The 144,179-nt window shown below is 45.2% G+C and overlaps 1 long non-coding RNA gene across 1 annotated transcript; it reads left to right on the top strand.

Annotated features, from left to right (window-relative positions):
- The first annotated feature begins 98,564 nt into the window (after positions 1 to 98,564).
- LOC126191045 (uncharacterized) lies at positions 98,565 to 99,419 on the top strand. The gene is made up of 3 exons (XR_007538314.1): positions 98,565 to 98,780; positions 98,939 to 99,049; positions 99,228 to 99,419. It is a non-coding gene; the product is annotated as an uncharacterized LOC126191045 (long non-coding RNA).
- Positions 99,420 to 144,179: the final 44,760 nt, after the last annotated feature.

The following is a 144,179-nucleotide window of genomic DNA, read 5'->3' as shown; positions in this document are numbered from 1 at the left end:
TCTCTTCTTCAGAAACGCTTTCCTTGCCATTGCCAGTCTACATTTTATATCCTCTCTACTTCCACCATCATCAGTTATTTTGTTCCCCAAATAGCAAAACTCCTGTACTACTTTGTCTCATTTCCTAATCTAATAACCTCAAAAACACCCGACTTAATTCCACTACATTCCATTATCCTCGTTTTGCTTTTGTTCATGTTCATCTTATATCCTCCCTTCAAGACACCATCCATTCCGTTCAACTGCTCTTCCAAGTCCTTTGCTGTCTCTGACAGAATTACTATGTCATCGGTGAACCTCAGTTTTTATTTCTTCTCATTGGATTTTAATACCTACACCGAATTTTTCTTTTGTTTCCTTTACTGCTTGCTCAATATACAGATTGAACAACATCGGGGAGAGGCTACAACCCTGGCTCACTCCCTTCCCAACCACTGCTTCCCTTTCATGCCCCTCGACTTATAACTGCCATCTGCTTTCTGTACAAATTGCAAATAGCCTTTCGCTCCCTGTGTTTTACCCCTGCCACCTTCAGAATTTGAAAGAGTATTGCAGTCAACATTGTCAAAAGCTTTCTCTAAATCTACAAATGCTTCCCTTAATCTACCTTCTAAGGTAAGTCGTAGGGTCAGTATTGCCTCACGTGCTCCAACATTTCTAAGGAATCCAATCTGATCTTCCCCGAGGTCAGCTTTTACCACTTTTTCCATTCGTCTGTAGAGAATTCGCGTTAGTATTTTGCAGCTGTGACTTATTAAACTGATAGTTCGGTAATTTTCCCATCTGTCAACACTTGATTTCTTTGAGACTGGAATTATTATATTCGTATTGAAGTCTGAGGGTATTTCACCTGTCTCATACATCTTGCTCACCAGATGGTAGAGTTTTGTCAGGACTGGCTCTCCCAAGGTTGTCAGTAGTTCTGATGGAATGTTGTCTACTCCCAGGGCTTTGTTTCGACTCAGGTCTTTCAGTGCTCTGTCAAACTCTTCACGCAGTATCATATCTCCCATTTCATCTTCATCTACATCCCCTTCCATTTCCATAATATTGTCCTCAAGTACATCGCCCTTGTATAGACCCTCTATATACTCCTTCCACCTTTCTACTTTCCTTCTTTGCTTAGAACTGGGTATCCATCTGAGCTCTTTATATTCATACAAGTGGCTCTCTTTTCTCCAAAGGTCTCTAATTTTCCTGTAGGCGGTATCTATCTTGCCCCTAGTGAGATAAGCCTCTACATCCTTACATTTTTCCTCTAGCCATCACTGCTTAGCCATTTTGCACTTCCTGTCAATCTCATTTTTGAGACGCTTGTATTCCTTTTTGCCAGATTCATTTAGTGCATTTTCACATTTTCTCCTTTCATCAATTAAGTTCAAGATTTCTTTTGTTACGCAATGAGTCTCACTAGCCCTCGTCTTTTTACCTACTTGATCCTCTGCTGCCTTCACTACTTCATCCCTTAGAGCTACCAATTTTTCTTCTACTGTACTTATTTCCCCCATTCCTGTCAATTGTTCCCTTATGCTCTCCCCGAAATACTGTACAACCTCTGGTTTAGTCAGTGTATCCAGGTCCTATCTCCTTAAATTCCCACCTTTTTGCAGTTTCTTCAGTTTTAATCTACAGTTCATAACCAATAGATTGTGGTCAGTGTCCACAACTGCCCCTGGAAATGTCTTACAATTTAAAACCTGGTTCCTAAATCTGTCTTACCATTATATAATCTATCTGAAACCTGTCAGTATCTTTAGGTTCCTTCCATGTATACAACCTTCTTTCACGATTCTTGAACCAAGTGTTGGCTATGATTAAGTTGTGCTCTGTGCAAAATTCTACCAGACGGCTTCCTCATTTCTTAGCCCCAATCCACATTCACTTACTACGTTTCCTTCTCTCCCTTTTCCTACTGACTAATTCCAGTCACCCATGACTATTAAATTTTCATCTCCCTTCACTATCTGAATAATTTCTTTTATCTCGACATATATTTCTTCGTCATCTGCAGAGCTAGTTGGCATAGAAACTTTTACTACTGTAGTAGGCTTGGGCTTCGTGTCTATCTTGGACACAATAAGGCGTTCACTATGCTGTTTGTTGTAGCTTATCTGAACTCCTATTTTTTTATTAATTATGAAACCTAGTCCTGCGTTACCCCTATTTGTTTTTGTATTTATAACCCTGTATTCACCTGACCAAAAGTCTTGTTCCTCCTGCCACCGAACTTCACTAATTCCCACTATATCCAACTTTAAGCTATCCATTTCCCTTTTTAAATTTTCTAACCTACCTGCCCGATTAAGGCATCTGACATTCCACGCTCCGATACATAGAACGACAGTTTTCTTTCTCCTGATAACGACGTCCTCTTGAGTAATCCCCGCCCGGCAATCCGAATGGGGGACTATTTTACCTCCGGAATGTTTTACCCAAGAGGACGCCATCATTTAACCATACAGTAAAGCTTCATGTCCTTGGGAAAAATTACAGCTGTAGTTTCCCCTTGCTTTCGGCCATTCACAGTACCAGAACAGCAAGGCCGCTTTGGTTAGTGTTACAAGATCAGATCCGTCGATCATCCATCCTGTTGCCCCTGCAAGTACTGAAAAGGCTGCTGCCCCTATTCATGAACCACACTTTTGTCTGGCCTCTCAACAGATACCACTCCATTGTGGTTGCACCTACAGTACAGCTATCTGTATCACTGAGGCACGCAATCCTCCCCACCAATGGAAAGGTCTATGGTTCATGGGGGAGAGGGGGGGGATATGTTACTTGGACACAGAAATTTCATTACTATACATTAAAAATTTTTTGGCATTCCAGGTGAACAGACATTAACCCACCACAAAAATTCGATTTTGGTATGTCAGTAAGAGTTGCGCAAGAAGTTAACTTCCAATGTCAACTGCTGTCCCCCATTTCTGCATGTACACATTCTGATACATAGTGAAGATTTTACAGTTGTACACTCTCCCCAAATAGTGCATCATTGAGATCACCTACCAACTCGCAACCTTGTTGGCAGCTGTTCTACATGCAAGCAGGTGATGCGTAAAATGACGTTTAGGTTAACTGCTGTCAGACAATGTAGAGAGTATTGCTCGAAGTAAACAAACTAGCAAATATATGAAAAACTACAGATCGTGTAAATGAGAGGAATGGTAAGGAGAGAGCTACCAAATGCATTCAGAAGGGTACGGTGACCAGGCATTGCAATGCAAAAAGGGAAAACTGAACAGTTCAGACCCTACCTCCAACTGGTTCATCGAAACTTACGCTGACAGTATCTTCAATGATAAAGTAATGTCGAAGTTCGAAACCAGCTGGTGAGAAGTCACACACAAACATCATACTTTACAAGTTTTTCAGGAGAACATAGTAAGTACATTGGCTTAATTAAACCTAGGCATGTCTGTCTCTTCCATAAACCTAAACCAGTTAGTGACTCCAGACTCGCCCCTTCCTCCAAACCATGGGCAAACAACCTAAAGCCCATACTTGTCTACAAAAATTCATGTATGGTCTCCACATATAGCAATGGATGTACCTGAAAATCATATCCTTTCATACATTGTTCAGGCGATATGATATAAACATCGAGTTGTGTCACAAAGAACTGTAGAGCGAAACTCACTAAAAATAAAGGTTACATATGTGTGTCATATTTCATTTATGTGCAATATATGACATGTGCATATGCGACAATGTCACAGGTAAAAAAAGTGGCGGCGGGTGGGCAGCCGGGGCAGCAGACCGAGCCGAGGTAGGCGGTGGGTGGGCAGCCGGGGCAGCAGACCGAGCCGAGGTAGGCGGCGGGTGGGCAGCCGGGGCAGCAGACCGAGCCGAGGTAGGCGGCGGGTGGGCAGCCGGGGCAGCAGACCGAGCCGAGGTAGGCGGCGGGTGGGCAGCCGGGGCAGCAGACCGAGCCGAGGTAGGCGGCGGGTGGGCAGCCGGGGCAGCAGACCGAGCCGAGGTAGGCGGCGGGTGGGCAGCCGGGGCAGCAGACCGAGCCGAGGTAGGCGGCGGGTGGGCAGCCGGGGCAGCAGACCGAGCCGAGGTAGGCGGCGGGTGGGCAGCCGGGGCAGCAGACCGAGCCGAGGTAGGCGGCGGGTGGGCAGCCGGGGCAGCAGACCGAGCCGAGGTAGGCGGCGGGTGGGCAGCCGGGGCAGCAGACCGAGCCGAGGTAGGCGGCGGGTGGGCAGCCGGGGCAGCAGACCGAGCCGAGGTAGGCGGCGGGTGGGCAGCCGGGGCAGCAGACCGAGCCGAGGTAGGCGGCGGGTGGGCAGCCGGGGCAGCAGACCGAGCCGAGGTAGGCGGCGGGTGGGCAGCCGGGGCAGCAGACCGAGCCGAGGTAGGCGGCGGGTGGGCAGCCGGGGCAGCAGACCGAGCCGAGGTAGGCGGCGGGTGGGCAGCCGGGGCAGCAGACCGAGCCGAGGTAGGCGGCGGGTGGGCAGCCGGGGCAGCAGACCGAGCCGAGGTAGGCGGCGGGTGGGCAGCCGGGGCAGCAGACCGAGCCGAGGTAGGCGGCGGGTGGGCAGCCGGGGCAGCAGACCGAGCCGAGGTAGGCGGCGGGTGGGCAGCCGGGGCAGCAGACCGAGCCGAGGTAGGCGGCGGGTGGGCAGCCGGGGCAGCAGACCGAGCCGAGGTAGGCGGCGGGTGGGCAGCCGGGGCAGCAGACCGAGCCGAGGTAGGCGGCGGGTGGGCAGCCGGGGCAGCAGACCGAGCCGAGGTAGGCGGCGGGTGGGCAGCCGGGGCAGCAGACCGAGCCGAGGTAGGCGGCGGGTGGGCAGCCGGGGCAGCAGACCGAGCCGAGGTAGGCGGCGGGTGGGCAGCCGGGGCAGCAGACCGAGCCGAGGTAGGCGGCGGGTGGGCAGCCGGGGCAGCAGACCGAGCCGAGGTAGGCGGCGGGTGGGCAGCCGGGGCAGCAGACCGAGCCGAGGGAGGCGGCGGGTGGGCAGCCGGGGCAGCAGACCGAGCCGAGGTAGGCGGTGGGTGGGCAGCCGAAGGAGGAGGTGGGCAATGTGGAATGCAGTGTGTAAGTGTGACTACTTGCTGCCTATTTACAAGTTTTTGGTAAAAGAATGAACTAATGTATCCTACTGATTACCGTTTACATATAACATAAATAGAAGTAAATCTCAGAACAGACTGAGGTTAAGGATGAAGTTATCCTGTTTTCAAATTTAACTTTGTTGGCAGCTACTTTATATCATGGGGAAGGGAAAAGATATTTTAATGGACATAATATGCTACAATTTTCGTACTTTAGAGAATGTGTAATAATGAACACAAATTTTTGGTTTCTGATGTTGGTTATGTATATCGTCATACTTTTCCTCACTTTTCGGTTCACTTGTTTCACGACTTGATTGTCTGGATGTTGGCCCTGCCTATCCACATATCACCCATTGCACAGCTATTTTTAAAAATCTTAAACGTAACTGTCTACCTTTCTTTCTGTCATAACTGTAGATTCACAAACTCACGGTTCCTGAATAAAATTATAAGTTCTGTAAATATTTTTGCACAAAAAGACAGTTACAGCATCGCTTCACAACTGGTGGGAGCTACTATTTGTGGAGCCGTTGTTTCATTTTTAGTCACATTGAAGCTACTACTGAATACAAAGATGCCTGTGTCTGCGTGTGTAATGTAGACAGTGCTGCATTTCGCAGAGTTATGTTTGGCTGCAATGTTAAATTTAAGTATGTGGTCCATATTTTTCGAATGCATCCCTCAGATTTCCTTTGTTTTTAACATCCATACAGATGGAGGATTGACCACTAGTACCACAGAGAAAAATAAGTTTCGTAGTAAAGTCATTACCATAGCTTCCATAACAGCAGTAAGGTGCTAATGAGAAAATATTTTAATATGATATGGATGATTTTTAAATAGCAATTAACTGTCATTTTTCCGGAACATCCGGATTAAATATCTCGTTTTCATGATATCTAGGTCGTCAATCGCATGTTTAACAGTGATGACATTTTGGTATCGTCACTTATGCAACTGAAATTTGTGGTGCGGACTTACGATCGCGAATTTCAATTTTATTAGTAAGAACCTCGCCAATGGGTTGAAATTACACGTAAACAGATTTGTTTTTTTATCGTATTTTAGTTATATTTGTAACTTTACTATTATGTACATAATTCGTTTCGATTGTTTATATCTCAAATTTTGAATCTGTATGAACGATTACCAAATATTTCACTCCTATTAACAAGCCAAACTAATTGTTTCAAGCCTGAAAATGTAATGGATATATGACGTTGATTTAGTTATATAACAATAGAAAGAACACAATATTGTTTCATGTCGCGTGTGTGTTAAATATTCATCACCCCTCTGTTTCACAACTGGGAACACCTGGAACTCGTTGCACATATGTGATAGCGGATCTCATTATCGCTGATATAGTTACAGAAATATAGCTCCAGTAGTCATCGAAGTTCTTTTTCCACCATTCTCGTATCTAGAAACTGTTCGGAAGGGACAGCTATGGAGTCAGTGCAAACTTCAAGTTCGCAGAATGTGCCAGAATACTTCGTGACCGAAAGGTGCATGACCCACAGAGCCTATTCTTTTATACTGATATTTATTTCCGCAGCTGTCGACGTACACACGTAGATGGGTGACAAGTTTTGCCCTGTATAAGGCGATGTGGTGTCGCGGGGCGAATTTATCAAGTAGTGCTGAGTGGCTGGGTGATCAGCCTTTACCGTTTGCGACGGCTTTACAGTTGCGGCTATTATGGGGCTCCTCTCTGACGGTGTTTCTCATCGCCCTCTGACATCGGCGACTGCTGTTTCACCACAGATGTTTCTTGCTCTGCGAATTTGTCATTCCTTAAAGATTCATTCTAGGTTGGTAGTCAGGGACCATTAGTATTCTATGTGAGAAAACACTCGCCTTTTCTATTCTCCTTACCTTCGTTTACTGCTTCCTCAAATGTTTTGCTTTAACAACGGCAGGAATATGCTACAACCAAGAGACACCCATGCAGGCCAGTCAAAGTAGACTAAAAGTCAACTGGGGAAGAAAGTCCGTGTAGTTACAAATTTTTGTTGTAGAAGAGAGAGCCATGAACAACATACCAAAAATCCTGACCGATGGTGGGCGAGCGTTGGGATGGAGGGGCGTTTAAAAGTCACTTTTTTTAACAGCCTCGAAAACCGCGGCTTCTTGCGAAAATGTAAGTTCAAAATTAAACCACAGTAAATTTCTTACAAGAAAGGTCCTATTAATTTTTTGTCTAGGAGTAATACTTTCGCTTTGCTAAGGATGGAAGAAATCGCCAATTATTAAAAATAGTTTAAACAGTATAAAATTGATCTTTTTTAAAAAGTGTGTTAAAGAAAGATATTAAATATGCGCATCACGTCTAAGGGAATTAGGGGCGTTTTGAGTGATGAACTGTGTGTTCAGGGGTGTAACAGAGTTGAAAGGTGGGGGGGGGGGGGAGGGGGGTTGTAGGTGTGCAGTGGATGTGCGATGGGAAGTAGGAAGGGGGTGGTGCCGTATGGCATCCATGCACCTCCCTCCTTCCTAATGTCCCCAGATTTATGATTGAGAGGGTTATTCCTAACTGTATCACTCTGTGTCACAAGAAGCAACTGAAGGGTGTTTCATGACCTCATACCGAAGCTCCACAGCGTACCATCTGAATCAAGTATGGACATGCCCAAGGGGGAAGAGGAAGACATTTTCCATACAATGCGTTAATGCAGCGAACACATATGGACGGACTCTAAATGAATCTGTACTCACTGTTCTGCACTGCTAGAGGGAAATTGTTAGTCATCCTGTACATCTAGCTGAGTTCGCGGCCATAGTCTACTCGCCTTTCGCTCCTAAAATCGCAGTGTACATGATAAATTTCCATACAATAACCAGAGGGCAGAAACGCGAAAAATACTACATCTCAGCAGTCAATTACAAAGTGGAAAGTCAAGGGCACACGTACAGAGCAAAGCGTTCGGCGATACATACAAAGAGCTGAGTCTCGTTGAACTCTCATAGTATTTCAGATTTAATAGGCCTACTATAGCACTCACGAAAGTAACACAAAAATCTTATTCCCTAATTATTTCTCAGAAGGCCTAATTGTATGCACAAATTAAACACGAATAAAATGAATTCAATCATTTATACGAAAGTTCCGCTGGACTAAGATTTCCTTTACTTTCGTATCCAATTATTCTAGATAACTACGACTCCCATGCAACATTTCATCCTTCAGCAAGTCCGTGTAAAGGAAAGTAGACCAAATTTTCAATGAACGGACCCTGTTCGGTACACACATCTGTCGACGAAGCCACGCGACCGATCACGATTTCTGCACTCGCACCGCCATCGACCCTGCGAAGATGTTTACCTCGTAACACAGCAATGGTCCATGGCGGAGAATCGATTTCTGTTCCTGCTGGGGAAGAGGCCAGCATTTTGATGGCAATGGCTGCGGCTCTTGCTTACTGAAGCCGGACCGCATTCTCTCTGTCAGTACAAGAATTTTCTATTTATCTATCTTAGTTCCGTTCTGCAAATACTGTATATAGTACAGTATACAGTGTGGTTTGACAGATACAAAACAGCCAGCCTTCTGGTGCACTTCCAGATGATTCCCTGCTTTATTTACATTACAACAAGTGTGACGGACTCATCTGTCATCCTGGTGTGCTTAGAAAGATGGCACGATGAAGGTAAGACATTATCGGAGGACCTACCTGGAAGATTTTTCCTCGTGCATATATTTAAGCCTCTGACATTGGTAACTAAGCGGTGATTTATTTGTGGCAATATCTTAGTGTTCTCACGGAGGACTTATAGAAATTGCGGAAATTTTAAAATGACATTACTAACTGAAGTCATCCCTCTTTTGCTATTGGGATTTTATTTAAGCACTGAACAATGCAGTGACAACGGTACTTTTGCCGTTGCTAGATCTCCCTTTACGAATTTTTGTAAGTTTCCCCGTGAAAGGAAAGTAACTGGTAGCAGACTCGAAGGTAAACTTTTGAAGGTCACTTGTCGAGATCCAATAGCTATCGTTCTATTCCTTCTGCCTCTAAGAAGATTCCAGTGTTTACTGTAGGAAAACCTGTTCCCGAGATTAGCAGTAACAACAAGTGATGTAACTGGAAGAGAAGCCGCGTCTTCTGGAGGAGGTGCAACCAGTAGAGGGCGCGCTCAAGGGCGTTTGGGACTGACGAAGACGAGCTGTCAGAAGCGGAAGACGCTAAGATTAAATTTTTCGCCTTTGCAAGTATTTAACATTCGACTCAAATTGCCGTGCAGTCTATGGTAAAATTTAGACATATGCTGCTTCACAGTTGATCAGTAATTGCCAAAAGCGTGTCGTGGACCATTTATAGCTGTCATACTTTCTTTCAGGAGGACTGATTTAAAAAGAAAATAGGACTTCTTGTATCCAGAATTGTTCTAAACTGGTGGATGAAAGACGCTCTTGTGTATATGGTACCGAACCGTTAACTTCAAATCAAAGCACCGTCTGACTGACGAAAACCAGAAAAGAAAGAAATATAACCCACTCACTGCCATCAATGGTCAACCAACAACCCCAAGGAGATTTGATGCGGTTGGAAAGCAGTCGGGTACAGACATACGTTCAGAATGAGTTAGGATCGTGATTTACGTTGACCATATGAGACGCGATGGGATACTTACCCTCAAGGAATGTTTTTACATCATACTTCCTCTCAAGCACCGTTACAGCCCTTCATCAGCGCATTCGGAAGGACAACTGTTCAAATACGTGTTTCAAGTTCTTCGCGATCTCTCTAAAGCATTCCAGGCCAATTCTGACATAGTTCCTTTGAACCGATCGATATCCTGCCCCATCCTTGGACCATTTCGTGCTTGTTTTCGATCTATAATGACCTCTATGTAGAGGGGATGTTAAACGTACTCTCCTTTTCTTTCTTCATTCCTTCCTTCCTTCCTTCCTTCCTTCCTTCTAGTTGGATGGGACATTTAATAAATTTTCGGGAGTGTAACCATGGTCACTATTCCCTATGTAACATTTAAGAACCATCTAAGGATTTTCGTAAATTCGCCAGTGCATGTGCATGTTTGGTAGATACAGCTCCTTAGCATCTGTCTACAGGAAGTTTGTTACTAGCAAAGCGCATCTGGAATGAATGTTTATGTCTTTAGCGGAGTGTGTGCTGTCCTGAGCCATCCTTGCTGATTGAAACTTCATAACTAGGACTGGAATTTTGAACGTCGGCCTTCCAGGCCTAGTGAGAGCTGTACTATCATGGCAGTACTCGTCCACTCCACAGTGAAGTGTATACTTCGCCAAAGGTTGCAGTAGAGATATTACACAAGACAAAGGCAGAAATGTGTCTCAATAAATACACAAATCTTGCTCCTTTGAAGCTAACTGGGCACTGTGTACGTAATCGAGACGCTGGGAGAGATGGCGGATGACTTCCGTTAACGATTTTTCGGCATGCAGGAGAGATGCCTGGCTACTATTTGCAGTACTCCGTGTAGGAGTAGTCTGCATCTCGAATGGGAACAGACGGGGCGCCTGATGCCGGACAGTTTGCTGCTAGTCAAGTGGCAGAGCAGTGTGCCTGGTAAACAAGCGCTCGAGGCAGGGCAGAGCAACGCCGGCGGAGCTGGGCGGGTCCCTTCCGCTTCCCTCTGGCGGGGCCCTATCGATCCGGACGTCGAGACCTGCCCTGCGCGCTGCGGCCGCCGCTTGCGGTAGGTCAGGGCTGCCTGGCCCGGCTCAACGCGCACGCCGCGCCGCTCCGCCCACGCACGAGCAACGCACGCGCGTGGGGGTGTTAAGCAGCCACTGTGCGCTTACCTGTTCCATCCACCTTGGTGGTCAGTCTTTCCGTTCTCTCTCCTCGGAGCCGGGCGCTACAGGCTGCGGCGTCCCATCCCTGAGAGCAGTTGGGCGTGCGGTGCGGCCACGCCAGGCGCTGTACTACCGTCCGGCTACACACTCCCCCATCGGGCGTCAGCACGCAACTGCCGCGCGCCGCCTGGCGCATGGCGCAATCCCGTCACAGCCTTCCCCCACCCGAGCCGCGCGGCCCCCCACCCAGAACGCATCCGCCAATCACCGGCCTGCCATTCCCTCCCTTGCCCTGCCAGCGCCTACGCCTCGCCGCATTTTCTTGTGCTCTCTCTCCTGGTCCGCGACCTTCCTTCATCCACCCCTCCTTCGCTATCGGCGAGGGCTGTTTATATCGACGACCGTCAACAGCGTGACGTACGTTTTATGCGATTTGGCAACGGCTGTGGAAAGATACGCCGGTGTCCTGTAACCTGCAGCCAGTGAACTTGCACCCAGAAATGGTCGAGGAAGGGTCCACTGATCACCTGTCCAAAACTTCGCGACTTCTCCAGCAGGTAGGAGAGCCGAGGGCTCGTTCCGGACTCGCCCTTTGGCCGACTAGACGAGCGACTTTTTGGTCAAAATCGACTACTCGAACTGCGTGCATCTGTCGTGCCTGCGTGTAATCAGCAACGTCAATTCTGCAGAGTCTTGAGTTCTTCATTTCCGAATATGCTGCTTACTGCGCATGCGCAGAAACAAGTGACTTCGCGGTGTCTGAGAAAACAATCTATTTTGGCCGAGGTCACGGTTATTACAGAAATGGATTTTGTATCGTCGTGCCCCAACTTTATTGTACCGTTTGTTTTGCTCCTGTGGCACTTTGGAAAGTTACACAAGATCCTGATTTTTTCGTACTAGATTTCTGTTACAAGAAAAGTGAAAAGGTCAGTTATTTGACGAGAAAAGTAATTTTCGATGTTATTTGGCACTTATCTTTTACATCTTATTTTCTTGCTAAGACAAAAAGATGCTATTTACTGCGGACTGCGGTCTTGTTTGCACTTTGTGAGTCTATTTCTGGAGCAAGTAACTGTATACCGGTGTATTCCGATATATCTGGGTGACCTTTTTCCGATTCTTTCAGTTCTCGAGACGGTAAAGTATTTGTCACCCGACGTTTGACAAGAACTTCCACTAATGAATACCGCTGTGAACATTGTTACTTGTTCCAGTATTTTGCTTCTACATTTCTATCTTTTTCGCAAAAGTACAGTCGCAAACTCACTTTCACCGTTAACATGCCAGATGGCACAACTGACAGCTCTTCCAACACTACCTGTTTTGGCGGTGACGTGTTGACGAAAATGACCACTCTACACAGACGAGACAGTACATGAATAAAGCGCCAGGGGCGCTGGTGTGAACTCACTTGTGTCGAGCGGTCAACTGACAAGGGGAGGCCACGACGGATTTACTTCAAACTTTGTACACCTTTAGTAGGACATCAAAACAACATGACGTGCAAGTAGTAACGTGCGCCACTCTGGCAATTCCGAGAAAATCGCTGCTCATTTCTGAAACTTCATTACTTTCTCTTACTTCGATTTACTCTCAATTCATACTTTACATTCGTTGGACTATTCATTCCATCCAACATATCCTGTACTACTTCATTTCCTATGAGGACAACAGTATCAACAACAGATACTGTCACTATTATTCTTTCACCTTGAATATAAATTTGTCACTTTCTCCTCTCTATTTCTGCCATTGCTTCTTCGATGTATGGATTGAACAGTAGGGGGCGAAAGACTTCGTCCTTGCCTTACACCCTCTTTAATCCATGTACTTCGTTCTTTGTATTCTACTCATTGATACCTCTTTGTTCTTGTACGTATTGTGTATTACCCTCTTACTATAGCTCACCCATATTTTCTGAGGATTTCGAACATTTTTCACCATTTGATATCTTCGAACGCTTTTTTCAGGTCGACAAATCTTATGATCGTGTCTTGATTTTTGCTTTAGTCTTGCTTGCTTCCATTAACTGCGACGTCAGAATTGCCCCTCTGGTGCCTTTACATTTCCTAAAGCCAAAATGACAATGTACTACATCTTCAATTTTCTTTTCCATTATTTTTTATATTATTCTTGTCAGCAACTTGGATGCATGAGCTTTTAAGCTGATTGTGCTGTAATTCTCGCAGTTGTCGGCTCTTGTAATCTTGGGAACTGCATGGATAATATTTTTTCCGATGGTGTGGTGGTATATCGTCGGTCCCTTGAATCCTAGACACCAGCATGAATAATCGTTTTGTTGCCATTCGCCCCAACAATTTTAGACATTCTAATGGAGTGTCACCTGTCCCTTCTGCCTTATTTGATTTCATGTCGTCCAAAGCACGTTTAAATTCCGATTCTAGTACTGGATCCCCGATCTCTTCCCCGTCGCCTCCTTTTTCTTCTTCTGCCACGGTATCAGATAAGTCATTCACATCAGAGTCCAATGTACCGTTTCCACCGATCCGCTCTCCTCTACATTTGACAGCGGAATTTCCATTGCAATCTTAACGTTACCGCCCTTGCTTTTAATTTCACGGAAGGCTGTTTTGACTTTTCTGTATGCTGAGTCAGCCATTCTGACAACCATTTATTTTTCGATTACTTCACATTTTTCATGTATCCGTTTCGCCTTAGCTTCCATGCACTTCCTACTTACTTCTGGAGCACGGACAGAGCGTTGTGGTGGGACCAACATGTCTGATTTAACCGACGAAGATGAGGAAGCCGTTTCAACAAGGCATCAATGGCCAGAATTAAAAAAAAAAAAAAAAACGATGAGCGTGCCCCACTGTGGAGCTGGGCGTCAAGGCACAGCAGGTCTTGGCAGCCGACAATCTGAGGCCATCAGCAAGAGCCCAAGATCGTGCTCTGCGTATCCCTCCTTGCAGTCTGCATTCAGCAACGCCCATCTTGGAGGAATAACAATTAATTCAAAAGTCATCAGCAGACAAAGGGGGGAATGTTTAGGTCTCACAGTTACCACCAGACCTTTGATAGTCATTAAAAAAGAGGGACATTAAAAAACCAGCAATACCACACACTGCTGCGTGTGGGAAGTGCTATGGGAGGTGCCAATCTGTACCTGAAAAGTGTGACATGTAAGGAAGTTGTGGATAAAAATCGAGAGCTGGCCACAGAGGCACAAACTCATGTAAGATGGCAAGGACGTCATGATGCCATGTGGTATCATAAACTTTGTACATAAAAAAACTTAACCAGGAATTGATGCAGGCAAAAGCCATTTAGCTAGCAGACTCCAGGTGGACTAAATTATCTGCAGTATAGCGGCCTTAGCAAGAAACGACCTGGGTGAAGCGAAATGGTAGGATTCAAGAATCCAGTACAGCCTTCGACTTGTACGTTCAAGCAACTTGCAGAGGGCATTGGTTAATCAGATCAGACAACAGCTGTCCATATGAAGAGGTGTTTTACCCGATTTCAGAACTGGGATAACGACTCTTTCTTGGCATGGGAAGGGAACTCCCCCTCATTCCACAGACAGTTGAAAAGGGCAAGTATGTAACACTGGTTAGCCACCAATTAGTGTTGAAGCATTGGGTTGTGCATCCACTCCAGTCTAGGAGCCGTCTTGACACAAAGAACAAGTGCGCTGGGAAATTCCCACAAACTAGAAGGCGCGTTGTAAGGCTCCACCCGACAGGGAATGAAAGATGAAGGGAGTCATTCCAGACCGTGTTTGAGAAGACTGAACATTTGTATAGTGGATCAACACTGAGGCCTGGAAGAAATGCTCAGCAAAATGCTCAGTGGTAGAGTCCAGGCTGGTGAGGGTAACTCCATTCAGGGAAATTTACCAGGGGGCCTGTAGGGAGGCAGCCAAAAATGCGCCTGATCTTTGCCCATACTTGCAAAGAGGGAGTATACAGCCCCAAGCCAGCGACATATCATTCGTAACTATGTTTTAGGCATTTAATTAGACAACAGGCCTGGAGATTAAGCCACTTAAAGGCCAAGAGGTGGTTGAGAGATGAATAATCGTCAGCAATTTTAGGGATCCAGCAAGGGATAGACTTGCCAGGGAGATCCTGAGGAAGAAGGAATCACTGAAGCAGCTGCCAAAAGGATGGCAACAATCAATCTCTGTATGGCCTCATCAGTGCTATTGTGTGGTGGAACAGTTGGAATGACAACCAAGGAAAAGGCATCCCAATCCACATCAGTTAAGGCTGACCTAAAATGGCCTCCACGTGAAAGATCCTGAAGGAAAGCTCCAACTGTCAAAAATTGTTCAAATTGTCATGGACTCCCCATACAGTGGAGGGGAGGAATCCAGGGTTATAAATGAAGAGATCAGTGGCTGACAAAGTGCCACATGCCATACTGAAAAGTTTGGGAGCTCCAGTGTAGAGGCGGCAGAGATCAAGCCCTGTGAAAAAGAAAAAAGTTAAAACAATGGGACTAGGCTGCTCAAACTATATAAGCTAGTCGAAGAGTTTGAAAGGACGTGACAGTACTTTTACTACACTAGGTAAAAGAGAGAAACCAGGCAGCATCTTGTACAAGGGGGAGCTAAAAGCACAACAAGGTGATGTGGGGGGGGGGGCGGAGAGGAAATATTCTGCAGTTGCTTGGTGGGTACCTGTCACATCACAGAGGGAGGCTTTCGGCGCCAAAACCACCCCTAAAACCGGAAGAGTATTAGAGTAAAATTCGCTCGCTCTCAGGAAATGCAACAGTTTGGTAGTGGCTGTCATGTCATCTGCAAGCACCTGAGGTAGTGAGGTAGGCAAGCTGAGAGCGTGCCACAGATTGGCCAGTATGGCGCACTCACCATGAACATGTGCTGTTGTCAGTACACTACTGCAGCTGCAGAGATACTGCTCCCCTTAATGCAGAAGAAACTCGTGGGAGAGTCTCGAATGGACAATGCGTAGTCGGCACAACACAGACATTTCCGAGAGGACAGGAAAGATGTATCCTACCCCTTAGTAGACAATTTAATCTCTCTCAACTTGTTTTTGGTCGTAGCAGCCCGCCATGCCAATGCTCAAAGCGTCAAAATATTGCGTCAGTTGTAAACTAAAGTCTGTGCCCAGTATCCTGATGTCAAGTTGATCATCTGTAGTTGTATCTTTAGCTAAGCGATAGATTAGTTCATTTCCTAGAATGCCTATGTGGCTCAGTGTCTAGATGTCACTGTTTTCCCACAACTGTAGAGGTTAGCCAGTAGGTCCTGGTTGTTTGCAACAAAAACGTTTGTGGGATGGCATAGGGATATGACTAAGAACCTTAAGGAATCACCGCAGATCAAAGTTTGTAGTGGCCTAGAATTTGACATACTGCAAAACCTGAGAGATGGCAACGAACTCTGCAGTGTATACACTACAGACATTCAGCAGAGAGTGCTTCTCCTGTGTTCGAAAGTGTACCCGACCCTGTTGTTGACTTTCGATCCATCTGTGTAGATGCATACTAAATTAGAATAATCGTGGAGGATTGAAAGAACCAGGTGGCTTGGAAGGGTAGGATCAGCATCCTTATCAGGGCCACAAAAGAGGTCCGCCTGTATCAAAGGACATGGTACTGCCCACAGAGGACATCAAGTGGGAGCCTTAGGAACACAGACTGACAGAGGCTGCTGGAGGTCCTTCAGTAGAATATCATGTCAGATCCCAGCTGGTCTTCCCATTTTTGGGTGATTCATAAACAGTCTGAACTGCTGGTTGTGGAAGAGTGTTGAGTGACATGGGTGGGTAGGCAACTGACAGACTGACTGTGTAACTTGCCAGAAGCTGCTGCTGTTTAACCCACAGTAAAGCCAGCTTCTGTCGGGAGGCTGTGGACAGGGCTCATACAGAAGGTCCCCATTGCCAACTGCATGCCGATGTGGTTAACAGTGTCCAGCAGGCTCCGTATGGATGGTGCTGCCAACCCATAGGCAACACGTCCATAGTCCAAGGAGGATTAAATCAGCACATCGTAAAATCTCAGAGGAGCTGTGCGGTCCGTGTCCCACATGTTTGTTGGTTTAAAAGAGGAGGGAAGGAACCAAACTGTTAGGTCATCCGTCCTTTGTTCCGAATAAAACAATGCCACAAATGTGAGAATAAAACAAGCTAGACTGACAACACAAAGTGGACAGAAAGTAAAAACCACAAGAACGACGGAAGGGCAACAAAGACCTATATGGACAAAAGGGGAGAAGAAAACCACAGATACGCAAAATACAGAGATTAAAACGACAAAACAGATTACTATGGCTGGCTGACCATGAGAATAAAAAGAAGCCAGCCACTCTGCAACACATTGAAACCGCCACACTAAAAACACTGGAGTGGAGGATTCAGACGGACAAATGACATGCGCTAAAACTTAGATCAAATGATAATACCCACCCTCACGAATAAATTTAAAACTGAATTAGCCGATGAGGCACTGTCAGATAAAATTAGCGTAACGAGTCCGGTAACTGAAGATTTCGTCGCAGGGCAGTCAAAGTGGGACAGTGCACCAGAATACGGGCCACTGTCAACCAGGCACTGCATCGACACTCAGGCAGTGCAGGAGGTAGGCGTGGGTCGTCTAAGCATGGCCAGTGTGGAGCCGGTAGAGAACCACAGAATCCCTGCGAGATGCCCACATGAAGGACTGCCACACATTCGTAGTCTCTTTAATGGCACACACTTTTTGTGCATACTGAGACTATGCCATTCCATCTCCCAAAGCGGAAAATCCTGGCAGTGTAAAAACGAACACAGGTCAGTTATTTGAATGCCGATCTCCATAAGCGGTTTCCTCTAGCCTGCTTGGCCTGCCTGTCAATAAGTTCGTTGCCTGGGATTCCGACGTATTCTGAGGTCCCCTCAAACACCAGTGAACGACCGGACCGTCCCAGGACATAGACTCCTGGATGGTCGCTACCAGATGGCGGGGGTAGCACTGGTCGATAGCTTGTAGGCTGCTCAAGAAGTCAGTACACAGAAGAAACGACTATTGTATGAAGGGATGTGCTCAAGAGCACTTGTTTCCGCCATTTGATAAGCTGGCGAACACAGGTACAGAGCCGTTTAAAGGCTATGAGGTACTCCAACGAAGTGTGCCGCTTATGCCGCTGTGGAGCTCGCTGATGCTCCTTAACTGCCTCGGCAACTTCTGGCGACCACCAAGGGACTGTCCTTCGCTAGGGGCCCCTAAAGAATGGGGGATCGTTTCCTGCCACAGAAACGGTCGTTGAAGTTACTTGCTCAACCACCACATCGATGTTACCATGTGGAGGAGATTAACAGTGACAGCAGAGGTGACGGCTCCCCAGTCTGCCTTGTTTAAATCCCATTTGGGCAAGTGTCCATGGGCCTGACGCTGGGGCAGTGACAGGAAGATGGGGAAGTGGTCAAAACCACACAGGTCATCATGTACTCTCCATTGGATAGACGGGAGAAGGTGAGGATTGCAAACCGAAAGATCAATGGCCGAATATGTGCTATGTGCCACACTGAAATGTATGGGGGCACCTGTATTTAAGAGGCAGAGTTGTGACGGTAAATTTTCGACATCTCTGCTTCAGCCACTAAGCCTGGTGCCACCCCACAAGGGGGCTATGAGCATTAAAATCTCCCAAAAGTAGGAAAGGTTTAGGGAGTTAATCAGTGCAGCCAATGCATTCAGGGATACTGCACAATCTGGAGGAAGACATACTTCACAGACAGTTATTTCCTGTGTCGTCTTTATCCTGACAGCCACAGCTTCGAGAGAGGTTTGAAGGGGCACAAGTTCACTTCATACTGAGTTCAGGACATAGATACAAACTCCACCTGACACTATTATAGTCACTATGGTTCTTTTAATATACCCTATAGCTGTGGAGGGCAGGGGCCCACATTCCCGGGAACCACGTTTCCTGAAGGGCAATGCAGAATGTAGGTGTAAAGCTTAAGAGTTGCCATACCTCAGCCAGGTGATGGGAAAAACCGCAGCAATTCCATTGGAGGATGATGATATCATGAGGCTACTGAGGCATGAAGCATGCAAGGAGGCAGAATATGCCTCAGGGTCACCAGCTGCCACCAATTGAGTATTTGTAGCCTTTTCTGTGGAGAAGGCATTAGTGAGATCCAGGTCTGCAGGGAACACTAAGATCTCCACTGCATCCTCAGATGCAGAACTGATGAGGAGTAGTGGTGTTGGGGCCATCATATGGTCCTGTTTCTTAACAGACTACTACTTAGTTTGTCTGCTCTCTCACTTATCTTTAGGAGCTTGCTGGGAAGTTTTGTCTGAAGTAGCTTCAGGCACAGAGGAAGACCATGAAGCTCTTTATCCAGCAGCTTTTGGCTCCTTGAGCCACTGGCGAGTGCCTGACGTGGCATTAGTGGAGACCTTGCGAGAGGGGCTCCCAATTGGACCCTTTCCACACAAGATGAGTCAGAGGAAGCTGTTTCTTCTCCAGCAGGGAGTAGGGGGGGGGGGCATTGTCCCCTGCGTTTGGGGGGCCTTGCTCTTGAAGTAGGTGCTTTGGGAGCAACAGAGGAAAATTTGCCTCTACCACCAAGGGGGCGGATGTATTTGGTGGCCCAGAGGGCCCATTGTTAATTAGGAACCATTGGCACTTCGGACGACGATGGTGACGTAGCTGCAGCATATGTCTACGTCAACCGAATGAGGTGTAATCTTTCAGATTTACGTTTAGCCTCTGTGTATGTCAACTGGGTCAACTGGTCCAGGGTCTTGTACTCCATGATTTTACGCTCCTTTTGGAGTACTGGGGAGTGGCTAGCAGGGCGAGTGGTGGTCTAAGCAGTTGATGCAAGTTTGAGGTGGGGCACATGGAGTATGTGGGTGCAGTGGACGTCCAGTCTTGACATAGGAGCTGGACGTGCAGCAGCAAGATGTGCCTGGACTTCCAGCAGTTAATGAACCGCATACTGGGAGGGACATATGGTTTCATGTCAGTGGTAAACTACTACCTTGACCGTTTCAGGCAATGAATCACCCTCAAAGGCTAAGATGAAGGCACTGGTAGCAAACCTGTTGTCTTTGGGTCCCCTGTAAATGCACTGGGTGAAAAGAACACCCCTCTTTTCTGAACTGGCGCGGAGTTCGTCGTCAGCCTGCAAGAGGAGATCACGATGGAAAATGATCCCGTGGACCATGTTGAGGCTTTTATGGGGAGTGACGGAAACAGGAATATCTCCCAGTCTATCACAGGCGACTAACACTCGGGATTGGGCTGGGGATGCTGTCTGAATCAAGACTGCGCTGTTTCGCATCTTTGACAGTGCTGTCACTTCTCCAAACTTATCTTCAAGGTGTTCAACGAAAAACTGAGGCTTTGTAGGTAGAAAGCAGTCCCCATCAGCTCTGCTACAGAACAAAAACGAGGCTAATATGGCCCTCTCCGTTCTGTAGCACTATGTTCCTCCCATGGTGTAGCGAGGGAGTGAAACGATTTAGGGTCATACCTGCTGGCATTGTATTCAATCTTGCCATTCTTAGAGACTGCTGGTGCTGTATGGTCACCAGCAAGAGATGACAGTCTGCTTCATTGTGGGTCATCCCCCCTGCTACCACCGATCAGGGGCTCTCCCAATGGGCGCCACCCAGCCACAGAACAGGCCAGCTGGCATGATGGCTGTTACCAGGAGTCCTGATGGGGGCGAAAGAGGACAGGATACAACAGAGGATGACAAACCCCAGAAGGTGTCCTCGCCCAAAGAGGAGAGTTGCAGGTGGAGATGCAAATCCATGACAAGATATTCAGGAGATCGAATCTAAGGTCACTATGGATAACTCATGCACCATTTAAGGCATCCTCCCCCACATGGCCCTCACTTCTGTAGAATTTGGAAAGTGGGAGGTGAAACCATAGAATGGGATCTGAACTCAGGGCAATGAAGTGAGAGACTCACTGTTGCCTCTTAAAACAGGCAGGAGTACCTCGGGCCTATTCTAAACCCCAGACCAGCAGGGGGAGTCCCACTAGGAGTGACTAAGAAAACAGAGCATTCGGCTTCATCCAAGCCGCCTTGAGCTGGCAGACATGCAGCAGCCAAGTTAGCTTGTGATCAATTAAAAAACCTAAGATTTGGAAAGTGGTAACAACTTCAAGAAGCTCATCAGCAAGATACATTTCTGGGTGTGGGTGCACAGCCTGGAGTCTGCAATACTGCAACCATGTGATTCTGCAGGGGAAAATTGTTTGCCATGACTCAGGTCCCAGTCATGGACTCTCCAGACAGCATCTTTAAGCTGGCGCTTTCAAGTACACAGTGATGAAGATGCATAATACAGGCAAAGCTCATCCACATACATTTATGGTATCATTGATGGCGACAGCAAACATCTCAGAACTGATCCCTGAAGGACTCCATTTTCCTGTACATAGTGGCTGCTGAGAGTCGAACCTATCTGGACCCAAAGAGTCAGAGAGATAGGAAATTCTGGATAAAAATGGGTAAACTGTCCAAGAAATCCCCCTCATGCAGTGTAGTGAGGATGGATGTCGCCAGATGGTATCGTATGCCAGGTGGTATTGTATGCCTTCTGTAGGTCAAAGAATGCCAATGTACAAATGCATCGTGCACTGCATGTTCCAAAGGAACCAGGTGACCTGCGGTGGACCAGAAAGCCTGAAAGCTGCTTTGAAATAGTGATATGTTGCCTCTGACTGCAAGGCACGAACGAAGGCAGCGGTTGACTATTCGTTTGAATAGCTTACACAGCCCATTCGTGGCTGATAGTTGCCTGAAATATAGGAATCCTTTCCCAGTTCCAGGATGGGAATAATAATGCCTTCCTGCCATTGAGAAAGATACTCTCCCACCAAATGTCACTAAAAGCCAGAGTATATATTTCATGGTGTCAAGCATGAAGATGTGTGAGCATTTGGATGTCTATTTTGTTGCTGCGACACTGTCAAAGTGCTGCAAAGCTCCCATTCACGAAATGGGACATTGTATGATAGAGATCCATGTACATAGTATAATTTTTTTCCGCGCCAGGAAGTGGGGATGGTAATGACTGCAGACAAACACTTCAGCAAGGTGTGCCAAAAAACATCTGGCAAGTATCTCAGGATCAGTGCAGATGTTACCACTGACAAGGATGCCAAGAACTGCCATGGGTGTTGGATGGCCACAAACGTGGCACAGTTTAGTCAATACTTCGGACGATAGGGTGTTGGGCTGCACAGTTGAGACATATTGCTCCCAACATTCAAGCTCCTTTCTTTTTATTAAAAACCGTGCTTTCGCCTGGAATCTCTTGAATGCTGTTAAATTATCCTCAGAGGAATAGCGCTTGTGCAGTTTAAACACCCTGCAGCGTTCCCTGATAGCTGTGGCCGAAGCTTTGGCATCTAAAAAAATCAGAGGAGGAAAGTAAGGCCTCACATCACACCTATGAACCATGACAAAATTCTCGGGCAAAATGTTGCTGTTGAAGGCTAGGATAAAAGCCACAGTGGCTGATATTATTGATTCTGAATACAGCACACAAAATGGACTCCACCTCACGCCAGAATAGTACACAGTTCATCAGTTAAGTGTTAGGTCCCAATGGAAGATAGCAACTAATTCTATTGAGCTTGTTTTGAGAAGAAATGGTGACCAAAGTATAGCCTAACTTTATACAGGCTGGAAGTGTCCGATTGGTCGGCTTGACGTTTTGATCAGCAAAGACCCACAATATTTTCAACCAAAAACATTGGCTTCATTGAGACAGAAAGAGCTGACATCAGTGTGGGAACAAACCAAGAACTCGGCAAACTATCCACTTCCATTTGTCCAGGCCTGGTTCTCGTCTTTATGTATTGTTAATGACGGAAATGCCATAGGATTGTAACTTGTGCTTTAAAATCACTGTTCCTGACTGCTGAGATGGGCATGTTGGCACAGCAGCTATTCTACATCTACATCCATACTCCGCAAGCCACCTGACGGTGTGTGGCGGAGGGTACCTTGAGCTATTAAGTTTGATCCATTTCATTGCAGATCATCTGCCCCAATGCCACTCTGATCAGAGGCTCTCCCCATTGGCGCCACCACACCAAGGCAAAGGCCAGGCACAGTAGCCATTGCCTGGAGCCCTGGTACCCCAAAGTCAACAGGCACCTACTCCTTGGCTGACATTGGGAGGTCACAGCTCATAGTTGGCAGTGTGATCCCTCTATTGTCCGCGGGCTACCACCGAGACGGTACATGGCTAACCCCTACAATGGACTGGCTACCACACTGGAATATGGACGCAGAGGTAGATCCACTTGACTGATAGGTACAAAAGGCAACAGAGGAAGTCACACCCAATAAATGGGACCAGAGTTTAAAAAGCCAACAGATGTGAGAGAAAGCGTTAAAAAGAAAAACCGAAAAGAGCAAAAACCTTCCAAAGTCACAAGATCAAAATAATCTTGACCCAATAAAAAGAGTCCTATTAGTCACCTCTTACAACAGTGGGGGGAGGGTGAGGGAAAGATTGCGTTTTATCGCAGAGTCTAAATACACTCCTGGAAATTGAAATAAGAACACCGTGAATTCATTGTCCCAGGAAGGGGAAACTTTATTGACACATTCCTGCGGTCAGATACATCACATGATCACACTGACAGAACCACAGGCACATAGACACAGGCAACAGAGCATGCACGATGTCGGCACTAGTACAGTATATATCCACCTTTCGCAGCAATGCAGGCTGCTATTCTCCCATGGAGACGATCGTAGAGATGCTGGATGTAGTCCTGTGGAACGGCTTGCCATGCCATTTCCACCTGGCGCCTCAGTTGGACCAGCGTTCGTGCTGGACGTGCAGACCGCGTGAGACGACGCTTCATCCAGTCCCAAACATGCTCAATGGGGGACAGATCCGGAGATCTTGCTGGCCAGGGTAGTTGACTTACACCTTCTAGAGCACGTTGGGTGGCACGGGATACATGCAGACGTGCATTTTCCTGTTGGAACAGCAAGTTCCCTTGCCGGTCTAGGAATGGTAGAACGATGGGTTCGATGACGGTTTGGATGTACCGTGCACTATTCAGTGTCCCCTCGACGATCACCAGTGGTGTACGGCCAGTGTAGGAGATCGCTCCCCACACCATGATGCCGGGTGTTGGCCCTGTGTGCCTCGGTCGTATGCAGTCCTGATTGTGGCGCTCACCTGCACGGCGCCAAACACGCATACGACCATCATTGGCACCAAGGCAGAAGCGACTCTCATCGCTGAAGACGACAGGTCTCCATTCGTCCCTCCATTCACGCCTGTCGCGACACCACTGGAGGCGGGCTGCACGATGTTGGGGCGTGAGCGAAAGACGGCCTAACGGTGTGCGGGACCGTAGCCCAGCTTCATGGAGACGGTTGCGAATGGTCCTCGCCGAGGAGGAGGAGGAGGAGATTAGTGTTTAACGTCCCGTCGACAACGAGGTCATTAGAGACGGAGCGCAAGCTCGGGTGAGGGAAAGATGGGGAAGGAAATCGGCCGTGCCCTTGCAAGGGAACCATCCCGGCATTTGCCTGAAGCGATTTAGGGAAATCACGGAAAACCTAAATCAGGATGGCCGGAGACGGGATTGAACCGTCGTCCTCCCGAATGCGAGTCCAGTGTGCTAACCACTGCGCCACCTCGCTCGGTGTCCTCGCCGATACCCCAGGAGCAACAGTGTCCCTAATTTGCTGGGAAGTGGCGGTGCGGTCCCCTACGGCACTGCGTAGGATCCTACGGTCTTGGCGTGCATCCGTGCGTCGCTGCGGTCCGGTCCCAGGTCGACGGGCACGTGCACCTTCCGCCGACCACTGGCGACAACATCGATGTACTGTGGAGACCTCACGCCCCACGTGTTGAGCAATTCGGCGGTACGTCCACCCGGCCTCCCGAATGCCCACTATACGCCCTCGCTCAAAGTCCACGCTGTCGCGGCATGCTACCAGTGTTAAAGACTGCGATGGAGCTCCGTATGCCACAGCAAACTGGCTGACACTGACGGCGGCGGTGCACAAATGCTGCGCAGCTAGCGCCATTCGACGGCCAACACCGCGGTTCCTGGTGTGTCCGCTGTGCCGTGCGTGTGATCATTGCTTGTACAGCCCTCTCGCAGTGTCCGGAGCAAGTATGGTGGGTCTGACACACCGGTGTCAATGTGTTCTTTTTTCCATTTCCAGGAGTGTAGATGTGAACGGCCACCACTTCCACTATGGTTTGAAGAGGAACCCGGGAAGTAACGATGTCCATGTGGACCAATGTAAAGACACCAATGGAGGCTTGCAAAGGGCTGATGTGGTTCCAGCAAAAGGCTTGAAAACCAAGAAGAGTTGGCGAATGACTTTCCACAAAATGATATTCGCACTATACAAGTTACAGGGCAGAAGGCAGAAGGGAGAATTCTGGAAGGTAACGATATGAAACCATTACAGTTCTATTGGAGGTGAGTAGTACAGGAGCTCAGGCAAAGAACAGGCCAGAATCGATCCTAAAATATGAGGCAACAAGTGTAATTCTTGAAACAAAATTTTTTCTATGGAATTCCGAGCTCCTCTTCTACCACCTCAGACGACCCTAAAACGCCTGTGACAAATCGATACCCCCAGTAGTATCTGGGTATAGTTAGAAGCATTTAGAAACCATAATACGCCACCTTGACGTCATCAAACGTCATTAAGTGTCTGAAAACTACAGTTCTTTTGTTCCGATCTTTGATTCTTGCACGCAGTATTGACTATAGTGTGTGATCCTGTTATGTACAGTTTTATCTTTCAATAAAAGTTCATTCGGGCAAAATAGGCATCAAAACATCGCATCCAAAGCGGGGTAGAAGCAGTATGTCATAAAAGCGTCCAAGGAGTAAATAACAGGCTGAGAGCTGTTCGGAAGAAGTTAGTGCCTCTGCTAAGAAACAAAGACGGTCATCAGGGTTCAGATTAGAATTACAGATTGAGCTATAGGATTCTAAATTTTCTTGCTGTTTCCTCTGTTATTTCTCAACACGTGAAATGTAAAACGTGCAGTGCAGACATCACATTGCAAGAACGAAGTCTTTGAGGCTTAGGCTCCACAATAATGATTGCGTGTCCAAACTGCCCAGAAGTTATAACAAGTAGTAAGTTTATAGGAACCCATATTAAATCAACTGTCGAATCGTCCTAACAGTGCGCTTGCTTGGGGTAGGGCTAAACGAAATTTTAAAATTTTATGTTTTCATGGAATTGCCGTAGTCGATGTTTCCGTCATTCTTAAACTAGTAGATATGAGTTCGATAGCAACGACAACAGTACGACAGGCCATTCCTGGGATAGCAGATTAATGGTAAGCTAAAAGCAGAATTTTCCATTTGTTAGTGTCTATAATATTTGAAAACTTCAAACGTGTGTTCCTCCGAATGATTTTTCAAAACTTCACGCAGTGGAACTCCGACAATTTTTAATCTTTTATTTGAAAATGTAACTACAGTTTTGAAATAACATTTTCCCTACGTGTTTCACTATAGATTAGATAGTTTAATTTTTTCAAAATTCAAACTGGCACCTGTTATAGTGCGTGTCAGATCGCCACGAATTCAACGTACTTCGATAGAATTGCTGCAGTATCGCCATTTTATGATATTTTCATTTTTTTTGTAATATACTTAAATAGATACTCAGTAACTGTTCCAAGTATTACTTGGCCGTCATCTTTCCTTCCGCTCAAAAAAATTGTTAAGGAAAAGCTTTTTAGGCGATTACAGAGTTTTCAATTAGAGAACTGAGGAATTCATACCCGTTATCAACGGCTGCTGTTGCTGCTGCTGCTTCTGTACTCATCAACCCAGTGATTGGTTTGACGCAGCACTCAATGCTAGTCCATTCTGTGCTAGCCTCTTCATTTCTGCATAACTACCACAACCTACTTCCATTTAAACCTGCTTACTGTATCCATGCCTCGGTCTCCATCTACAATTTTTAACCCTCATATTTGCTTCTACACTCCTGGAAATGGAAAAAAGAACACATTGAAACCGGTGTGTCAGACCCACCATACTTGCTCCGGACACTGCGAGAGGGCTGTACAAGCAATGATCACACGCACGGCACAGCGGACACCAGGAACCGCGGTGTTGGCCGTCGAATGGCGCTAGCTGCGCAGCATTTGTGCACCGCCGCCGTCAGTGTCAGCCAGTTTGCCGTGGCATACGGAGCTCCATCGCAGTCTTTAACACTGGTAGCATGCCGCGACAGCGTGGACGTGAACCGTATGTGCAGTTGACGGACTGTGAGCGAGGGCGTATAGTGGGCATGCGGGAGGCCGGGTGGGCGTACCGCCGAATTGCTCAACACGTGGGGCGTGAGGTCTCCACAGTACATCGATGTTGTCGCCAGTGGTCGGCGGAAGGTGCACGTGCCCGTCGACCTGGGACCGGACCGCAGCGACGCACGGATGCACGCCAAGACCGTAGGATCCTACGCAGTGCCGTAGGGGACCGCACCGCCACTTCCCAGCAAATTAGGGACACTGTTGCTCCTGGGGTATCGGCGAGGACCATTCGCAACCGTCTCCATGAAGCTGGGCTACGGTCCCGCACACCGTTAGGCCGTCTTTCGCTCACGCCCCAACATCGTGCAGCCCGCCTCCAGTGGTGTCGCGACAGGCGTGAATGGAGGGACGAATGGAGACGTGTCGTCTTCAGCGATGAGAGTCGCTTCTGCCTTGGTGCCAATGATGGTCGTATGCGTGTTTGGCGCCGTGCAGGTGAGCGCCACAATCAGGACTGCATACGACCGAGGCACACAGGGCCAACACCCGGCATCATGGTGTGGGGAGCGATCTCTTACACTGGCCGTACACCACTGGTGATCGTCGAGGGGACACTGAATAGTGCACGGTACATCCAAACCGTCATCGAACTCATCGTTCTACCATTCCTAGACCGGCAAGGGAACTTGCTGTTCCAACAGGACAATGCACGTCCGCATGTATCCCGTGCCACCCAACGTGCTCTAGAAGGTGTAAGTCAACTACCCTGGCCAGCAAGATCTCCGGATCTGTCCCCCATTGAGCATGTTTGGGACTGGATGAAGCGTCGTCTCACGCGGTCTGCACGTCCAGCACGAACGCTGGTCCAACTGAGGCGCCAGGTGGAAATGGCATGGCAAGCCGTTCCACAGGACTACATCCAGCATCTCTACGATCGTCTCCATGGGAGAATAGCAGCCTGCATTGCTGCGAAAGGTGGATATACACTGTACTAGTGCCGACATTGCGCATGCTCTGTTGCCTGTGTCTATGTGTCTGTGGTTCTGTCAGTGTGATCATGTGATGTATCTGACCCCAGGAATGTGTCAAAGTTTCCCCTTCCTGGGACAATGAATTCACGGTGTTCTCATTTCAATTTCCAGGAGTGTATTACCAAAATGACGATTCCCCGACGCCTATCAATCGGTCCCTGTTATGCCATGAATGTGTTTTTTCACAAATTCAGTTCCTCCTCATTCGTTGTTCGATCTACCCACGTAATCTTCAGCTTTCTTGTGCAGCACCACATTTCAAAAGCTTTTGTCTTCTTGTCTAAACTACTTATCGTCCACGTTTCTCTTCCGTACGAGACTGCAACTCCATTTACCTTCCGAAAATACATTTTCGATGGTAACAAATTCCTATTCCAGATATGATTTTCCTGTTATTGTCAGTGTGCAGTTTTATATCCTGCCTACTTCGACCATGGTCAGTTATTTCACAACCGAAATAGCAAAACTGCTCTTCTAAGTCTTTTGCTGTCTCTGACGGAATAATTACGTTGGTGCGTAAGTTTGAAGCGCTTTTGTTTTGGATGTTGGTATTCCGGTTACTGTAGATTTATAAATTTACCTGACGATGGTCTTTTTATTAGTAGTTCATTGTTGGTCTTAGAGTTTACATACAGTCATTTTATTTTGTGGAGATAGTGAGCAGAACTGTGAACGACAGAAAATTTACTGCCAAGTGGAAAAATCTGAACATTTCCGGCATATTCTTCTGTTTCTGTTCAGTAGAGGGGTAACAACAGTCAAACATTTGCGCCGTGTATGAGAAAAACCGTTGGACAGAGCCCGGCAAAAAAAAGAAAAATATGGTTTTCTCGTTTTTAACGAGGATCGTTATGACATTAGTAGCTCACCACGTTCAGGAAGACCATCGGCATTTAATGAAGACTGTTTAAAAGCATAAAACCAAAAGGATCCAGGTCGGAGTAGTCGAGAGCTAGCAGATATGATGCAGTATGATCGTTCCACCATCGTGTGACATTTGCAGGTAGTGAGGAGGTTCAGAAGCCGGGTGTGTGGGTACCCGCATGCCCAAAAGCCAAAAAATCACGAAAATCAACTAGTGGCCACATGTGCATCTCTGCTGCTTGTCATCAATTGGCTCGTGAACAACACCGACCATTCCTATCACGTGTCTTTACTGGAGACGAGAAATGCTATTCGTCTCGTCTTGGGCCCACAGATTTTCTCATTTTTCGGTCTCCAACGACCTTCAAGGACCTTCCTTGACGGATGAAAATGCACTGCGAACATGGCTCGATGAGTTCTACAGTGCAGGAATCGTAAAATTACCCCAGCGTTGGCGGACTTGTGAACAATGAAGTAGAATACATTGTTGGTGACTGAAGTCTTTGTTGTATGTATCGTGTGTTTAGTAAACTTTGGAAAAATGCTTACGAACTTATACATCAACCCAGTATAATGTCACCCCAAACCATGTTTTTATTTTTCGTGCTGAATTTACTCTCCAACTTATTCGTTGGTCTCCTTCACTGCTTTCTCAATATAACAGATTAAGTAACATCAGGACGAGGCTACAGCCATTTGTCACTTCTCAACTACTGTTGCCCTTTCCATGTCCTTCGATTGTTTACAGCTGCAATCTGCTGTCTGGACAAGTTGTAAATAACCTTTTACTGCCTGTATTTTATCCCTGTTACTATCCAAACTCCAAAGAATGTAGTACAGTCAGCACTGTCGAAAGCTTTCTCAAATAGTATGAATTTAGGTTTGCCTCTCTTCAACTTATCTTCTAGAGTAAGTTGTCGGGTAGTATTGCATCACGTGTTCCTACATTTCTCCGAAACTGTGACATGTCTTCCGAGGTCGGCTTCTATCAATTTTTCCATTCTTCTTTAAAGACTTCGAGTCAGTATTTTGCAATCGTGATTTCTTAAATTGATGGCTCGGTAGTATTCATATATCTGTCGACACCTCCATTCTTTTAAACTTTCTCAAGTATAGTCTTCCTGAAGTCAGTATTTCGCGCGTCTCATATCTTACACTCCAAGTGGAATAATTGTCTTTGCTAGCTCTCCCAATGATTTGAATGATTCTGAGGGACTGTCGTCTATTCAATGGGTCGTCTCTAATCAGGTATTTCAGTGTTCCGTCAAATTCTTCTCCCCGTCTATGGCTCGTCGATTTCTTAATTAACTTGCCGGCCTAGTAATAGCGTTAAACCGAGACAGATCACAGAACTAAGAAATTTAACTCTCGGACAGTTTTTCTCTGGTACGGTCAAGATGTCTTTTAGGTTAATGTAGAGCGTAAGAACGTACTATGCAGATGAGTACCTTGACAACGACTGTGTCACTAGTCTGATACACCGAAACACGCTTTTTTTCATTCGTTGATATCCTAAGGGATATTATTTTGAGGCAACAGTTCACAAATGAATATATTTAGTCCAAAGGCGATCCATCAGGGCCGTAATTGAAGTTCATTTTCGAAGGTCATGTAAGCCTCCTTAACAGATGAGCTAGAAATTCTTAGTTTGGACTTTGTAGTCACTTACTCGCTTACCAGATCAGTGGTTGCTGACCCAACATAAAAATCTTTAATGGGGGATGAAAGTATTCTTGAACACAATGTAGACCAGTGATCTATGTTGGTTGGTTTAAAAGAGGGGGGAGGGAGGGTTGGTTGGATTGAGAAGGGGGAAAGGGACCACACTATGAGGTCATCAGTCCATTGTTCTGAATAGAACAATGCCACAAGTGTGAGAATAAAACATACGAGAGTGGGAACTCAGAACGGAATGAAAGGAAAAAATATCAAAAGAACGATGGAGGGCAACAAGCACGTAAATTGACAAAAAGGGGCAAGAAAGCCACAGAAACGCAAGAAACAGGATGAAGACATTAAAACAACAAAGCAGATTACCATGGCTGGCTGACCATGAGAATAAAAAAGAACCCAGCCACACTGCAACACAAAAAACCCCCACCCTAGAAGCACTAGGGTGGAGGACACAGAGGGACAAAAGACTTGCGCTAAAACGTAGATCAAATGATAAAACCCATCCTCACGAATAAATTTAAAACTGAATCAACCGATGAGGCATTGTCAGATAAAATTAGTGGCAACGAGTCTGGGAACCCAAGATTTCGTCACTGGGCAGTCAAAGTAGGACAGTGCACCAGAATATGGGCCACTGTCAGACGGACGCTGCACTGACACTAAAACGGGTCTTCATGGCGCAGAAGGTAACCGTGGGTCGTCCAAGCATGGCCAATGCAGAGGCTTTCTTTTTTTGGTGGGGTTTAAGGGCGCTCAACTACTGAGGTCATTAGCGCCCAGTCACAGTTAGAGCACAGGGAATCTAGTAAAACTCAAGGGGAGGGGGGACACCAGAAAGGCCTGACAAAGATGTAGATAAAATAAGTAAAAAAGTTAGATGTCTTTGGACAAGCCAGTCAAAGTTATAAAACGCAGAACACGAGCAGCTGCTCGAGCGTCATCAGCTAAAATATCCGGTAAAGTAGATGGCAGGGACAGGACAACACGAGATTGACTAAAGCAGGGACACGACAATAAAACATGGCGCACTGTTAATGCCTGACCACAAGGGCACTGCGGGGCTGGGTCACCGGAGAGCAGATATCGGTGGCTAAACTGGCAATGCCCAATCCGCAACCTCGTCAGAAGGACCTCCTCTCGCGGAGATGGTCGGGAGGAGGTTGTCCAAGCAGTTGGGAGCGGTTTTACTGCCCGGAGCTTGTTTCCTTGGAGGGATGACCAAGCATCTCACCACAACGACACAAGCCTCTTACAAACGTCCCCACGAATGTCAGATGACGGGACACAATGGGAGGCTGGCCGAGGCAGGAGGACTGCAGCCTTGGCCGCAGCATCCGCAGCCTCATTCCCAGGCACTCCTACATGTTCGGGAACCCACAGAAAGCGGACAGGAGAACAATTATCAGCGAAAGAATGGAGGGACTGCTGTATCCGTTGAACCAAGGGATGGACCGGATAGCGAGCTCCAAGGCTCTGAAGAGCACTGAGTGAGTCAGAGCAGATTACATACGATGAATGGCGGTGGCGGCGGGCATACTGAACGGCCTGATGGAGAGCAAAAAGTTCGGCCGTAAAGCTGGAACATTGGTCGAGGAGCCGGTATTTAAAGGTGGCGGCCCCGACGACGAAGGCACAGTCGACACCATCGTCAGTTTTGGAGCCATCGGTGTAAATAAAGGTGTGACCGGCAAGTCGAGCACGAAGTTCGACAAACCGTGAGCAATATACTGCAGCCGGAGTACCCTCCTTTGGGAGTGAGCTGAGGTCGAGATAAATATGAACCGGAGCCTGGAGCCAAGGTGGTGTCGGGCTCTCACCCTCTCTGAAGGTGGTAGGGAGGGCAAAATCCAATTGTCGAAGCAGGCGACGGAAGCCGACTCCAGGGGGGGGGGGGGGGGGGGGCAGCAGGGCAGACACATACAATCTGTACTGACGGTCGAGAGAATCAGCGAAGAAGGACTTTTAAGAGGGGTGGTCGGGCATAGACGACAGCCGGCAGGCATACCGACACAGCAGTACGTCGCGCCGGTAGGTCAATGGTAATTCGGCAGCTTCAGCATAAAGACTCTCGACAGGACTAGTGTAGAAGGCTCCGGTTGCAAGACGTAACCCCCGATGGTGGATGGAGTTGAGACGGCGTAAGAGGGATGGCCGAGCAGACGAGTAGACGTAGCTCCCATAATCCAGCTTCGATCGGACTATGGACCGATACAAGCGAAGCAGGACAGTGCGATCCGCTCCCCAAAATGAAGCACTAAGAACTCTGAGGACATTAAGGGAACGTGTACAATGGGCCGCCAAATAAGAGACATGCGGAGACCAATGCAGAGGCGGCAGAGGACAACTGATTCCCTGCGAGAGGCCCGCATAGAACTCTTCAACACTTTTGTAGTCTCCTTAATGACACGCAGTTTTGTGTGTGTACTGTTATGCCATTCTGTCTCCCGAAGTCAAATAACCCTACGGTGTAACTCGGAGCTCAGGTGAGGTTCAGAGATGCCCATCTTCAGAAACGGTTTCCGCGTAGCCTGTTTGGCCAGCCTGCCGGCAAGTTCGTTGCCTGGGATTCCACACGAACACCACTGAATGACCGGACCAGTCCAGTTCATAGATGGACTCCTGGATGGACGCTAGAAAATTATGGCGAGGGTAGTACTGGTCGATAGCGTGTAGGATGCTCAAGGAGTCAGTACACAAAGGAAACTGATTCTCCAGGGCATGAAAGGATATACTGAAGTGCACGAGAGATGGCCACCAGTTCTGCAGTGAATACACTGCAGCCATCGGGCAAGGACTGCTGTTCAAAATGACCTCTGTGGACGTAAGCGAAGCCAACACGACCATCAGCCATCAAGCCGTCGGTGTAAACCACTTCGGAGCCCCAGAACACGTCGAGAATCGAGATGAAGTGACAGCGGAGAGCAGCGGGAGTAACTGAGTCCTTAGGGTCACGCGAAAGTTCCAGACGAATCTGTGGTCTAGGTGTACACCATGGAGGTGTATGCAGCCGGACATGGATGGGAAAGACTCTACACGGAAGGGCTCACACGCGAACCGCAATCGTTAGCCCTGACCTGGGCCGCCAATGCAGGAGATGAACTGCCACAGGTGGATGAAGGTGACAGTAATTCGTAAGCTCGAGAACTACGAATGTGTGCAACGTAACTGGCGAGCAGTTGTGCACGTCAGATCTACAATGTAGGGACTCTGGCCTCCACCAGGACACTGGTCACCAGACTTTTTCTAAAAGCTCCTGTCGCTAGGGGAACGCCACAGTGGTGCACTGGGTCGAGTATACGCTACATCGAGGGCGGCGCCAACCATAATCCAGACTCCCATAGGTGGGATTGAACAAGGGCTTTGTAGAGCTGCAGTAGAGTAGAGCGATCTGCACCCCAGTAGGTGTTGCTGAGGCAGCGGAGGGCATTGACGTGCTGCCAGCACTTCTGCTTAAACTGACGAAGGTGAGGTAGCCAAGTCAACTGGGCGTCGAAAACCAGTCCTAAGAATCGGTATGTATCCACCAGTGAGTGGATCGTCATGAAGGTAAAGTTCTGGTTCCGGATGAATGGTACGACGCCGACAAGTGCATGACACACGCCTTAGTAGCCAAAAACTGGAAGCCATGGGCTAGAGCCCGTGACTGCGCCTTGAGAATGGCTCCCTGTAGGCGCCGCTCAGCAACACCAGTACTGGTGGTGCAGTAAGAAATGCAGAAGTCGGCCGGCCGGAGTGGCCGAGCGGTTCTAGGCGCTTCAGTCTGGAACCGCGCGACCGCTACAGTCGCAGGTTCGAATCCTGCCACATGCATGGATGTGTGTGATGTCTATAGGTTAGTTAGGTTTAAGTAGTTCTAAGTTCTAGGGGACTGATGACCTCAGACGTTAAGTCCCATAGCGCTCAGAGCCATTTGCAGAAGTCTACACTCAATACACAGCCCTGCGGGACCCGAGTCTCCTGGATCTGGGAAGAACCATGGGAGGCACCAACTTTGACACGGGAAGTACGGAGCGACAGGAAATTCTGGATGAAAATCGGGAGCACGCCCCAGAGACCCCACCCGTATAATGTAGCAAGTATATGATGTCGCCAGATGGTGTCAGGCACTTTGCGTGAATCAAAACAGACGGTAACAAAGTGTTGGCATCTGGAATAGGCTGTTCAGATGGCAGACTCGAGGGACGCTTATCAGTGGTAGAGCGACCCTGGCAGAAGCCGCCCTGACATGGAGCCAGTAGGCCACGTGACTCCAGGACCCGACCCAACCCAACTGCCGACACCGTACATTCCAGCAGCTGATGGCTGATGGGCCGACAGCTATTCACATCAAGCAGGTTTTTACCGGGTTTGAGCATCTGAACGATGCTCTCCCACCACTGTGATGGAAAGACGCTTTCGCACCAGATCCGGTTGAAGATGACGAGGAGATGGCGCTTGTAGTAAGACGAGAGATGTTTAATCATCTGACTGTGGATCTGACTGTGGATCCGATCTGGCCCAGGATCTGTTTCGGGGCAATGTGCAAGTGCGCTGACGAGCTCCAACTCCGTAAATTGGGCATAATATCGTTCACTCTGGCGTGTAGTGAACCAGAGGGCGTTCCTTTCCATCCACCATTTGATGGTGAGAAAGGCTGGGCGTTAGTTCTCCGACACAGAGGCACAAGGATAGTGCTCAGCAAAGTGCTCGGCAATCGCGTTTGCGTCGGTACATAGCATGACATTGATGGTAACGCCAGGGACACCTGTTGGGGTCTGGTACCCTCAAAGACGTCTGATCTTCGTCCAGACCTGGGAAGGTGACATGGAACCCAATGGTCGACACGTACCTCACCCAACACTGTTTCTGTCGGTTTGTAATGTGGCGTACACGGACACACTTACAGGCTATCAGATGCTCTAGGGAAGAGAGTGTCGCATATGTCTCTGTAGAGCTCGCCGACCCTCTGTCTCAGCGACTTCTGGCGACCACTAAGTGACTGTCTTTCACTGGGTGCGCCCTAAAGAGCGAGCGATCGCGTTTTCTGCCGCATTAATGATCGTCGTCGTCACCTGCTCAACCACCACACCGATGTTACCATGTGGGGGAGATTCAACGGTGACATCAGAGGTGAAAGTTTCCCAGTCTACCTTGTTTGAAGTCCATCTAAGCTGGCGTCCATAGGGCCTGACGCTGCGGCAGTGACAGGAAGATGGGGAAGTGGTCACTACCACACAGGTTATCATGTGCTCTCCATTGGATATATGGGAGAAGGCCTGGGCTGCAGATTGATAAATCAATTGCCGAGTAACTAGCATGAGCCACACTGAAGTGTGGCAGCTCCAGTATTTAAGAGGCAGCGGTCAAAATGAGACAGTCTAGTTTCGACATCTTTGCCTCCGCCAGTAAGCAGTGTCACCCCTCAACGGGTTATGGGCGTTAATATCTCCCAAAAGTAGGATAGGTTCAGGGAGTTTATCAATTAGCGCAGCTTATACATTCAGGGGTACTGCACCATCTGGAGGAAGACATCCATTGCAGACAGTTATTTCCTGTGTCGTCCATATTCTGACAGCCACAGCTTCAAGAGAGGTTTGAAGGGGCACATTTCCACTACAGACACTTTAGGACAAACAGAAACCACACCTGACACTATTACAGTCCGTATGGTTCCTGTAATATCCCTTATAGCCACAGGACAGGGGTCCACATTGCCAGGAACCAGGTTTCCTAGAGGGCAATGCAGAATGCAGGAGTAAAGCTTAACAGTTGCTGTAGCTCAGCCAGGCAGTGGAAAAAACCGCTGCAATTCCACTGAAGGATGACGTCATCGTGAGACTGGGTAGGCGTGGAACATCCAATGAGGCAGTTTATGCCTCAGGGTCACCTGCTGCCATCGATTTTTTGCCCGAGCAGTATATATCCATTGTGTCAGAGTCTGGCAAGATCCACGTGCTCAGCTGACAACAGAATCTCCACCCCATCCTCAGCCACAGAGATTGTAGATAGTGGTGGCGTGGGTGCCACCACAATTTCCTTGGTCTTAGGGGTCTTCGTTTTCGATTTCTCGCCTTGTTCCTTGGGTTTCCCTGCCTGGGAGGACTTCACTGAATCAGTCTCCAGGACTGAGGATGAGCGTGAATCCCTATGGCCAGTTACTTTTGGGCTTTCAGCCACTGGTGGGTGTCATCTTTCCCACTAGCAGAAACATGGGAAGTGAGTGACCCAAGGAACCCCTTCCTAGTGAGAGGAAGCCTTACGCTTCTCTGGCTCAGAAGTGGGAACTGAAATCCCCAATGTTTGGGGGTGGGGGTGTTGCTCCCAAAGTCAGTGGTGCTGGAGCAACAGGGAGGGATGTGTCCCCACCATCAAGGGGCAGGTGTAGTCTCCCAGGTCTGAGAGGCGACAGGAATTCGAGGAACTGATGGGCCGACAACTGTTCTCGCAGCGGCGGTGTATGGGGTGGTCATAGCCACAGGATGTAGGCACTCAAATTTCCTCTGAGCCTCAGTGTAGGTCAGTCGGTCCAGGGTCTTATATTCCATGATTTTCCTCTCTTTCTGTAATATCCTTTCAGTCTGGCGAGCAAGGTGAATTTTTTTGTGGTTTTAGGGCGCACAACTTCAACGGTCATTAGCGCCCAGACTACGTTAGGAATTCACCGCGAGGCACAAGTTTAAAACAGCAACTGAAAGGGAAAACACGATAAAAGATTGAAAGGCATAGGATTAAAAAACAGCATAATCAAATGTCAGACAGGTGTGTCAAGTTGATAAAACGAAGAACGCGAGCAGCTGCTCCTGGGTCATCCGCTAAAATGGCATCGAGAGTACATGGCAGGCCAAGATCAAGACGCAGTGTAGTAAAATCCGGACAGGACGTTAAAATGTGGCGGACCGTCAGCAAGTGCCCACATGGCCAGAATGGCGCCGGCGCAGCCGTCAGCAGATGGCGATGGCTGAACCGGCAGTGTCCAATTCGTAACCGGGCCAAAACTACCTCCTCCCGCCGAGAAGGGCGTGAGGAGGACGTCCAAGCCGCGGGAAGAGGTTTCAAGGCCCGAAGCTTGTTGTCGATAAGTGCAGCCCAATCGGCATGCCACAGCAATAAAATGCGCCGACAAATGACCCTGCTACAATCTGATGAAGGGACACAACAAGAAGCTGTCAGAGTCTGGAGGACCGCAGCCTTGGCCGCGGCATCTGCAGCTTCGTTCCCACGGATACCGACATGGCCAGGAACCCACATAAAGCTAACCGGAGAACCGTCGTCCACCAGCTGCTGAAGAGAGCGTTGGATCCGGTGCACGAAAGGGTGAACTGGATATGGATCACTGAGGCTCTGGATGGCGCTCAGGGAATCTGAGCAGATGACATAAGCAGAATGTCGGTGGCGGCAGATATAAAGAACAGCCTGGTAGAGGGCAAAGAGCTCAGTTGTGAAGACCGAACAATGGCCATGGAGCCGGTATTTGAAACTTCGTACCAGACAATGAAAGAACAACCGACACCGTCATTGGTCTTAGAGCCATCAGTATAAATGGTCATATTAATGAACTTCGAACGAAGTTCGACAAAACGGGAGTGGTACACCGAACCGGGCGTAACCTCCATTGGGAGCGAGCTGAGGTCAAGGTGAACGCCTGGAGCCAAGGTGGCGTGTGGCTCTCGCCCACTCTAAAGGTTGCAGTGAGTGAAAAATCAAGGTGTTGAAGGAGGCGACGAAAGCGAACTCCAGGGGGTAGCAGGGCAGAGACATACAACCCGTATTGACGGTCGAGAGAGTCGTCAAAAAAGGAACGATAAGACGGGTGGTCGGGCATTGACAGTAGCCGACAGGCATACCGACAAAGCAGTATATCGCGCCGGTAGGTCAGTGGCAATTCACCGGCTTCAGCATGAAGACTCTCGATGGGACTAGTATAAAATGCTCCGATCGCAAGTCGTAAACCCCGTTGTTGTATGGAGTTGAGGCGGCGTAAGATGGACGGCCGTGCAGAGTATACGAAGCTCCCATAATCCAGCTTTGAGCGGATGATCGACCGATATAGGCGAAGTAGGACGGTTCGATCCACTCCCCACGACATACCACTGAGAACACAGAGGACATTTAGAGAACGGGTACAACGGGCAGCCAAATAAGACATGTGGAGACCAGCTAAGTTTCCTGTCGAATGTAAGACCTAAAAATTTTGTTGTCTCCACGAATGGGAGAGCAACGGGACCGAGTCGTAAGGACGGTGGGAGAAACTTTGTAGCGCCAGAAGTTAATACAGACCGTCTTCTCAGCAGAAAAACTGAAGTCATTGGCGTCACTCCGGGAGTAAAGATGGTCAACAGAACGCTGAAGACAGCGCTCCAGGAAACATGTACGCTGCGCGCTGCAATAGATGGTAAAATCGTCCACGGAAAGGGAGCCTGATACATCAGCTGGGAGGCAATCCATTATTGGATTGATCGCGATGGCGAAGAGAGCGACGCTCAAAACTGAACCCTGTGGGACCCCATTCTCCTGGCGATAGGTGTCTGACAGGACAGAACCCACACGTACCCTGAACTGTCGATCCATTAAAAAGGAACGAATAAAAACAGGGAGGCGACCGCGAAGGCCCCATGTATGCATGGGGTGGAGAATGCCCGCCCTCCAACAGGTGTCGTAAACCTTCTCCAAATCAAAGAACACAGCCGCGGTCGGGCGCTTCCGCAAGAAGTTATTCATAATGAAGGTCGACAAGGTAACCAGATGGTCAACAGCAGAGCGGTGCCTACGAAATCTACATTGTACATTGGTAAGTAGGCGTCGAGATTCGAGCAGCCAAACCAAACGAGAGAACCATTCGCTCCATCACCTTACAACATAGCTGGTAAGCGAGATGGGTCGATAACGAAGGCAAGTGCTTGTCCTTCCCCGGCTTAAGAATCGGTACAACAATAGACTCGCGCCAGCATGCGGGAATATGTCCCTCAATCCAGATGCGATTATAAGTACAAAGAAGAAAACCTTTACCCGCAGGAGAAAGGTTCTTCAGCATCTGAATATGAATAGAATCAGGCCCTGGAGCAGAGGACCGTGACCGGGCAAGTGCATTTTCGAGTTCCCGCATGGTGAAAGGGGCATTATAACTTTCACGATTCGAGGAGCGGAAGTTAGATGGCTTAGCCTCCTCTGCCTGTTTTCGGGGGAGGAAGGCAGGGTGGTAATGAGCGGAGCTCGAAACCTCTGCGAAAAAGCGGCCGAAGGCATTGGAGACATCCTCAGGGGCCACAAGGACGCCATTCGCGACCGTCAAGCCAGAAACTGGTGAGTGGACCTTAGTGCCAGATAGCCGGCGTAGGCTACCCCAGACAATAGAAGGAGTAAAACTGTTTAAGGTGCTTGTGAAAGCAGCCCAGCTGGCTTTCTTGCTTTCTTTAATAATACGACGGCACTGCGCACGTAATCGCTTATAAGTGATACAATTCGCCACTGTAGGGTGGCATTTAAAGGTGCGTAAAGCACGTCGACGAGCACGTAAAGCGTCTCTACATGCTGCGGTCCACCAGGGGACCAGTACGCGACGTGGAGAAGAAGTAGTGTGAGGGATGGAACATTCAGCAGCAGTGAGAATGATTCCGTGAGGTGTGCGACCTGACTATCGCAGCTTGTGAAGGTTTGATCCTGAAAGGTCGCCCTGGAGGAGAAGAGCCCCCAGTCTGCTTTGGAGATGTTCCAACTAGTTGAGCACGGAGAGGGGGTATGATGCAGGAGATGGATAACACACGGGAAGTGGTCGCTCGAATATGTATCAGAAAGGGCATACCACTCAAACCAGCGTGCAAGTTGGGTAGTACATATAGAGGTCTAAATGGGAATAGGTGTGAGATGTGTCCGAAAGAAAAGTAGGGGCGCCAGTATTGAGGCAGACAAGACTGAGCTGGTTGAAAAGGTCTGCTAACAAGGAGCCCCTCGGGCAGGATGCTGGAGAGCCCCAAAGGGGATGGTGGGCATTGAAGTCTCCAGTTAACAAAAATGGTGCAGGTAGCTGAGCAATAATTTGCATCATGTCTGCCCTGGTAACGGCAGACGACGATGGAGTGTAAACGGTACAAATGGAAAATGTAAAAGTGGGGAGAGTAATTCGGACGGCAACTGCCTGCAGGCCGGTGTGCAATGTGATGGGATCTTAGTAAATATCATCCCGGACCAGCAACATAACCCCTCCATGAGCCAGAATACCTACCACATGGGGTAGGTAAAAACGCACAGAGGTGTAGTGTGCCAAGGCAATGTGATCGCATGGGCGTAGCTTCGTTTCCTGGAGGGCTACGACGAGCTGACGGTGGAAGCGGAGCAGCAACTTCAAGTCCTCTCGGTTGGAGCGAATGCTGCTAATATTCCAGTGAATAAGTGCCATCACGAGAAGAAAAGGAAGATGAAAGAAGGGGTCACCTCGAAGGCCCCTGAGGGCCTGGCTTCGAGCGAGCACTGCCGCCGCTATCAGTAGGCGGACAGTCATCGTCCATTGGTTCTATAGGTTCATCGGCCATCTCGTTAAGATGGTCAGGAGGAGCAGCTTCCTCCGCCGGCGGACGGCCAGATATTCGGCTACCAGCGGTGCGGCCAGGCGAAACGGATGACGGCCTGGGGCGGCAACTGCTGGGTGGCGCAGGAGAAGAAATGCGCCGTGGCGGAGAAGGAGAACTGTGCTTCCTATGAGCCTTCTTGGAAGGTCGTTTAGTGGAAGTACTGGTCGATGGCTGGGAGTTCGAGGTACGTAGGAAGTCTGCACGGGACGGTTCCTTCTTGAAGGCCTGTGCATCTGACTTCTGGGCCTTTGTCTTGGCAGGTGCTTGTGTCAGAGGGAGGGAGGAAAGGGGGGGCAAGGGAAAGGGGGGGCAAGGGAAAGGGGGGGCAAGGGAAAGGGGGGGCAAGGGAAAGGGGGGGCAAGGGAAAGGGGGGGCAAGGGAAAGGGGGGGCAAGGGAAAGGGGGGGCAAGGGAAAGGGGGGGCAAGGGAAAGGGGGGGCAAGGGAAAGGGGGGGCAAGGGAAAGGGGGGGCAAGGGAAAGGGGGGGCAAGGGAAAGGGGGGGCAAGGGAAAGGGGGGGCAAGGGAAAGGGGGGGCAAGGGAAAGGGGGGGCAAGGGAAAGGGGGGGCAAGGGAAAGGGGGGGCAAGGGAAAGGGGGGGCAAGGGAAAGGGGGGGCAAGGGAAAGGGGGGGCAAGGGAAAGGGGGGGCAAGGGAAAGGGGGGGCAAGGGAAAGGGGGGGCAAGGGAAAGGGGGGGCAAGGGAAAGGGGGGGCAAGGGAAAGGGGGGGCAAGGGAAAGGGGGGGCAAGGGAAAGGGGGGGCAAGGGAAAGGGGGGCAAGGGAAAGGGGGGGCAAGGGAAAGGGGGGGCAAGGGAAAGGGGGGGCAAGGGAAAGGGGGGGCAAGGGAAAGGGGGGGCAAGGGAAAGGGGGGGCAAGGGAAAGGGGGGGGCAAGGGAAAGGGGGGGCAAGGGAAAGGGGGGGCAAGGGAAAGGGGGGGCAAGGGAAAGGGGGGGCAAGGGAAAGGGGGGGCAAGGGAAAGGGGGGGCAAGGGAAAGGGGGGGCAAGGGAAAGGGGGGGCAAGGGAAAGGGGGGGCAAGGGAAAGGGGGGGCAAGGGAAAGGGGGGGCAAGGGAAAGAGGGCAAGGGAAAGAGGGCAAGGGAAAGAGGGCAAGGGAAAGAGGGCAAGGGAAAGAGTAAAGAAGACAGTGAGATGGAGAGGAACTAAGTAAGGAACCAACCAAAGGAAGGAAGAAACGAGAAGTGAAAAACCAAAATGACCGCAAATATAGGTCGTGGAACCTTCCGTCTCCACCGCAGGCACTAATTACCCCCTTAGTCGCCTCTTACGACAGGAGGAATACCTTGGGCCTATTCTAATCCCCGGACCCACAGGGGGAAACAAGGTGAATGATGCTCTCTGCAGTTGACACAGGGAAGTGCCCCCACCATCAAGGGGCAGGTGTAGTCTCCCAGGTCTGAGAGGCGGCAGGAATTCGAGGAACTGATGGGCCGACAACTGCGATGGACTTCCACAGTCTCGACAGGTGGGGCTGGAAGTACAGTGGGAAAACGTATGGCCAAACTTCCATTACTTAAAGCACCGCATCAGGGGAGGGATTTATGGCTTGACATCACAGTGGTACACCATCACCCTGACCTTCTCGGGCAATGTGTCACCCTCGAAGGCCAAGATGAAGGCATCTGTGGCAACCTGGTTATCCGTCTGAGCCTGATGGATGCGCTTGACGAGTGAACACCTAGCTGCTCCAAATTGGGGCGGTGCTCTTCATCTGACTTCGAGAGGAAATGGCGATGGAAAATGATCCCCTGGACCATGTTGAAGCTTTTATGGGGAGTGACGGAAATGGGAATATTACCCAGTATGTCACAGGCGAGTAACGCTCCGGATTGGGCTGGGAATGTTGTCTGAATCAATACTGCTCCGTTTCGCATGTTGGACAGCGCTGTCACTTCTTTAAACTTGTCCTCAAGGTGTTCAACGAAAAATTGAGGCTTCGTAGGTATAAAGGATTTCCCATCAGTTCTGCTACAGACAAAGCCGAGGCGAATATGGCTCTCTCTGTTCTGTAGCCCTACGTTCCTCCCATGGTGTAGCGAGGGAGGGTAACGATTTAGGGTCATACCTGTTGGCATTTTATTCGATTTTGCCCTTTTTAGAGACCGCTGGTGCCATACGGTCTCCAGCAAGAGAGTCCGCTTCATTGTGGGTCATCCACCCTGATGCCACCATCAGGGGCTCTCCGCACGGGCGCTACCCAGCCACAGCAAAGGCTAACTGGCATAATGGCTGTTGCCAAGAGTCCTGATGCCCCAGCAAGACAGTCATTACTCCGTGGCATACGTGAAGAGTTTACATCTCAGACATCAGCAGTGTGATCCCTATGTTGTCAAGAGGCTATCACCAAATGGGTACATTATGGCACCACCATAACGTACTGGCTACCATGCTGGATAGTGGGCGCAGATAAATCCAGCACTTTCATGGGGGCGAAAGAGGACAGGAGACAACGGAAGAAGATGACATACCCCGTAAAGTGTCCTCGCCCAATTAGTTTAATCACAGGTGGAGATGCAAAGCCATGACTAGAGATTCAGGAGATCGAATCTAAGGGCACTACGGATAACTCTTTCACCACATAAGGCGTCCTTTCCCGATGTGACCCTCACTTCTGTAGAATTTGGAAAGTGGCTGGTCAAACCATAGAATGGGACATCAACTCATAGGGCCGAAAAGTGAGACACTCCTTTTAGTCGCCTCTTACGACAGGCAGGAATAACTCAGGCTTATTTTACCCCCGGACCCGCAGGGGGAATTTGATTGGAATATTTAAGTTTTATCTTGTACTGGGTGCAAACTGTAACTTCGCATGGCTTTCAAAATCGGTGGTTGGAATAGTTTGTTCTTACGTTATGTTTCTGTTCGTACGTAAGACACTCGAGTTTACGAGAACAGCTGGAGATTAAGAAACGTCCACGTCTCAGCCTAAATTATCAGGACGCGTTTCCAGCGGCGAGACGACAGAAGCCAGATGCAGTGGAATGTGGCAGGACCGTTACTTTCACTGTGTATATAGATGTAGCGGGGAACTACCCCAGCAGGCCTGACGTGGCTCGCTGTAGACATTTCTGCACAGGGCGAGTCAGGAGGAAGGTGCATGCTTTGAGGGGTGATATGAGTGATTCTGAACAAAAAAGCTTCATATAGATGTATGTCTTATTCCGATTGGTATCCGATATGGAACACATTAAATATTTTTTTTACGTTTCTGTTTAAAAACCCTGGTACCGAACCCTCCAGCGAAAACGTGTCGTACAAAATCGAACTATGTTAAGTTTCCTAGAAAAAGTTTCTATTCGTGTAGTCTCTAGGACAAAGTCTGTGCGGAAGAGCGCGGGAAAATTGAAAATCTTGGGCTACGTTAGTGCGTTGAGGCAGTTTTTGTAGGCCAATTTGATGTACTTTCCCAACCTGATTGACCCCAACGGTTCTGTATCAGATTGATCGTCAACTTTCTCTACACCACTGTTGTACGTTGTGAACAATCAATGCTTTTAATTGAGAAAATAAGTCCTGTACATTCAACGTGTTCTATCTTTGATACCATTCGGAATAAGGGATGCGTCGATAGTACGTATTTTGTTCTGAATCAATAATACCGTCACCCCTCTAAGCATGTACCTTTCCTCCTGACCCATACTGTACAGAGAGGATGCAAAAATTATACAAGTCGTGGAGACCAGCTGATCTTTGTTGGTTGAAAGACAGGTAGATGACAAATGCACGAAAACATTTGAGTCTGTCAATAACTGACGCCAGTGTCAGCTGTGAAATATCCAGGAATACCAGTGTAAGGCACGTCTCGTATGGGGGCAGGCGCCTGATACTTCTGCCCCACATGATAACCCTGCAATTCACACTTCAGTTTTAAGGTGAGTTTATGGAATCACTTTCAGGCTGTTTTACGAGCGTTCCACCCGCTAACACACAGTCATAGCAATCAACACCTGTACCTTCTTGTGCGAGTTCATTAATTTTATCATGATAGTCATTTCTCCCTACGTTGGTGAGAGTCGACAAAATATTTTGCGATTCAGAAGTTAAAGTTGGTGACAAACGATGAAGGGCTCTCACTGCACCGAAAAACTTCGGCTTAATGAATGTCATGCCAGCTACCGTATCATGTCCCTGATGCACTCTCCGCCTTTTGTTAATACAAAACTACCTGCCTTTGTTTGAACTTCAGCGTCCTCCGTCAGACCTGTGTGATAAGGATTCCTCACCACGCGGCAGTATTTCAGAACAGGACGGACAACCGCAGTGCAGCCTGTCTAGTAGTTTTCTTGCATCTACTGACTGTTCTAATTAAACGCAGTCTGTTTCACTATGGCCTAATACACAAATATAGTTTGCATATATCGCAGAACTCAAAGTAACTATCTCGTTAAACACAAGTAATTAACAAATGTCTAAATTCTTTTTGCATTCAGACATGAAATGAATGGCTAAGGCTGTCTCGGTTAAATCTGTAGCATGATTTCATTTTGGTTCGCCTTCCCCCACAACATTTTCCGTGTAATGGATCCTATTTTAGTTGTTCTTAACTGTAAACCCTAGGTACTTTGCTGAAGGGACAGCTTTTAATTTTGGTTTATTGTGATCCAACTCGCATTTCTTTTAAGCACTCGTGTGGAAAATTTCAATTTTTGTTGTTCAGAGACAGTCCCACTTCCCGCAGCATACAAATACTTTGTTTAAATCATTTTGTGATACTTCTGATGACTATACAAGACAAAGACAGCACTATCTGCAAACAAAGTAGGAGGCCTTCTCAGAGTGTCTCTTAAATCGTTTATACTAAGAAGGTTGCCCAGAAAGTAATGCACCGCATTTTTTTCAACAATTCTATATTGATCATAGAACATCATGAGAATTACACACAGGAAAGAATGGTGTTTCATCTACACACACTGGTTTTCAACGTAATCTCCATCCCGTTCTATGGCCTTCCTTCAGCGCAAAACAAGGGCGTGTATGCTCTGTCGGTACCAATCCTTGTCTTGGTGGCGGAACCAGTGCTTCACTGTGTGAATCACCTCATTGTCCTCAAAATGTCTTCTTGAGTCGTAATCGGTCTGTCCTCGCGAATAACATCAGCTCTCTCCAACATGTCAAATGTGACAGCCGTGGATGATCTCCCCGATCGCTGCAAATCGTGGAGCTCCGGCTTCTGATGACCTCACCCTCCATGCCCAGAGACTGCCTCCACTTCTGTCGACAGCAGATGCTCCATAGACTTTGCCCAAGCGTTTGCGAACATCCCCCACAGTTAATTTCTCTGCAGCGAGAAATTCAATGACTGCAAGTTGCTTCTAAGTTTCACCTGAAGGCGCCGGTTTGGAACTGCCCTGCAGAATGCTGTTACGTCGGAAGTGACGAAAACTTTGCGTGCTCACTCAGAAGATTTCAAATAACACATACTAAAAGTTTCGCATTCGTAACACTGTTTTCGGATCATCATCATCATCATCATCATCATCATCATCATCATCATCATCATCATCATCATCATCATCATCATCATCATCATCATCATCATCATCTAAGACTGATTATGCCTTTCAGCGTTCAGTCTGGAGCATAGCCCCCCTTATACAGTTCCTCCATGATACCCTATTCAGTGCTAACATTGGTGCCTCTTCTGATGTTATACCTATTACTTCAAAATCATTCTTAACCGAATCCAGGTACCTTCTCCTCGGTCTGCCCCGACTACTCCTACCCTCTACTGCTGAATCCATGAGTCTCTTGGGTAACCTTGCTTCTCCCATGCGTGTAACATGACCCCACCATCTAAGCCTGTTCGCCCTGACTGCTACATCTATAGAGTTCATTCCCAGTTTTTCTTTGATTTCCCCATTGTGGACACCCTCCTGCCATTGTTCCCATCTACTAGTACCTGCAATCATCCTAGCTACTTTCATATCCGTAACCTGAACCTTGTTGATAAGGTAACCTGAATCCACCCAGCTTTCGCTCCCATACAACAAAGTTGGTCGAAAGATTGAACGGTGCACAGATAACTTAGTCTTGGTAATGACTTCCTTCTTGCAGAAGAGAGTAGATCGTAGCTGAGCGCTCACTGCATTAGCTTTGCTACACCTAGCTTCCAGTTCTTTCACTATGTTGCCATCCTGTGAGAATATGCATCCTAAGTACTTGAAACCGTCCACCTGTTCTAACTTTGTTCCTCCTATTTGGCACTCAATCCGTTTATATTTCTTTCCCACTGACATTACTTTCATTTTGGAGATCTAATCTTCATACCATAGTCCTTACATTTCTGATCTAGCTCTGAAATATTACTTTGCAAACTTTCAATACAATCTGCCATCACAACTAAGTCATCCGCATATGCAAGACTGCTTAATTTGTGTTCACATATCTTAATCTCACCCAGCCAGTCTATTGTTTTCAACATATGATCCATAAATAATATGAACAGTGGAGACAGGTTGCAGCCTTGTCTTACCCCTGAAACTACTCTGAACCATGAACTCAATTTACCGTCAACTCTAACTGCTGCCTGACTGTCCATGTAAAGACCTTTAATTGCTTGCAAAAGTTTGCCTCCTATTCCATAATCTTGTAGAACAGACAATAACTTCCTCCTAGGAACCCGGTCATATGCCTTTTCTAGATCTATAAAGCATAGATACAATTCCCTGTTCCACTTCATTATTTTCCGTAAGCTAAAGATCTGGTCGTGACAACCTCTAAGAGGCCTAAACCCACACTGATTTTCATCCAATTTGTCCTCAACTAATATTCGCACTTTCCTTTCAACAATACATGAGAATATTTTACCCACCACGCTGATTAAAAAGATACCTCTGTAGTTGTTACAATCTTTTCTGTTTCCATGTTTAAAGATTGGTGTGATTACTGCTTTTGTCCAGTCTGATGGAAACTGTCCCAACTCCCAGGCCATTTCAATTATCCTGTGTAGCCATTTAAGACCTGACATTCCACTGTATTTGATGAGTTCCGACTTAATTTCATCCACCCCAGCCGCTTTATTGCACTGTAATCTACTGACCATTTTTTCCACTTCCTCAAATGTGATCCTATTTCCATCATTCGTATCCCATTCTACCTCGAAATCTGAAACATTACTGATCGCATTTTCACCTACATTGAGCAACTCTTCAAAATATTCCCTCCATCTGCCCAAGGCATCCACAGGATTCACCAGCAGTTTACCTGACCTGTCCAAAATACTTCCTTCTTACCTCCCTTTCGAAGACTGCTAATTACACTCCAGAATGGTTTTCCAGCAGTCTCCAACCTGTTTCCAAAGTCTTCCCAAGACTTCTTCTTCGATGCTGCAATTATCTGTTTGGCTTTGTTTCTTTCTTCAACATAACTTTCTCTGTCTACCTGGGTTCTGGTATGTAGCCATTTTTGATACGCCTTCTTTTTCCTTTTACAGGCTGCTTTGACTGTGTCATTCCACCAAGCTGTTTGCTTCATCCTACTTTTACACACTACTGTTCCAAGACATTCTTTAGCCACTTCTAGTACTGTGTCCCTGTACCTTGTCCATTCCTTTTCCAATAACTGTAATTGACTACATTCAACTAATTGGTACCTTTCTGAGATCGCTGTTATGTACTTGTGCCTGATTTCCTTATCCTGAAGTTTCTCCACTCTTATCCTCCTACATATGGACCTGACTCCTGCACTTTCGGCCTCACAATCCCAATTTCACTGCAGATTAAATAATGATCAGTGTCATCAAAGAATCCCCTGAATACACGTGTGTCCCTCAAAGCCTTCCTGAATTCCTGATCTGTTATTATATAGATAATGACAGATCTGGTTCCCCTGCCTTCCCAAGTATACCGGTGAATGTTCTTATGTTTAAAAAAGGAGTTTGTGATTACTAAGCCCATACTGGCACAGAAATCCAAGAGTTGTTTCCCGTTCCTGTTGGCCTCCATATCCTCTCCAAATTTACCCATAACCTTTTCATACCCTTCTGTTCGATTTCCAATCCTGGCGTTAAAATCACCCGTGAGCAGAACACTGTCCTTGTCCTTTACTCTAACAACTACATCACTGAGTGCCTCATAAAAACTATCCATCTTATCTTGATCTGTCCCTTCACAATGCGAATATTCTGACACAATCCTAATTTTCTTGCTAGACACTGTCAAATCTATCCACATCAGTCGTTCGTTTACATACCTTATTGCAACTACGCTGGGTTCCATTTCTTTCCTGATGTAAAGCCCTACACCCCATTGCGCTTTTCCTGCTTTGACTCCTGACAGGTAGACCTTGTATTCTCCCACTTCCTCTTCTTTCTCACCCCTGACCCGAATGTCACTAAGAGCTAAAACGTCCAGCCCCATCTTACTTGCAGCCTCTGCCAGCTCTACCTTCTTCCCAGAGTAGCCCCCATTGATAATAGCTCCCCATCTCATTACCATTTGTTTGCCAAGTCGTATCGTAGGAGTCCCTGGTTTGTCAGTTAGAGGTGGGACTCCGTCACCTCCAAAGGTCCGAGGCATTTTGCTCTGATTGTTGCCAGCATCATATTTAAAGTACGAGGGAAGCAGGTTGCTAGCCTTACTTGCCCCGAGTCCCATTGGGTTTTACCCCTAACGGCTGAGGGACTAACCGGTGGATTTGGTAGTCTTTGCCGTATGAGCACAAAGGTGACCACGACTCAGAATATGTCCGAGATGCCCAGCCTTATTCCAAAGTAACTGGTATCCCGACTGTCGGACCACTTACTTGGCCACTCATACGTTGCCCGTGGCTCATGAACTAGGACATGACTACAGGAACCCACACCATGTTTTCGGCTGAGAGAAAAAAAAAAAACAATGCGGTGCATTACTTTCTGGACAACCCTCGTAAGAACGATGTAAGGCCTATACTGATCCCTCCAGGAACCCAAGATATAACTTCGGTTCCATTGAACGGTTTCATGCCCTTTTTTGCATGTCTCCTCTAATTTTCATCAATTTTATTAATGTTCTGTGTCATTGCACGGTAGTAACAGATCGATTAAGGTTATTGTAATGAGAGTATTTGTACTGAGAGCTCAAAAATACTTTTCACTAGATTCCTAAACGTGTTGGGTTACTTCCCTGGGTGGCCTGTGCGAGGCAAGCATTGGAGGACGCGGCACACTGCGTTTCCGGTTGGGGGGCTGCACTTCCATGAATTCTGAGGGGTTCGTACAATAGGCGTAAGCGCCTGGTGGAACGACTGACGTCGGTCGAGTTTCGCCTGTTATATGCAGGGCGAAACGACCTACGAGACGTCTGGGTGTCGCCGCAGTTTGTGTGTTTACCGTTCCGGCGCGTCCGGAACGAAGATTCCTGGCACCAACTGACTATATTGTCCTCTTGAGTCTGGGAAGATTTGTGGACTGTGCCCTGCTGGGTGCGACTGTCTGGCGCCGGATTGCCGGAGGTCTGGGCAGGTTGTTTTCGTAGGTCAAACGGCAAGTTGAGTGCCCTCACCTGAATAGCAGAGGCACGATTGGTCAACTTAAACTGAGACCAGTTGACGTCAAAGCCCTGCTCGAGATTGGAGGGAACGGTCGCTATGGGCGCGAATGATGTTCTGAGACAGTGTGGGGGAATTTTGGGATCAGAACTGAATGCTGATTCGCAGTTTTCGAGGAGAGTAGGGAGTAGAGCAATGTCGGCTTCGCTCTTGCGTTGCGTGGGAGTGGATTCGGGATCTGATCTTCCTTAGGGTCGGACGGTCTTGTGACTTGTTCGTTCGTTTTCGGAAGAACTTTGAATTCTCGAACAGCCTTCGCGGCCAGGGGTTGACAGTTGCTGCACGGCAGAAGTCGGCGCCTGCATCATCAGGACTCTGCCTACCGACGACGTGCTGCAGATTTCAGTACTGCTACAGTATTTTGCGGCTCCGGCGTTGTAGGACCTTATCAATTTTATACTGGATCCCTCAGAAGCACGCGCGCTCGCTTTGCTACAAGTCCATCTTGTTTGTTTCTACATGTGATCCCATTTGAGCTCTCACTACTAATTGCGATACTGCTATATAGTCGGGAGATCAATATTTGATTCATTAGGACCTCCAATCATTGTGGTCAATCTATTGCATCACAGAGTAGGAGCCCCTTTTCTCGAGCCAACTCTTACTCTCATATTTCAGTATACCCTATCCTTTAACCTCATGTTTGTGTCGATAATCATGTGCATTTATGTTCTGATGTATAATAAATCTCATCGTAATATTTAATCCGCGTATAATTTCGTAGATATATGCAGAATCCCATTTCCTGTTGTTTATTACGATAAAGTGCTCTCTTTTCTGAATTGAATTATTCTGAGTGCGCATTCCTAATTTTACCAACTAGCAGGGTCCACCATTTTCTTCCGTTACCGTTGTGCGCACAATCAGGTGGTAGATAAGGTGAGTCGAATGCGTGTCTCATTCACATGCAAAATTCATCTGAACTGAAGAGGTACAAACTCCTCTCCACCCCGGCACCTCGCACCACTACATGATTTCTCCTTCGTTTACTACGAACTCTGGCTTTCCCGTCAAGGAAACAAGAGGCCCGTCGTAAAGCTCACACGGGAATCGCACCTACTCACCACCTACTTCGCCCATATCAGTGGTTCGTGTAGGGTTTGGCCAGAAATGAAAGTGACAAGTGGAAACTCCAGATGACCAAGCGTTTAAAAATAGTAGCATTTTTGGGACGAGTCCTGCGACGCGTGAATCTACTCTTATGTTAAGGCAGCTGCATTTATTGGTATCTTTGTAAGGAAAAGCGCAGAATTTAGGATAGCAAATTTCCAGGAAAGGATTGCAGGGCGTACACAAATCCGTATATAAAACTATATTATTTTAATATTCTACTGTTGCTTTGCACGTCGTGGGGTTACAGGGGAAGCAGTAATTTTCTCGGTATCTGGTAGACGCAATAAACGCTGCATTTTTTACAATTACATGTTAGTTTTAAATTTTTTGTAGAAAATCTTTACGTTCATCTAAGGTTCTCGTCACACAACTTACAGCAAACCACACACTTAACACTACTCGAAGGTCAAAACGAAACTAATGGAATACGAAGTCTTGCCCTCTTATCAAAGTCCCTTTCTGGAAAGTTATTAGCAGTCCTCTTGGACGCTGGAAGTACAATGACTTGTTGGGAATTTACTGGCTATCGAAAATTCTCCACTGTCTTCCCATCTTTAATGAAAATATCAAATGGTTCTGAGCACTATGGGACTTCTGAGGTTATCAGTCCCCTAGAACTTAGAACTACTTAAATCTAAGGAAATCACAACCATCAATGCCCGAAGCAGGATTCAAACCTGCGACCATAGCGGTCGCGCGGTTCCAGACTGTGGCGCCTAGAACAGCTCGGCCACTCCAGCCGGCAATGAAAATATCAAGAAATGCAATGTATTCAGCATTTCGGTTGTTTTGCAGGGTAGCGTAAAACTTAAAAGTCTGCGTAAGGACTCTAAACCCACATCCTCGTACTCTTGTGTACTCTTCCCTCTGTGCAAACTATTGCCTGGAGACTATGCTAACAGAAATGGCTCATCTGTCGCCCGAAATGCACCAAAAATGTTATTCTTTTTTGTGAACGCTTGGCCAACTGGAGCTCCCACTTATTTCTCGCCAAGCGTTACAAATTCCATAAATTTGTGCGAAATCTGATGAGTAGGAGTGGTTCCCTTGCGAGACCGTACTCCATAGGAGCTGTAACGATTACAAGCCAGCCTCTGAATTGCAGCCATGTTCAAGATTTTGATTAGAAGCCGCTTGCGATAAACTGTGCAAGAAGCCTTATGGAAAGCCAGAAATCAGCCTGAGATCCCGTGTCGATAGCGCCCATTGCCGCAGGCGAATGAAGAGCGACTAGTTTGAGAAGACCGATATTTTCTGAATCCGCGCTGCTTGTGTGTCAATACATCGCCTTCTGTGAGATTTTATAATGGAACGCGGTACATGCTCCAAAACCCTTAGATACAAGAGAAAAATGTTACTGTAGTGTAATGCATCCTCGAAAGGAATAGTTTAACTCGTCCGACTAGGTGTTTTGGTATTTGTTAGAATTAAATACTTACCAAATGGAATGGATAAATTTGGAGGAAGGGCTCAGCGATTCATCACTAGTTTCTTTAGTCAGCGATGGAGTAACTAAAGTGCTTGGTCTCCAGTGGAAGACGCAACAAGATGACGTGAGTAAAGTTCAAGTTTACTGAAGGCCACTGCAAGACGTCGTGGTCTCCTGACCTTCACTGCTTACATATTCCACCCTCACAATCATGTTCCACACATCAAGACGCTTCATTCGAACCCAAACTCGATAAGATAAAGTCAATGTATGAATTCATGAAAACGATATGCAATTAACAAGTAAGCGCACCATGGTTGAAGTACTCGAGGCTGGCGTGCACACACACATCCAGACACGACGGTCACAGAAGCTTTTAGTTCAGGAGAGAAACCGCACAAGCAAATTCCGCTACATTGTGTGGGAGCGTCCAACTTACGCATTCTTTACACATAGCAAGCAGCTTCAGAGATTTTCACAGGGAAACAGCAAACGCCAAAGGTACAGATTTCCCGATTGGTCGCCTTAAACGAAACGTCATTCTCCCGTTTTAGAAGAGCAATGCTTATTGGCAGACGATATTTCTGACGCCTTGAGTTGAAGGAATAATGGAAGAGACCGAAAGATATACCCCTTCACGTCTGGTGTGGAGTGGCGCCGTTCCGTTGTCGCTCTTGGAGCGAGGAACAAGTCTCTCCTCAGTACTTCACTGGGAGAGCACCTCTGTTGAGAGCGAATCGAGGTGCGACTCTCTGTATTGAGTCTTTGCGATTAAGCATTGTTCACTGTGTTGGCCGACACACTTATTGTGCAGTGTGAATGGACAGAGTTATAGCTAAACGCCTGCAAGCGAATTTTGAGTGGCATCGTGGTGGACTGGTTATCTGACCGATGTACCACGCCAATAGTTAGACTAGGGGCGAATAGGAATCCTTGACTTCATCAAGGCATAGGGAGAGTTCGATTGGCGAAGGTCAATCCAGATAGAACGAGAGTTATCTTATTTGTCAGCAGCAAGCGGCGCAGACAGCAGTCATCGCAGCTTACGGGATTGTGCGCTACAGCTATTGCGAGCCCCATATTTCCTCCACAACAGTGCACTTCACTGCATTTCACACGTGACAGCCTCGAGTGTACCTAACAACATTCTAACGGATAATTATTCAAGTTGAGTAGGGACGCCTCTCATCCATTCTGCCAAGTGAACAACAATCTTTAAGCTTTGTATAGAAATTTCATTAGCGAATCCTATCCTTGAGAGGTAACTTCACATTCCGAAAAGAACGAGGATATAACTTGTTCAATTCATAACAAAGTGGCATAGTGATTTATCAAAATTTTTGCAAAATAAATAACTTTCGTTAGTTTTACGAGGGCAGTTCAATAAGTAATGCAACACTTTTTTCTCATCCAATTTTGGTTGAAAAAACCGGAAATTTCTTGTGGAATATTTTCAAACATTCCCGCTTCGTCTCGTATAGTTTCATTGACTCCCGACAGGTGGCAGCGCTGTACGGAGCTGTTAAAATGGCGTCTGTAACAGATGTGCGTTGCAAACAACGGGCAGTGATAGAGTTTCTTTTGGCGGAAAACCAGGGCATCTCATTTATTCATAGGCGCTTGCAGAATGTCTACGGTGATCTGGCAGTGGACAAAAGCACGGTGAGTCGTTGGGCAAAGCGTGTGTCATCATCGCCGCAAGGTCAAGCAAGACTGATCTCCCGCGTGCGGGCCGGCCGTGCACAGCTGTGACTCCTGCAATGGCGGAGCGTGCGAACACACTCGTTCGAGATGATCGACAGATCACCATCAAACAACTCAGTGCTCAACTTGACATCTCTGTTGGTAGTGCTGTCACAATTGTTCACCAGTTGGGATATTCAAAGGTTTGTTCCCGCTGGGTCCCTCGTTGTCTAACCGAACACCATAAACAGCAAAGGAGAACCATCTGTGCGGAATTGCTTGCTCGTCATGTGGCTGAGGATGACAATTTCTTGTCAAAGATTGTTACAGGCGATGAAACATGGGTTCATCACTTCGAACCTGAAACAAAACGGCAATCAATGGAGTGGCGCCACACCCACTCCCCTACCAAGAAAAAGTTTAAAGCCATACCCTCAGCCGGTAAAGTCATGGTTACAGTCTTCTGGGACGCTGAAGGGGTTATTCTGTTCGATGTCCTTCCCCATGGTCAAACTATCAGCTCTGAAGTGTATTGTGCTACTCTTCAGAAATTGAAGAAACGACTTCAGCGTGTTCGTAGGCTCAAAAATCTGAAAGAACTTCTCCTTCATGACAACGCAAGACCTCACACAAGTCTTCGCACCCGAGAGGAGCTCACAAAACTTCAGTGGACTGTTCTTCCTCATGCACCCTACAGCTCCGATCTCGCACCGTCGGATTTCCATATGTTTGGCCCAATGAAGGACGCAATCCGTGGGAGGCACTATGCGGATGATGAAGTTATTGATGCAGTACGACGTTGGCTCCGACATCGACCAGTGGAATGGTACCGTGCAGGCATACAGGCCCTCATTTCAAGGTGGCGTAAGGCCGTAGCATTGAATGGAGATTACGTTGAAAAATAGTTTTGTGTAGCTAAAAGATTGGGGAATAACCTGGTGTATTTCAATGCTGAATAAAATAACCCCTGTTTCAGAAAAAAAAATGTGTTGCATTACTTATTGAACTGCCCTCGTATGTTTTTCTTACACTAACTAGCACTAATCCAGTACCCAAGTATCCCACTAGTTACTTAAGAAATTTTGTGAATTTTTGTGTCATTTCCTTACAGCGGACGACTCCAGGAGATATTTATTGCTGAAAGTTTTTCAGGCATTTCTCTTTAGAACGTTATGAGCGTCTGTCTGACTTCTGTAGTAGTGTGGGGGTGGAAATTGCATCTTGCAGGAGCCACAGGGTAAACGGTACATCTCTGATTAATCCGTTGCGCAGAATAACAGGTCAACCCCCTCACCTCTGACCACTAACGCACGAGCTTATGGGCCAGTCTGCCTATACACGTCCCGACAGACTGCATTCAACGATTACAGCGACGCCCTGTTATTTATCTGAAGTTCGTTGAGTGTGTTCTACGAGATCTCATTCGGTTTTTGCACAGAAACCAAAAAAGGGTTTGCCTTTGCTGTTTCAAAGGTAGCAAGCCGGAAGAACCCGAGAGAAAGCTGTGGGCAAAGAAGTGGCTGATGCAAGGAAAAATTCGCCCGTGCACTGTTGCTTAAGTAGCTGGCAACCGATGATTTTCGTTATTACCTAAACATGGTTGAATCGTGAATTTCGGAGCTGCTGAACACCATAGAAACCAGAAAATGTATTCGCAGCTGCGTGGACAACCATCAGCTGTATAATGGAAGGACAGCGAAAATGTGCCCGGGAAAGGTATTGTATCACGGATTTCCCTCTTATCACCTTACAATTAGGCTATCCGAGCAGGTTCCAAGGCCAGTCCCAAACTTCCACATGTCAACCTGCACTCGCACATTCATTATATGTACTCACCTACAGGGGAGATCTTTGAATTTAAAGGCGCTTGTCCGGTGTCGGCGAAAGCATACGTTGTGACGTTAAGAATGTTTCCTTTTGGAGATGTATGCGTGTTGTAAGGAACGTGTCATCTTAATTCTGAACACAGGCACTGCAGCATAGTACCAAAAAACCAACGGAAAATAGAGGCGGTAATACGCGAGGAGAGGTAGGTGGCTGCATTACGATTTCTAGCCACTGGCAGAAGTTAAGATCTCAGATTCAGTGCTGATGTATCCGCACGATTATTAACTAAAATTATTCCTGAAACCTACGACGTGTTGTATATTTGATTGAGGAAATACATCGTGTAAAGCAAAATAAAACGCAAACATGTAGAAGTTAACTTTTGTATGTAGCGTAAGATCTGTACGTTTAAGAAATTTATTTAAAATTCGAAGAAGATTACACATGGTGGCGACGCACATTATCTGTTGTATGCAGCAGATATATAATGAAGCATTTAGCAGCTTTCAGCTTTCAGAAGTGTGAAAATCCCAATCTTTGCTCTTCATAACAGATGGCTCGACTATAGGTAGGGCTTTAATACTTTTAACAATGAAGCAAGTATATTTTATGAATTAACATCTATTCACTTTCGATAATTCGGTTTCTAGATTTCATTTCTAATATGTATCGGAAATAAAACCTGAAAGAGAAATACAGAAGATAGGTGGACTTGTTCTTCCCATGGGCCACAAGAAACCATTACGGATTCTTTAAAAAATGAAGTGCTTCATTTCTTGAGTGTATTGCTACACTGCTCGCACAGCGTGTCCCACAAACATCTGCGTCTTTAAATTCCTACTGAAACGCACTTTAAAGTTTGTCACCTCGCACCCTGTCAGGTATATTAGATAAGCGTTTAATCACACTCGCACTGACAAAAGGAGAATCTTTGCTGGGTCGTTGGTACGATAGCGCTACACACGGCACAATTTGCTGGACAGCGAGGGAGGGAGGGAGGGAGGTGCATGCCGGCTGTCGGCTAGTCATATCCGCCCAACAAAGTTCGTCGGTCGCTCGAAACCCATGTCCATTTTGTCGGTCGGGGCGTGTGTAGGCCCCTTAAAGAAAAATATTCGGAAAGGTTTAGTTATGAGCGGAGTTTAACTACTACACATATGTGGTCGTGTAAAAATCACGCATGAACACTAAGGCACCACGTAGTAAAATGGGAAGTACGGGACGTAATCAACTTACCTCCTCCACGCCACGTTGTGGCTGCCAGGAAGAAGTTTTACTGCATTTACAGTCTTTTTATTACAACATCGTGAATGAAACGAGAAGGCGGCAAACTAAACAACCAAACTATTAGGATACAGTCCGCCACGCCACCGCATGGGGGCTAGAGGGCAGCAATGTCTACGTGATCGATTATGCGTAATAGTCAACTGGCGGGAAATGCACGAAAATACGGTACACCATTATTCATAAATCCTACAAGCACTGAGCGACAGCAAGATAGGAAAAATGTAAAATATCTGATGAATAGACTAGGGATACACATTTTGTTTAGATTTTATCATTTTTATAGACACATCAAAGTCAAGCGCGTGGTGAAATTACCGGTGACAATCTGTATTACTACACGACTTACCCGAGGCACGGTCCAATTGCAGCTCGTCCAATAATGGCACTTATGGGTAACATTTTATTTTTGGTATTTCACAATTACTGACCGAACCTAAAAAACTTAAAATCGCAGACTGCTCAACAGCTATACTCTTATGTTAAAGCTTTAACACAGTAAGTTGAGTACAGAAGTTATAGACTGTGTCAAGATCTTTATGCAGCGTAGAAGCGTGCAAATTACTGATATTACACCCGTCCAGTATTCAAGAAAAAGAGCAGCACCTTCCAGTAAACTTTACACACAGTTTTAAACCTTTTAGAAACATTTTGCTTACAGCCCTACAAAATAATAAAAGGCAAAAAGTTTATCGCTTATTAAATGTTAGTTCAAGCAACAAAACTTCGGTGTCAGACATGACATTTTAATTTATCACGTCTTTACTACTATTACCAACAGTTCGTGGCAGTATCAATCCTCATACCATTGAATGTACCTGCAAAATATCGTACGACAGTTTGAGAGATACGACGTTCTGTATATGAGAATTCAGTTGCTTAAAGAATCGGGGTAGGGCTTGACTGGAACAGTCAAGATGCAGCTTCATTCACGACACGACCGACGCGTTCCGTGTTTTCCAGGACAGCCGCCTGCTCATCCACCGTTCTGCAAAAAGGAACTACTACTGCACTGTCTCATATCACTAGCGATGGAGCGGCGAAGACTACGAAACATGCGCCATAAAGAGTTGGCAGGAATTGCAAAGCAGTTAGCCTTGTAATTTTACTCTGGTCACTGTCATGACGGTTAGGAGTAGCCCCTGTTGCCCCAGACATTACAGAAAAAGAGGAATATGATAAAAATCCAGAAATACGACTATGAATCCTAAGCACACTACAGTTATCCTACGTAACGGTGAACGTGAACTATTTCACGCATTCAGGTGAATAAGACAAAAGCCAGCGGTCACAGGAGCTTATGTACTTCAATTTTACGTCCATTAATTGCGTAATAATAGGAATGTAATTTACTGAGAGGAATGGGAAAATAAAATACACTGCTTAAATATGTGTACTTGCGTTTTACGAAATTTTCTAATGAGGCTAATCGGCGTTAGTTAACAATGCAAAATACAAATATATACCGTCGGCTCTCGTTCACTAGATCCAAAACAGAAATGACAATTACGGGTAAGTAAATCGGTCAATGAATCAAAGTTGTGTAATATACACCCACAAAATCTTAGAATGTCCCCACTAAAATGTTTGACACGTCGCGAAGTGAACTTTAAAAGTAATTTCTCCTAGAAAACTACCTAACCGATGGCTTTTTAGCTAATATGCGTTACATGATTTTTGCTGCTAAATTTGTTGTATGTCTAAACTAATACATTTACTGCATTCAAGTCACTACTTGAAATTTTAATCTATAATTGGCTGGCATGCACCCGTAGTCACAGATATATTTCGACAGAAATCCAGCCAATTCTCTATGCAACTTCGAGTTAAAACTTCTCATATTGATCTGTTAATAAATAAAGGCTATGTATTGACAGTTCCAGCTATATTATGTAGTAAACGGAGGCCCAACGGTATAAGAGAAATATGCATATGAAAGAAAGCTCATTTAAGTGAGGGAGGAAGTAAACTATTTCATGAAGCCCGAAGAAATTTTGAGGTAGGACTTCCAGAATGTGTGCGAGATCTGTAAAATGATGACCAAATACGTAACATATGACTGATGAAAGAATGACCGTACACTGAAACGTCAACGAGAAAAATGTTTATGCCTCTGTTTCACACTACTACTGTGTCATTTTATGACTGAGCTGACACACGACTTTGACACAGTGCTGCATTTGCAACTTAGGATCTGAAGAAATATTTCACGACAATTTGAATGGCATTCTGAAACTCCGATCGTCTAAAATGTCAGGAATACAATATCACACAGTACTAGCAAAGGTCACAATCATCAAAGTTATTTTCGGTGCAGTTATGGTCTCTTTTCGTTCTTCCTTTAGTCATAATTAATACGATGCTTTTGGCGTTTTAAAATAATCTACATCCATAAAGCAAAACACTGAAAATGATTATTGGAATGACGAGAATATTAAGGATAGAATACTTAAAGAATACACGGAAAACGGTACCAACACGACCAAAATAAGACCACGTAAACATCTTTTAAAGGTACTTTACCGCTAACGATGCCTCTCAATCCGACGTGTCACCGCGTCCAGGCACCAGTCTGAGTCGTGTCAACAGGCGGAAACGTCAAGCAGTTCTCTTCACTGTCGACACGAAGAAGTAAACAACGCCAGAGATCTTAGTAGACACCTCCTTTGTTTCCCTGTACGGTTTTGCTACGCCATAGGCAATTGCTAAAAGATTGTTTCAGCTAAAAACATCCCGTTTGACCCGGCTCAGTTTCAATACAGAGTTGGTTTTATATAATGCCTTCAGCACAATAATATTCTAAAATATGGGAGAGGAAATAATTAAATTTATGTAAGCGGACGAGCGGACTTGTGACTGGCAACTCGATTAGCCCTGTAAGGAGCCGTAAACATGTGCCCAAAGGAGGAACACATCATGTGCGGGCAACTCCTAAACCTCATCGTTTTAAGGGGCTCCGGAAAGGCTCAAAATCATGAAAAGTTAAATTTTTACTTTTTTGCGTTTTCTGAATCTGCAGACTATTACCTTTTAATAGATATATAATTTATTCAATTCCGAAGACTACAACTGTTTTTAAATTTTTTTTGAAATGTGTTCTACATGGGCGTGACCCACTGTGGCGCTGTTAAACTGCTGTCAAATGGTGTTATTATTAACGTCCGTGTTCATCAGGTACATTTTAGTGATGTGAGATAAAGTATGTGTTGTGGCTAACCTATTTTCAGAGACTTAGCAGCACCTGAACTGTTGAAAAAGTGTATTCACGGAAAAACTCAAAACCCCAATGAAAGTGTAAATAGTGTTATATGGTCGAGAATCCCCAAGACTGTATTTGTTGGAATAGAAACACTTCACTTTGGTGTGTATGATGCTGTTGCGACTTTCAATGATGGCAACATTGTAAGGTGCAAGGTATTTAGAAATATGGGAATGAAGATAGGTTGTAACATGGTACGAGCGATGCTTGCTTTAGACAAGGAACGCCTTCGGGCTGCAGACAGGGCTGTAAAGAGTCTAGAAATACAAGCAAGAGTAAACAGGAGGAGGAACAAGAGGAAGCTGGAGGAGGAGTTTGCGGAGGATGAAGATAATCCATCCTATGGACCTGGAATGCACTGAAAAGTTAGTCCAATTTTGTCGCTCGATTCCCAAAACTTTTATTTCCTCATACTAATTACATGTTTTCTAAGGATCTTCCAAACATATTTGTTTCAAACTTTCAGTAAATGTTACACAGTACCTTCTGCATAATTTAACACAGCCTCTTTGCAAAAAACTGTATATTTTTGAATATATAAATAAAAAATTGCAAAAAATGTTGTGAATTTTCATTACAATTGAAAAAAAATCATCTTTAACAACTGAACAAAAATTTTGTAAAATCCCTGTGTTAAGTTGTAGCCCATATTCCAATAAATAATCTGTAAAAAGTTCAACTTCCTACCTCAAATACTTTGTGAGGAAAGATGTAATTTATAAGCGTTATTTTAACATTGCAAGTATAGGGCGTTCCGGAGCCCCTTAAATGTATCCATACTCATAAAGATGTTCGTGCTGGAAATGGAAAGAAGTAAGTCAGTAATGCTGTGAAGAAACGGCGTTTATCGCTGTCACTGACATAGTTTTCACAAAACTGTCGACTGTTTCGTGGCCACTTGTTGATGTATTACCTATTAGCTTTCGTCTTAGGCTGGTATTGTCGAAGATTCATGCTCCATTAAAGTTTCTCATGTTGAGAAAATAGAAGAAGCGATCTACACTTAACCTGAAAAAGCTTTTTACAGTCCAGATCGCATTAATTAATATTTATTATTGACTACCGTTTTCGGCAGTTAAAACTGTCCTCTTCTGATCTTAAAAAGAAATTTACTGATAAATCGTGTTCCGTTATGAGTTTATCGCTCATACCATGCCGTCATACTGGTGGAGGACATTCAGCACATTATACATAGGTTTGTCAAAAGTAAAACCAAGCCCCTTATGGAAATGGGCATGTTCTCACACTAGCATTAGTCATAAAACGCACGGTGAGTAGTAAAAGTGCACATTTGTACAAACGTTTACGTATACATGACATGTTGTGTTCATCATCGTAACCATTAGGCAGCTGAACACGTGTCCAGGCCAGACATATTGTCAGTGTCACCGATGCTCACTCCTATTATTTCCGAACACCACAATTAAAGGTTCTGGCTCAGGGTGGTATTTCACATAGCAAATCGAAAATTTGAGGCCGTCCTAAAAGCCTACCAGCTTAAATGCTTAAAAGAAACATTTGTAGCGACTGGACGCGATCCGCGGAAGATGCAGTTTGGAATATCAGTGAAGCACATGTTTTCATTTCTCACGACATGTCCATTACACTGAGTGAGGTACGGCATTCCAGTACGAATTTAATTCATGTATTTGCATTTCGTTGGTTTCATCCCCATCGAATCAGTTCCTTTCACTTCAGTGTGTTTAATTCAACTGAGAGACAAGTTAGTATTCTCGTATTCACGCAAGTTATTCTCTTCCTCTAAAGTTTCAGCGTACTTTTGACTTCGATCGATAATGGTACATTATCTCAGTTAAATTTAGAATTCTAACCGAGAACAGTTGCCAGCACGAGTAACGTAGAAGTAAATATCCTCTGAGTAGTGAAGCAACTTAAATCACTTAATAAAAGCAAGTCTTCTGGTCCAGACTGTATACCAATTAGGTTCCTTTCGGAGTATGCTGATGCATTAGCTCCATACTTAACAATCATATACAACCGTTCGCTCGACGGAACATCCGTACCCAAAGACTGAAAAGTTGCACAGGTCACACCAATATTCAAGAAAGGTAGTAGGAGTAATGCGCTACATTACAGGCCCATATCGTTAACGTCGATATCCACCAGGATTTTAGAACATATATTGTGTTCGAATATTATGAATTACCTCGAAGAAAACGATCTATTGACACACAGTCAACGTCGGTTGAGAAAACATCGTTCCTGTGAAACACAACCAGCCCTTTATTCACATGAAGTGTTGAGTGCTATTGACAAGGGATTTCAAACCGATTCCGTATTTCTGGATTTCCGGAAGGCTTTTGACACTGCACCACACAAGCGGCTCGTAGTGAAATTGCGTGCTTATGGAATATCGTCTCAGTTATGTGACTGGATTTGTGATTTCCTGTCAGAGAGGTCACAGTTCGTAGTAACTGATGGAAAGTCATCGAGTAAAACAGAAGTGATTTCTGGCATTCCCCAAGGTAGTGTTATAGGCCCTTTGCTGTTCCTTATCTATATGAACGATTTAGGAGACAATCTGAGTGGCCGTCTTCGGTTGTTTGCGGATGACACTGTCGTTTATGGACTAATAAAGTCATCAGAAGATCAAAACAAACTGCAAAGCGATTTAGAAAAAATATGTGAATGGTGCGAAAAGTGGCAGTTGACCCTAAATAACGAAAAGTGTGAGGTCATCCACACGAGTGCTAAAAGGAACTCGTAGAACTTCGGTTACACGACAAATCAGTCTAATCTAAAAGCCGTAAATTCAACAGCATGCCTAGGTATTACAATTACGAACAACTTAAATTGGAAGGAGCACATAGAAAATGTTGTGGGGAAGGCTAACCAAAGAATGCGTTTTATTGGCAGGACACTTAGAAAATGTAACAGACCTACCAAGGGGACTGCCTACATTACGCTTGTTCGTTCTCTTTTAGAATACTGCTGCGCAGTGTGGGATCCTTACCAGATAGGAGTGACGGAGTACATCGAAAAAGTTCAAAGAAATGCAGCACGCTTTGTATTATCGCGAAATATGGGAGAGAGAGTCACAGAAATGATACAGGATTTGCGCTGGAAATCATTAAAAGAAAGGCGTTTTTCGTTGCGACGGAATCTTCTCACGAAATTCCAATCACCAACTTTCTCCTCCGAATGCGAAAATATTTTGTTGACACTGACCTACATAAGAACGAACGATCACCATGATAAAATAAGGGAAATCAGAGCTCGTACGGAAACATATAGGTGTTCATTCTTTCCGCGCGAACCGAGCGAGGTGGCGCAGTGGTTGGCACACTGGACTCGCATTCGGGAGGACGACGGTTCAATCCCGTCTCCGGCCATCCTGATTTAGGTTTTCCGTGATTTCCCTAAATCGCTTCAGGCAAGTGCCGGGATGGTTCCTTTGAAAGGGCACGGCCGATTTTCTTCCCCATCCTTCCCTCACCCGAGCTTGCGCTCCGTCTCTAATGACCTCGTTGTCGACGGGACGTTAAACACTAATCTCCTCCTCCTCCTTTCCGCGCGCTATACGAGATATGATTGGACTGGATTGGATTGTTTGGGGGAAGAGACCAAACAGCGAGGTCATCGGTCTCATTGGATTAGGGAAGGACGGGGAAGGAAGTGACATCATTGTCATCCGTTCATCATGCTGGCGATTGAACAAAGGCTGTTTCTTGTGTAGCATGTGTTCCGCAATGGACACAAGTTTACCTCAGCAGTAGGCGCTGCCTTTGCAACAAAGTCCCGAGGAGTGAAGATGCGTAATCGCAATGTTGTACGGAAGCTCATCACCAGGATTCAAAAGACCGGAAGCGTTCACAGTGCTCCGAAATCAGGCAGGCCATCCACGTCGACATCTGAAGAGAAGGTGTCGGAGATACCTGACACGATGCTGCAAAGTCCAAAGAAATCGGTTAGACGACATGCTCAACAGGCCCACGGGTCCGTGGGTTCCGCTGACAAGATTCTCCGGACGTCACTGTCCAAGTAACTGTACAAAATGTCGGTAGTGCATGAACTGAGAGACTCCGATCGCCCGGCGCAAGTGAACTTTCGCAACTGGTTTCTGTCCTTCCTGCAGGACAATGGTGAGGGGATTCTTAGCATTACGTTTTTCACGGATGAGGCATGGTTTCACCTCTCCAGTTACGTGGACAGCCAGATTAGTCGTGTGTGGACTATGGATAAGCCTCATGAATGTAAGGTGTCCCCACTGCATGATCTGAAGGCTGGTGTTTGGTGCGCCGTGACGCGTAAACGCATCATTTGGCCGATCTTCTTTCAGGTCACCGTAAATGGAGAACGGTACTGCACACGTATCCCGCAGCCCTTCCTAGGCGAACTGAATGAGGTCGAAATTGAGAATGCCTGCTTCCAACAGGATGGTGTGACTGCACGTAGCACGCCCACAAGGCGCTGAACTTTTTATAGGACATCTACGGTGACCGCATCATCTCTCGAGGACTCTGGCTCTCCTGACTCGGCTCCACCGGGTTACTTTCTATGGGATACGTTGAAGGGAAAGGCCTATGAACGCAATCCGCACACCGTTCAAGAACTGCAAGCTGCAGTGACACGTCACATTTGGAACATCACTCCCGATGTTCTGCACAATCTCTTCGAGAACATGCAGAGGCGTGTGCACCTGTGTCTTCAAGTTCAAGGGGATCACTTCCAGCATCTGTTCTAACTTCCATGACTTTAAACGGCACGTTATGAACTGCACAGTTACTTATTGAACAGTCTGTATCCAAAGGTGTCTGGCATAGTTACACTACTTTGCGTAAATTTCGTTTAAAAATTTGTTCATCCTCAAGACCCGAAACTGCAGAAGCTATACGTTTGGACGCTGGTGTGTGGTGTGAAGTCGATGTTCTAACTCACCCCAGAGGTGTTCCACTGGGTTCAGGGCTGGATCCTGTGCATGTCAGGCCACTCCAGGAATGTCATTGTCCACAAACCACTGCCTCACAGATGCTGGTTCGTGGCAGCGTACATTGACTTGCTGAAACAGTCATCGTGTCCGAATTATTTTCCTCCTGCACGCAGTATCTAATGATATAACGTATGTTCGTATCCTTTCGCAGATGGCGTTTTCTTAAGCGCATTAGGGAGTCCACATTATAACCACGAAAAATACGCTACTACCGTAACCGCACGTCCTCCGTACTACATTGTTGGCGCTACACATGATGGCAGCTAACGTTCTCCAGCCATTCCCCAAACCCAAACCGTTCCATCTGGTTTGCCACAGGGTACAGCAGGGTTCACCTCTCGGAACTACTCGTTTCCGGTCGTCCGCTGTCCTGTGGCGTCGCCCTTTGGATTGGACTACAGAAACGTGTGGCTCCATCACTGTGTCCTGTTCTGTTCAACTCTCAACGAGCAGTCATTGTGGCAGCTGGACTGTTGGCAGCACTTTGAAACTCACGTGTGATCCCTTCAGCTCGTTTCATGAGATTTCTTACAACACTCCACCATGCTCGACGATCTATGTTCGTTAGCACATGAAGTCTTCCCAGTTCTGGTTTGGCTGTGGTTGTCCTTTGGCTTCCTACTTGACAATTACACCACGAACAGTCGAACTGGACAGCTCTAGAAGGGTCGAAATGCCCCTGATCGGTTTCATTACTCAGGTGACATACAATGACTAATCCACTTCGAAGTCACTGACCTTTGTTGACCGACCTGTTGTAAATAGTCTTCTCTACTGACAACACACATTCCCCACCTTCTTTTGTACTGTCGGGCCCGCCTTTCGCAAGATCTAGCGGTCAATTCTGGATTACATAGGGGTGTCACGATACTTTTGATTCCTCAGTGTATTTTCCCTGCTGCCTTAGCAAATACCGACACCAATGTTGGCTGTTGTTCGTAGGTACGTAAATGGAATCAATATCTCATGCAACTTAAGAACAGTAACCTACAATTGAAGAGCAGGAGTAGCGTCCCAGAAGCTGGCAGTGTCTGTTGAGATTCTACGGAGTGGGCAGTCGCTTGGTATAATAATTTCGGTATTGCGTATTAATGATTTATGGAATAGATAAGATTTGAAATAAAATTAATTAAGAAAATGCTACAAACAATATTACGAAATATTGGTGAAGAATCTTTCTACATATTGTTACATCGATCTACAATAAGGTAACCAAGATTCGTGTATTTACGCGCTTTTGCTGTAGAACGAATTTTGATGGAACCAGCTTTGTATGTTACCCCAAGTTTTTTCTTGTACTTTTTGTAAAGATCATTTGTTTGCGTTGATGTAATTTGTATGATATAAGTCAGTTTCACAATTCTAAATGTGTCTCAGTGAAATATCTTGCAATTTGGCTTTTGCAACTGTAGTTAGCTTAGTAATGCTGAGAGCGGAACAAAGCGTTATCCAAGGCGACACCAATATGAGGTAAGGAATTTATTTCGCACAATTTATGGATTTTCGCACAGGGACCACTTTTGTACTTATTCACATTTACAGGGACGTAGTAAAATCGAGTAGATCTGAACGTATTTACATCTAATTTGTCATTATCGCGCACAGATTTTAACTAGTTTGGGTTTACTAGTATTGCTTTCTTGCTAGTAGACAGATTGCTTGAGACACGGTCAGGTAGAAATACTGATACACGTAATCAGATACGCAGTCAGCACACCACTTGACATAACTGTTCTTTGTTAGACATAAACTTCACATCTTACTTTAGATATAAACGTTACCACTATCTCTGAGAAGTCCCTGTGCCAGTATGTCAAAACAATATATTATCTGCTGCATTATATTTACTCTGAGATTTGTTGGTCTCTGTGTTCTTCTTGACATCTTGCCGAACGAGCATCTGAGTAGTTACAATACTTCGAAAGACTTCCTCAACGCTTTTGAGCAGTTCGTCATTAGCCTGGTATGGATGTTGACCCACAAGGGAGATGATTACTGCCCATCGTGAATTGTGGTAAGATCCAGGCAGGTATGTGACGACATCCCAGCCCATACCATAATTGAGGCGGACTCCTTCCACACGATGGGGATTTCTTTTAGACAATATTCCTCCTGTGTGAACTACAGCATAACGCATATTTCTCAGAAAATAACACTCTTGAGCGAAACACAGCTGATGGAAACTGCAGGGATCGGTGTAAGAACGTGCTAACATCAGTTTATCAAGGATGAGACTGGCTGCTTTATCTCTAGCGTTTTTGAATGTGCTGGCAAGTAGAAGATACCTGTCTATCACTAACAAATAAATTGTTTCGTCTTATGGTATTTGTACACTTGTCTTCGAAAGTGACCATGCGTGCAACACGCAATAACTCGAAATACACTGTAGGGGGAGGGGTAGTACATTCTCCCGTCGACACTCACAATTGCGCCCACAAAGCACGGCAGGCTGCAACTCGCCGCTACATGTTGTTAGATAATTGACTCTCAAACGTTGGTCTGACTCCTTTCTTTTTCCAAGTTTATTAAATGCTGACGTGCATTGTTGACTGCATCGTTCAGTTGCACTTTTCAGACATGACACAGATATGTTTTTACATTAATGAAAATGCGGAAAATGCGCAAATACAAACAAATACGAATGCAGATACCAATAAAAATACAAAACTGAGTCGCATTACTCTAGTCCTAGTTATCTTATTGACACTGTTCTTTTTCTGTAGTTTTTTTGCATGATATCTTGCACAGCATTCATTGCACAATTCACACACGTAGTCTTCATTCGGCTAATGGAATCTCTTGTTTTGACAGAGCTTGTGGTGGAATCCTCGTGTTGCATACTGTGATACGACGTGTCGGCGTCCGTACTTTGCCTGCTTCCACCCATCTGTGTCATTATGGCGTCAGCTGAGTAGAAGTCGTTCCAGATAGAGTTGCGTTTTTCTGAGTGTTTGGCGTGTGTTTTAGTAGACCGTGGTTGCTTGGTTGATCTGGGCGAGGGGACCAAACAGCGAGGTCATAGGTCCCATCGGATTAGGGAAGGATGGGGAAGGAAGTCGGCCGCGCCCTTTCGATGAAGCCATCCCGGCGTTCGCCTGAAGCGACTTAGGGAAATCACGGAAAACCTAAATCAGGATGGCCGGACGCGGGTTTGAATTCGTCGTCCTCCCGGATACGAGTCCAGTGTGCTAACCACAGTGCCACCTCGCTCGGTAGCATCTGCATTCTGATGTCTTCTAAGAAGAATGTTTCTTTCATTAAGAATTGAAGATACTGTCTTTCCGACTCCCACGATACGTTACATGTAGCAGAATTTGATTTTGTCTTGGGTCCTAAGTCATTGACTTTTAGTTCGTCGCAGGTTATTTGTGCCCTGTAAGTTGATATTGGCGCAATGGCCGTCTTAGATAGTGTCTTCACCGTTTTTATTGAAAGTGTTTGAGGCTATTTTATGCTGTAAATTGCCTTTATTGCTGCTGTTGCTGTTTATTTCACAAGGGTGTTGAATGACGTCAGTGTTGTTTGGCGAGCGACTCCGAGCATTTGAACCTTCGTACTACCTAAGTGGTTCGTCTAGAAGGGTCAACGTGTCTTTTGGTGAATCACTTGTTCTGAAAATCATATGTTTGGTTTCGCCGTGGTTTGTCTGTAGGTCGTTTTCCGCAGCCCATGGCGTGAGTCTGCACCTCTTGCAGCTCTTCTTTGTCTTCTGAACGTTTTACCACATCATGCACATAAAGTATGAGCGTAGCTGAGCTGTCCATTAATATATCCGTTATGCCTGCTGTCGTGTAGTATTCCATTTGTTTGCTTTAAATTCCTGGATACGGCTGTATGACCAGATATTTGGATCTGATTGTACCTTAGGATGTCTGAAAGTACTTTCGTTATTTTGTGTGTGCCGCCAATTAACAGGACGAGTTTTCGGGTAACTGTTTTCCTGTTAACAGTGTCGAAGACTTTGCTGTAGTCTATAAAGACTGCAAAATACTTTTTCTCTGGAGGTCTTAGTGTGTCTTGCTCTAGCAAGTAGTTAACTCCATGTAAGATTCCTCTTGCCCTTCGCAAACCAAATTGGCTTTTTGGTATTTGGGCTTGTACTTCAGTGATACGCCTGCTGGTTAACATTTTCATGAAAATTTTGAAAGATATGTTTACGAGGGCTATGCTTCTGTATGAGTCTGGGTTACACACATCTCCTTTTCCTTTTAATAGGATTTTGATCGTTGATGTACCCCATTGTTCTGGTATTTTTCCTGTGTTTATGAAGCTGCTGAATAGTTCCAACCAGTACTCTTCCAACATGTGATAGGATTCCTCGAGGTATTGCGTATAGCTAATCCTGAGCCTGGTGCCTTTTTGTCTGTTGCACTTTTGAGAACGGATCTCACTGCAGATTGCTCACCCGATTTGGGCGTTGCGGCACACACATTCCCTCCTTCGCATTCTTCAGTGGTCCGCGGTCTCTTCGGGCACTTTGGTACGTATACTGAACAACACGTCCTGCCTCAGTTTACGAGACACGCAGGACAGAGAAACAGGTCCATTCAGGGACCAAATCATCTGCCGTGCGTGCTAACAGCATTCGCACAACCAGTTGCGCAAACGCCATGCGGGTACCACGCTTCCAACTAGGATACAACCCATGAGGACCATTTCATCGGGTCCGGCTGTCAGTTAAACTATACAATACACACGGCAGTACGTAGGCGTAAATGGACACCAACGTACGCTTGTGTGCTGGCTCTAGAACTGGAGATACAGGGCTTGGACAATACACGTTTGGAAAAAAAAAAGTTCAAATGTGTGTGAAATCTTATGGGACTTAACTGCTAAGGTCATTAGTCCCTAAGCTTACACACTACTTAACCTAAATTACCCTAAGAACAAACACACATCCAAGCCCGAGGGAGGACTCGAACCTCCTCCGGGACCAGCCGCACAGTCCATGACTGCAGCGCCCTAGACCGCTCGGCTAATCCCGCGCGGCTACACGTTTGGACAAAAATGCAGACGCTAGCCCAGATTGTAAGTGGGGCTGTTGTATTAGACCACGAATGGCACCTGTGTGATGTCCTCAATCCGTTGCAAGTATCAGTTATGGTCAGAATAGTGTTTCGTGTAAAAATGAGAGCCGGCCGGAGTGGCCGTGCGGTTCTAGGTGCTACAGTCTGGAGCCGCGCGACCGCTACGGTCGCAGGTTCGAATCCTGCCTCGGGCATGGATGTGTGTGATGTCCCTAGGTTAGTTAGGTTTAAGTAGTTCTAAGTTCTAGGGGACTGATGACCTCAGAAGTTGAGTCCCACAGTGCTCAGAGCCAGTTGAACCATTTATAAATGTGAGTTTGTTGTATCGGAGCTAAGTGTTTTCGAACGTGGGAAAATTGTTGGCGCTCGTTTTGCAGGTGCTTCCGTAACCGACGCAGCCAAAGTGTTTGGTGTCTCAAGAGGCACTGCATCGAAGATTTATACCGCATGTAGCGAAAGGGGGAAACAGCATCGCCTAAGTCACAACGCGGACGAAAGCGTGCTTTGAGGATGTGACAGACGGTCATTGAAGAGGATTATGACAAAAAATAAAAGTACGAGAGTTGCATAAGTCACTGCGGAACACAATGTCCCACTCGCGAACCCTGTCAGCACCAAATCATCACGACTGGCCCTCCATAATTTGGGAACTGAACAGCGAGGTGGAATTACAATACGACCAATGCCTGTAACAGGAGAACGTGGAGCCAAAGTCATAAGACCTGAACTTTGGAGCAATGGAAGAAAGTCGTTTGATCGGATGACTCTTGTATCACGCTGTTTTCAACTCATGGCCGAGTTTATGTCGAAACAGTGAAACATGGCTGAAGTTCGGTGAAGATTTAAACAGCCATATCACGGTATTCCATTAGTGCCATAGTTACTCTGCAAGGCTGCATTACTACCAAGTATTATGTGACCATTTTGGCTCATCCGGTCCATCTCATGGTGCAACATTTGTTCCTCAATAGTGATTCTGTGTTACGACAGGGACCCTGTTCACACAAGTCGCATCTTCCAGGACTGGTTTTGTGAGCACGAGGATGAATTGTCACGTCTACCCTGGCACCAGATCTCAACATTGCTGAGCCTTTGTAGTCTACTTTGAAGAGAAGGGTACATGACCAGTATCAGCCTCCTCTATCGTTGCTTGAACTTGCCACTATTTTGCAGGAAGAATTGTATAAGGTTCCCTTAGAAACCATACAGTACCTGCATTTATGCTTTGCGACACGAATGGAAACTGATATGAATGCTAATGATTTTATTCCACCGTGTTATACATGTCAATGTATTGTTTGTTTGATGTTTCTGTGTTTTTGTACACTCCCTGTAGCTGGTTTGAATCCAGGTAGTGGAAAAACTTTCATGGCCTCTAGCGGTAAATATTTTAGAAGGTGCTGCTATGGACTAATTGGGATAAATCCTCTCATTCAACATGTGTCCAGTTTTTGTTTGTTACGTATATACAGCTGGTTAGAGACATAAATTTCCATTTCACGAATTGTGCGTGAATTTACATAACGGAAGTTTTCAGCTATGATTGTGACTTGTAAGCTAATTCCACTGCATCTTTTAAGCATGCATAACAAATGGCCCTGAGCACTATGGGAATTAACATCTGAGGTCATCAGTCACCTAGAACTTAGAACTACTTAAACCTAACTAACCTAGGGACATCACACACATCCATGCCCGAGGCAGGATTCGAACCTACGACCGTAGCAGTCACGCGGTTCCGGACTGAAGCGCCTAGAACCACACGGCCACCGCGGCCGGCCCATGTATAACATCTGAGTATTACCGAAACGTTATTTGTGCTCTTGTTTTGTACTGGAAATACTGCTGCTTCTTGTGGAGAATACGGTAGAGGATACCCTAACTGCAGAGTTTATGTCGAAACAGTGAAACATGGCTGAAGTTCGGTGAAGATTTAAACAGCCATATCAAGGTATTCCATTAGTGCCATAGTTACTCTGCAAGGCTGCATTACTACCAAGTATTATGTGACCATTTTGGCTCATCCGGTCCATCTCATGGTACAATATTTGTTCCTCAATAGTGATTCTGTGTTACGACAGTCTCGTGCCATGCTCCGCAGTCATTTATCATCTGAACGTGCAAAGACCAGAGTGACATTATTCTGTAGGTAGAAAGCAGTCCTTGAACAGGCACACGCAGAATTTCTACACTTATCTATGTTCCCTATATAAGAATATGGCAGGCGTTACGTATTCGCAGCCTGTACCCTTTTAATTTGCAGTGGATTAACACCTTCGAGGAAGAAAGGAAGGTAAACGATTCTAATTTTGTCTTTGGCTCGATGGAAATCGCCGAGTAATTCCATTACTGCCGTTTACTAATGAAGTCACTTTCTCTCGTGACGTTATTAAAAACACTTGTAACTCACATGGGTTGTTCAACGAAAATCCACATGCCTTTGTAGAGCGAAAGTTCAAGAACGCTTCACTGTAGCTGTCGGTGTCGTATGACAAAAAGTTAGTTGGGCTTATTGTGTTATCCCATCATATTGGAGGGCGACTTTATCTAGGTTTTCTTGAAAACGAGCTTTCAGCATTATTGAAAGAGTTTTCTTTGGCTACAAGGATGGTTATGTTATTCCAGCATGCTGGGTTCCCTGTACATTGTAGTCGTCTGGTGGCACATCATCTAAGCCAAGAATTCGGTACATGACGAACAGCTACGGGTCGCACGCCACAGCTCTTTGGTTTGGCTGCAAACTTCCCCCACCACCACGCCGCACGTCTCAGTGTGAGGAGGGTGAAGGGGGGGAAACTGCAAAAGTGACACTTTTAAATAGCTGTGCAGTCGCACTGCATACGACTTGATTTCCTATTTCATAATTCTCAACAACATAGATCACAAAAAATTTCAGTATTATTTAATTATTTTTGGTGCACCAAAGACATAAGTTTTATCACGTGCAGACTGTCGGTGTATGGACAGGTTCAGACAATTTCACAGATTTTCGCACTCATTTTGCCACGTAACAGTGACTTATTTAGTCACAATCGAAAAAAGACTTTATCACACATATGTCGATCGAAATATCTTATCACGTCTGAAATCTCATTGTGGAGGGGTGGAAATTTCCCGAGGTAAACAATGTTGACATCCTGGCTAGTTTTACCGTAAAAGAATTTGTCCTTTACACCGTAATTACAACTGCAGATCAGTCAGTTCCACCTGCACATGCATAGGGACGCTCCCACTTGAAATGGCAAAAGGTCTCGAAAACAGCTCGCAAACAGATGTAAGACTGGCAGCTTCCTCAAAACGTTAAGAAAACTATCCCTGTAATTCTTTCAACTGCACAATGAATTCTTTTGATGTCGCATTTTCTTTCCCGCCAGTCGGTTTAGGGAAGTGAAGGGTGTTTTTTTTTATCGGAGTTTGTCCCTCCCACAATGCCATTTTTCTTTTCAAATATACCCCCATCAAATCAAAACTACTTTATTTCTCACCTTGTAGCGTCTTACTGCGTTCGGTGTGCGGTCAGCTCATTTTAATGCGAGGTCTGCAGTCCAATTTGGATGTTCTAATTTTAGTTCCTGCTCTCCTTTTTCCTTCATAAAGTCAACAATAGTGGGTTTTAAATCTAAAAATAGATTCAGGCATGCTCTTTGACTTAACAGACGTAGTTAGTGTCCATACTCTTCGATCAGTTCCATCGAAAGATGCTGCTACTGACAGTGGAATAATGTGTGCAACTTCAGAAACTTCATTGTTCGTACCACGAATTTCGTTACGAGCTCCATGCCTGTAAAATGACATTTTGTGCTTATTAATATACAGAACAACGAGTCCCGTTTGTTGATCGTTGTAATTTTTTGCTTCTTCATCGTCAATTAAATCTTGGAATTCTTTCTGCATAGTGATGCAGTGTTGTCCCATAGCAAATGTGCAGTACCCGACGATTATACGACTGTTTATCACATAATAGATTATGAGAATTATTATCCTTCTGTCGTTCCCATTCATTTCTAAAGGCATATGACGATAGATCGCTGGGATGCGTCTTTTTGTGCAAGGAGTCACTGCACCTGTGAACATTTATACCAGCGCTGACACCACGATTCAGTAGAACTGAAGAAAGTCGTGCCGCCCGAATAAAATGCCACGCCGCAACGCTACACGAAACGTCGAACTGTACCGAGTATCTTGCTCGCGTGTGGATGCTAGGTCGTGTCCGATCCTGAAATGGAGATGGATCGGTAGAAACGGCCATCAAGATGAACGGACATTACTCCTTCAGATTTTTACCTGCGGTCCTGATGGAAAGGGGAAGTCTACAAAGAAGAAGTACACGCAAGAGACGAATCGATCGTTTGCATTATGAGCTACTCGCTGTTTTATCAGGATAATTCGTAAGTGCGTTGAAGTCGGATTTAATTTACGAAAATAAACTTTGAACTTAATCACCTGCATTTGCTTAACTGCTTCTGTGAGTATTTGTTTGGCTTACATTCTAACATTTGTATCTCTAAACCAATGAAAAGTAGACACAGTTTATATGGAATATTTTATTCGAATGGATCTATATTGCCAATATTCCTCCTGGAGCGTCGTGTATTTGGGACAAGACGCAATTGTCTCGGTAATGTGCCCATTATTTTAACGAGCATACAGCCTCCACCAGGCAGCGTTGATCGCTCGCTGTTTCACATTGCCTGTAAAAGTAACTATACATTTTCTGTTTGTACAGGTTTATAACGGAACGTCGTTTTCACGTGCTGATACGTAACGCTATCCTTAGAAACCTGCTGTGCATTGCGTGGGGCGTACAATGACACGTACAGATTTTCTGTGACAATGGACCCCCATCCGCGCATTGTGGCGATTCTGTATCGTCTGCACCTTTCTTGTCCTGCCTCGCGCTGACACAGTATACTAGCGTACGCTGTGCGCAGAGTAATGCAAAGTGTGTTTCTCGACGCAAATAACTAGGTTATTACGATATTAGTGACGAAAGAGGGACTCCATCGGAGGCTTAAAACAAACAAAATAGCTGCAGCTAAACGGATGTTAACTGTGACACATTTATCTGTCAAATGAATAATGTACGAAGCTTATGTGACCACCATAGAGGTACACCACCTGATCTCTCACACAATAAAAGAAAAGGAATATACAATGTAACATTCCATTTCTGAACGCGGATCATGCTGTGCTGTGCTGTCTCGAGAGAATGGGAGTGAGGCAGATCTGCATCGATTCTACGCGCCATATTAACCTATCTCACGCCTTATAGCCACAGTACACACACAGCTAAAATACACACAAATCGAAACACCCGTGATTTACAAATTGATAGACCACGCGCATCCTTCCATATGGGAAATCGACTATTAGTGACAACCCGAAGGGCACATACCTCTACATCTACATCTATACCCTGCAAACCACTGCAAAATGTATGGTGCAGAGGTTCGGATCGCTGTCCTCCAACGTACCAGTCTAGTGCCTTACCACATAAATACCCCACTTAGTTTTTACTAAATTCAGGTGCTCCTGTTAAAAAGTACAATTAAATAAACGCACTGTATATGTTGCTGGGAACTGCGCTTAGTGTGATTAGGAGGGCTGCAGTGAATTCTTGAGAGCCGACAACATTCTCATCATGTAACGATTTTCTGAATTTCGTTAGGCGTTGTACGGAACGAGTGTTCGCGGATGTCCACTATTAATGGTGACTGACACTTCTGACAGTACACGAAGGGTAATAATTAATAATGAAGAAAATTTCGATGACAATTTGATTTACAGGTAACAGAGAAACGCAAAGAGCGTCAAAAAAATTCTTACAAAGCTTTCTTGTAAGTTATAAATACTACGGAAAATAACAGTTGTTTCCCAATACAAGGAGTTGGTACTTAGAAGACGAGCAACGTAAAAGACTGTGTCATGAATGCACTCTGGCGTTTCTACACTCCTGGAAATTGAAATAAGAACACCGTGAATTCATTGTCCCAGGAAGGGGAAACTTTATTGACACATTCCTGGGGTCAGATACATCACATGATCACACTGACAGAACCACAGGCACATAGACACAGGCAACAGAGCATGCACAATGTCGGCACTAGTACAGTGTATATCCACCTTTCGCAGCAATGCAGGCTGCTATTCTCCCATGGAGACGATCGTAGAGATGCTGGATGTAGTCCTGTGGAACGGGCTTGCCATGCCATTTCCACCTGGCGCCTCAGTTGGACCAGCGTTCGTGCTGGACGTGCAGACCGCGTGAGACGACGCTTCATCCAGTCCCAAACATGCTCAATGGGGGACAGATCCGGAGATCTTGCTGGCCACGGTAGTTGACTTACACCTTCTAGAGCACGTTGGGTGGCACGGGATACATGCGGACGTGCATTGTCCTGTTGGAACAGCAAGTTCCCTTGCCGGTCTAGGAATGGTAGAACGATGGGTTCGATGACGGTTTGGATGTACCGTGCACTATTCAGTGTCCCCTCGACGATCACCAGTGGTGTACGGCCAGTATAGGAGATCGCTCCCCACACCATGATGCCGGGTGTTGGCCCTGTGTGCCTCGGTCGTATGCAATCCTGATTGTGGCGCTCACCTGCACGGCGCCAAACACGTATACGACCATCATTGGCACCAAGGCAGAAGCGACTCTCATCGCTGAAGACGACACGTCTCCATTCGTCCCTCCATTCACGCCTGTCGCGACACCACTGGAGGCGGGCTGCACGATGTTGGGGCGTGAGCGGAAGACGGCCTAACGGTGTGCGGAACCGTAGCCCAGCTTCATGGAGACGGTTGCGAATGGTCCTCGCCGATACCCCAGGAGCAACAGTGTCCCTAATTTGCTGGGAAGTGGCGGTGCGTTCCCCTACGGCACTGCGTAGGATCCTACGGTCTTGGCGTGCATCCGTGCGTCGCTGCGGTCCGGTCCCAGGTCGACGGGCACGTGCACCTTCCGCCGACCACTGGCGACAACATCGATGTACTGTGGAGACCTCACGCCCCACGTGTTGAGCAATTCGGCGGTACGTCCACCCGGCCTCCCGCATGCCCACTATACGCCCTCGCTCAAAGTCCGTCAACTGCACATACGGTTCACGTCCACGCTGTCGCGGCATGCTACCAGTGTTAAAGACTGCGATGGAGCTCCGTATGCCACGGCAAACTGGCTGACACTGACGGCGGCGGTGCACAAATGCTGCGCAGCTAGCGCCATTCGACGGCCAACACCGCGGTTCCTGGTGTGTCCGCTGTGCCGTGCGTGTGATCATTGCTTGTACAGCCCTCTCGCAGTGTCCGGAGCAAGTATGGTGGGTCTGACACACCGGTGTCAATGTGTTCTTTTTTCCATTTCCAGGAGTGTAGAACATCGCTCCTGAGCTGTTGTTATGGTAGATAAAGCTCAGTGTATCTGCCTGTAGTCTGCTGTACATTACCTCTCGTCAGCAACTGAGTGACCTCGTTTCGAGTAATATATCTCTTTTTATACTTACTGTACCATAAAGTCCGTCGATGTTGTATGCTCGCTGGCGGTTATTGATAAGCCTTCCTAGTCTAATTAGATGAAAAGGAGAACGGCTCGGCATTCTCTGAGTCGTATGCTTGCTGGGTCTTTCTAGAATGCACCGTGCAAGAATGTCAATGGCAGCAGTGGAGAAAGCTTCGCTCCACTTTCCCAGGCTAAATGTAGCGATCGATACAAGGCGAACTGGAAGGGGTTTTACAATAATAGCCTGCGGCCGACGAAAGTTTTAGCAATGAGGATCTCTTTATGTGCTAAAAACGATTTTCAAACTTTCCCAATACTTCTTTACTCATTGTTTCGCGGGATGAAGCAGAAACGATATGGACGAGAGTAATATAGGCTGTTAAAAGTATTCATACAGTATGTAGTATTGGTCAAAACTAGAAGAAAAGTTCCTATAATGATATGTATGGAAACCATTACCTGCTGAGATATGTGCCAATCTGCCCTCTCATTCGCACTTGTCTATTAGGTAGTCCCGCCCTGGTAGCTGAGTGGGCCGGCCGGTGTGGCCGAGCGGTTCTAAGCGCTTCAGTTTGGAACCGCGTGTCCACTACGGTCGCAGGTTCGAATCCTGCCTCGGGCATGGACGTGTGTGATGTCCTTAGGTTAGCTAGGCTTAAGTAGTTCTAAGTTCTAGGGGACTGATGACCTCAGAAGTTAAGTCCCATAGTGCTCAGAGCCATTTTGTAGCTGTGTGGTCAGCGCGACGGAATGTCCTACCTAACCGCCCGGGTTCGATTCCCGGGTGGGTCGGAGACTTTCTCCGCTCAGGGACTGGGTATTGTGTTGTCCTTATCATCAACCTTTCATCCCCATCGACACACAAGTCGCCGAAGTGGCGACAACTCGAAAGACATGCCCCTAGCCACAAAGCATTTCCATTACGAAGAAGTAGACACTATAGGCAATACTGCATGTCGTTACCCTGTATTCTGAGACGTCTTTCAGCCCGTCTTCGCAGTGAATCACGCACACCTTCAAATAATTTGGCTCCATTCGGACTGCTTCGCATGCACTGGCCACATGCCCCTGTAACGTCCTCATGTTGTCGATAGTTCGGGCATCCACCACTGACTTTAAATGAGCCCATAAGCAGAAATCCAAACGATTCAGGTCCGGAGAACGGGGACACCACGCGACTGCACCTTCCTCGACCGATCCTTTTCCAATGAAACGCTTCGGTGAGGTACTGTAGTATGAACCGTAGAAAATGCGGAGATGCCCCTTCGTGAATAACGCTTTCTGCAAGGGTGACGTTGTTCAATACCGCTCGTAAATACTTGAGCAGAAATCAGTGATACACAGCACTTGTTAATCTGTTTGGCAAATTGTATGGCCTTTTGAGTCTGTCCTCGACAATTCTTGACCTACATTGATACTGAAGCGATTCTCATGACTCACCTCTATGACTGTTCGAAGATTTGTATCTGCCCACAAGTGCATATCGTGGTAATTTACTGTGTCATCAACATCTACATTTACACGCTTAGCCCGCAATTCACATTTAAGTGCGTGACAGAGTTCATTGACCACTTCCAAGCTGTCTCCTGCCGTTCCACTCTTGAACATCGCGCGAAAAACAAACACAGAAATCTTTTCGTGCTCGCTCCGATTTCTCTTATTTTATGACAGTGATAATTTTTCCCTATGTAGGTGGAACCCAACAAAATATTTTCATACTCTGAGGAGAAAGTTGCTGACTGAAATTTTATGAGAATTTTTTGGCTCAACGAAATAATCTTTGCATTATGATTGTCACCGTAACTCGCGTATCCTATCCGTGGCTCACTCTGCCCTATTCTGCTATAATTCAAAAGGAGGTGTTCGTCTTTGGACTGTTTTTATGTCCTCCGTCAGTCCTACCTGGTAAGGATCACAAGACGCACAGTAGTGCTCAAGCAGAAGAAGGACAGCATAGTGTAGGCAATCTCTTTCGTATACCTGTTACATCTTCTAAGGGTTCTGCCGATAAAACGCAGTGTCTGATTTGCCTTCCCCACAACATTATCTACGTGATCGTTTAGTTTAACTTGTTCGTTATTTTAATTCCAAGTTATTTAGATGAACTGACTGCCGTTAGATTTGTGTGAGTTCTCGTGTACCTGGAATTTAACGTATTTCTGTTAGTACGCAGGAGGATGACGTTCACTTTTTCTTATACAGAGTCAATTGCCACTTTACGAACCATATAGATATCATCTCTAAGCCATTTTGCAATTATTTTTGATTGAATTATGACTTTGCAAGACGGTACATGACAGCGTCATCTGCAAATAATTTGAGAGAGCTGCTCAGATCGCCTCCTGCAACGCTTACATGAATATGGAGCAGCACAGGGCCTATAACACTTCCTTGGGGAACGCCAGATATTACTTCTGTTTTACTAGGTGACTTTCTGTTGATTACTGTGTGCTGTGACCGTCCTGGCAGGAAATCATGAATCCAGCAGCATAACTGAAATGATACTCCATAGGCACGCATTTTGATAAGTAGTTTCACGTGAGCGAAGATGTCAAAACACTTCTGGAAATGAGAAATGTGGAATCAATTTGAGATCTTCTGTCAATGGCGCTCATTAATTCGTGAGCATAAAGAGCTACTTGTGTTGCGAAACAAGCTCCGTCATCCAGCCCAGTGCGGCCAAACTAGCGCTCGGGTACAACGTCATTTAACGGATCGCATGCTGTGTATGCCAGTGACGTGGCGCACCAATTTGCTGCTAAATAAAGTTCTGTGGTTCACTTTCTTCTAATTGAGGACAGAGATGTTTTTCTAGCGTATCAACATAAGAAATACCAGTTACAGTTGCTTCACGGAAAAAGAAAGGCCTTTAAACCTTCCGCCGGGAAATGACACAAAATCAGTGACTTTAGGGCAGTCTCGCTGCAACTGTTCCACCTCGTGGGGATTTGCTGACCCCCAGACGAGCACATCATGCGTATTCACATCGCCACTTACACTACTGGCCATTAAAATTGCTGCACCACCGAGATGACGTGCTACAGACGCGAAATTTAACCGACAGGAAGAAGATGCGGTGATATGCAAATGATTAGCTTTTCAGAGCATTCACACAAGGTTGGCGCCGCTGGCGACACCTACAACGTGCTGACATGAGGAAAGTTTCCAACCGATACATTGTCATACACAAACAGCAGTTGACCGGCGTCGCCTGGTGAAACGTTGTTGTGATGCCTCGTAAAAGGAGGAGAAATGCGTACCACCACGTTTCCGACTTTGATAAAGGTCGGATTGTAGCCTAGCGCGATTGGAGTTTATCGTATCGCGACATTGCTGCATGCGTTGGTCGAGATCCAATGACTGTTAGCAGAATATGGAATCGGTGGATTCAGGAGGGTAATACGGAACGCCGTGCTGGATCCCAACGGCCTCGTATCAATAGCAGTCGAGATGACAGGCATCTTAAAAATGACTCTGAGCACTATGCGACTTAACTTCTGAGGTCATCAGTCGCCTAGAACTTAGAGCTAATTAAACCTAACTAACCTAAGGACATCACACACATCCATGCCCGAGGCAGGATTCGAACCTGCGACCGTAGCGGTCGCTCGGTTCCAGACTGTAGCGCCTCGAACCGCACGGCCACTCCGGCCGGCGACAGGCATCTTATCCGCATGGCAGTAACGGATCGTGCAGCCACGTCTCGATACCTGAGTCAACAGATGGGGACGTTTGCAAGACAACCACCATCTGTACGAACAGTTCGACGACGTTTGCAGCAGCATGGACTATCAGCTCGGAAACCATGGTTGCGGTTACCCTTGACGCTGCATCACAGAAAGGAGCGTCTGCGATGGTGTACTCAACGACGAACCTCGGTGCACTAATGGCAAAACGTCATTTTTTCGCATGAAGCTAGGTTCTGTTTACAGCATCACGATGGTCGCATCCGTGTTTGGCGACACCGCGGTGAACGCACATTGGAAGCGTGTATTCGTCATCGCCATACTGGCGTATCACCCGGCGTGATGGTGTGGGGTGCCATTGGTTACACGTCTCGGTCACCTCTTGTTCGCATTGACGGCACTTTGAACAGCGAACGTTATATTTCAGATGTGTTACGACCCGTGGCTCTAACCTTCAAAAAAATGGCTCTGAGCACTATGGGACTCAACTGCTGTGGTCATCAGTCCCCTAGAACTTAGAACTACTTAAACCTAAACTAACCTAAGGACATCACACACATCCATGCCCGAGGCAGGATTCGAACCTGCGACCGTAGCGGTCGTGCGGTTCCAGACTGAAGCGCCTTTAACCGCGCGGCCCATAACGACCTTGTCAAGGCACTTCGACCACCTGCCTCTATAAACAAGTGGCGGTATTTTACAAGGCGTCTGCAAACCTGGTATCTAGTTACAAAAAATGTCTCAGTCGTTATGTCAATTTTTGTTGTTGTTGTTGTTGTGGTCTTCAGTACTGAGACTGGTTTGATGCAGCTCTCCATGCTACTCTATCCTGTGCAAGCTTCTTCATCTCCCAGTACCTACTGCAGCCTACATCCTTCTCAATCTGCTTAGTGTATTCATCTCTTATTCTCCCTCTACGATTTTTACCCTCCACGCTGCCCTCCAATACTAAATTGGTGATCCCTCGACGTCTCAGAACATGTCCCACTAACCGATCCCTTCTTCTAGTCAAGTTGTGCCACAAGCTTCTCTTCTCCCCAATTCTGTTCAATACCTCCTCATTCGTTATGTGATCTACCAATCTAATCTTCAGCATTCTTCTGTAGCACCACATTTCGAAAGCTTCTATTCTCTTCTTGTCCAAAGTATTTATCGTCCATGTTTCACTTCCATACATGGCTATACTCCATACAAATACTTTCAGAAATGACTTCCTGACACTTAAATCTATACTCGATGTTAACAAATTCTCTTCTTCAGAAACGCTTTCCTTGCCATTGCCAGTCTACATTTTATTTCCTCTCTACTTCGACCATCATCAGTTATTTTGCTCCCCAAATAGCAAAACTCCTTTACTACTTTAAGTGTCTCATTTCCTAATCTAATTCCCTCAGCATCATCCGACTTAATTCGACTACATTCCATTATCCTCGTTTTGCTTTTTTTGATGTTCATCTTATACCTCCATTCAAGACACTGTCCATTCCGCTCTTCCATGTCCTTTGCTGTCTCTGATAGAATTACAATGTCATCGGCGAACCTCCAAGTTTTTATTTCTTCTCCATGGATTTTAATAGCTACTCCGAATTTTTCTTTTGTTTCCTTTACTTTTTGCTCAATATCAGGTTGAATAACATCGGGGACAGGCTACAACCCTGTCTCACTCCCTTCCCAACAATTGCTTCCCTTTCATGCCCCTCGACTCTTATAACTGCCATCTGCTTTCTGTACAAATTGCAAATAGCCTTTCGCTCCCTGTGTTTTACCCCTGCCACCTTCAGAATTTGAAAGAGAGTATTCCAATCATCATTGTCAAAAGCTTTCTCTAAGTCCACATATGCTACAAACGTAGGTTTGCCTTTCCTTAATCTTTCTTCTAAGATAAGTCGTAGGGTCAGTATTGCCCTCACATGTTACAACATTTCTACGGAATCCAAACTGATCTTACATCGAGGTCGGCTTCTATCAGTTTTTCCATTCGTCTGTAAAGAATTCGCGTTAGTATTTTTCAGCTGCGACTTATTAAACTGATAGTTCGGTAACTTTCACATCTGTCAACACCTGCTTTCTTTGGGATTGGAATTATTATATTATTATGGAAGTCTGAGGGTATTTCGCTTGTCTCATACATCTTGCTCACCAGATGGTAGAGTTTTGTCAGGACTGGCTCTCCCAAGGCTGTCAGTATTTCTAATGGAATGTTGTCTACTCCTGGGGCCGTGTTTCGACTTAGATCTTTCAGTGCTCTGTCAAACTCTTCACGCAGTATCATATCTCCCATTTCATCTTCATCTACATCCTCTTCCATTTCCATAATATTGTCCTCAAGTACATCGCCCTAGTATAGACCCTCTATATACTTCTTCCACCTTTCTGCTATCCCTTCTTTGCTTAGAATTGGGTTTCCATCAAAAGCTCTTGATATTCGTACAAGTGGTTCTCCTTTCTCCAAAGGTCTCTTTAATTTTTCTGTAGTCAGTATCTATCTCACCCCTAGGGAGATAAACCTCTACATCCTTACATTTGTCCTCTAGCCAACCCTGCTTAGCCATTTTGCACTTCTTGTCGATATCATTTTTGAGACGTTTGTATTTCTTTTTTTTCTGCTTCATTTAATGCATTTTTATATTTTCTCCTTTCATCAATTAAACTGAATATTTCTTCTGTTACCGAAGGATTTCTACTATTCCTCGTCTTTTTACCTATTTGATCCTCTGCTGCCTTCACTATTTCATCCCTCAAAGCTACCCATTCTTCTTCTACTGTATTTCTTTCCCCCATTCCTGTCAATTGTTCCCTTATGCTCTCCCTGAAACTCTGTACAACCACTGGTTTCAAGAATACCTTTCTCCAGGGTTCTTCCATGTATACAACCTTCTTTCATGATTCTTAAACCAAATGTTAGCTATGATTAAGTTATGCTCTGCGAAAAATTCTACCAGGCGGCTTGCTCTTTCATTTCTTAGCCCCATTCCACATTAACCTACTATGTTTCCTTCTCTTCCTTTTCCTATTGTCGAATTCCAGCCACCCATGACTATTAAATTTTCGTCTCCCTTCACTACCTGAATAATTTCTTGTATCTCATAATACATTTCATCAATTTCTTCGTCATCTGCAGAGCTAGTTGGCACATAAACTTGTACTACTGTAGTAGGCGTGGGCTTCGTATCTATCTTGGCCACAATAACGCGTTCACTATGTTGTTTGTAGTAGCTTACCCGAACTCCTATTTTTTATTCATTATTAAACCTACTCCTGCATTATCCCTATTTGATTTTGTAGTTATAACCCTGTATTCACCTGAGCAAAAGTCTTGTTCCTCTTGCCACTGAACTTCACTAATTCCCACTATATCTAACTTTAACCTATCCATTTCCCTTTTTAAATGTTCTAACCTACCTGCCCGATTAAGGGATCTGACATTCCACGCTCCGATCCGTAAAACGCCAGTTTTCTTTCTGCTGATAACAACGTCCTCTTGAGTAGTCCCCGCCCGGAGATCCGAATGGGGGACTATTTTACCTCCGGAATATGTTACCCAAGAGGACGCCATCATCATTTAATCATAGAGTAAAGCTGCATGCCCTCGAGAAAAATTACGGCTGTAGTTTCCCCTTGCTTTCAGCCGTTAGCAGTACCAGCACAGCGAGGCCGTTTTGGTTAGTGTTACAAGGCCAAATCGGTCAATCATTCAGACTGTTGCCCCTGCAACTACTGAAAAGGCTGCTGCCCCTCTTCAGGAACCACACGTTTGTCTGGCCTCTCAACAGATACCCCTCCGTTGTGGTTGCACCTACGGTACGGCTATCTGTATCGTTGAGGCACGCAAGCCTGCCCACCAACGGGAAGGTTCATGGTTCATGGGAGGGTTATGGCGATTACGATGAAAAATAGTCAATAACTGTTAGTACTGTCTGTGTATAAATCCTTCTATATTCACACACGTTTTCATTTCTGGTCCTATGTCAGGTTTAAAAATAATAGCCTTCATATTTCCCGGTATCAAGGACTAGCTGGAGTTGTGTAATTCGGTTCAGGCTAATAGGACTATAGACATCCGATGATAGCAGTTGTGAAGTTTAATTTTAAACGAGCTACTGAAGTCAAATGCTGAGTTCTGTATTCGCTACAACAGCTATCGGAGGAATTGCCTATGACTGCTTGTTCGTATGCACAGATTTAGCTCGTTGATTGTTCGTATGCACAGATTTGGCTCGTTAGTAGGATATTAGGTAATGTTGTTTGTTTACGATTGTGAAAGAATGGTTAATGGGAAAAGAAGAAAAGGCTTCTACAGTTTACATTCATTTACTCTGTGATTCAAATACTTTTGGAAATTAGCGCCTGAACGACATCAAGGGAATTTGATAGGAATCACATTATCAGTGCCTTGTTAAAGGCAAACCATGAGCGATCTTTCCATTTTAGGACGTCATGGGCGTTATTTCAACTCCGCTCGTCTGAAGTGCAAGTCCAGTGTTCTAATCTCTATCGCATTGAATCCGGTTTGGCCTGACAAGGCATGTCCAAAGAAAAGCACCACGAATTGTGCTTGGGTTTAACTCAGTATGTGAAACATGGTATTTTTGACTGATTTTCGCTTACATCCAAGAGCGTCGGTGTGTACATATTTCTGGTTGTAAAACTTTCGAGAAGCAGTGTTTGGTGAAGAACCTAGGAATATACTACAACTCCTACACCGGCTCTTGTTGAAATTGCGAAAAGACGTGACAAATTACATCGTGCACCGAGGCGTTTAAGCAGTCGTTTGTTCATGCAGTTACTACGCACGTGGAACGGGAGGAAGCCTCAGTACGCGGTACGACGATAAGTACCCTTTATCACGCACTTCACATGGGTCTGCCATAGTAGCTGTAGACCGCCTAGCTGGAGCCATTATAGGGCTGACTATTTCAGTGGAGAAGCCGCCTACCGCCTCGCCATTAGCCTCCCTTTTACACCCTTAAGTACACCTGCAGTGAGTGTCACGTGCATCGAAGTATCCGGGTATTAGCCTGACGCCGAACGAAAACCGGCATGTTTCACGAGAAAGCGTCAGACAGACCGTCCCACTTTGCCGAATGCGGACTCAAGGCCACACAGCTGCAGGTTGCTGCGACTGCGCGCACAAACAGGGGTTGGAAGAACCAAAGGCACAGGGTGTCTGCAAAGTAGCACGCCTCCCGTGCCGGACACCGCAAAATTGCACTGCGTCTGGCGCTCATTCTCATCAATCTTCGCTCCGGCTCAGTCTTGTAAGCAACTGCAACAGAAAACGTTGAACTCTTGAACGTCTTCTTACACGTCCGTCCTGTATTTAAAACAAATACTCTGAAACATGATGAGCCCGGGAATGAGACTGTTTCCACTGTGTCAGTCACTACTTCAACCGGCAGTCATCGTCAGCAATGTCGTCATCATGAGGTGTTCTGCTTACTGAGAAGTTTCTGAACCGTTGTTGTCTCCTTCTGACGCTGTCGCAGACCAACTGCTTCGTAGTCTGGTGTCTTCCTGTTTTCACTTCATCCAGCATTTTTATTTTTCTTCTTCTGATCCTCTTCTGACCTTCAGCTATACCTCCGAGAGCTGTTGCCAAACTTCCTTTTCCTTGGACTTTATGTCCCACCCAGTCGCTTTCATTTCTTCGCCAGGTTTAGGAGAGTTCTTTCTTCATTTACCCTTTGCATTACTTCATATTGTCCTTTCGGATAACTTTTTCATACCATTGAGTATGTCCTAAAATATAAAGATTTCTCGTGGTTTCCATTTAACAATGAACTGAGATAGCAGTTTCTCTAATTCCCTCGATGTCGTTCATGTGTTAATCTCCAATCTGATTTGGATCGCAGAATAAATGAGTGCAAACTGTAGAAGCCTTTTTGCTCTTCCCATTCACAAATTTTTTCACTGTCGTAAGCAAAAGACATTTCCTAATATCGTAGTAAAGAGCTGAAGCTGTATATACGAATAATCAGTAATTACCCCTATTCATATTACTTGTGTTAATGTCTTCACTGTCTTTTACTGACTGCCGACCTTCTTTGCAGGAGCTATTTCTAAATAGGGCGCTCAACGCAGCTGTTGTAGTTAATACTCAGAACCTGTTTTCGGTAGCCCGTTTAAAATTAAATTTCACAACTATCTTCCTTCGGAAGTCTATAGGAGTAGTAGTCTGACTTGAATTCCACAACTCCAGCTAGTCCTTCATACTAGGAAACATGATGGCTATTATTTTTAAGCCTCAGATAGCATCAGAAATGAAAGCATGTATGGATACGGAAGGATTTATATACAGACAAAACTAACAGGTATTCACTGTAGTAACAGTGTATCAGATTTACAGACGCTCTGTAAAAAGACTGCCATATGTTTATAGAGGCATGTTGTTGACGAGGACTTTACGGAACCTTGACGTTCTTACGTTTCAACGGATTCTAGAATTGGTCAACAACAGTGATCGGCGTCGCTCATATTTGCTAGGGTACAATTGTTGAGTGGAGGTGGGTTTCTTTAGCATTACGCCGGTACGAATAAATCTTCTTGCAGTTGCATGTAGCACCTATGCGTGCTTCACACGTATTCCCGTAACACACTCACAACCGATCGTGTCTGAAGGTGTGATCAATTTGCTACATATTTCTTATTACAAGAAATATTCGAATCTGTCTGAATCATGGGTGATTAAACGATAACGTCCTCTGTTCACGGTTTCTTAAAAAAAAAAATAAAGCACTCATCGATCCGATGATTGTTTTGAACACCACAGTGTTCTACTATGTTTGACCTGTCGTCGCCCCTCTGAGCTTTGAATTGACTTATGAAGCCGGTTGCAGGGGAATACATTTTAACGTGGATTCGGAAACACGGTGCAGCTCGGTACTTTTCACATTAGCAAACGCTATGAGAGGTGAAAGAAGTGATAAGTGACAGACCGTGAATCGAGCCCGACACCTATGTACTTGTCGTCTAACATTTAACACTGAACCACTGAGCAGAAAACCAAGGTCCACTAATGTTCCGCCTGGATATTACCGCCCACACTCCAATTTTCTGTTCACGCAACGGCATTTCAAGCACAGCAGGTGGATTCTTCGTTGACCATAATCGTGTCTTTTGTGTGTTAACATGACCAGAGAGGTAGAACCAGGTCTTGCCTGTATAGAAGGTGACATAAAGAATATTAGTTCCATTCCTCTCAATAACAGGCGTAAACCACTTTCAGTAACAGATTCGCTTATCACGATCCGCATCTTTCAATTCTTGCGCTGCTGTCGGTTTATACGGGAACAATTATAATGTTTGGTTAATCGCTCTATGTGCAATGGTAAGCCCGATGATGCCTGTCTCTTCTGCTGTACAGACTCATAAATATTCAACTACTTTTGTTCTTATGTGGTTTTCCAATTTGTTCGTTATCTAACATTGCGTCCGTCTCTCTCAGTTTCTCATCAAATCGACGAACGGCATTACGATGAAGGTACGGCTGTTTTCGTGAATTTGTGAAGAAATACGTCCTGAACTAAATATGTGTATTTATCGTCTTGTCTAAACATATGTTCAACAAAGGAAATACGTTTCTCAATTGAAAGCACCAAAATTTAAAAACAAATTGAAAATATAAATATCACACATCGCGCTCAATAGCTTTCGCCAATTGAACCAAACAGTAAAATTATGCGCAACTCTCTTCTTCTTCTTAAGTTGCCAATCCTAAGATTGATTTGCAGCAGCTCTCCATTCAGTGCGATTGTCGGCCAGCCTCTTCAATTCCGTGAAACTTCCGCATCCTAGGTCCTGCATTATCTGGCTTATGTACTTTCTTCTAGGTCTGCCTCTTGCCCTTTTGCCCTCCACAAGGCCTTCCGTTATAGTGTGGAGAAGACTTTCATGTCTCAGAATGTGTCCCATCCATATATCTCTCCTCTTCTTGACCGTCTTCCAAAGAACTGGAACTTCCTCCGCTCTCTGCAGGACTTCTTCATTTGTCATCCTGGCCGTCCATGGAATTTTTAACATCCTTCGCAGACACCACATTTCGAATCCTTCAATCCTTCTTTTTTCGTCCTCTCCAAGTGTCCAGGTTTCGCTGCCGTAGAGAAGCACACTCCCAACAAAGGTCTTTATTAACCGCTTCCTTAACGACAGACTTATCATATTTGATGTGAGGAGTCCTTTCCTTTTATAGAATGCAATCTTTGCCTGATTTATTCTACTTATTACATCTTTCCTACTACGACCATCTGATGTTATTCTGCTTCCCAAGTAGACAAAGTCTTGTATTTCTTTCAGCTTCTCTCCATTCAGCCTTATATTCGTAATTGCTTGATTATTTTGTTTGCTTGCAACTAAGATTTTTGTTTTTGACTTATTAATTTTCATGTTGTACCGTGTAGCAAGAGTGTTTTCCATTTCCTCCAACACTACTTGTAATTCTTCCTCATTTTCCGCTAGGACAGGAATGTCATCCGCAAAACGCAGCATATCAACTATTTTTCCCTGGATCCTGATTCCATTAGCTTGTCCTAACTTTTCTCTGACCTCGTCTATTGCTTTCTGTATGTACATATTAAAGAGGACAGGGGAGAGTGCACATCCCTGTCTCACACCCTGCTTAATTTTTGCTTGTTGTTGATGTTCCCCACATCTCACTATTGCCACCTCTTATTTGTATATGTTCCATATCCATATGCACAACAGTGGAACGAATTAAAAGATGAAAAAACAGCTGTGCCAACTTATGTTCTCCCATCTTTGTTTCGAACTTACGGCGTAATCTACATCCGTACTGCGTAGTCTAGTGCACAGCGACTATCCGAGCACACTGAGCTGTTGATCTTAGCACGCTGTGTTCCAGTCAAAATCGATGACACACACACACACACACAAGTTGAATGGACAAAAAAATAGTCTCCCTCTCAGGGCCTGGAGGCATCACACTAGTACGGCGTCAACACCGCCTCTGGTGTTGAAAATGGGTTCAGTTCGGCAAGCGAGATATTCTGCCAGTTAACTTCGGGTAAGCCATATAGGACTCCGTTCATGGATTATTGGATGTCGTAGAACAAGCAGACTGCGAGAATGTCGGGTGCCACTTTTCACCCCTGTTCCAAATAGTCCCTGACATTTTCTCTAGAATTAAGATCGAGTGATTTAGCTGGCGGTCGGGGTGTGATAAGGTATCACTAAGTTCGTCAAAACAAACGTATAGCCGCAATCCTGTGATCACGGCTGTTGTTATTTTGGAAATCGGGAGAGTCCACGCCATAGTAGGAATGGAAAAAACCGACCAGCCAAAAACGATACCGGTCTTTTAACTCTGAATAACCGGTATGTGTTTAACATTGGTTGTAAAAGGTTTTTTCATGCAATTTTGTCATATGATGACATGTTGGAGACCGTGGCTGTTTTTGAAGACAAATGTTGATGGTGTAATGACAGCAACCAGCCACAAATTTACTTTGAGTTCCTTTATTCAAAGGAAACCGTTACCGGTTTCGAATCGTTGCGATTCATCATCAGACGGTTTACACGCTTTCTTTCTGACATTTGGTGTGTTTTTTTATAGATTAATTGTCGTGAAACGTCGGTTTCACCACATGTGGTGCGTGGTTGGAATGATCTCAGCGACAAATCTAAAGTGTACAGTGAGAACTATTACGTGTGCAACAACGAGGATGCAGTGGAAATGCATTTACATCGATTGGATGAACGTTATGGAAACAATCACTCGAAACCGACGTTTCACGACAATTAATCTATAAAAAAACACACCAAATGTCAGAAAGAAAGCGTGTAAACCGTCTGATGATGAATCGCAACGATTCGAAACCGGTAACGGTTTCATTTGAATAAAGGAACTCAAAGTAAATTTGTGGCTGGTTGCTGTCATTACACCATCAAGGTTTTTTCAGTTTTTAACTAATTAAAACTTAAGAAACCGCCATATCAATGCGCCATAGCAACAGTGCTAAAATATTTGGTTTTCAAATAACTTGTTTTCTAAAAACGAGTTATGTTAATTCGTAAAATTCCCATTGCATTGAAATATTGGATCAATATATAAATTGCGAAAAGAAATCAGAACTATTTTAATAACAATGCTTATAGTTATAAGGTAGCATCAAAGACATGGCATAAGAATCGGAACAGCGCTGTAGAGTCAACAATGTACGGGTCGCTTTGTGGCATGGTCTATTAGACGGTGCGCTTGAACCTGCAGTGCACAAGAGTTGCCCCCACCTAGTCTATAAGGGAGTTTCTCGCTATCGTCTTCGGACATCTGTTGTGTTGCAGAATAGTACCGTCCCTAGTTCTGAAGTATTACACGAAGAGCGGCAGGAATGAAGTCATTGCTCCATTCGTTTAAAATATTAAATACTGGAGAAGGCACAAGAAACTTGCTACATCATGTAAGAAGACAACATCCACAGTGAACCTTAGTAGAGAGGATAAATTTGATTGGGGTAGCTATAATTTCATTGGAGTGCCATAACTTGGGGTAATAACAGAAGCCTTAATTTTGTGGATGCTTCAGGGTGAAAAATTGCTACTGTCCTAAAGTTTCGATGCAGAATAATCTACAACTTGTGACTTTAATCCCCGCTGTCGCGTCCTCCGTCCTCCGTCACCTCCGCAATATTTGCTGGAGACACTGAAGCCGATTTCTGCCGCAGCCTCAACCCGTATGTCGACCGTGATGCCCTCCTCCCCCACCTTCACTATAAGTCACCAGCTGCGACGTAGTCGCGAATACGAACAGTGACCCAACACTGTCAAACGTTTTTTTATTCCAGTCTTTGATCACAATATCAATTCCTTTGACAATGACCGGTTTCAGTCAGTAACGACCTTCTCCAGATCTGTTCTACAGCATGTCCTAATGTGATATGGCCTTATGGTTCGCGCGCCGACACTTGTTGATGGCCCTGCGTTGAAATCTGGAGCAATTAGCGGAAGGGTTGCACTTCTGTCACGTTGAACGATTCTGTTCAGTCGTCGTTGGTCCCGTTCTTGCAGGATCTTTTTCCGGCCGCAACGAAGTCGGAGATTTGATGTTTTACCGGATTCCTGATATTCATGGTACATTCGTGAAATGATCGTACGGGAAAATCCCCACTTCATCGCTACTTAAACCTTGATATCCTACCATTGTAGCAGCAGTAACCCATCTAACAACTGCGCCAGACGCCTGTTTTCTTATATAGGCGTTGCAGACCGCAGCGCCAAATTCTGATTGTTTACGTATCTTTGTATTTTAATACGCACACCTGTACCAGTTTATTTGGTGCTTCTGTATAATATCACATAACTGTCGTCGGAGAGAACTGCACTCCCCACAAACTACAGGTTAAACGCCTCATTTGTCCATCAGTGCAATCGACGCCTTGCATCATTTGAAAGAAGGAAAAATTGCATTTCGTCGGACCACACTACATGCCTCCCGTCAGTGTAGTCGAGTTTAAAAGTTGCTTAGCCCAATGGAAACGTGCAGTTCTCTAAGCCGCTGTCAGCAATGGCATTTCGCGAGATATCCGACTTCAAACGTCCAGTGCATGCAGTTTCCTTAAGAATATTTGCTTCGAAAGTGGATGACATGGGCCCATATACTATGACATCCCTGTCGCTGTTGTAACTGACTGTCGTTGACAAGGCGTGACTCTCGTCTACTGTCTCTGCCGTGTTACTTGACTACCATTCCTTGTAGATATTCTCTCGATTCTGCTCTGGTAAAACAAATCGGTCAGTTTCAACCGTAGACTCTTCAAACACGAGGGCTCCCATTTGCTATTCTACGAGTATCATGTCTGCCATACGACCGACAGATACACGCTTTTCCACTGCCACGATCTGCGTTTGTCAGGAGTGGAGGGTCAGAAGGGTGGCGCAACATATAGTGCCTCCAGAGCGTGCTCTTCTATGCTGGTGGGACGGGTGGGGGTGGGGGGTGGGGTGGGGTGGGGTGGGGGAGGTGCTGTGGGTTTAAAACGGCTTTTGGCGATATTAACCTTGTAGTACCCTCAGTTACATATAGGCCTATGTAAAATATGGTTTATATGGATTTTCTGGTCTTTAGCCCGCGCTAGTTAACCAGTGCTCGCTGCTACACGCTTATACAATCCGCACAGTGCATTCTGTGGCGAATATCTGGGACTTTTGTGGAAATATTATATTTTGCCATATTTGTAACTTCTTAAGTGACCCAGTACAGAAGTTGGTTCCAATCATATCGTGCAGGCTACGTGAGATCCATTGTTTATGTGCGTAATATGTTTTTAGTCAATATATATTAAGTATTTTCTTTATTAAATAGCAACTAGTGAGCAAATTATTTCAATTCCTTTGGTTCTGTGTATTGAAATATACATGAAATGTAGAAATGAACTCCTGTTACATATATATATAACAGTGGGCATGGTTATGGTTCAAATGGTTCAAATGGCTCTGAGCACTGACTTAGTATCTATGGTCATCAGTCCCCTAGAACTTAGAAGTACTTAAACCTAACTAACCTAAGGACATCACACAACACCCAGTAATCGGCATGGTTATGTTTATGAATGATTGCGTCTGTAACGATCAGGTGTTTTATTTTAAGTTAACGACTGATGACATTCTTGGCCTTCTAAATAATCCCAATGAAAGTGATTTCACTGTGATGATGACGAAGAAATTCCGAATAACGTTAGCAATTTGACGGAGGGAAATTTACTTTGCTGCAGTGGTGTTGCAACAGTCAGCTGGTTTTGATTCCGTAAATACTGAGGATGTTCTAGAAGGTACAGTGTTTTCAGGGATCGATGGTGACTATATTCCAGAAATCCATCCATTTGTGCAGCTTACATCGGATGAACCTGAAGAAGCGCCCACGCCTTTGCAGTATTCCATGTCTCTAATGACACGTGAAATGCTGAAACTGAGATCAGCAAACTAATATTTATTGTGCTCAGAAACTGGGTACAATTATTGGCATTATTATAGCTGAGCTAGTGCAGCTTATGTGTGTGTACTTGGGAATGGGCTTGGCACAAATGCCTAATAAAGGATTTGATTTGGAAAAATATATGGTGTATAATCTAGTTTCTGATATAACAGCTCGAAACTGCTTTAAACAACTAATGTCTCTGTTGTATTCCCAGGACTATGTTAATGCTTCTGAACTGATGGAGGGAAGAGGATACGTTACTGAAAATTCGACCAAAGCTTACTATGTTCGCACAAGCCTGTCTGAGAAAACTGTCTGAGCAGCATCAGTGTTGACGAAATAATTATATCTCTCAAAGGACACAGTAATGTTCGACAATATAGTATGTGATTAAAAGTACCTGAACACCCACAAATTGAGGACAACGGGAAATATCCTGTAGGTTTTGACGAGTGAGCTTGCAACTGTCAAAACACGTGATACAAATTGCCGTATCTTTTGACTGCATTGACTTCGATGCTGACGTTTATTGTACCGCAAAGGCAGCATAGAATTACGAATTCGACGTGAATTTCAACTTGATAAGTCTACCCATTCCTGAGGAGAAGGTGGTCGGACAAACAAAGAGAGTGTCTTGTAACAAATGAAAAACATATTTTTTCGTGTGAATGTGATTACAGATTAACAATTTTGAGGTCTTGTCCTTCGGTTGTAGTGTGAAACATTGCTTCTCGACAAATTTCATGACTCTAGGACAAAGGGAAGCACCCTTTAGGTTTTGATGGGTGAGTTTCGAGTATCAAAATATGTGACATAAATGGGCGTATCTTTTGACTGAATTCACTTAGATGCTTCACTTTTGTTTTAGATCGCCAAGAGACCGTAGATCTTAATATGTGACATAAATTTCAGTTTGATACAAACACTCGTTCCTGAGAAAAAGGATTTTGAAAAGTCAAACAGACAGACGGCCAACAGAAAGTGATCAATAACTTTATCTTGGAACTCTTCCATCTGGTCCTTGTTTGCACAGAAAAACAACAATATCAGAAATTGAGTTCGCCTTGATGCAAAACACTTTGTTATTTATTTACTTGTTTATTTCTCAAACTAGTTTCGGCGACAGATATCGCCATGATCAGTGGGTTTTTTATATCTAAAACATACAGAAAATAGCATAATTACAAACACAGTATCACATTATTACATTTTTATTTATTATTCGTTTTTTGAAATATAGTTTTCTTTGGATACTTTCATTGTACCTTATTTATTGTATGTTATGCCATGTTTTTGAGAATTAAGCTCTATGGGACTCAACTGCTGAGGTCATTAGTCCCCTAGAACTTAGAACTAGTTAAACGTAACTAACCTAAGGACATCACAAACATCCATGCCCGAGGCAGGATTCGAACCTGCGATCGTAGCGGTCTTGCGGTTCCAGACTGCAGCGCCTTTAACCGCACGGCCACTTCGGCCGGCTTTTTGAGAATTATTGTCGCTATTTTGCGACATATTTTCTGTGATCATGTAAGGATTCCGTTTATACCGATTGATGCTCGGAACCGTAAAAAGACTTATAAATGAAAAAAAAAACGCTGTAATTGTTTATTTTTCGTCCGATCTACGGGTAAAGCCGTCGGCACACGACCGTGCTATCGAAGTTAACGCTGAGCGTGCCAAGTTCAACGTGCTGCTGAACGCTCAGGAACGATGCGACTTGTACATACGGTACGTGGGACCAACGTGATATACGCGATCGCAACGCACTCTTGCGGCAGTTGAGGGATGTTTCTAGTACGTAAATCACAGTATTTACTCAACGGGCGCGCGTAAAATTCCCACGTTACCTCTATTAAAACGCAGATTTCCTCCGTCGTCCACGAAAAGGAAAGAACCATGTCCGATCAATAAGTTCCATTGCAAACAGTGCGGTACAAATTTGGAATACTTCTCCGCATAAGATAAACATTGTTTCATCACTCCCACATTTCAGTAAAATGCCAAGGTCAGTCTTATTTGATCACTGTTCCTACCCAGTAGCAGAATCTTTGCAACATGTGAATTACGAAGCGTAAAAGAAAGAGGAGCAAAATATCTTTATACAAGTTGCGCAAGCTGTCCTGTAGATTAAGCCAATCGAACAGAGTCATCCCTCAAAGAAAGGTGAACTTATATTTACATAACATCAACTATTATAGCATATACTTATATTAAACTAATAATAAAGTATCAGAAACTAATAAAAATGCGAATGTTAGGAAAAAAAATTTGGAAGCGTACAGACGCGAACCACCGCCCCAACAAATATCGTGACACGCCAGTGGCGCTACTCAGTTATTTTGTTACAGAGAGCAGGCAGCCCTCTGACCGAACACGCCGAGCTACCGCGCCGGCGACTAAACCAACATCTTGTCATTTGTATCTGATCATATTGTGTTACGGCTTTCTGAAAGCCTTACTCGTACATATGTTACCAATTGAAATTTAATTACAACAAATTGTGCCAAAGAACAATGCGTTTTGGGTGGATCTTCAGAGTGTCGCTGACTTCTAATAGTCTACTCTCATAATACGCAAGTTACAATAATTCTTTTGCCACGAGTATGATGTTTCTCATTATTTTATTGGAACGAATCACATAGTTAACAACAGGTTTTCCAGTGATTCTCAATTTGCTGGTGCTCAGAAACGGCATATATACGTACAGGCTTGAAATGAATGCCAATATGGCGCCTCACAACTCTGTACTGAAACGGAGACGGCGTGCGTGTGACGTAGGTGGCATTGTGCCTTCTCATTGGCCAACGCTCAGACGCACGCTCAGAATATCTGACATGCCGGATATTGCTCTGCACGTTCGAAAAGACTCCCGAACGTGCTATTCCACACTATGACGTCAGAAACTCGGCACGCTCAACGCTCAACGTTCCGATGCACGGTCCGTGTGCCGACGGCTTAACTGTAAGTAATATTCTGCTAACGACAGTCTACAATAAACAGCAATTGTCGTGGGTCCTAGGGGGACGTCTTTTGTGATATAATAACTTATCTGTACCTTTATCGTCTGCTGCCGCTTCTCGTACGTAGTAGTGTTGGGCTAAACTGCGATTTTCCGATATCAGTGATTTCTGTGAATGCTACTTTTCAGTATCTGTTATTCTTAACTGTGATTTGTCGCAGTTAAGAAACCTAAGTCGCGTATCCCTCCGCCACTGCTATTTCTGCGATTTCTGCTACTTCCGCGATTTCTGCGACTTCTGTGACTTCTGCTACTTCTGCGATTTCTGTGACTTCTGCTACTTCTGCGACTTACCACCGTATGAAAAAGCTACATCTGTCCACACAGAAAATTGCATCTCAACAAACCTGTCATTGGTAAGTATGTTTTACGTTTGTTCTTCCGTTGGCTTTAATCTTGTATTAAAGAAACAACTGTGAAAATATTAATAGTGTAATTAATATGTTAGTAGCCATACAGTACCGTAATAGTTCGTGTTTAGAAAATGAATTCTAACATATTGTTATGTTCTCAGGTACCCGAACTACATTTCAGTCACTCAGTAAAGTGATGACTCAAAATATCATTGTCAGCAGATCTGGAGAAATTGCCACTGCGTCTTTAGACTGTTTTCGTCAGACGAGAGGTTAGTTTCTAAGTGTTTCGATGGACTTAATTACTTAAGTGAGATCGTTCTTAAAAATGTGAAATATACCCCATTGAGTGGCTTTCATTACAGCAAATATTAGCAATCTACTCTGTCAATTATATTGCTTGTAATTAGTGACAGCAAAAATTGTTTAATAATTCTTCTGATTTTGCAGACACAGTTCTGGTTGCTGTACGTATCTATCCACATCAAGGCTGTTGGGAGCGACTCGTGAAGATTCAAGAGAGCTCTTAGAGGATTTGCAGTTTAAAAGTGACATTATTGCGAAATAAGTGTGCAGATGAGTGATTAAACTGTGTTTTATTGAAGTTGTTGTGCGATTTTAAAGGAATAATAAATGTTAAATACAGTGAGCGAATAATGAAAATCTCATTTTCCACATGTTAAGCCGTCCTATACCCGTAATTTTCCGCCACATATTTATTGGTAAACACTTGTTGGAGAGTGACATGCCGCCCCCCCCCTCTTTCTCCACAATCTTGGTGTGATACTGACCTGTAACATATCCTGAAGTCTACAATATGCATTTTGAGGCTGTTGATACGAAAGTGGGAAGTACAGATCTTACAGTTAAATCAGGAATAGCTTAAGTGAATTACTTGAAAGTAACACAGAAAAGCTTACTTATGTAGGTGGTAGTAGTGTCGGCAAAAAGTTCTTGTGTGTGAAGTTGCCATGTAGAACACCAGGTGTAAAACTTTTCTCCCGAGTCTTGAACTGTGTCGGAACAAAAGTGAGGCATTCATATGCCACAATAATACTGTTTTTATTTCACTACACTTATACAGGTGTCTGAGTTCTGCTGTGTTAACATTGCAAAGTCCTGTAGGCATGTGGAGTTTTAACCAAAATTGTCATATTGGAAGCAGAATCAAACACATTTGTTACGTTACTTGATATTTTCAGGAGAAAAAGGCAATGTTGCTTCTTATTAATATAATACATTCATAGTCACAGTTGTGTTTGACCAACTATAACTGATGCTGAATGTGCATGTCGTCATACAATATGAAGGGCTTATTTCAATAGTGGTACAAGTCCATTACCTCCACTTTTTTGTCTATAATGCTTCTGAAATTAAGGATCCAAACAAACATAAATAAAGGTTCATCTCTAGCAAGAAGCCATATGCTTGAATATTTCTGGTATCTCAACTGCAGATTTTTCAGCACTCATTTAACATTACGAGTCTATATCTGAAAACGAACAAAAGTGGAGTTGTACCACTATTGAAATAAGCCCTTCATATCCAGTATTATGCACACAGTCACACACAGCACGTCGATCTCGTGAGGCACAAGGCTCTCGTAACGAAGTACGTACGTCGGTCAACAGATGGCACTAGGAAAAGAATGTTAACTGCGCTTTTTAGTTGCTACTTGCGACCCTTAGTTGCGATTTGTCACAGAAATCGCAGTTTGACTCGGTAGCGAATAGCATAGTATGAAGTTTGCTCAACAGATGGCACTGCTAACTGCGCTTTTTAGTTGCTAATTGCGACTCGTAGTTGTGACTTGTCACGGAAATCGCAGTTAGACTCGATAGCGTGTCGCAGAGATGAGCGTAGTACGAACTTTGGCCAACAGATGGCACTGCTAACTGCGCTTTTTAGTTGCTACTTGCGACTCTTAGTTGCGACTTGTCACGGAAATCGCAGTTAGACTCGATAGCGTGTCGCAGAGATGAGCGTAGTACGAACTTTGGCCAACAGATGGCACTGTTAACTGCGCTTTTTAGTTGCTACTTGCGACTCTTAGTTGCGACTTGTCACGGAAATCGCAGTTAGACTCGATAGCGTGTCGCAGAGATGAGCGTAGTACGAACTTTGGTCAACAGATGGCACTGTTAACTGCGCTTTTTAGTTGTTACTTGCGACTTCTAGCCGCGATTTGTCACTGAAATCGCAGAAAGCAGTACGGAATTCGGCCAACAGATGGCTCACGGCGTTGAATGTGAAATGCTACTTGCGACTGCTAACTGTGACTGAAATCGCAGTTAGATTTTGTAAAGTTGTTATTGTGATATCTGTGACTTCTCAATCACTGTGATTTCTAACAGACACGCGATTTCCTGCCCACCACTAGTTCGCAGCGTCAGAAGTTTGTAGTTGCGCGGCCGTGGTTGTGGGAGGAGAAGCCGGCAGCCGCGGCGCCTGCTGACTCGCCAGCGTCCCGGGCTGACGCAGCCGCGCTGCTGCCTCGCGTGGGACCCTGGCCGCACAGTGTCCTCTCTCAGCGACAGGCGACGCCGCGCCGCGCCTGCCGGCTGCTGCGGCCCCAGCAGCCACGCACTCCTGGCCGGGTCACTCACTCGCTCTGCTCCTCTGACGTGAGCCGCGGCGAGCGCCAGTGTAACGCCTCCACGCTCATGTGATACCACGTTTGGTCCGGCGGGACTTAACAGATGCTTAGAACAGGCTCCTAGACTTTCTGTCACTGCGTACCATTGTAAATTTTTCATTTTCTAACAAAGGCTGAGATGAGAAAGACTGGGGGCGGGGAAGAAGACCTACACTAAATATCGTATCTAAAAATGTATTCTTGTGAGACTTACGGAGGCCGGCCGGGTTGGCCGAGCGGTTCTACGCGCTTCAGTCTCGAACCGCGCGACCGCTACGGTCACAGGTTCGAATCCTGCCTCGGGCATGGGTGTCTGTGATGTCCTTAGGTTCGTTAGGTTTAAGTAGTTCTAAGTTCTAGGGGACTGACGAACAAATATGTTAAGTCCCATAGTGCTCAGAGCCATTTGAACCATTTTTCAGACTTACGGAAAACTTCTTAGGTTGTTTTCTTGTCTAATGCCATAGACTGCCAGAACTACGATATTAGCGTTCTTGCAGGTTTCTCAGCTGCTTTGTTTGCATTGTTAAGTAAAACAACGCTGTTGTGATCTATTAGATGTTTTACCCGTTGACCGCAGTGGATCACAAATATATTCTGCATGTTACATCTTTCTGTACACGCACAAACAGTATTCATAGCAAAATGTGTAACTATTATCTGCTCCCTCGAGGTTTTCCATAGAAGATCTCTTCCCAAATCGTGATGATTTATTTATTGTACCAATGTTATGGCCAAGAAGCCCTCTCCTGCGTCTAATCAGCAACTCTTCTTATTTTATTACTATATTCGCCATGATGTATGAAATATAATGAGCCTTATGTTCGATATGAAGTAGTAACAACATTAAGAGATGTAGAAGAAAAAATTACAAATTGCAGTTGTTACTGTAATTTATGTGTTGATAGATATATTTTGTGCGATGCTGTAGCAATGGGTGTTTAGGAAACAGACGATGGAGAGAAAGCGGGCGAGAGGGTAACTTAAAACACTGATGGAAAATTCCGATGACATTTACTGAGAGAGACAAGGAACATGAAGCGTATCTGGAACAAGAAATGTTCATTTGCTTCAGTGTTTAAACACTTGCATCATTGCCCGTAAGTAATAATACAGCATAAGACACTATTGCTGTTTAAGTGATATTTACTCTCCAGACGAACTAGTATCATCCCCCCCCCCCCCCCCCCTCACACTGCCGATGAACCCGCGCATGGTGGTAACGAAACATTAGTGACAAACAATGCCGTTTACAGAGGAGATGCGATACAGACGTATTTACACTGGACACCATGTCACGAGACATCACGACAGAACATTCCACTATGTATTTCAGATGTCGCCATTCACACCGACCATCGACGGAACGGAACGCCGACAATGAGTCATCTAGTGGAAGGTTTTGATGCTTACTAATCAGGGGCGGCCGTCTCGCAACACTTGAATTAACGTGTGTTTGCCATGTTATAGTAGTAGAATTTATATTTTTGTAACTCCTCAATCCCTTGTTTACTTCTTGTATTTTCAGTGATTTTGTGCTATTGTGTCTTTTAATCTTATTTTATCACTTCCTTTATTTCTATTACATATTGTGAATGTTGCATGAGGAGTTACTATTTTTCGTAAGAGTTTTCCAACTCGAAAGAGACGCAATATCTAAGAGCGAAATATTATTTAGGTTTCATCACACCTCGACAGATAAAGAAGGGCGTAAATAGTCACCCAGAAAACGTTTTTTCCTCGAAAGTTTTCCTCACAGTGAGACATTCATCTCCAATCAAGGTGAAAAGTAAAATGTTCTATCGTAATTTGTCGATTCCGAAGAAATCCAGACGTAAAGGATAAATAAAAGGGCAATATTTACTGCCATCTGAGCATTGCTTATTGTGTTTGCATGCGAGGGGAAGTTAGGTAATCGTACGCAGCGGGTAATCGTCCACGTTCAATATTTGAAGTTGGTGGTAAACATGACGACTTCCAGCTACTGCTGCCCTAATTCCCGCAGTAGCAAACAGGGACAATAAGGCACGCGCCATTAGAGCTGTGAAATGTGTGAGTGTGAGGCAAATAAAACATGCTAGCTCCTTGTTATTTTCAGCGGACACAAAATAAGAAAGTAAGTTAACATTTATTATTGATTTACTTTTATCTGAATATGTTACTGAAACCTGTAATTCATTGTATAAGACGAGATCAAAAAGTTTTCGTTCCATCCCTTACCTACTTATATACCCGCATCGTAGTCACGCTGGGATGTTTATAAGCTGAAGCAATACCCGTAAGCAGAAACGTTTTGGCCACCTCTTAGACAGGAGCGTTCAATAAGTAATGTAACACATTTTTGTTATTAAAAAATTTCGGTTGAAAAATGCGGAAGTATTGGGCATCGTGGAATATTCCTGCTTCAATCCCTATAGTTTCACGAAGTTCCTTTAGTGGTGGCGCTATACGTAGCCTTCAGAATGACGCCTGTAACGGAGGTGCTACCCAAGGAAAGACCAGAGGAGATAGAAACTAGTGTTTAACCTTCCCTCGAGAACGAGGTTAGTAAAGACGGAACAAGAGTTCTTCCCGAATACGAGGCCAGTGTGCTAACCACTGCGCCACTTTTCTCGGTAAGCAAAGAGGTGTCACTGAGTTTCTTTTGGCGGAAAAATAAAGTATCGCAGTTATTCATAGGCGTTTGTACACTGAACAGCCAAAGAAACTAATACACTTGCCTGATATCGTGTAGGGCCCCCACGAGCACGCAGACGTGGCGTAACACGACGTGGCATGGACTCGACTAATGTCGAAGCAGTGTTGGACGGAATTGACACCATGAATCCTGCAGGGCTGTCCATAAATCCGTAAGAGTACATGGGGGTGGAGATCTCTTCTGAACAGCACGTTGCAAGGCATCCAAGAAATGCTCGATAAAGTTCGTGTCTGGGGAAGTTTGGTGGCCAGCTGGAGTGTTTAAACTCAGAAGATTGTTCCTGGAGCCACTCTGTAAATATTCTGGACGTGTGGGGTGTCGGATTGTCCTGCTGGAATTGCCCACGTCCGTCGGAATTCACAAAGCACATGAATGGACGCAGGTGATCAGGTAGGATGCTTACGTACGTCTCATCTGTCAGAGTCGTATCTAGACGTATCAGGGATCCTATATCACTCCAACTGCACACTTCCCACACCATTACATAGCCTCCACCAGCTTGAACAGTCCCCAGCTGACACGCAGTGTCCATGGATTCATGAGGTTGTCTCCATACCCGTACACGTCCATCCGATTGATACAATTCAAAACGAGATTCGTCCGACCAGGCAACATGTTTCCAGTCATAAACAGTCCAATGTCGGTGTTGACGGGCCCAGGCGAGGCGTAAAGCTTTGTGTCGTGTAGTCATCAAGGATACACGAGTGGGCTTTCGGCTTCGGAAGGCCGGTGACGTTTCGTTGAATGGTTCGCACGCTGACCCTTGTTGGTGGCCCAGCATTGAAATCTGCAGCAGTTTGCGGAAGGGTTACACTTCTTTGACATTGAACGATTGTCTTCAATCGTCGTTGGTCCTGTTCTTCCAGTTCTTTCTCCGGCCGCAGCGATATTGGAGATTTGATGTTCTACCGGATTCCTTATATTCACGATACACTCGAGCGATGGGGAAAATCCCCACTTCATCGCTACTTCGCAGAAACTGAGTCACACCACTCGTGAGCCGACTATAACGTTCAATCTGACTTAAATCTTGATAACATGCCATTGTAGCAGCAGTAGCCGATCTAACAATTGTGCCAGACACTTGCCGTCTTATTTAGGCGTTGTCGACCGCAGCGCCGTATTCTGTCTGCTTATATCTCTGTAATTGAAAACGGATGCCTATATCAGTTTCTTTGGCGCTTCAGTATAGAATATCTGCGCAGACCTGGCAAAAAACAAAAGCACGTTGAGACGTTGTGCGAGGCGTCCGTCATCATCGCAAACCTGTCCGATCTCCAGCGAGACGGTCGGCCGCAGAAAGCTGTCACTCCTGCAGTGTTAGAAAGTGCGAACACTTTCATTCGATGTGATCGGTGGATGACAGTGACACACCTTGGTGTACAACTGGACGCCTCTGTAGGTGGTGTAGACACTAGAGATGGGCAAAACTGTTCTTTTCAGAGATCGGATCAGAACTGTTCACTCCCTGAAATGAATTAGCTCTTTTTCATGACTCACCACTCATTTACAATAGAAAATAAATGGAAGGCACATTGCCCTTTAAACTTGGTTTATTCCAGTACTATACCTGTATTTTGATCTTATTTGATCCTATTTTGAAGTAACACAGATAATGAGTAAGAATTTTGTATTGTTTATTGAAATTTCCACGATATGACAAAGTTTTTGATTATTGATTTATTTTGCACTATCGTGGTTTTTTGGGTGATCGGAAAATGTTGTAACTTGAGATTTACATTAACAATATATTTGGCTATAATGTATTAAAATTTCATTAACCTCATACAAATACATCGCAAGCCATATATTTTTAAAGTGAACGTTTCCTTCCGAAGACGCCTAAAACGCAAAATCCGTACCAGAATAAGAAAAAAAAATATAAATTTGACTGTAAAACGAAAGTGCTGCATATAGCCTTACGGAGAATAAAACAAGGAAAATATTGGTGTATCACATTTTGCGATACGTTTATCGGTTCGCTCGTAATTAAAGCGTAAATTCGAGTGTCCATAATAAAAATAATAAAAATCCTATAGTAAGAGGAGTCGTCAGGAACCTAATCTGATCAGTTTAAACAAATGAAAATAAAATAAAAACAAATGATGTATACATAACATAATAATGTAATATACATAGCGGTATTACTACGAAGAACAATATCCAGTAGAGACGAACTCCGATGCAGAAGCACTGAGTCGAGCAGGTCGAGCCGCGAGCTGTATTACTGCGTGAGCTAAGACCGCAGAGACCAGAGTGACACCTGAGTTGCTTTGCTCAATGCTCTGGCTAGAGTCGAGAACAGTGGGGTGAGCGTTGAGCGGGCGAGTTCCGAGGGTGGGGGGAGTGGTGAACGGCCACCAGTCACCCGCTCGGAGACAAATCGTCCATTCTCTTGCGAGCAGGTTGTTGCAAGTAGTTCCTATGTTATCTGCTAGGTGGCTCTCTGTCCTGTTGCTCGCATCAACTGCCCAGAGGGCAGGACGTGCGACTGAAACGATCGCCGACAGAGTGCGATGCGAAGTTCAGCTGCGCCAGACACTGCACGCGGCAGACGACGCACAGAGACGGCACGGCATATGTGAAACACAAAATCCAATGGGGCACTGCACAATGCAGGCAGCCAAGGTAGAAGCAGGGCAGAGGCCGGCGCTGGCTGTGTTGTGTGGCGTGCACTGTGCTGTGACCAGCAGAGGCGCTGCTGATATGCTCTCTCTCTCTGCCGTGGGAAACGTTTGGAGCTACCATTCTTTTTTTTCTGAATCACTGATTGTTCACTCCTTTGAAAGATTCAACTCTATGAATCAGTTCAAGAGCGCATCCCCCATCTCTAGTAGACACGCTGATCCACCAGTTCGTATACTCAAAATTCTGTGCCCTATGGGTTTGTCGGTGGCTAACAGGAGACCACAAAGAGCAAAGAAGAACCATCTGTGTAGAATTGCTTGTGCGTTACGAGGCTGATCGCGATAATTTTTCGTCGCACATCATCACAGGCTATGAAACACAGATTCATCACTTCGAACCAGAATCGAAACGGCAATCAATGGGGTGCCGCCACACCATCTCTCCTCCGAAGGAAAAGTTCAGAATCGCACCCTCGGCCGATAAAGTAAGGGGTTATTCTGTTTGATGTCGTTTCTCATGATGCAACGATCAAGTGGGATGTGCCACCCTCAGGAAATTAAAGAAACGACTTTAGCGTGTTCGTCTACACAAAAGTACAAACTAAGTTCTCCTTTCCATGAAAACGTAAGGCCTCACTCAATTCTGCATACCCGAGAGGAGCTCTCAAAACTTCACTGCACTGTTTTTCCTCATCCACCCTACAGCCCGGGTCTCGCGCCATCCGTTTGGCCCAACGAATGATTCACTCCGTGGCAAGCAGTACGTGGACGATGGGGAAGTTATTGATGCAGCAATACATTGGCTCCGATGTCGACCAGTAGAGTGATACCATGCAAGCATACAGGCCCTCTCGGTAAGGTGGCGTAAGGCCGTCGCAGTGAACGGAGCTAGGTTGAAAAATAGGGTTTCGTAGCAAAAGGGGTGGGGGATGTGTGTGTGTGAAATCTTATGGGACTTAACTGCTAAGGTCATCAGTCCTTAAGCTTACACACTACTTAACCTAAATTATCCTAAGGACAAACACACGCACCCATGCCCGAGGGAGGATTCGAACCTCTGCCGGGACCAGCCACACAGGGTGGGGGATAATAATATGTACTGGAATCCAGAATAAAAGCAAACTGCTTTCAGGAAAAAAGTGTGTTGCATTGCTTATGAATGCCCCTTGTATCACTGCATATATTAGCTTTCTTTGACAGGTTTCAGATAGATTGTATAATGGTAAGACAGAGATTTAGGAACCAGGTTTTAAATTGTAAGACATTTCCAAGGGCAGATGTGGACTCTGACCACATTCTATTGTTTGTGAACTGTACATTCTACATCTACATCCATACTCCGCAAGCCACCTGACGGTGTGTGGCGGAAGGTCAGGGAATTAAAACTGAAGAAACTGCAAAAAGGTGGCAATTTGAGGAGATGGGACCTGGATAAACTGAAAGAACCAGAGGTTGTAGAGAGTTTCAGGAAGAGCATAAAGGAACAATTGACAAGAATGGGGGAAAGAAATACAGTAGAAGAAGAATGGATAGCTTTGAGGGATGAAGTGGTGAAGGCAGCAGAGGATCAAGTAGGTAAAAAGACGAGGGCTAGTAGAAATCCTTGGGTGACAGAAGAAATACTGAATTTAACTGATAAAGGAGAAAATATAAAAATGCAGTAAATGAAGCAGGCAAAAAGGAATACAAACGTCTCAAAAATGAGATCGACAGGTAGTGCAAAATGGCTAAGCAGGGATGGCTAGAGGACAAATGTAAGGATGTAGAGGCTTACCTTACTAGGGATAAGATAGATACTGCCTACAGGAAAATTAAAGAGACCTTTGGAGAAAAGTGAACCACTTGTATGAATATCAAGGGCTCAGATGGAAACCCTGTTCTAAGCAAAGAAGGGAAAGCAGAAAGGTGGAAGGAGTATATAGAGGGACTAAACAAGGGCGATGTACTTGAGGACAATATTATGGAAATGGAAGAGGATGTAGATGAAGATGAAATGGGAGATATGATACTGCGTGAAGAATTTGATAGAGCACTGAAAGACCTAAGTCGAAACAAGGCCCCGGGAGTAGACAACATTCCATTAGAACTACTGACAGCCATGGGAGAGCCAGTCCTGACAAAACTCTACCATCTGGTGAGCAAGATGTACGAGACAGATGAAATACCCTCAGACTTCAAGAAGAATATAATAATTCCAATCCCAAAGAAAGCAGGCGTTGACAGATGTTGAAAATTACCGAACTATCAGTTTAATAAGTCACGGCTGCAAAATACTAACACGAATTCTGTACAGACGAATGTAAAAACTGGTAGAAGCCGACCTCGGGGAAGATCATTTTGGATTCCGTAGAAATATGGGAAGACGTGAGGCAATACTGACCCTACGACTTATCTTAGAAGCTAGATTAAGGAAAGGCAAACCTACGTTTCTAGCATTTGTAGACTTGGAGAAAGCTTTTGACAATGTTGACTGGAATAATCTCTTTCAATTTCTGAAGGTGGCAGGGGTAAAATACAGGAAGCGAAAGGATATTAACAATTTGTATAGAAACCAGATGACAGTTATAAGAGTCGAGGGGCATGAAAGGCAAGCAGTAGTTGGGAAGAGAGTGAGACAGGGTTGTAGCCTGTCCCCGATGTTATTCAATCTGTATATAGTGCAAGCAGTAAAGGAAACAAAAGAAAAATTCGGAGTAGTTATTAAAATTGATGTCATAACATATTTCTGGATCACAACGTTCAGTTTTTAACTTTAGGCATTATGAAAACAATTATTTTGATCACTGTACAAGCTTCCGCTCTCGTCCACTCCGGATAATAATTATTCCATGGCGTGGGAAATGGAGTGCTGGAACACTTGACCGAAGTGATACATCTACTGAGAGACATTTTTGCGGTACCTGGGTCTCTTGCTAGAGCAAGCGTCTTTTAGCAGGTAGCATTCAGGCACACTGAGAATTTGTTTCTTGTCTAGCAGTGAACCACCGAAGTGTTGTGGTCTACGATACGTGTTACAAGGGTATAGTAGTCGAAAAAACTACAGCCAGTCTCGTTTATGCGAGTATACTAATTTATTTTGCCTTTACCAGCTTCAGGCTGATATGTCCTTCTTCAGTTGAGGTCTAGGTTAAGGTGGAAGGTGACGGACTGGTTGTGAATTGCTGAAGCCAACGAATGTGTAAGCAAAAAATTACTTCAAATATCTTGAGCTCCGCAGGAACGCCTGCACTTTCCACGTCTTCGCAAGTGCCACTACGGACAACTAACGTTTAAACTGATTTAGTATGGTGAAAGTAGATACACTAGAGCTGTTGTTTTCAAGTTAGGTATTATAAATGTCTCAGAATAACAGTTTTTTAAGAATACACTATTCTCCCGCTTTCCTTGCATATTTTCACGATCAAATAAATGTTCTTTTCAAATATTTGCACGAAATATTTCCTATGCTTTCAGTAGATGAGGACAATTTACCATACGACTTTCAACAAGAACATGCTGAATGAATCTAACTTTCAAGATCAATAACTTCTACTACCATCACCATCACTAGTGCTTGATGATAAGGTGAGCTACACCTACAAGATCACTCTGCAATTCACAATTGAGTACCTGTCAGAGGGTTCGTCGAACCACGATCAAGCTTTTTCTCTACCGTTCCACTCTCGAACAACGCGCGGGAAAAACAAACAATTAAATCTTCCTGTGCGAGGTCTGATTTCGTTTATTTTATAATGATGATGCCAACAAGATTTTTTCACACTAAGGATGGAGTAGGTGACTGAAATTTCATGAGAAGATCCTGCCGCAACAAAAAACACCTTTGCTTTAAAGATTACCACTCCATTGCACGTATGATATCCGTGGCGCTTTAGACCCTCTCACGCGATAGTACAAAGCGAACTGACCTTCTGTGAACTTTTTCGATGTCCTCCGTCAGTCCTATCTGATCAGATCTTACACAACACTGCAGTACTCCACAAGAGGACGTATAAGCGCAGTGTATGCAATCTCTTAGTAGCCCTGTTGCCTTTTCTCAGTATCCTGTCAATAAATCGTAGTCTTTGGTTTACTTTCCCCACAACATTCTGTAAGTGATCGTCCCAGGTTAAGTTATTCGTAATTGTAATTCCTAAGTATTTAGTTGAATTTACAGCCTTTAGATTTGTGTGATTTATCGTCTAACCGAAATTTAGCGGATTCCTATTGGTATTCATATGGATGACTTCACACTTTTCATTACCAGAAGTATGAAACCGGAATTTCCCTATAGATGGTGCTAGCTGTCAGGGTAGCGCCCGTGACACCGCGTCTGCAGCGCCATCTGCTTCCTGTAACGGCTGCCGACGAATGTCAACAAACAGTAACCCGAGTTCTGTCCATCGGTATTTGTTTCAAAACAGTAAACATGTCGAGTTTTGTGCCTGCGAACTACGATTTGCAGACAGCACTGGTTTTCTGTTATCATTTGAAGAAAACTGAGGCAGAATCGCATCGAATACTTGTCGAAGCAAGTGGTTAAAAAAATTCAAAAATGGTGATTTTGACACGAGAAACTACGAGCGCGGGAAACCACCCAAAAAGTTCGAAGCCAACGAGTCGCAGGCCTTATTGAATGAAGATGATACTCAAACTGAACAGGAACTCGCGGAACAAATGGTTCAAATGGCTTCAAATGGTTCAAATGGCTTCAAATGGTTCAAATGGCTTCAAATGGTTCAAATGGCTCTGAGCACTATGGGACTCAACATCTTAGGTCATAAGTCCCCTAGAACTTAGAACTACTTAAACCTAACTAACATAAGGACATCGCACACATCCATGCCCGAGGCAGGATTCGAACCTGCGACCGTAGCGGTCGCGCGGTTCCAGACTGAAGGGCCTAGAACCGCTTGGCTACTCCGGCCGGCCTAGCGGAACAATTGAATGTGACGCAGAAAGCCCTTTCTCTTCGGTTGAAACGTGCAGAAAGTGGGAGAACGGGTACCGTATGAACTGAATGAAAGACAGCAAGCAAATCGAAAGACCACTTGCGAATGCTGCTCGCCAGATGCAAAAGGAAGTCGTTTCTCCGTCGAATAGTGACAGGTGATGAAAAATGGTCTTAACTCCTGGGTGAATCCAGGCACATCAATGACATCCACTGAAAGGCCAAATCGCTTTGTAAGGAAGACACTGCGCTGTGTTTGGTGGGATGAAAAGGCTGTCATCCATTATGAAGTGCTAAAACCTGTTGAATCTATTAACCCCGATCGCTGCCAACAGCGAATGATCGATTTAAATACAGCATTACGTGTAAAACGACCGGAATATGGTAAAAGGCAACACAAAGTCATATTACTCTACGATAAGGCCCCATCACACAAAGCAAAACGGGCCAGGGAAACGATCGAGGCGTTCAGTTGGGAAATACAGGGTGGCGCACGAAATGTGCTACCATTTTGTTTTTGAATATAAACTTTATTGTCAATACAATCTGAAAGGAACATATACTACAATGAAGAGCCGTCCATGGAGATTCGTTCTAACTCAGCACATGCTCAATATGTCCACCATTTCGGTTCCTAACTTCCTTCAAACGAACACTGAAGTTAGTGATTACCCTACGACACATGTCTTCCTCAATTTCACTGCAAGCTTGAAGAATAAGTCTTCTGAGCTCCATTAAATCACGTGGACGTTTCGGGAAAATTTTTTTCTTTAGGTACCCCCAAAGAAAAAAGTCACATGGATTGAGGTCTGGACTACTGGGGGGGCCAATTTTGTCCTTTATTGAAGCGACCTGGAAACCTGAGTGAAATGATCCGCATGTCGAAATGCTCGTGTAAAAACTCCAACACAGTGTCTGCAGTATGTGGCCTTGCTCCATCTTGCATGAAACACTGCGTGTTGAAGGGCTATTGCGAAACATGCAGTATGTGGCCTTGCTCCAACTTGCATGAAACACTGCGTGTTGAAGGGCTATTGTGAAACATGCAGTATGTGGCCTTGCTCCATCTTGCATGAAACACTGCGTGTTGAAGGGCTATTGCGAAACATGCAGTATGTGGCCTTGCTCCATCTTGCATGAAACACTGCGTGTTGAAGGGCTATTGTGAAACATGCTCAAATAACGCTCGCTGTTCACAGTTTCTTCAAAGAAAAAGGCTCCAATAAGTCGGTGACTGGAAATTGCTGCCCACGCTGTAATCCTCGGAGCATAATGTTGTCGTTCATGAAGCACTTGTGGGTTTTCAGTGGCCCAAAAGCGTACATTTTGTTTGTTAACCACACCGTCTAAGTGAAAATGCGCCTCGTCTGAAAACCAAACGTTGTTGAGAGTTTCTTCCCTATCCTCCACCCACTGAGCAAACAGTAGTCTCTGCTGCTTGTGTTCTTCAGTGAGCTTCTGTGCACAGGTCATCTTGTATGGGAAAATAAAGAGGTCACTTTTAAGGATGCGTTGAACGGAGCGTCTGGATATTCCCAGTTGCACTGCTGCCTTTCTACACGATTTCCCGGGACTTCTCTGTACAGCAACTCGTACTGCTTCAATATTCTCCGGCGAACAAACAGGCTTAGGCCGAGGTCGCTTCGCTTCCAATACTGTTGCCTGTACAAATTTATCGTACAACCTGTGGATGGTCTTCTTGCAAGGGACCCATCGTGTGTTAAACTGTTGTCGAAAACGCCTCTGAGTCACAAGAAGGCTTTTCGTTTCATGAAAAAGTAACACAATTCCCGATCGTCGCTGTGTCGTCAGTCTTCCATTGTCAGCCGTTGCTGCTTACTAGTCTCCTGGCGGCAGTATCGTGAATTACACGTCAGTTCGTAACTCACTTGTTTTTCCAAGCTCTGCTGGTACTGCTGTAGAGATCCCAGCGCGATATCTAATGTGCGTCGTAAATTGTGAAAGAAACAGTTGGCAACACATTTCGTGGGCCACCCTGTATTAGGGCATGCGGCTCATTTTCCACACTTGGCTCCGTCCGATTATCATCGATTTGCATCACTGGGACACGTTCTCGTCGAACAACGCTTCAATTCATATTGAAATGTACGAAAGTGGCTTGCTGACTGTTCGCTTCAAAAGAGGAAGTTTTTTTTTTGGCATGGCATTCACAGCCTGCCGTAGACGTGGGAGAATGTATAAACAGCAGTGCAAGTTATTTTGAATAAAATATTGTTTATCAGCTTCAAACAACAGACGTGTAATTATTGCAACCAAATTCCGGTTTCGTACTTCTACACCTGGTGTTTGGAGTCAATTGCAATTTTCCGCTCCATACAGGTATCTTGTCTAAGTCGTTTTGCAATGTTATTTATCTGCTGACTTTATAAGACGTTAGATGACAGCATCATCTGCAAACAATGTAAGAGTGCTACTCAAATTGTCTTCTAAATCGTTGCTGTAGATCAGGAACAGCAGGGGAAAGACCACATATTACATAAGTTTTACTCTCCGCCTTTCTATCATTTACTACAAATTGTGACCTTCCGACAGGAAATCACGAATCCAGTCGCACAAATGGTTCAAATGGCTCTGAGCACTATGGGACTTAACATCTGTGGTCATCAGTCCCCTAGAACTTAGAACTGCTTAAACCTAACTAACCTAAGGACATCACACACATCCATGCCCGAGGCAGGATTCGAACCTGCGACCGTAGCAGTCGCGCGGTTCCGGACTGAGCGCCTAGAACCGCTCGGCCACCGCGGCCGGCCCAGTCACACAACTGAGACGGTAGTCCACAGGCACGGAATTTTATTAGAAGTCGCTTTTCAGGTAGGGTTCAGAGGCCTTCTGGAAATCTAAAAATATGGCATCAGTTTGACATTCCCTGTCAACAGTACTCATTACTTCGTGAGATTAAAGAGCTAATTGTGTTTCACAAGAACGATATTTTCTGAATCCATGTTGGCCGTTTGTCAATAAATCGTTTTCTTCGAGGTAACTCATAATGTTCGAACGCTGTACTCGTATATGTTCCAAACTCCTACTGCAAATCGACGTTAGCGGTATAGGTCTGTAATTGAGCCATCACCCCTGTTTCCTTTCTTGGAATTGGGTGTGACTTGTGCAACTTTCTACTGTTTAGGTACGGATCTTGCAACGAGCGGTCGGTTGTATGTGATTGCTAAATATGGAGCTATTGTATCAGCATACTCTGAGAGGAGCCAGACTGGTACACACTCAGGACCGGAGGCGTTGCCTTTATTAAATGATTTAAGCTGCTTTGCCACAGCGTGGTAGCGTGAGCACTCCGTCATATGGATGTAGGTGACGTGAAGGTCCACCGACTTCCAGTGTGAATCGGCCTTAAGCAAGCTGTGGTGGAGCCGCACAAGACAAGCTGTTCCCAGGACCGTAGGAAGGAGGATGCTAAGTTCACCGGACTTGGATACGATGTGACGTCATTATGACGTATACACGCTACATCGAAAACGATAGAAACCGTATATCGACTTTTGTGAACTTTCGAGAGGTTGTGAGAGGGTAGCGCTGTGCTCTGCGCCATTCGTTTAGATGTGTTTTGCGTTCCTTGCGTTTAAATCGTGTATTGTACTGTGTTTGTGTCCTGTGCGTTGTTTTTCGTTTGCTCGTCTCTAATTATGTGTTCAGCATTCGAGAGACTAATGAGAGAAAAGCTGAAAGAGTTCAGCATCGATGTCGACGGGCAAATGCGTGGTTATTGTGAATCTCAAGCAGAAATTGATGTACTTCTGACCCAGCTGAAGTGCGTCGGTTATTCGTACTCGGCGAGAAGAAGCACTCAGCAGCCAAGACACGAACCTTTGGTTAAGATAACATTGAGAAATCCACTTCCCCTCGTATTTCATCTCCGGTCGACGATTTTTCTTCAACAATGCCTCATATTTTTCGTTTTAAGTTCGAAATTCAATCATTCTACACACCAGTCATTACTGGACACTAAGGTACCTGTCTCTGCGGTGCGAGTGTAAAATTACTTGGAATTATGGTTGATAAAAGACTATCTTGGGATGGACATGTAAATTACTTAGCTAACAAACTTGCACGAGTTCTCTTTCAGCTATATAAATTAAGAAAAAAAAGTCAGCAAGAGTATGCTGCTACAATCTAATATGTACTGACAAGACCAATTGTATGAAACCATACTAAAATATTGATAATAAATAAATATTATTTTCGGCGTAAGCGTTCAATACAACAATCACACAATCTAATCTGGTCTGGACATAAGAAGACCTCACTTTTTTACGAAACGTGTTGTCCGTGGTGTTTTCAAGGCCACGGTCAGGAATATTTCTATTAATATCCAGCTCTTTTACTTTTATTTTGGCGAAATACATATACGCTGCCACACTGAGCTGTTATCAGAATCGCACGTGTCAAAACAAACCACAAGCTGACGACGGTTTAGAATCTCGAACGTCCGTAAAAGTCGATAGGTGTGTTAATCGACTAAAGCGTAATACGTCATAATGACGTCACGTCATATCCAGGTTGGGTGGACTTAGCATCCTCCCCGTAGGAACTGTACGACTGGAAGACTGCCCACGCGGATCTAGTTCTGGCGACAGGGCACGTCGACGGCCGCTTCCAGGAAGCCGTGTCTCTTATCTGCAGCCGAACCGAATGGCAGGCAATTAGGTGGCACACGCTCTGTTCTCCAGTCGAGGAATGTGGAGCACCGGAAGTGCGATTTACAGCCCCAGAGCCCTCGTGCCCACAGCAAGTGTTTCGTCAACCGCTGCAGTGTTGCCACTCTCATGTCGCTTTCTACACCTACATCCCGCGAACCACTACTGTGCGCATACAGAAGGTAAACATGCTTCCGTGTGTCAGGGCGTCTGCACCTTCTACTCACGGATAAGGAATGGTAGCAGTGATCGCTTAAGCGCCTCTGTACGAGCTGTTGTTAGAGTACTTTTCTTCTCGCTGTCCCTACGGGAGAAATAAGATGAATATGGGATTGTATGTCCGTCTTGATGCAAAACGCTTTTGTTTTTTGTTCATTCTCAAACTAGTTTTACCGACAAATATCGCAGTTATCAGCGAGCTCTTTAATTCTAAAACATGCAGAAGTAGCATACTTATAAAACATTGTAAAAAATTACACGAGCACTGTTCGGTTCCAAATGTTGCTTCCTGTGAATAATTTCATAATACCTTATTACTACATATCGCAGCACGGTTTTACGATTATTATCTCTGTTTGCGGCGTATTTTCTGCTTCGTTCTTTCTTTTTTTTCCCCTCGGCGTACATCGTGTCATCTACAACTGCATCTTTGGCTGTCAGTAAACAAATACAGAAGTGGGAACTTTGTCAGCGTTATAAAATTGGGATTGCGATACTGTTGTGGATACAATTTGGTGTGTACTAGCTTCGTCATGTACTCACGTTATTTGGACGGCTTGCAGCTAGTTTTAGACACAGAAAAAACATAACTTTCGCAGGTATGCAGAGCACACGAGAGCTCTAAAGAGCGGCAACACACATTCCACTTTCGCAGAACACCCAATGAACAAAAACAGCAACCACACTGATACTGAAAGTGATCTACACATCCAGAAACACAGCAACAGTTTATACATAAAACTAACAATAGAAGAAAATTATTACGTACAAAGGGCTATGGTGGAAGGGGAAAACGTAATAAACGAAAACAACCACTCCCTCATTACACACAGAGATATAAATAAAGAAAAGAAGCAGGCAGTTCCTGTGAATAATTTCATAATACCTTATTACTACACGTCGATCCGGCCGTGGTGGCCGAGCGGTTCTAGGCGCTACAGTCTGGAACCGCGCGACCGCTACGGTCGCAGGTTCGAATCCTGCCTCGGGCATGGATGTGTGTGATGTCCTTAGGTTAGTTAGGTTTAAGTAGTTCTAAGTTCTAGGGGAACTGATGACCTCAGAAGTTAAGTCCCATAGTGGTCAGAGCCATTTGAACCATTTGAACTACACGTCGCAGCATGGTTTTACGGTTATTATCGCTGTTTGCGGCGTATTTTCTGCTTCTTTCTGTCTTTTTTTTTTCCTCGGCGTACATCGTGTCATCTACAACTGTATGAGTGGCTGTTAGTAAACAAATAAAAAAATGGGAACTTTTGTATGTCAGCGTTATAAAATTGGGATTGCGATACTATTGTGGATACAGTTTGGTGTGTACTAGGTTCGTCATGTAGCCACGTTAATTTGGACGGCTTGCAGCTACTTTGAGACACAGAAAAAACATAACTTTCGTAGGTATGCAGAGCACACGCCAGCTCTAAAGAGCGGCAACACACATTCCACTTTCGTAGAACACCCAATGAACAACCACACTAATACTGAAAGTGATCTACACATCCAGAAACACAGCAACAGTTAATACGTAAAATTAACAGTAGAAGAAAATTATTACGTACAGAAGACTATGGTGCAAGGAGAGTGCGTAATAAATGAAAACAACCATTTCCCCATCACACACAGAGATATTAGTAAGGAACAGAAGTAGGCAGAACTCCCGCTACTATTTTCATAACTTCCTCGCAATATGCGATACATTTCTCGCGACGCGCGCGAACAGCAAGACGGTATAATGTTCTGGATTACGAACAAGGTGCGAAAGATATGTTTTCCTGTGTCTAAAAGTAGCTGCAAGCCGTCCAACGAACGTGAGTACGTGACAAATTACGTAACAACCTAGTGCATACCAAACTGTATCCACAACACTACCGCAATCTCAATTGTATAACACTGACATACATGAGTTCACGTTTTTGTGTTACTTTACTAACAGCTAATCGTACAGTGCACGTGACATGGTGTAGGCCGAGGAAAACGGCAACAAAAAGACGCACGAAATATTCCGCGAACAGCAGCAACAATTCTAAAACCATGCTGTGACGTATAACAAATAAGTTATTACGAAATTATGTAACGTTTTACAACGTTTTATAAGTATGCTACTTCTGTATGTTTTAGAATCAAATAAACCACTGATAATTTTGGTATTTGTCGCTGAAACTAGTTTGGAACATTTAACTTGCCCGCGAAAGGCAAAGGTCCCGACTTCGAGTCTCGGTCCGGCACACAGTTTTAATCTGCCAGGAAGTTTTATTTAATAAATAAATAACAAAAATGATTGAAATGGCTCTGAGCACTATGGGATTAACATCTGAGGTCTTCAGTCACCTAGAACGTAGAACTTCTTAAGCCTAACTAACCTAAGGACATCACACACATGCATGCCCGAGGCAGGATTAGAACCTGCGATCGTAGAGGTCGCGCGGTTCCAGACTGGAGCGCCTAGAACCGCTCGGCCACAGGGGCCGGCTAGACAATAGCAGCTATGGAAGAGAGTGCCATCGGCCCTTCACACAACTTTCTATGTCTGTTGATAACACTAGCAGTGCTCTTACGCTTTCTTGTGGCCTACGCAATGTTAGTTATCCGCATCTCGCTAGTAACCTTCTGAAAGCGGATAGTACATTTTCCGTGTTTTACATCTAGGCGGACCAACAATCCCATACTGTTGTTATTATGTGCAGACACGGACCAATGGAAAGGTTTCGGGATAAAATTATTGTGGAGGAAATAATGTACGTCGGTTCCGCCTTGAAACACACCTGAGACGTTTTCTGAGCAGAGAAGCTTCTGCGAAAGTTGTCAGCTAAGGTTATTCCGCTTTTCCGTTTGATGTTCCTCGAAGCAGACAACGTTTCGGCGTCGTCCTTCCTTGCTGGTGCTCGCCTTTATCCGATAGTGCAGCCCAGTATTTTTACTCTTCAGTTGAGCAGCACAGGCTCCAGAAATTTTCCGTATGCACTCCCTTTCGTAGACCTATCGTACTTTCCTGGCATCCTGTCAATAAATCGTAGCTATCCATCTGTTTTTCTTGCAACTGAAACTATAAAAATGGTTCCACTATACATCTGTACACACTGACACTTCTGATATTTGAACGATTTGACTGACTCTACCTGTAACTTGCTAATCGTGCAGTCAAACGATAGTTTATTTTTCCATTTAGTGAAATGCACAGCTTATAATATCTACAGGGTGTTCATTTTAACGAAAGACATCGAAATAAAAGGAAAGCTACACATCAGATCAAAAAAAGTTATAATTCTAATGTGTCTCGGAGGGGGGGGGGGGGGGCAGCCAACGATACCACGCTTGACCCACCACCCCGACCCCTGCGCGGTTGGAGCCCCCGTTTTTTATTGCAGGTTATGGCTCTGAGCACTATGGGACTTAACATCTGAGCTCATCAGTCCCCTAGAACTTAGAACTACTTAAACCTAAATAACCTAAGGACATCACACACATCCATGCCCGAGGCAGGATTAGAACCTGCGACCGTAGCAGCCGCGCGGTTCCGGATCGAAGCGCCTAGAACCGCTCGGCCACCGCTGCCGGCTGCAGATTATGATTCTATGGCAAACTCTACATACATTTTATCTGAAGCATTTTCTTCGTTTCAGCACAGATGGCGCGGTAATCCGAAGAATAAGAATGGGTACAAAATCGTAATATGCAACATGCTTCTCATTGGCCCCTGAATATTCAGTTAGCACATGGGGCCCCACCTCCATGCTGCGAAGGTAGGAGAGGCCAATATTTCATAACTTCTAATTGGAAACGCCATACGCAACGTCATTTTCCGCTGACATATCGAACAGGTCTTTGCTAATTATTACGCGCTTAGGGGCAGTTTTGCACCATAAGGGCGGGTGTCTTGGAATTGTATCCGGTGTTCCGTTCTTTTTGCAACGCCATTGACAGAATGATGAGGGTTACTCCCAGTACCGGAAGTTGCGAAGGTCTGTTCTTTGTGAGTTTTAAACATTTTTACAAAGAATACAGCCAAGTTCTCGACTGCAATGTGAGACATGTTAAGGGCATTTGTAATATGACTACCTTCGATCAAATGAATTTCATGCATTGTTACGTTTATTTCTTTTGAAATGTACCAGAATATAATTTGCAAGAGTGGAAAAGCAGCAAGTACACAGAGCAGGTACTTCCTATACTAAACGCTATATAGCTTCAGGTGTCTTAACTACAAGAAAAGGAATAAACTGATTGCACTAGAAAGAAAGGGAAATCTAAGAAGAAGTTCAAATAACTCCGCAGCTTATTTTAATGCCGTACTGACGAAACTGTATAGTGATATCGTTATCACTAAGGCGCTTAGGCCGCACAGACGTCACGACCCAAACAAATATTAGCTGGCACTTCTGTCACACAACATGAACCTGCTGTGGACTTTGGGCAGCTGTTAAGGAGGTTGTGTGGAATGAGGAACCTCGATGTTGAAGACTTGGTTACAGATCTGAGCAAAATACTGTCATCACATGGATGCACGTACTACACATTCTCATTTCTATAACCATTCCAACTACTGATATATTGGTTGTTGAAATAAAAGGTAATTATAAACGCCATGAAACATTTTAAAAATTAGTGTAGGTAAATAGCTGAACATAACGTAACAAATGGTAACAGTACGGGCAAGACAAACTCTCACCTTTTTTTATATATGATGCTGGCAAATTAGTTTGGAAAACTACCGTCAGGGGCGTCAGCGGTGGTAGTAGCTGAAAATGGCGTCGAATCTGCAGAGAAGCATGTGTGTGCCGGAATTTTCCCTTTGCGCAAAGATCTTCCAGTGGCAAGTTTTACTAAACACCACCAGTCTACAACAGCTCAGTGAAGTGGCACAAGAAAATCGAGGAGTCTGGTTGTTTGTGCGTTCGGAGGGACCAGGCATGTGAAAACAGGCAGTGTGATGTTGTCAAGTGCTGCAAAGTGTAGAACTGAACACACTCCGCCAACAGTATGGAAAATACTTCGTGAGAGTTTAAGACTGAAGTAATCGCAGCCCCTGCAAGCCATCAGTCATGATGATAAATTGCGCCGTCTCCAGTTCGGCAAAAACATCTTGAAAAGTACTAATTTGCAAGCAAATTAATATTGATTTATGAAAGCTCTTCTCATCTTAGCTAAAGGTCAACCGACACAACACGCGCATATGGGCGTCAGGAATCCACATGGAAGTGTTGAACAGATCCAGGATCTGTTGACGTGTTCTGTGCCGCGTCCAAAAAAAAAATAAAATAAAATAAATAAATAAATAAATAAAAAATAAAAAAATAAAATAAAAAAACGGCCTACAGACCCTTCTTCGCTGATAGAACTGTCTATGGTATCCCCAGTCTCGACGACAAGATGGCACCCTTCACACACATTTTTAGAATTCTGTACGAGATCATCATAACGAAACATTGCCACGTCTCCGGATAGACGGTGTTGTACGGGGTGTTCAAAAAGTCTCTCCGCAGTACCGTATGATCGTCAGCCGCGTGTGCCGTATGATTGTTCGCCTGCCTGGGTTACTTCCCTTCAAGTGGACTCTCCCCATATTCGACTATTTCGTTTATCTCAGCCAGCGTCAGTAGTATCGTTGGTGTGTGTCGTTACGTGTTGACGTGAACGTTTAAGTTTAGTTCCTGTGTTCATTTGTTTCGTTTTTGTCAGTGTTAAAATGCTAACCATTGAAGACCATGTGTTTTTAGTCGAACAAGTGTTCAAAACTGGTGGCAAATACACAGTTTCAGTTCGTCAAACATTTAATTCAGTTTTCCCGGAGACAACACTCCCACATCTCGATACTGTGCGAGATAGGAGAACAAATTTCGAAGTACGGGTTCAGTGACAGATGCACCGAGAAGTGGTCGTCCTAGCGTTTTTTCTGAGGATAAATTACTCGATATTTCCGATAAAATGTCCATGAGTCCGAACAAGTCAGTAAGATAACTCGTCCAGGAAATCGATGGTAGTGTCGGAAGGGCCCACACAGCTGTGAGGAAAAAAAATTGAATTTTTCCCATACAAAGTGACAGTCGTGCAAGAACTGAAAAATACTGATCATGGCAAGAGACTGCATTATTGTCAAAGGTACAAAAATTTCGTTCAGCAAAATGGAAGGAATGAAACGTTTTTCATTGATGAGGCGTGGTTTAATTTATCCGGGTACATGAACTCGCAAAATCATCGTGTACTGCAGATCCATTGTGTATTCATGAAGAATCACTTCATTCTGTGAAAATAGGAGTTTGGATTGCAATTTCTAGACGTCGGATTGTGGGTCCCAAATTTTTCAACGAAACAATAAACGCACAACGATACTGCAGTGATATTCTGTACCCATTCATAGGAGAACTTGTGTTAAGTGAAATACTGAACGGGTATTTTCAACAAGATGGTGCAACCGCGCATACAGCTCGCGTTTCAATGTCACTGCTTGCTGATGTTTTTGGAGATCGCATAATTTCACAGGGACTTTGGCCTCCACGATCGCCTGACCTAACACCACCTGACTTTTTCTTCTGGGCTGCAGCGTAAGCAGGTGTCTATAAAACCCGTCCAAAATCCATCGATGAATTGAAAACTGCAATATCCACTTTCACTGCTTCTGTAACAGAAGAAATGTTACAGCTTGTGTTTGGCAACATGATTAGCTGAATTGAATTGTGTATTCAACAACAGGGGGACACTTTCAACATTTAATGTAAAAATTTGTAAGTAAAAATGAATGTTCAGTAAATTAATAACTTGTATTTCACTGAGTTTCATTTCGGTATATTCACTGCGGTATACGGCACGCGCGGCTAACAATCATACGGCACTGCGGAGAGACTTTTTGAACACCCCGTACCTATCGACCTGGCGCTACTTGAGTGGCAACCATATTCACCAGATTGATGGCTTGCAGCTTTCTCTTATGGGATTGCGTTGAGCATAGCATTTATGTTCCACTTCTTCCAAATACCCTCGAAAACTTGCGACTGCATCACAGCAGTCTGTCTGTCCTAATATGCCGGGTGGGTATGGGCTGATTTGGGCTATCGATTTCTTGTGTGTCGTATGACGAAGGGTGGATACATAGAACCTTTATAAACACTGCAAATAACTATGAAAGTTTGTCTTTCACATACTGTATCATCTGATATGTTGCTTTTGGCCACTTTTTTGTTCCGATTTTTTGAAATGTTTCACGGACTTTGTACTCAATCCAGCCTCATTAATGTGATCACTTGTCAAAAGCGTCAATAATTATCTTTTGCAGCTCGATACAGGAAGGAAGCGAGTCAGTGAGGTTCTGCAAGGTACCAACAGAAACGTGGAGCCATGTCGACTCCAGCTGCGCTAGGTTTCTCGGTTGAGGATCCACAGCGCAAACGGCCAGATCGCGATGGTCCCACAGACTCTAGATTGGATTTAAATCAGGGGAGTCTGGTTGCCATGGGAGTACAGTGAACTCATCCTGGTGTTCTTCGAACCACACTGCGAGCTGTGTGACACGTTGCATTGTCCTGCTGGTAGATGCCATCGTGCTGAGGAATAAAAACCTACAGAAATTGGTGGGTATTGTACCCAAAGATAAACGCATACATGTGTCTTCCGGAATCACGAGATTTCCCAGTGAGTACCACGAAAATATTCTCCATACCACAACTCTCCCTCCTGGTTGCAGAGTGTTTGGTTTCAGACTTTCCACGCCATACACACGACAGCCATCTGTCTGATGGAGCATGGCAAGTGATTCAGCTGAAGAGACCACATGTCGTGACTCAATGGACATTCACTTGCCGTACTGGCGAGCAAATTCCAGCGTTCGTCTCAGATGAACAGCAGTCAGCATGGGTGCATGGACCAGGCGCCTGCTGTGGAGGACCATACTAGGCCACGTTAGCTGAACGATCGTTAAGGAAACACTGTTGGCGTCCTCTTGGCTCATCTGTCGGGTCAGTTGCTCAATACTTGCGTGTCTGTCAACCCGCACACATCTTGCCATTCATCATTCGGCCCTGTTATCTACGGCCTGTGATGCACTACAGCTGCCTCGGTGCTAGTTTTTGGTAGTGACATTTTGCCTTGCACGGTACACTTTAATCACGGCGACACGTGAACAGTTTGCAAACTTAGCTGTTTCGGAAATACTTCTACCCTTGGCCTGAAAATAAGTGGTCATGATCTTTTGGACACCAGATAAATTGCTCAGTTTCCGCACTACAACGACTGCATTGTTTTCCGTGTCTCCCCGACACGCTTTTATACCCTCCACTGTTAGTGCTGCCACCTGCTGTCTGCGAGTGGTTATTGCAAGCTGACATTGAACGTTGGCAGTAGTCACATTAATGTAACACGACCGTATGATTAGCCTGTATTTATTAATTCGTGGAAGCGAGATCCTTCTTTTCTGTTCCCAATTTACTCCAGCCTATCCTTCATCTAAAACCTTTCAAGTTTTCCTTCTTGATGTAGCCAACGACAGATCAGTCTTCCTTGTTCAGTTAATCTGTGAATAGAGGAAGACTATGATTTAACAGCCTGTTGATGACGAGGCCATTTCGAGCCTGAGCACAGGATATTATAAGAAAAGGATGAGGTAGGAGATCGACCATATCCTTTAAATTAGAACCATTCCAGTATTAAGCAGTTCAGGGACACCACAAAAGGACAAAACATAAGTGGCTAGACAGGATTTGAATCTTAATTCAGTCCAGTCAAGTAGCTTAACTACTGCATCGCCTCTCTTATGATGTTGTTAACGGTAGAACTCATACCGCTTGCAACGTCTGGAAGAAGCTCATTGTAAATGGTGGTAGGTTTGTTCGAGGGGTGAGGTGATGAAACGGAGATGTTGCAAAATCTTAAATGGAAGACATATACATCAACGTCTACATGGTTACTCTGCAATTCACACTTAAGTGGCTGGCAGAGGGTTAATCGAACCATTTTCGTATTACTTCTCTACCATTCCACTCTCGAACGGCGCGTAGGAAAAAAGGAACACCTAAATCTTTCCGTTTGAGCTCTGATTTCTCTTATTTTATTATGATGATCATTTCTCCCTACGTAGGTGGGTGTCAACAAAATATTTTCGCATTCAGAAGGGAAAGTTGGTGATTGAAATTTCGCAAATAGATATCGCCGCAAAGAAAACCGCCTTTCTTTCAGTGACTGCCACCCGAACTCGCGTATCATATCAGTGACACTCTCACCCCTATTGCGCGATAACACGAAACGAGATGCCCCTCTTTGCACTCTCTCGATGTCCTCCGTCAATCCTACCTGATAAGGATCCAATACCGTCCAGCAGTATTCCAGAAGAAAACGGACAAATGTAATGTAGGCTGTCTCTGTAATGGGTTTGTCGCAACTTCTAAGTGTTCTGCCAACAAAGCTCAGTCTTTGTTTCGCCTTCCCCACAATATTATCTATGTGGTCTTCCCAATTTAAGTTGCTCGTAATTGTAATTCCTAGGTATTTAGTCGAATTGTGGAATTGACAGCCCTTAGATTTGTGCGATTTACTGTATACCCAAAATTTATCGGATTTCTTTTAGTACCTACTCGAAGAAAGACGCTGTACATATCGTGAGAGCTCCTTGGCAACTACAGGACCCGTATTTTAGAGCAGAAAATAAAAATATTCTTCCGGTCCCTACACATTAGGCCCATAGACATTATGTGAGTCAATCCAGGCAAGTAAATCTACAAGCAGCCATTCTACTCATCCACCATCGTGGAACAATGGGAAGAAACTTCAGTATATGGTAGAATGAAAAATACCTTCTGTCAGACACTTCAACATGATTTGCGGGCTATACTTGACGATTTTGCTAAATGTGGACAATCTTCAGGAAATGATCCCTGAGAGAATACAGAGCAAAAAACGTCATATAGGCATATGGCCTTATATGTGTTCTAAGGGAGGTACACTTGACAGGTAAATGGTCCTTGGCAGTGGCTCCGGTATCGGTATGAGTCAGGTGGCCCATTGGCATGGGGTAAGCCAGATGACCATGTGGAGAATTCTCCACAACTGCCAGTATCCATTCGGACCTTGTTATATACGAGGGGCGTTTGAAAAGTCTGTGCAAAAATAAAAACTACTTACGTGTTTGGGGTAAACCTTTTTTTTTCTTTGACATAGTCTCCTTTTAGACTTATACACTTCATCCAACGCTGTTCTAATTTGTTGATCCCTTCCGAATAACAGGAATTGTCCAAGTCTGCAAAATAGCTATTAGTTGCTGCAATCACCTTCTCGTTTGAATAAAATCTTTGTCCCGCCAGCCATTTCTTCAAATTGGGGAACAAATAGTAGTCCGAGGGAGCCATGTCTGGAGAACAGAGAGGATGAGGAACGAGTTGGAATCCTATTTCCATTAATTTTGCGACCACAACTGTTGAGGTGTGTGCTGGTGCATTGTGATGGGAAAGGACTTTTTTGTGGTCCAATCGCCGGCGTCTTTCTTGCAGCTCGGTTTTCAAGCGGTCCAATAACGATGAATAATATGCACTTGTAATAGTTTTACGCTTTTCCAGATAGTCGATGAGGATTATCCCTTGCGAATCCCAAAAGACAATCGCCATAACCTTTCCGACCGAAGGAACGGTCTTCGCCTTTTTTGGTGCATATTCTCCCTTGGTAACCCATTATTTAAATTGTTTTTTGGTCTCAGGAGTATAGTAATGTATCCATGTTTCATCCACAGTGACGAAACGACACTTAAAGTCCTGCGGATTCTTCCTGAACAGCTGCAAACAATCCTTGCAACACTTCACACGATTCCGTTTTTGGTCAAGCGTGAGCAATCGCGGAACCCACCTTGCGGATACCTTTCTCATGTTCAAATGTTTATGCAAAATATTATGTACCCGTTCATCTGAGATGCTTACAGCACTAGCAATCTCACGCACCTTAACTCTTCTGCCATCCATCACCATATCATGGATTTTATCAATGATTTCTGGAGTCGTAACCTCCACAGGTCGTCCAGAACGTTCAGCATCACTTGTGCCCATATGACCACTCCGAGAATTTTGAAACCACTTACAAACTGTTCTAACCGAAGGTGCAGAGCCACTGTAATGTGTATCAAGCTTCTCTTTAGTCTCCTGAGGCGTTTTGCCTTTCATGAAATAATGTTTAGTCACCACACGAAATTGTTTTTCGTCCATTTTTTGACAATCACTCGACTTCCTTGATTCACACGAATGCCAAACACAAATAAATAGACCAATATGGCTGAAATGTGGTATGCGTTCTTTCCAAAGATGCCACTAAGTAAACATGACCTCGATACACGTGAGTGGTGCCATCTCTCGGACTTTGTTAGGAGTTTTCAAACGCCCGTCGTAGGCTACGGATTTGCCGCTGCAGAGAAGAATTTGTCATTGATTCGTCTCAGAGGCCACCACTTTTCTGGGGTTTATGTCATCCATTCTATACACAGGCGAGGCTACCATACGAGGGGTGGTATTGTCAACCTTCACAACAGCCAACAGGGGCTAGAAAGAATGCCGAGGGCATGGTGGCAGTGAATCATGAGCACCAGTTGAGCCTCAATGTGTGAGCCGGGATTACTGGTGAGCGCCTCGCAGGACCAGTCATGAATCCTCAACGCTTCGCAGGAGAGGTGTACAGTATCTACACTTTCTGCAATTGACCCTGCCTCTGCTCTTTGATGTGCCTTTGACATGGACATGTCCAAATGAACAGATACCACTGTGCAGACGTTATGACTCAATGCACAGAAGTATTAAATCATTAGCTGCCATTGGGTATTGATTTATATCAATGGACAAGTTGAAAATTTGTGCCGAACCGGGATTCGAAACCGTATCTCCTGCTAACTAGGCAAATGCCCTGAGTACTATGCCACTTGGGCGCAACGGATCATCATAACTGCAAAGTCTGCCCTAACGAGCCTCCAGCCAGACCAAAATTCTCAACTGATGTAGTGGCCCTTCTCGTTAGCTTAATTACGAGCGGAATCTCGCGGATTCCCACAAGCGTTTGAGATTTGTGTGTATCTGCAGTTAAAGGATCGTTCACCGTCATCATAGTAGCGCCACTATGAGGATGCAACTCAGGTTTGCTTCAAATGCATTCTATAACGGTCGTGAGCGTTAGTTACCTATGACATTGGACGTGATGAGTTGACATTAACCAAGAACGCCTTTAAGGCGACAAAAACGCCATTATCAACACCTCATTGAGTCTGCACGAGATCGTAAAATAGGGCCACGAGAAGCTGGATGTTTCTTGTGCCGTACTGCAGAAAGTTGGCAGGAATGTAGCCACTGTGCATGATAGTTGGCAGTCGTGGTCAGAGGAAGGTACAGTAGCAAGAAGACTTGGGTCAGGACTGCCGCGTGGCAGTCTGCAGCTGCGATTCGAGCATCCAGACGCCTTTAGCGTGCATTCAACTAACCCCAAACCACTGCAATCTGCGGCTTCAGTAGTGTCAAGCGAGAGCACATTGGAGGGCAGAGTATAGGTCTGTGGTGTCTTCTGATGAAAGCTGGTCCTGCCTCGGTACCAGGCATGGTGACCGTGTGTTGGTTACAAGGAGGACAGTTCAAGGCCTACAACCAACCTGTCTGCATGCTACACACCCTGAACCTACACCTAGAATTATGGTCTGGGGTGTAATTTCGTATGACAGAAGGAGCACTCTCGTGCTTATCCCATACACCGAGACAGAAAATTTGTGCGTCAGCCTGGTGGTTCGATCTATTGAGCTGCCATTCATGAACGGCATTCCAGGGTGTGTTTTCCAACAGGATAACGCTCGCCCACATACTGCTGTTGTAACCCAACATGATCAATAGAGTATTGACATGTTGCCTTGGTCTGCTCGATCACCAGATCTCTCTCCATTCGAGCATATATCGGACATCATCAGATGACATCTCCAGTGTCATCCACAAAAAACAGCATTAAACGTCCTTGTATCGTCCAGGCAAGTGCAACAGGCATGGAACTCTATCCTACAAACTGACATCCAGCATCTGTACACCTCAATACATGCACGTTTGCAAGCTTTCATTCAGCCTTCTGGAACTTACACTGGTTGTTAATGTACCAATATTTAACATTGGGCCGGCCGGTGTGGCCGTGTGGTTAAAGGCGATTCAGTCTGGACCCGCGTGATCGCTATGGTCGTAGGTTCGAATCCTGCTTCGGGTATGGATGTGTGTGATGTCCTTAGGTTAGTTAGGTTTAATTAGTTCTAAGTTCTAGGCGACTGATGACCTCAGAAGTTAAGTCGCATAGTGCTCATAGCCATTTGAACCATTCAACATTGGCAATGGCTTATTTCGCACTTACATTAATCTGTGATTATGCAATTTTAATCACTAAAATATGTTATCTAGAGAAATGTATTCACAAAATTTCACTTCTTCTTCTTTTGCTACTGCCTTTTTTCCGCATTGTGCGCAGGGTTGGCAGGGTTAAGTACGGAATTGGCATGGCTAATGTCTTTAAGGTGTGGCCAGATGCCCTTCCTGCCGCCACCTCGTACCCCCAGGATGGAAGTAGTGTACCCCAGCTGTCTGCACCTGGAGTAAATCGTGAAATAGTGTGAACGTGTTTCAAATGTCTACGAGTCGTGTAACTGAGACGGGACGTGGGGACCAGCCCGGTATTCACCGAGTAGCATGTGGAAAACCGCCTAAAAACCACATCCAGGCTGGCCGGCACACCGACTGTCGTCGTTAATCCGCCGGGCGGATTAGATCCGGGGCCGGCGCGCCTACCCAGGAAGCAGCGCCTTAGCGCTCTTGGCTACTCTGGTGGGTCTTTCCTGAATTTTCACTATTCTACATTAATTTTGTCCGTCAGTGTGTATATGTGGCGGCTGTTCTTTTGGACATGTCTGAAAGAACAGACATCAATGTGATCGTGCAGCGACTATGGATAAAGACACAAAAGAGTTAAAGATATCAGCTGCTAGTGGCCACTTCATTTGTAGTGTACGGTATAAGCTGAGAACTGGGTCTCACTTGAGGCGTTGTAGTGTAGTTTGTGCGTTTGTGGTGACCACTGTGTCCAGATTGCGCAGTGGTCAGCTCATCTGTCTATTAAGCAGAAGACCCGGTTTCGAATCCCGGTGCAGCGCCTGTTTTCAAGTTGCCCCATTGGTATGAATCAATGCCCACTGGTAGCTAATGACTAATTTCGTTGTGTGTTGATACGATAGCGCTCCAGCTCACTGCACTCTTGAATGTAGAGCTGAAGCACTCCTTCGGACAGAACATCCCCACCTGCCTGGGCTGTTCTCAAGAGAGATGGCTCTGAGCACTATGGGACTTAACATCTATGGTCATCAGTCCCCTAGAACTTAGAACTACTTAAACCTAACTAACCTAAGGACACCACACAACACCCAGTCATCACGAGGCACAGAAAATCCCTGACCCCGTTCTCAAGAGAGACCCTCAGTAGCTCGGTACGGGCTTTTGTTGAAGTTTCGAGAATGTACCTTCATCGAGGAGTAAAGCAGTATATTTCTCCCTCCTACTTATATCTCGCGAAGGGACCATGAGGATAAAATCGGAGAGATTAGAGCCCACACAGAGGCATACCGACATTCTTTCTTTCCACGAACAATACAAGACTGGAATACTCAATATACCCTCCGCCACACACCGTCAGGTGGCATGCGGAGTATGGATGTAGATGTAGATGTAGATATGCCTTCTGTTGTGGATTGGCAAGACAGCCAACCCACTATGACAGGAAGCCGAAAGGCACGCGTTTTAGCTCACGCAGGCTGGCGTGAGGTCTGGAACAGTTAAAGGAATTGAGACTAGTAAAAAAAGTACGTAGCTGCTGGAATACTTTTTTTTTAATCCATAATTGGTGAACATCGCTCTTGACGGTACATGTTTTACAGCATCAATAGTAACTGGTAATGGTGCCTTGCTAGGTCGTACCAAATGACGTAGCTGAAGGCTATGCTAACTATCGTCTCGGCAAATGAGAGCGTATTTTGTCAGTGAACCATCGCTAGCAAAGTCGGCTGTACAACTGGGGCGAGTGCTAGGAAGTCTGTCTAGACCTGCCGTGTGGCGGCGCTCGGTCTGCAATCACTGATAGTGGCGACACGCGGGTCCGGCGTATACTAACGGATCGCGGCCGATTTAAAGGCTACCACCTAGCAAGTGTGGTGTCTGGCGGTGACACCACACCTTCAATCACTGAAACATATACTTGTACACACCTTCAAGGGGACCTATGCATCTTATACGCTCAGGGATCTTCCCAGAAGTTCTTTTCATGTTGTAAAAATGGTTCAAATGGCTCTGAGCACTATGGGACTTAACATCTGTGGTCATCAGTCCCCTAGAACTTAGAATTACTTAAACCTAACTAACCTAAGGACATCACTCACATCCATGCCCGAGGCAGGATTCGAACCTGCGACCGTATCGGTCGCGCGGTTCCAGACTGAAGCGCCTAGAACCGCTCGGCGACTCCGGCCGGCTCCATGTTGCAAAATCACCCTGTATAATGTAGACGTAGCATCCGCATTTACAGCTGTTCCTATTAGCGAGAGTTCTCTCTGGCCTCGAACCTGCAGATTAATGTTTTGTTTGAGTCAAAGTCTACCAGTAGTTCCCCGCGCTACTGTCCAGAATAGACTAGTTTCCTTCATTTAGATTTTCACCTAACAGCATATGCTCAAATACATGGTGGTGACGAATACGCGTTAAAGAAAAGTATGGAAGGAAACAAATGACAAGTTCGGGTTTTGAATCACTCCGTGAGATGTACATGGGTTCTGCAACAGTCTGCAAATGGCGTGTATGTGGGTTTGAGTCCAAGTCCTGCACACAATTTTAACATGTCACATAAATTTTCACGGGGTAAAGTTGACTATGTGGTTCACACCATCAACTTTTACGAATGAAATGACCATCATGGCGAGCTAGAAGTCACTATTTGGCGTACATTCACCATAGACGTAACGAACAGCCACCAAAGATAAAAATGTACACAAATATTGTGAAGCCCTTTGGACTCTCTGAATAAGAAAATAGACTTTGGATACCGACGCTCTAATGGTAGATAAAAAAATTCCTCCTGAACCGGAACTCCCTACACAAATTGATTTGCACACAGGAACGTGGTGTTCAACAGATATAGGTATCACTTCATGTAAATACAAGGGGTTTCGAAACACATCTGGAAATACTGCTTATAAATGTTATTGGTAACTTGTTAGTAGGAAATAGTACGTAATTCGTCTACCTCAAGTTGAAGCCTCTACACCAGAAATGTGTAACAGACGGAATCGTTGGTAACAGAGTGCAGGCTACACAAGCGGAACTGCGGAGTAACACAGCGACAAAACACAGCGTGTAGCATTATCTGACCAATCTGAGTTGTGTCTGGTACTCTCAACACAGTTAAGGCGAAACGGCTATGCTGTATTGTGCTTTTTGTCCCATTATTTCCGTCGTAATGGCTGCAATATTAGTCAGATACCTGTGCACTGTCATACAATTAAATGTACGAGGCTGTGAGACATCAAGCCATGCTGATTCTTTCATCGATCAAAGCAGACGCTTTAAATCAAATCGTTAGTTTGACTTCCTAAGAAGCAGACCGTATTTCATGGAACTGCGTGTTCACTTATTCCTTGTGTTGTTGTACAGCAAAACAGGAAACCCCAGTTTGTCAATATTCCAGCTGATGTCCCACGTATCCAAGTCTTACGTATCAATCTTCAAAAGGCGATTTTATGTCAGTATAGACATTCAGAACAGTAATATTTTTATTTTTCAACGTCTCCAGTCAACAACTTTAGATTACTCTACTAATACTAGCGAAAAGCAAGTCTTTCGCTTCGAATCGTTCAGATATATGAATACCTCTCAGATGCAGCGGATTTAAGTTGCTTTTTACGTCGGCAGGTTCGAAATAATCGCTTTTGCTGTTTCTTTCTAAAAACGTATAATTTTTACCAAGGTCGGAACAAAGTAAAATTGCGTACATTGAACATCGTTGCATCGTTTATACTTTTTTTCCCTTTTACATCAGTCCCTTTGTTTTATCTGTGCAAAGACACGTAGAAAACTTTCACCTATTATTATTTGAAAATGTTTCACACATTTGAGAAAAGTGGCACATTTAAACTTTTACATAATATGTAACCAAAAAAATATTGCACGACCTGCGTATCTGAAAACATAAGTGGGCTTAGACCGAAGAGGAGCAGAGGATGAAAGAAAAATTCGTATGGAAGAAAAAAAATGGCGTAAAAACAAAATAGTTCCCAACCATATACTAGATGTTCATATTCTTATAACGTGGGCCGTATTGCCCCAGAAGCAAATTAAAATCATCTCCAACCCGCCGTTTCCAGCCAAGGAATTCGGAAGGTTTCCCTTTTTTGTAAGGCAGACGCATCAACTGGAATCCCGTCCCACATATTCCCAATTGTGACCACTTGTGTCCCGCTACCAGCTCGCCTGGTTGTTGTGTGTCGGGATCACGGCTCCGGAATGGGTAGTACCTCGAACATCCTAAGAGCAAACTGCTGCTGCAGCAGGAAATCTGTCTCCTGTGTCACACAATTCAAAAATTCAGAAAGATATTTGCACTTCAAATTTAACCAAAATTAGTCCAGTTTCTAGTCTTGCCCAATATGTTCTTCCGTAATGTGGTTCAACAGGGTAAGAGAAGTAATAACTCGAGACGATTCGAGCTAGCTATGAATGCTTGCGTAAGATATGCGTGCAACATTCAACTGTGTGATCGCATCTGTCCTTCCCATACCCGGGTTGAACGCGATCGGATAGGAGATGTGATTTTCAAAGTCTCTGTTTACGTCGTCTGTTTCTTAGTCCGTGGTGTGCCCAAAAGCTCTCCTCACATATCAGATAGCTATCGTCATTCCATAACTGCTGCCAGGTTCCAGTAACCTGCGTCTGACCCAGTACCACTTAGCATTCAAGAGGAGTTTCTCTCGGAGTTTCCCAGCCGTACCACAGGGAACCAACATCTCTGTAACATGGTGTGCTACGTGTGCTTTTCCGATCTGTTCACACGCCTGCGCTTGCCATAAAAAACAAAGAATGGACTTTTTGCAACATTCTGTCTCATCGTGGACCAGTAGTCGGAGGCTAGCAGCAGCCGGGATGCGGAATTAGTATCCTCTGCGTAGGCTGCCATTACAGTCCGAGCCACGAACGGCGGCGGTTCGCGCAGGTCGAGACGAAGACGGAGAGTTCATTGTTACCGGTTCCAAACGACAGTTGCGGTACGCGAATACTCGTGTTTTGCGCTTGACGAAAGCGTGTATCCCGTAAATTTTGTCTCTCGCTTGCTTGTGTAGAATTTGTCGCTCACCACCACCATCAACCGTGACAGCTCGCAACAAATCGAATCCACTGCGGCAAGGCCGTTGACAACTTGTTGTTTAGGCTACAATAAACAAACTGTCAGAAGTGATACAATTTCGGCATCTCTCTTCTACTTGTGGAGGTTTTTTCACCTTACACGAGTAATAACACGAAATTTTCACATGCAACTAACATTCAAATGCGATTTCTGAATCAGAAACCCGCTGCGCGTACAGATTGTAGATTGCGTTACTTCTAACTACATTTTGGGGTTGCGCTGAAATACTAACTGTGGTGTCACCGCCAGACATCACACTTGCTAGGTGGTAGCTTTAAATCGGCCGCGGTCCATTAGTACATGCCGGACCCGCGTGTCGCCACTGTCAGTAATTGCAGACCGAGCGCCACCACACGGCAGCTCTAGAGAGACGTACTAGGACTCGTCCCAGTTGTACGACGACTTTGCTAGCGACTACACTGACGAAGCCTTTCTCTCATTTGCCGAGAGACAGTTAGAATAGCCTTCAGCTAAGTCCATGGCTACGACCTAGCAAGGCGTCATTAACCATTTCTAGAGAGAGTCTCACTTGTATCATCAAGAATGCTGTATACAAATGATGGATTAAAGTTAAGTATTCCAGCAGCTACGTACTTTTCTTTATAGCATTCATTACGTATCCTGTTTCAGACATCACGCCAGCCGGCGTGTGTAACGCGTGCATTTCGGCTACTTCCGAGTGACGTGGCTGTCTTGCTACGCCACAACACTAACCACTTTCATATTCTATCATGTAGGGCAGTTAATGCCAATTTTACGTCGTAGATTCCCTCATGACTCGCTACGATCACGTTTAACGCTCGCACTGCGTAGAACGATCACAGTAGAGCGCTCAGAATACCGCTGAACTCTCATTGGCTGTCGGAGAACGCGGGACGTAGGTGCGCAGAACAAGCCTAAACTCGACCACCACCGTTTGTGACTCCAGCTGTAACACCACATCGCAAATGGCTGCGTCTCGGGTTGCGCCGTGACCACAGAGGACGGACTGTAGACGAAGTCGTGTGGAGTTCACCGATGAATCGTGATTCTGCCCTACGCAAGAGACCACCGTCGGCGAATATGGCCTATTCAGCCAATGGCTTGAAAAGGCGCAACAGTGTTATACCTCGTTACACGGTGTCAAGAGCCATCAGTTAAGACTGTCACATTTTGATGTCACGGCTGGTAGAGACTGAAGGAACTCTGACGGCACAAGGCTACGTCTCGCATGTCCCCCGTCCTCATGTGGTACGTCTCTGGTGACAGCGTCGTGCTGCCATTTTTCAACAGGACGATGGTCGTCCATACATGGTGTGTGTCTCTATGAACTGCCTCCTTGACGCTGAGGTACTCGCATGGCCAGCATGGCCAGCATGATCCCCAATGGAACATGTATGGGACCAGCTCGGGTGTGAACTTTCCAATGGCACTATACCGGATATCAAGGAGCAGTTACAATACAGGGCTATTACAAATCATTGAAGCGATTTCGTAAATTCACTGTAGCTCCATTCATTGACATATGGTCACGACACACTACAGATACGTAGAAAAACTCATAAAGTTTTGTTCGGCTGAAGCCGCACTTCAGGTTTCTGCCGCCAGAGCGCTCGAGAGCGCAGTGAGACAAATTGGCGACAGGAGCCGAGAAAGCGTATGTCGTGCTTGAGATGCACTCACATCAGTCAGTCATAACAGTGCAACGACACTTCAGGACGAAGTTCAACAAAGATCCACCAACTGCTAACTCCATTCGGCGATGGTATGCGCAGTTTAAAGTTTCTGGATGCCTCTGTAAGGGGAAATCAACGGGTCGGCCTGCAGTGAGCGAAGACACGGTTGAACGCGTGCGGGCAAGTTTCACGCGTAGCCCGCGGAAGTCGAGGAATAAAGCAAGCAGGGAGCTAAACGTACCACAGCCGACGGTTTGGAAAATCTTACGGAAAAGGCTAAAGCAGAAGCCTTACCGTTTACAATTGCTACAAGCCCTGACACCCGATGACAAAGTCAAACGCTTTGAATTTTCGGCGCGGTTGCAACAGCTCATGGAAGAGGATGCGTTCAGTGCCAAACTTGTCTTCAGTGATGAAGCAACATTTTTTCTTAATGGTGAGGTGAACAGACACAATGTGCGAATCTGGGCGGTAGAGAATCCTCACGCATTCGTGCAGCAAATTCGCAATTCACCAAAAGTTAACGTGTTTTGTGGAATCTCACGGTTTAAAGTTTACGGCCCCTTTTTCTTCTGCGAAAAAAACGTTACAGGACACGTGTATCTGGACATGCTGGAAAATTGGCTCTTGCCACAACTGGAGACCGACAGCGCCGAATTCATCTTTCAATAGGATGGTGCTCCACCGCACTTCCATCATGATGTTCGGCATTTCTTAAACAGGAGATTGGAAAACCGATGGATCGGTCGTGGTGATCATGATCAGCAATTCATGTCATGGCCTCCACGCTCTCACGACTTAATCCCATGCGATTTCTTTCTGTGGGCTTATGTGAAAGATTCAGTGTTTAAACCTCCTCTACCAAGAAACGTGCCAGAACTGCGAGCTCGCATCAACGGTGCTTTCGAACTCATTGATGGGGACATGCTGCGCCGAGTGTGGGAGGAACTTGATTATCGGCTTGATGTCTGCCGAATCACTAAAGGGGCACATATCGAACATTTGTGAATGCCTAAAAAAACTTTTTGAGTTTTTGTATGTGTGTGCAAATCATTGTGAAAATATCTCAAATAATAAAGTTATTGTAGAGCTGTGAAATCGCTTCAGTCATTTGTAATAACCGTGTATTTGTGGGCCAGCTAACCTCATGAGACGATACAATGCAGGCATCCAGGCCATTTCGGTTTCTTCTTCCGTTCTAGGTGCTTCACTTCTTTCGTTAGGCTGTGTAATATTTTGCGAGTTGACAGTGTTGCCGGAGATTCCGAACTACTTGCGATGTTGCGAACGTGAGCAGCTGCATGCTCTCTCCATGTGATGTTCACGGCGTCCACTTCCCTCGGGAGCTGCGGCGCTGACCTTCCCCACAGTGCGTGGGAGGCAGTGACTCAGGTCACGGCGCCCACGCGCGCGCCTGTTGCGCACGCGCCACGTCTCTGTTCCCTCCCCCCCCCCCCCTCCACCCTTCCCTATACCCATCCCGACCTCCCCCACCCCAACCCTCATCAGTCCTGCCGGATGATGCAGCCCACACGAAATCTGGAAGCTGTGACTCGTCTCCAGGGGTGACATTCCACTCACGAACGTTGGCCCTTATCCGAACTCACCACGTCATGGACCGCCATGCGCTACACCGATGGGTCTAACTCCGGCTGTTCAGCGTCATGGCCTCCTAGAATGCTGGCCAATATAACTGCAAAGTCATGAGGGAATACACGACGTAAAATTGTCATTAACTGCCCTACATGATAGAATATGAAAGTGATTAGTATTTCAGCGCAACATCAAAATGTAGTTAGAAGTAACGCAATCTACATTCTTTACGCGCAGCGGCTTTCTCATTCAGAAACCGCATCTGAATGTTAGTTGTATGTGAAAATTTCGTGTTATTACTCGTGTAAGATGAAAAAACCTCCGCAAGTAGGAGAGAGATGCCTAAATTGTACCACTTTTGACAGTTTATTTATTGTAGCCTTAACAACAAGTTGGCAACGGCCTTGCCGCTGTGTATTCATCGCTTCCCGTCAGACCAGAGAAGCACTGTCGGGCGTGGCCGGCACTTGGATGGGTAACCATCTGGGCCGCAATGCGCTGCTGCCATTTTTCGGGGTGCACTCAGCCTCGTGATGCCAATTGCGGAGCTACTCGACCGAAAGGCAGCGGCTCCGGTCAAAGAAAACCACCATAACGACCGGGAGAGCGGTGTGCTGACCACACGACCCTCCTATTCCCATCCTCAGCTGAGGACGACACGGCGGTTGGATGGTCCCGACGGGCCACTTGCGGCCTGAAGGCGGAGTGCTTTTTTAAACAACAAGTTACAAAATTAATTTACCTTCAACAGCAGAATGTGAGAGAAATAAGCACACTACACCTAATTTTCTGAACATCTGCAAGCGTTACAAATTGGGAATCTAGTTCCGTAACTTGTGCCAATGGGTGTATAAACCGAAGATTAAATGCATCTAATTGTCTAAGGACCTGTTCCACGATGTTCTTACGTCACTATTCGCAGCCTGCCAGCCGGAGTGGCCGTGCGGTTCTAGGCGCTACAGTCTGGAACCGAGAGACCGCTACGGTCGCAGGTTCGAATCCTCCCTCGGGCATGGATGTGTATGATGTCCTTAGGTTATTTAGGTTTAATTAGTTCTAAGTTATAGGTGACTGATGACCTCAGAAGTTAAGTCGCATAGTGCTCAGAGCCATTTGAACCATTTTTGAACTATTCGCAGCTATTGCAATAGAATTTTTGCTCTCGTTTCCCCGCTCCTGCACACTCTGTGTGAGTACACATTTTGGACTTCAGGCTTCTGATCATTTCTTCCATTCTATCCTCGTCGGCCAACTGCAGTACTCACCACTGGACAGACACACGTGCTGGTCGCCCGCACTGTCGCAGCGCACCATCGCCGTGTTGGTGCCCCTCCCCTCTCTCCACTAGAAACCACTCCGACCATTTTCTTCCCACTGAGTGCCAGAATTTTTTGATCTTTCTTTTATATCATCCAGAAGCCGCCATCATCTACACCAAAAATCCTGGTGGTATTTAAATTATGCTTGTCGCAAAGGCTCTCGAGTAGGCTAAAAAGTTCATAGTCTCGTTATTTATTGATCCCTGCGCCTCCTGACGTCGATGTTACCACAAGTTGTCTGTACGCCAGATTCGGATGCCGGGTCATAAATGCGAAGAGCTATTTCTTACCTGCCAGGGCTCGTTCTGCGTTGAAATAATGGGGCAATCCGTTTTGTTCTGCAATGTGAAACGCAAGATTTTTTCATCTGACATACTTAAACCGAGCATCATCGCTTCAGATCTAAGAATTTGCTCTTCAAATTTGTTTCTCAACTTCTTTTGAAAACTATTTACTACGACCTAAAACTTTTATACACCCGTTTGCACTGCTTTTTTTCCAGCATACTTATAAATCGGTGACTTTGGCACATTGTGTAAGTGGGTACATTCATCTAATCGATGATGTCCACTTACACATACTGTTACAATTAAGTGCAGTCTCTCTCTGCTCCACTTTTCAGAAAGACATTTTGTTTACTTACTGTAATACAAATTAATTATTTAATTAAAAACTTAGGATAAAGAACGCATTAGGAAATTCACCACATCATTTCTAGGCATTATATTTCACTGGCAATGCTAAACAAATTTTTCGAAGCTGAGTATACGAGCAAGTTTCTTAAAGTGCACCGGGAAAAAATTGGAAACTTACAGTGGCACATTGCACGAAACGCCATTTCCTCTACGTCAGTTTCTTACAAACGAACCACAACGAATGAGGATACATTGTTGTCTGAAGACCAAGGTTATTTCATACATATTCACCTGAAAACAAAACATCACGTTGCCATTTACCTACAACAGAAACTAGACTCGCCTCGTACACGCAAGTTTAGACGAAAACCACAACAAAATACAGGCTGTCTTCAGACGGTCTTTTACTCAGCTGGCAGGCTCGAATCTGACACTGGCCGCTCTAAACTTCTGATAGTACAAGAGTTGCGAATTTCATAGCAGTGCTGCAAATTAAGAGCCGGTACGATATAGGCTACTTCTCCCGTTTGCCGATATTACTGGCCCCATTGGTTAAGATCTCACGACTGTCGTGCGAATGAAGACCTGATGAGTTCAGGAGCCTGACAGTTAACGCCAGACAGCATCTCAACAGTTCCAGACAATTAGTGCCCGAGAGAACATATGAATCGGGAGGCTGTGCAGGATCGTACAGCCATATCACGTTCTCTGAGTCACGGAAAGGGACTTGTTTTCCACAAGATGGAGAGCGCGACGCCATCTGGATTAGCACAGACTGCCAGCCTGGAGGCGTCTGTTTCGAGTTCCCTTGACGCGGTGGCGGCGCCGGACACAGGAATCGCACCAGGTCGTGTCTTCAGATGACTGCCGGTTCTGCGCATGAGTGGAGGCTCCGAGGCGCACGAACGTTGCCAAATTTAATTCCTCATCGTCATACAGGCCTAGGAGCTGTGACCGTAGCATGGACTGTCACTGGGTAAACAACAACACTACCCCTGGGTCGCATATCTGGTTATTTGTACAGCAGTGTTACAGCTGTGACGCCTTATATGGCTGGTAGTTGTGCCCTTTCGTCGAACTCTCAGGTAAGTTATATTTCAACAGGACCCAAAATCGCATGTTGCCTGTGCAGTCCTGACCTACCTTGAGTGTGTTTGCTAATACAGTGAAACGTCTCTAAAAAATCGTTTCATAAGTCATTTGACCAATTTTATTTTTTTCCCCGTTCATTTGCTGAACCGCGTGTTCGTGGTCTTCTTCTTAAAATTAGCCACGAAGGACTGACCAGTGTCTCTCATATAAATTAATTAATTATCTGATGTTTAGATGAAGGTAACCTGTGTTCTGCATCAGAAATTTAATGTACTATGTACAAGTCTTTCCTTACTCATCCTGTGTAAATCATGCCAATATTTATTTAATGAGATCCTATATTATCATGTTTCCTCCTTTACCTTGCCTTTTTCGATCTGCAAGGCATATAGCAGACTAGCTGCTTTCCCTCTGCTGGAGGATACAGGGTGACCGACTTAGAGCATCTTTACCGGCGCAAATTTTTTCTATCCCCACTGTCCCTGTTTTACTTGTCTGCTGTTTTGGCGGCGGTCTTGCTACTTTAAAGTCGTCCCGAGGGCATGCAGCTTTAATGTATGGTTAAATGATGATGGCGTCCTCTTGGGTAAAACATTCCGGATAATTTAACAGTCATGGCTGACTGAAATTCGAGAATAGGAAAAGGGAGAGAAGGAAACATAGTAGGTGAATATGGATTGCGGGAGAGAAATGATAGAGGAAGCCGTCTGGTAGAATTTTGCACAGAGCATAGCTTAATCATAGCTAACACTTGGTTCAAGAATCATAAAAGAAGGTTGTATACCTGGAAGAATCCTGGAGATACTAGAAGGTATCAGATAGATTATAAAATGGTAAGACAGGGATTTAGGAACCAGGTTTTAAACTGTAAGACATTTCCAGGGGCAGATGTGGACTCTGACCACAATCTATTGGTTATGAACTGTAGATTAAAACTGAAGAAACTGCAAAAAGGTGGCAATTTAAGGAGATGGGACCTGGATAAACTGACTAAACCAGTGGTTGAAACTTCCTGGCAGATTAAAACTGTGTGCCCGACCGAGACTCGAACTCGGGACGTTTGCCTTTCGCCGGCAAGTGATCTACCATCTGAGCTACCGAAGCACGCCTCACGCCCGGTCCTCACAGCTTTATTTCTGCCAGTACCTCGTCTCCTACCTTCCAAACTTTACAGAAGCTCTCCTGCGAACCTTGCAGAACTAGCACTCCTGAAAGAAAGGATACTCCGGAGACATGGCTCAGTCCCAACGTGGGGGATGTTTCCAGAATGAGATTTTCACTCTGCAGCGGAGTGTGCGCTGATATGAAACTTCCTGGCAGATTGAAACTGTGTGCCCGACCGAGACTCGAACTCGGGACCTTTCCCTTTCGCTCAGATGGTAGAGCACTTGCCAGCGAAAGGCAAAGGTCCCGAGTTCGAGTCTCGGTCGGGCACACAGTTTTAATCTGCCAGGAAGTTTCATACCAGCGCACACTGCGCTGTAGAGTGAAAATCTCATTCTTGAAACCAGTGGTTGTACAGAGTTTCAGGGAGAGCATAAGGGAACAATTGACAGCAATGGAGGAAAGAAATACAGTAGAAGTAGAATGGGTAGCTATGAGGGATGAAGTAGTGAAGGCGGCAGAGGATCAAGTAGGTAAAAAGACATGGGCTAGTAGAAATCCTTGAGTAACAGAAGAGATATTGAATTTAATTGATGAAAGGAGAAAATATAAAAACGCAGTAAATGAAGGAGGCAAAAATCTCAAAAATGAGATTGACAGGAAGTGCAAAATGGCTAAGCAGGGATGGCTAGAGGACAAATGTAAGGATGTAGAGGCTTATCTCACTAGGGGTAAGATAGATACTGCCTACAGGAAAATTAAAGAGACCTTTGGAGAAAAGAGAGCCACTTGTATAAATATCAAGAGCTCAGATGGAAACCCAGTTCTAAGCAAAGAAGGGAAAGCAGAAAGGTGGAAGGAGTATATAGAGGGTCTATACAAGGGCGATGTTCTTGAGGACAATATTATGGAAATTGAAGAGGATGTAGATGAAGATGAAATGGGAGACACGATACTGCGTGAAGAGTTTGACAGAGCACTGAAAGACCTGAGTCGAAACAAGGCCCCGGGAGTAGACAACATTCCATTGGAACTACTGACGGCCTTGGGAGAGCCAGTCCTGACAAAACTCTACCATCTGGTGAGCAAGATGTATGAGACAGGTGAAATACCCTCAGACTTCAAGAAGAATATAATAATTTCAATCCCAAAGAAAGCAGGTGTGGACAGATGTGAAAATTACCGAACTATCAGTTTAATAAGTCACTGCTGCAAAGTACTAACGCGAATTCTTTACAGGCGAATGGAAAAACTAGTAGAAGCCGACCTCGGGGAAGATCAGTTTGGATTCCGCAGAAACGTTGGAACACGTGAGGCAATACTGACCTACGAGTTATCTTAGAAGAAAGATTAAGGAAAGTCAAACGTACGGTTCTAGCATTTGTAGACTTAGAGAAAGCTTTTGACAATGTTGACTGGAACACTCTCTTTCAAATTCTAAAGATGGCAGGAGTAAAATACAGGGAGCGAAAGGCTATTTACAATTTGTACAGAAACCAAATGGCAGTTATAAGAGTCGAGGAGTATGAAAGAAAAGCAGCGGTTGGGAAGGGAGTGAGACAGGGTTGTAGCCTGTCCCCGATGTTATTCAATCTGTATATTGAGCAAACAGTAAAGGAAACGAAAGAAAAATTCGGAGTAGGTATTAAAATCAATGGAGAAGAAATAAAAACTTCAAGGTTCGCCGATGACATTGTAATTCTGTCAGAGACAGCAAAGGACTTGGAAGAGCAGTTGAACGGAATGGACAGTATCTTGAAAGGAGGATATAAGATGAACATCAACAAAAGCAAAACGAGGATAATGGAATGTAGTCGAAT

Source organism: Schistocerca cancellata, chromosome 6, assembly GCF_023864275.1.
Source record: "Schistocerca cancellata isolate TAMUIC-IGC-003103 chromosome 6, iqSchCanc2.1, whole genome shotgun sequence".
In the NCBI taxonomy this organism is placed as follows: Eukaryota; Metazoa; Arthropoda; class Insecta; order Orthoptera; family Acrididae; genus Schistocerca; species Schistocerca cancellata.
The sequence above is the reverse complement of the archived record's forward strand: the minus strand, read 5'-3'. Positions and strand labels throughout refer to the sequence as shown.